The 130,696-nt window shown below is 39.7% G+C and overlaps 11 protein-coding genes and 1 pseudogene across 12 annotated transcripts in view; 4 read left to right on the forward strand and 8 right to left on the reverse strand.

Moving 5' to 3' along the window:
* LOC145770386 (uncharacterized) overlaps positions 1–5,979 on the reverse strand; it is a 24,953-nt pseudogene extending 18,974 nt beyond the window's left edge. The window contains exons 1-2 of the transcript XR_014289145.1: positions 1,266–5,979; positions 1–830 (exon numbers count right to left, since the gene is read on the reverse strand). The exon at positions 1–830 is cut by the window's left edge and continues 2,452 nt beyond it. The product of XR_014289145.1 is annotated as an uncharacterized LOC145770386 (transcript). The remainder of the gene's footprint in view (positions 831–1,265) is intronic.
* A 21,284-nt stretch (positions 5,980–27,263) lies between these two features.
* Positions 27,264–27,629, reverse strand: LOC145771192 (uncharacterized). Its single transcript, XM_082582927.1, has one exon. The coding sequence runs from the start codon at positions 27,627–27,629 to the stop codon at positions 27,264–27,266; it is 366 nt and encodes a 121-aa protein (XP_082439053.1).
* Positions 27,630–34,419: 6,790 nt separating this feature from the next.
* On the reverse strand, positions 34,420–35,767 carry LOC145770486 (uncharacterized). The gene is made up of 2 exons (XM_082582147.1): positions 35,700–35,767; positions 34,420–35,132 (listed from the first exon to the last, which is right to left on the reverse strand). Exon 2 carries the CDS (start codon positions 35,095–35,097, stop codon positions 34,480–34,482), a length of 618 nt encoding a protein of 205 aa, XP_082438273.1. The 5' UTR covers positions 35,098–35,132; positions 35,700–35,767; the 3' UTR covers positions 34,420–34,479.
* Positions 35,768–35,847: 80 nt separating this feature from the next.
* LOC145770485 (uncharacterized) lies at positions 35,848–37,221 on the reverse strand. The gene has a single exon (XM_082582146.1). It carries the CDS (start codon positions 37,093–37,095, stop codon positions 35,848–35,850), a length of 1,248 nt encoding a protein of 415 aa, XP_082438272.1. The 5' UTR covers positions 37,096–37,221.
* An 8,200-nt stretch (positions 37,222–45,421) lies between these two features.
* On the reverse strand, positions 45,422–46,769 carry LOC145770292 (uncharacterized). Its single transcript, XM_082581891.1, has 2 exons — positions 46,702–46,769; positions 45,422–46,134 (listed from the first exon to the last, which is right to left on the reverse strand). The coding sequence occupies exon 2, from the start codon at positions 46,097–46,099 to the stop codon at positions 45,482–45,484; it is 618 nt and encodes a 205-aa protein (XP_082438017.1). The 5' UTR covers positions 46,100–46,134; positions 46,702–46,769; the 3' UTR covers positions 45,422–45,481.
* An 80-nt stretch (positions 46,770–46,849) lies between these two features.
* LOC145771193 (uncharacterized) lies at positions 46,850–90,563 on the reverse strand. The gene is made up of 5 exons (XM_082582928.1): positions 90,301–90,563; positions 60,542–61,515; positions 57,866–58,306; positions 52,271–52,646; positions 46,850–48,278 (listed from the first exon to the last, which is right to left on the reverse strand). Exons 1-5 carry the CDS (start codon positions 90,483–90,485, stop codon positions 46,850–46,852), a joined length of 3,405 nt encoding a protein of 1,134 aa, XP_082439054.1. The 5' UTR covers positions 90,486–90,563.
* On the reverse strand, positions 56,424–57,855 carry LOC145770293 (uncharacterized). The gene is made up of 2 exons (XM_082581892.1): positions 57,704–57,855; positions 56,424–57,136 (listed from the first exon to the last, which is right to left on the reverse strand). The coding sequence occupies exon 2, from the start codon at positions 57,099–57,101 to the stop codon at positions 56,484–56,486; it is 618 nt and encodes a 205-aa protein (XP_082438018.1). The 5' UTR covers positions 57,102–57,136; positions 57,704–57,855; the 3' UTR covers positions 56,424–56,483.
* A 9,624-nt stretch (positions 90,564–100,187) lies between the features above and the next one.
* LOC145771194 (uncharacterized) lies at positions 100,188–103,537 on the reverse strand. Its single transcript, XM_082582929.1, has 2 exons — positions 101,337–103,537; positions 100,188–100,995 (listed from the first exon to the last, which is right to left on the reverse strand). The coding sequence occupies exons 1-2, from the start codon at positions 103,535–103,537 to the stop codon at positions 100,188–100,190; spliced, it is 3,009 nt and encodes a 1,002-aa protein (XP_082439055.1).
* Positions 103,538–109,283: 5,746 nt separating this feature from the next.
* On the forward strand, positions 109,284–112,691 carry LOC145771195 (uncharacterized). The gene has a single exon (XM_082582930.1). The coding sequence runs from the start codon at positions 109,284–109,286 to the stop codon at positions 112,689–112,691; it is 3,408 nt and encodes a 1,135-aa protein (XP_082439056.1).
* Positions 112,692–112,850: 159 nt separating this feature from the next.
* Positions 112,851–114,840, forward strand: LOC145771196 (uncharacterized). Its single transcript, XM_082582931.1, has 2 exons — positions 112,851–114,027; positions 114,158–114,840. Exons 1-2 carry the CDS (start codon positions 112,851–112,853, stop codon positions 114,838–114,840), a joined length of 1,860 nt encoding a protein of 619 aa, XP_082439057.1.
* Positions 114,841–117,372: 2,532 nt separating this feature from the next.
* LOC145771197 (uncharacterized) lies at positions 117,373–119,553 on the forward strand. The gene has a single exon (XM_082582932.1). The coding sequence runs from the start codon at positions 117,373–117,375 to the stop codon at positions 119,551–119,553; it is 2,181 nt and encodes a 726-aa protein (XP_082439058.1).
* Positions 119,554–124,887: 5,334 nt separating this feature from the next.
* Positions 124,888–125,733, forward strand: LOC145771198 (uncharacterized). Its single transcript, XM_082582933.1, has one exon. The coding sequence runs from the start codon at positions 124,888–124,890 to the stop codon at positions 125,731–125,733; it is 846 nt and encodes a 281-aa protein (XP_082439059.1).
* The last annotated feature ends 4,963 nt before the right edge of the window (positions 125,734–130,696 follow it).

A 130,696-nucleotide genomic window follows, 5' to 3' on the forward strand; every position in this document is an offset into this window, starting at 1 on the left:
CACATTGATGTGGTTTTTCACCAGAGTGAGTTAGCTTATGAGATTTCAAACCACCAGATTGTGCAAATGACTTTTCACAGACATTACATTTATATGGTTTTTCACCAGTGTGAAGTCGTTTGTGCCGATTTAAATCATGCATTTGCGAAAACGATTTATCACAAACATCGCATTTACACGGTTTTTCACCAGAATGAGTTGGCTTGTGCCGTTTCAAATTTCTAGATTGCGAAAAAGACTTTTCGCAAACATCACATTTATATGGTTTTTCACCAGAATGAATTACCTTGTGTCGTGTCAAATTACCAGATTGTGAAAATGACTTTTCACAAACATCACATTTATACGGTTTTTCATCAGTGTGAAGACGTTTGTGCTGCTTTAAATTGGTTATATGAAAATATAACTTGTCACAAATATCACATTGATGTGGTCTTTCACCAGAATGGATTAGCTTATCAGATTTCAAATGACCAGATCTGGCAAATGATTTTTCACAAACATTACATTGATATGGTTTTCTACCAGTATGAAATCGCTGATGTCTTTCTAATTCAGATTGGCATTTAAAACTCTTGTCACAAAGTTCGCAACATAGTTGTTCGTTCAAATGAATTTTTTTGTGACTGATCAATGCTGCCTTGCTTTGGAAATGTTTATTGCACTTTAAAGCTTCTTTCTCAGTTGGTTGGATGGAAGATAACCCTTCTTGATACAAATATGGAGGACATTCCTTGGTGGCTGAAGCAGTTTTTAGATCATCTTCGTCAATAATTTCACATGATTCAGGAACTTCAAGCTTCACAGGAACCTTTTCATCTTGATTTATACTGAAAGGTAAACGACAATTGACAATGAAATGACGACGCCAAAATGTAAGTTACATATACCGCAGTTTAAAGTCACCCTCTCAGTTGATAGGAGGGGAGATGACTGTTCTTGAAAGTTACATAGATGACATTTCTCGAAGCCTGGGGCAGTTTTTAAATCATCTTGGTCAATAATTTCATTTGATTTGCATACTTTAGGAACTTCAAGCTTCATTTAAATCTTTATATGTTGATTCATACTAAAAGGCAGCTCTCCTAATAACATGTTGTCTTTTTATAAGAAAGGGCCCACTGATGACTTTTCACATTCCAGTAAATATGCATTTGTAACTTTTAATGCGCAAAACTTACAATAGAATGGTTCCTCTGGTGAACAACCTAATGATTGACCAACGATGATTCCAGATTAAAATGCTTATAACATACGGTACATACCACACAACGTCATTCCGAACTTCATTCTCAGTTGATTGGATTGGAGGTGATGATTCTTCCTGATGCAAACATTGATAACACTTCTTGTTGTCTGGACCAATTTCAAAACAATCTTGGCCAATGATTCCATAAGTTTCGCATACTTCAAAAACTTCAAGCTTCACAGGGACACTTTCGTTTGAATTCATATTCAAAATTGGAGGAAACAGCAAACTGACTAAACAACACTTATTTTATAATGAAGCAACTGAATGAAGTGATATTTTCTACAAAATCAAACAGAAAAAACATGTAAAAAGTAAAGATAAACAGTCTACACGAGAACATAGAATTAACTTTGTCAAAAACATTACATTCAAAAACATTTGTCAAAAACATCAGCTAAACGAAATCTTATTCTAGTTGAAAAAATAAATTTTCTTGTAGAAAAAGGAAATTGCTATGTGAATCCCATATAGGCCTAAGGTGTGTGATTCGTTTGTGCCGATTTAAATTATGTATGCAGGAAACCAGTGACGTTCGGTGGCTTAAACCGTTGGGAAAGCAACTTGTAAATATGCTTCAGCAAGGTAGTAGGCCTAGGCACGAAGGGCGTAACCGTAGGGCGAAGCCCGAAGGCGTGTTGCCAAAGGCAACACTTCCAGCGGGGGGTCTGGGGGGCCTCCCCCAGAAATTTTTGAAAAACACTTCCAATTTGATGCGCTCTGAGAGCATTTTCAAAACAAATCAAACATAAAAATCTGTCAAATTGTGCTTCACCTATGTCGTGATCATACATCCATTTAATGTTTAGAAGTCATGAACAATCTTAATTTTAACGTTGCAGGACCAAAATCCAGGTTTAGACATGGAATAATAGTTGTCTAAATATTTAATTCGTCATGAATGTTCATTCTGAGATATTCAGTTAGGCCTACACTACAAAAACTAACACTAAAACTAACGTTCATTGGCGAAGTAACGTTACATCAACGCTGTAAAAAGGGCAAAGGCATGACTATGAAAGCTAGTAGGCTAAAGTACAGTACATGGCGAGGAGACATCAAAAAACAGCAACAATTATTTCGGCATTATGATGCTTGTGCTGTGTACCATGACGAGACACTATTCTGACGAGTTAATCTAGCTGCTCTAGCGAATGTATGCATTGACGTCACTGGGAAAGCAAGACTCACCTGGTCTCACCATAACACATCTGATTGGCTAAGCAGCTGGTGACGTTTTGCAAAACGAGTGATGATTGGATAAAACGAAGGCGTTTTTTGACATTTTTGAATCTGGGTAAGCAACTTTGATAGTTGCTTACCTTGGAGCCTCAGTGATTGTTTCTGACAGAAGCGTTTGCGTTAATTGGCATTTATAGGCAAGACATGCGGTTTGGTGAGGATTTAGACTACTCACAAGCGTTACGAGTAATTCTAGTCACGAATACAGTAATTTTCAAGTTAAAATAGACATGATAAAAATAATAAGAAGTTAAACCTAGAATTCAGTCATTATACTTTGCATAGTTTTCGCTCAGGTAAGCACTGCTTTCCTTGCTTTCCCCCACCGATCGTCAGTGCGGGAAACTGATTTGTCACAAACATCGCATCTATGTAGTTTTACATCACAATGAGTTATCATATGAGATTTCAAATAACTAGATTGCAAAAACGACTTTTCATAAACATCACATTTATATAGCATTTCACCAGAATAATTTAGCTTGTGCCGTGTCAAATTACTAGATTTTGAAAGTGACTTTTCACAAACATCACACTTATATGGCTTTTCACTAGAATGAGTAAGCATATGAGATTTTCAACCATTAGACTGTGCAAACAACTTTTCACAAACATCACATTTATATGCTTTTTCACCAAAATGAATTATATAGCTTATGAGATTTCAAATCGGCAGATCGTGCAAATGACTTTTCACAAACATCACATTTATATGATTTTTCACCAGAATGAGTGAGCTTATGACACTTCAAATGACCAGATCGTGCAAATGACTTTTCACAAATATGACATTTATTATGGTTCTTCACCAGAATGAGTTAGCTTGTGCCGTTTCAAATTACTAGGTTGCAAAAACAACTTTTCACAAACATCACATTTATATGGTTTTTCACCAGAATGAGTAAGCATATGAGATTTCAAATGACCAGATCGTGCAAATGACTTTTCACAAACATCACATTTATATGGTTTTTCACCTGAATGAGTCAGCTTATGACATGTCAGATCACCAGATTGCAAAAACGACTTTTCATAAACATCACATATATATGGTTTTTCACCAGTATATATTCGCTGATGTATTTCCAATTCAGATTTCTATTTAAAACTCTTACCACAAAAATCGCAACAAGATGATTGCCCGAAGTGAATTTTTTCATTAGTATTCAGTGCTGATTTAGTTATATACCAGAGCATACATTTCTAAGTTTATAATATCACAAACATGTAAAAACGAACACATCCATGATTGATAATAGGTTACTGCTTGATGTCACCGATAATCCAACTCCGTAAGAAGTTCTTAATGAGGTTGCAGGGTTCGAAAAGTATTTGAAAGAGATTGTCATTCTCCAAACCACTCTGTACAGTAACCAAACTGCACATGTTTTAACGAACGTTGATGAAATGAATGCATTCTTCGACATGCACTTCGTTATGAGATATCACCAGGTTTCATGCCTACGTCACTGTTGGTCAAGAGAACCTGACCTTGCAGTTTCTTTTATGCAAATATTATGCCTGACAAGAGGTTTGAACATATTCGTAATTTATTACATTTTAATGACAACACTAAACAGAGGTCACGTGAGGGCCCATTACATAACTGTATTTTTAAAGTTCGCCCAGTACTGGAGCAATTCAACCACGAGTTTATGTCAGCAATGCTATCTACACAGAACCAATCGAAAGATGAATATATGATTAAAGTCAAATGGAGATAGGGGATAACCATGACTTTGGGGTCAAGTTATGGTGTCAATGGGACTGGAAGACAACAATGAATAACAATCAAAACGTTTGTAACAACCGTATATTGTCATTCAGAGTTTCATTTTCAGTTGATGGGATAACAGATAAATTTTCACGAGGTGAACATAGATAAAATGGATTGGTGTCAGAAACAATCTCCAAATGATCTTGGTCAATGATTTCATTCGTGTGGATTCATATTTAAACGTGAAGGGAACTACAAAGTTCTTTAAAGTTTTTTAAAGGTAAATATAAAGTCCTTTTAATAATATTATCTTAATTGAAGCAACTGAATTAAGTAATATTTTCTTGAAAATTAAAAACTAAACAGAACATACATGTATTGTAAAAAGTAAAGATAAACACTAAACAGTCTATATTACTAGTAAGTAGAATCAACTTTGTTAAAAACATCATATTCATTATTAAAACCATAGACAGATAAAACCAAGCAACCACACGGCATTGAACATAATACAATTAAGCCAAACTGACAGGCTTGTGCTGTGCATTGTATTGAGCGAAGCTTTGAACATTGTGAAAGTAAGTTTACATTGTATGTACCAAGCAAGGCTGCAGGTCCCGACAAGCGGGTGTTGCTAGTGGCACTGTAAGCACTGCATTTGCAAGGAAGGTTAAATAAAATGACATGTTTTGCCTCCTATTTCAAGTCAAAACTTTTCATGGAAGTAATTTTCATTTAAAGCAGTTTTCGTGATGTCACAGCACCCACGAAGGTCTTGCTTGCCTTTCAACCTCTGTTTACAAATCTTGCCTTCTCGCTTGTGACTTGAGTCGAAATCACTCCGTTGCAATTTTCGCTCAAGCGTACAAAGAACGTCTCAAGCGACCACGTCACAAGCCACGCAGTGTGAACAGCAGCACTGAAAACCACTGGAGCGAAAACGTTTCAAAGGACATTACGAGACATGGCACAACAGTGTGAACAGCGCTTTGGAGTGAACATAACACTATAAATTACAAACGTTTTCGGCCATACTCAAGCTAGCCCTTCTCAAGTAACGAAAATATCTGATTTTGAGTATGGCTGAAAACGTTCGTAGTTTATAGTTTTATGTTCACTCTAATTGTATGATATTAAATGCCATGTGGTTGCTTGCTTTTATCTGTCTATGGTTCAAAAGTCACCTCTCTACCAAAATTGTATCAATGTTAAAAATAACACATTCGTAAGAAGGGTGAACTCAGGTAAATAACCAAAGTCGATCATATGACAAGCATGTATTAAACAAAACATTCACAATTCATAACACCCAAGAATATGAGGTTGTAAAAATATCATAACCCTACCATACAGGCTTTTTCAACGTGCGAACTTATAATGCAGTGGTGACTGGAAACCGATGCAAATTAGACTTCAGAAGATAGGCTAAACGTAGTCTTTTTCTCGTTGAAAAACTAAATACTTTTGAAGAAAAACTAAATTGCTGAAATTGATAAGTGAATAGCCTATCATATAAGGTATGTGATTCGTTTGTGCCAATTTAAATCATTCATGCGTGAAAATGATTTGTCACAAACAATGCATCTATATAGTTTTTCATCACATTGAGTTACCATATAAAATTACAAATGACCAGAATGCAAAAACGACTTTTAACAAACATCGCATTTATACTGCATAGCATTTTATAGCATTATACATTATATAGCATTCCACCAGAATGAATTAGCTTGTGCCGTTTCAAATTACTAGATTATGAAAATGACTTTTCACAAACATCAAATTTCTTGGTTTTTCACTAATGAGTGAGCTTATGAGATTTCAAACTACCAGATCGTGCAAACGACTTTTTACAAACATCACATGTACATGGTTTTTCACCAAAATGAGTGAGCTTATGAGATTTCAAACCATCAGATCGTGAAAATGACTTGTCACAAACATCACATTCATATGTTTTTTCACCAGGGTGAAACCGTTTGTGCCGCTTCAAAGTATACATGAGTGCAAACGATTTGTCACAAACATCACATTTATATGATTTTTCACCAGAATGCGTTAGCTTATGAGATTTCAAATGACCAGATTGCGAAAATGACTTTTCACAAATATCACATTTATATGGGTTTTCACTAGAATGAGTTAGTTCATGAGATTTCAGATGACCAGATCGTGCAAATGACTTTTCACAATCATTACATCTATATGGTTTTTCACCAGAATGAGTGAGCTTATGAGATTTCAAACCATCAGATCGTGCAAATGACTTTACACAAACGTCACATTTATTTGGCTTTTCACCAGAGTGAAGAAGTTTATGCCGATTTAAGTAATATATCACTATAAACGACTTGTCACAAATATCACACTTATGTGTTTTTTCACCAGAATGAGTTAGCATATGTGATTTTAAATTACAAGACTGCGAAAAAGACTTTTCACAAACATCACATTTATATGATGTTTCACTAGAATGAGTTCGCTGATGAGATTTGAGATGACCAGATTGCACAAACAACTTTTCACAAACATCACATTTATATGGTTTTTCACCAGCGTGAAATGACTGATGTCTTTCCAATTCAGATTTGCATTTAAAACTCTTGTCACAAAGTTTGCAACAAAGTCGTTCTCTCAAATGAATTTTTTTGTGACTGATCAATGTTGTGATTTGCTTGGGAAATGTTTATGACATATATTGCAATTCAAACTTTCTTTCTCAGTTGGTTGGATGGAAGATAACCTTTCTTGATACAAATATGGAGGACATTCCTTGGTGGCTGAAACAGTTTTTAAATCATCTTGGTTTGTAATTTCGCATGCCTCAGGAACTTCAAGCTTCACTGGAACATTTTCATCTTGATTTATACTGAAATGTAAAACGACATTTTATAGTATATGTACATTAGATGCATATATAATTTTCCATCAGAATGAGTTGCCTTGGATGGATGGAAGATAACCCTACTTGATACAAATTTAGAGTACATCCTTTGGTGGATGAAGCAGTTCTTAAACCATCTTGGTTTATAACTTCGCATGATTCAGGAACTTCAAGCTTCACTGGAACCTTTTCATGTTGATTTATACTGAAAGATAAAATGATGATTAATTGTTTCTTATAAACTGATCGTGGAACTCGATAGCAACAGAAAGGATGAGGTGTGAAAAAGTGTGGGTAAAATATTATAATATAAGCATCAGACATCTTGGCAAGGTCAACTTAGAGTGAGCAAAATTCAAATGCAAATATGCAAGTTCAAATTTTATTAAAATTCTGCAGCTAAAATAAAATATTTTTTTGTAAGATGAAACTACATTATAACAAGTAAATGTGATGTATAATACTGCTATAACTTAAGAGTTACTGTATGGTTTTGTAACCTAAACACAAGCTGTTGTTTCAAAGCTTTGGAATAAATTGAAATTTAAACATTTTTTTCACGAACACTTTTGTATCAGCTGAAAACAAACAGTAACAAATGCAGAAGTAACAGGAGGGAGCAATAAAACTAATGGCTCTCATTGCATGTTATAGTATTACAATAAGCAAGCTACTTTAAAAGTCATGGTTGGCAACCTCTGCATACATCACATTCCAACCCTTTTTCACGAAAATGACTTGACATATGAGAACTAACAAATTGAGCTTGTCAAAAATATCAAATTTGTACAGGTTATCAGCAGAGTGACGGTGTTTGTGACGTTTCAATTACCGGTACTTAAAGGCATGCTAAATGAAAATTTCAAACGGGAATTAAGCATTAAAATGAGTAAACTGAACATTCAAGAATACATTTCAAAAAAAAATTACAGAAAAAAATTTGTTTTCAATGGCGCTGGCAAGGCCCAAAGTCCAATGTTTCATTTATTTTCATTTTTTTTAAAACGACCAAAAAGTGCAAACACTGCTCGAGAATACGTCACTATAGACAGCAATAACAAAAGCCAAGTTACCACATCTGATCATCATCATAATCCATCGTCGGTTTGTTCCCCACTAGTGGGGGTGGCCGATTTTTTCCGCGCAGCAATTGTTTTAATCCCTTTTCTCCATTTCACCCTGTCCCTTGCATCTTCCTCCTTCAGTCCGACTTTTTTAAATTCATCCTTCACTTGTTGTTTCCACGTTCTTCTTGGACGACCGCGTTTCCTCTTCCCATCCACCTTTAGATCTAGTGCCTTTCTAAGAAAACTTCCTTCCTCCCTCCTTATCACATGTCCATACCATCTTACTCCATTTGCCCTTGCTAGTTGGTCTATGGTCTCTCTCATCTCTAGCATATCCAACAATTCTTCAGTCCTTTTTTCCCTTCTCGTTTTCACCCCACACATTGCTCTCACCATTGACCTTTCCGTTCTTCTCAGGATTGCCAGTTCACTCTCTCTCAATATCCATGTCTCGCTACCATATAGCATTGCAGGCCGCACACAGCTCCGATATACTTTCCCTTTCATCCTTAGTGAGAATTTTCTGCCATACAACATTTCCCCACATTCCCTGAACTTTGCCCAGCCCAATCTTGCCCTTGTTGTCACCGCTGCTTCACATCCACCACTTCCATTTATCCGATCACCCAGATAACAGAAGTCTGTCACTGTTTCTATGCCATGGCAGAACTCATCATCATAATGGCCTTCCACTTCATTCCTTCCTTTACTGCACTTCCCACAAACAAAACACTTCGCCAATCTTGTTGCGGCTCTCTTGACATTAGCACATCTTGCATGTACCCACTTTCCACATTCCTTGCATTGCATTGAATTTCTCATCACTCTCTTGCCACATATTCCACAGGGATCTACTTTGCTCTCAACAACTGTTCCTTCTGCTCCACTCACCATCACTTTTGTTTTTTCAAGATTCACCTTCATACCCTTGGTTTCAAATGCTTCTTTCCATTTCTCAAACTTTCTCTCCAGTCCCTCCATACTATTACTTGTCAAGACCAGGTCGTCTGCATACAAAATTTCACTCAATAAGCCCTCCCTCACTCCTTCAGTTACAACGTCAACCACAATAGCAAATATCAGAGGTGACAAAACTGATCCTTGGTGTACACCAACCTTCACAAAAAACTCGTTTGAATAATTTGATCCAACTCTCACTTTTGTTCTTGCATCCTCATACATAGACATCACAGCTCTCACTAATACCTCCGGTATACCTCTTTTCCTCATTGCCCACTCCATCACTTTCCTTGGTACTCTGTCAAATGCCTTTTCTAAGTCGACGAAACACATATATAGTTTTCTCTGCTTCTCTCGGTATTCCTCCTGCATTCTTCTCAATATAAACAGAGCATCCACTGTACCTTTTCCTGGCATAAATCCAAACTGCATATCATTTAATTTCACCAATGTTCTCAACCTCTTTTCTAGTATTCGCTCCACAATTTTCATTCCATGCTCTAGTAGTTTTACACCTCTATATGCACTGCAACTTCTCACATCCCCTTTTCTCTTGAACAATGGAACAACAGTACTATGCTTCCACTCCTCCGGCATTCCCTCTCCATCTAATACCCTTTGGCTAAGTTGTAGCATTACTTCAATTCCCAACTCTCCACTTGCTTTTATCATCTCTACGCTCACTTCTGATGGACCGGCTGCTTTATGCAGTTTCATTTGCCCCATTGCCTCCACCACTTCATCACGAGTAACCTTTCCCACTGGACCCTCCACCAGATCAACCTCTGTCATATGATCCCATACATTCTCCTTATTCATAACATTTTCCATATGTTCCTTCCACACTTCTCCTCTGCTTTCCGGGCTGAAATGCAACTTCCCATCTCCACTCCTTATACATCTTCCCCCTACAATATCATTCCCATCCTTTTTCATTTGCTTTATGAGTCTGAATACTTTGTTTTGGCTCTCCCCCATTTTATTAAGTTCCTCTTCAGCACCATTCTTCATAGCTCTTGCAACAACCCTCTTTGCCTTCTTTTTCATACTCTTATACTTCTTTTCATTCTCTTCTGACCCATTTTTGCGCCACTGCTTGTATGCATCTCTTTTCTGTGAAATCGCATGCTTCACCTCTTCATCCCACCACCATGTGTCTCCACGATCCCTCCTCACTTTCTTTTTCCCACATACTTCATCACATGCTGCTAGGACACCTTTCTGAAATGAAGCCCACAAGTCCTGCGCACTCATGTTTACCAGCTCTTTTGCTCTTTTCACAAACTTAATTACCACATCTGATGTTTTGAGCAAACTGTCTGATGTTTTGATGTTGAAATGTGATGTTTTGATTTACATACATACATACATAGCCTACAGTCAAATCGCCCGCAGCAACAATTAATGCGGGATCAGCTTACTGATAGTCTATAGTGACGTAGACTGTACAGTAGGGTGGGTCGATTTTCACATAAAACTGTCGGATTGTCGCATAAATCGGTATTTAGGTTGGGCTTGCCATACTAAATAAAATGTTACAATTTCAATGTGATGGTGTGCTCCTAACCACTTACCCCAGGTGGTATGGAAAAATACAAGTTTCTACTTCAAGGTAAATTACATTCAATAGGTTATGAGATTGAAATGTAATGAGCTAAAGCCACACCTGGATTTGTGAAGAAAGGGGCGTTCTTCCCGGCTATCAGCACAAGGCTGAGCACTCACTAGTACAGCGAGCAACTGCGATTCGCCAACCATAACGGTGTGGCTTCCACGCTAGCCATTCAGACTTTCCAATCAACAATTGTTGATTGGTTGTCTGATTGGAAAGTCTGAATGGCTAGCGTGGAAGCCACACCGTTATGGTTGGCGAATCGCAGTTGCTCGCTGTACTAGTGAGTGCTCAGCCTTGTGCTGATAGCCGGGAAGAACGGCCCTTTCTTCACAATGTCCTCTGCCCTGGCGCCTGCTGGTTTTGTTGGCTCTTTCTTTGTTTCCACAAAGATAAGAGTTAAACTGACTGGTAAAGCGGTGGTCGAATAAATTTGTGGCAGAATACGGTGCGATACTGATGAGCCCAGCCTCATGGGCGAAACACGTGTCTATCGCTGTCAATTCTTGCTACAAATCGGCTGCCGAGAAACCACACCTGGATGTTAAACTAAGCAACACAGTCTTTCTTTGATTCAAATATAGGCCGCTGCTTCCATGCATCTAAGATAGAATAAACCAATAGTTCCTTTTCTCCTTTCCCACAGTTTTGAGGCTGACCTCAGCGACTACACGAATCATTCTTTCAACGGCTTTAGTCTGTGGTGTGTATGACGACTTTACTTGGACTGACTTTATTGCATCCCAAAGTTCATCCTCACTCTTAGTTCTTAGATGATAATAATGGTGGTTCAGTAACGTCAATCTGTGTCCAGTCGAACTCGATCATATCAATATATTCCTTTGCATTAAGATTAAGTTGATCAGCAGGGCGATGGAATCTTCATATTATTGTAGATGAAAGCTTTCGTGCTTTCAGAATTCAGCTCTGACAAAAGTACGCGCGCAATGGTGGTCAGACCGCAATGGGGCAAAATTTTATTGAAAATCGTTTTATGGTAGCATGTCAAACACAAAGAACGTGGAAAATCGCCATGTTAGGTTTTTCCTTTAGTATTCCTCTAAACGCGAAAAACTACACGTTCCAAAATTAAACAATAAATGCCATTATTACTATAAAAGTGCTCAATGCCAAGCAAAAGGCCAAGCAGAGCGAATTACATCAACTCTAGCTACTACTTATAAAACCTTAACGTCTTAACAGCCTGTTTCACCTTAATAGGAAGAATTTCTTCTGATGACCCTAATAAGATGAAGCAGGCTGTAAACGCTCACATTAGAATAACAAAATATTGAGCAAAGCACTGCAAAAAACTGATAAGATTACAGCCAACATTTAGAAAATGCCAGCAATTATAAATGCATCACTTATTCATGGTAACAAATGCATGAATCTAAAATATCATTTTAAACCTTTAAAAATTACTTGTTTATTACCACTTTTCGTGCTCTTAATACTACCGGTACTGTATTTTATGTTGCAATTACAATATTATATGGGTAAGACTTCTTAGTAGCCTACACATGATGTTGATTTCCTAAAAATCTAACTCCGGTTGAACTTGATTTGATGAGATTTAGAACACTGAGTCCTGTTTTTTAATATACATCTATCCTTGGTGTGGTTATCCAAATTAAATTGAGATGAAGAAAAATGTCAGTGGGTGGAATTCACAATGATAAACAATAATTGAGCACGTGCTAAACAGTGTCTCACTTTTCTCAATAACACAGGCCAACAAAAAAATTTTGGCACAAAAGGTGAGAGTCATTTTAGAGTATTTCAGGGCCCCTGATTCCGAAAATGCACTTAGTTTTTTCGAATTGGCTCTGGGTTTTCCAGATATTCGACAATGAAAATATTTTTGAAATCATTAATCAAAAGCTTTCAATTGGCACATTACTTATTTTCAGCCCTGCTTTTCATTGTGATGTCATAATTCCACTTGTCTAGTTCAATTGGTTGATATTGTACGAAACTTCAAAACGCAAGCAAGGGTCAAAATGAACTGTGATTAATGTAAGGGAGACATAAATATTCATTGAAAACAGTTGTGAATCAGTACCTCACAAGAGAAATAGCCCGAAAGTCATGTGTTTATCAATACAGCTTTATATTGAAAAGGTAGGCCTACTGAAATGGATACTTGTACAAATGAAATTTTATTCTAAGCCTTTGCTAAGGCCAAGTCTTTGCTGCAAGAAGTTTTTTTTTTATCTATACGCTAATAAATGGTGTGGACTATTAAACTATGCCTTTGACGAGTACGATGCTGTCCTCTTTACGGCTGCATTGACACTGTCTGATTTGTGAAGTGCTGAGGAGCAACGCATTCTGCAATGGATACAGCGCTATATAAAAACAAGCATTATTATTATTACTTTGACATGAAACAGGTTGATCAAGATAAGTCCTGGGTTCCTCCTAAAGTATGCAAACATTGCACTCAAACCCGTTTCTGGGCTCAAACCCGTTTTCTGGGCTCTTGGCTATGCAGCCGTTAGAGTGGTTCAAAAAATACAAGTTTCTCGGAATCTTCCTCCACAAGGCTTAAAATGTGCCATTTCCCCATTGAAGTACCCTTGTAAAAAATTAGACTGATTGGAGGTTGTTTGAAGGTCAATCAGATTTTCGATTTTTTACCACATGATGCATAAAACATCATTTTTTTCAATATTCTTCTGTTCAAAGATATTCAAAGGCAAAACTTTCTTATTCACAAATTTTGCATTCCAGAGTAATAGTTGTGCTTGCAGTAACATATTTGACAGGATAGTCACCTGCATAAAACTAGGCTCACTTTCTTATCCCAGTTTTGTCTCTTTATGACTCTTGTTTATGCAAGGTACTGGCACGAGGTTCCATTAGCTACAAGAGTTCCCAACAATGACTTCTCGACCTCCTTCACCACCACCCAATATGTCATATCAAGAAAGCAGCTTTGAAGGCTCTCCATCGTCACTTGTGGCATTATGCTGAGCATCTTGCTCTGTTAGCGCCGTTTGATGATCGAGTTAACAGAACCAAAACAGCATTGGTGACAAACTTGGCATGATCACCACATCCAAAAATTCTGAAGCGGCTGGACGCTGGACTATAACAAGTCTGTCACTAATGCTATTTGATCTGCTGTGTACAAATGCCAAATGGTAACAAAGAAGCAGGAGCATGCCTTGGCAATCAGACCCAGCATGCAATAATTTTAAAGCCAGTGTCAGTCTCCTGAAGTGGTTAATGACACAGCCGAGCGAAGAATTGCACTAATTCAGTCCTACAATTCAGCTCTAACCAAAGATGAGACTCAGAACAGTGCCTACTGCAATTAGTAAGCACCCACAGGAAAAGGTTTCCTGGTGCCGGTATTCCGGTAACCCTCAATCTCAACAAAGCCTGAAATGAGACTGTGATGAAAACAGTGGTCCAATGTCATATCTGATTTACCACCACAGTCCTTGACGCTAACATTGTATTTTAATTCATTTATCATGATATTGGTGTCTCTTTGCGATAAAGGAAAATTGTATTATGGTTAAACTGTTCACATACACACTAAGTTTAATTCTGCATCATACAAAAGTCTAGCTCATTCTCTGCTGTAGTTTTCAAGATAATAGGGGGCATTTCCCCCTCTGTAAGTCTTGCATACCATACCGGCCTGTGTGCGATAGCCGATAGGGTTTGACATAGGCAGAATGTGGTAAAAAAGTGAAAATCTGATTAACCTTTGAACGACCTCCAATCAGTCTAATTTTTTTGCAAGGGCACTTCTATGGGGCAATGGCACAGTTTAAGCCTTGTGGAGGAAGATTCTAAGAAATTTGTATTTTTTTGAACCACCCTACTGTAAAGGTTTTGGTAAGTAGTAGCTAAAGTTAATGTTCTATGTTTAAATGATTTTTTACCGGTGAGTATCCACGGATGGCGTTATGGATTACATTTTTATTTGCAAACCCGACTACAATAATGAGTTAGCTTAGCCTATGAAATTTCAAATTATCATATTGAAAAAACAATTTTTCACAAATATTACACTTATATGGTTGTTCCATAGACACTAGGGTGTACCATTTTTCAAAAAGTTTTTAGAAATTAGTGCGGCTAGCCTATGTATTACGGGTTTCCACTTTTGTTAAAAAGTATTTTGGTGGAGTTTCAGAATTTTCCCGCCAAAACTGTGGTTCTGCCGCCATTTTGAAAAAATGGCGGCAGATGAGATATTATGAAAATCTACAGCCTTAAACTGGCGCAATGTGATCATATAATATGTCGATTACGGGGTTTTTGGGGTCACAGAACACGAATATGAAGTCAAAAACGCTCTACGGCAACAATTTTGTAAAGTGAATTTTGACATAAGATGTGATCACACTGTTTTGGACTGCATATTTACATGAAAAGAGCATTTTATTGTCATTTTAACCTTGAAATGCATGTATTGTATGCAAAATCTTTTCTAGTCGGTGTGATTATATCAATCAGTACGAGGGAAAAATGAACATGTACTTTCTCGTGTACTTCAGATCCAATAAAAATCTACTAACTAGTCTACAGTAACCTGTATATTTAGTTGCTAACCTATACCTACTTACTAACTAATGGGCAGCAACAGCAGAGTACCCCACGGCAGACCAAAAGGTTCGAAAAGCAGAAGTAAACTCTACCAACTGGGTAAATGCCTTACTTCTACACGACGAAGATCATCATAAGCTACAATGACTCGAAGAGGAGCTAGTGATTCTACCCAAGCTACAAGATTCAGTTATGTCACTGAATGAGACGGCCGGTGAAGCATACCGGTTATTGGCACAAAGACCAAAAAGAAAGTACTTCCTCATTGGAAACACTAGCAAAGACTAGGTGTTTCTAAGCTCCCTAAAAGCTCTGACGTTCTAGCTAGGCTGTTGTTCCTCAGAGACGAAAGTCACAGAACGATCAACCAATCCATCGTGATAGCAAGGGAGGAAATTTGCCAGGTATGGAAACATCATTTTGGCTTTGGTTTGGTATTTGGTAAGAAGAACGAGAAGCAATCTGGAACAGACAAGGAATCGTGTAAGCTTATTGTTAAAAATGCAGATATAGACCGGCATCTGAGGAATTTGTGTGAAACTCGGTATCAACGAGAACTTGATTCCAGGCGTGAAGAGGAATAATAGTGATTCATTTAAAAAACGTTTGCGTGATATGGAAGAAAAGCTCAAGGATGCTCTGAACATATGTAAGACTACCTCGCTGTCAATTCGCATGCATTTTGGTATCATTGACTGGGAGACAGATCTGGAACATCTGAAAAATCCGCTCCAGCGAGATCAATTAGGTTGCGCATTGTGCACAGATACTCTGTAGAAGAGACGGGACTTCACTAGAGAAAAAACGACACAGTACAGCTGGTGAAAAGAAATATAAAGACGATGTTGCTGACAATCTTAAAACAGTGAAGTTGGAGTACAGATGAAGAAACAGAAAGTGACAGTGACAACTGGAAAAATTCTGAAAGGAAGAGAAAGAAAATGAATATTATGTCGCCTACAGCTTTAACATCTGATCGACTTTAATTGAGCTATCGGCAAAGAACAATGTTCGTGGCTGCTGTGGCTCAAGCTTTCGGCATACAAGTCGAAGATACTAATATCTCAGCCACAACAGCTCATAGACTGGCTAATAAGACTAGGTCCTCTCACTCCCAAAATATCAGAGATGAGCTCCAGGCCCCTGATTTGGAAATAATTTACTGGGACGGAAAGATTCTGAAAATGGGAGGATATATTTCATCAGAACGGTTAACTGTGTATATGTGTCTGACGTTAGTTTTGATGATGAAGGTAATGCAGAAATGATGCAGCTGCTGGGAGTGCCTGAGATACCAGACGGCACCGGATCATCTCAGGAACAGGCCGTAATAAGATTGGTGGAAGACTGGAGAATGAAAGTTGTCATTGGTGGTATGTTGTTTGATACGCCTGCTGACAATTCAGGGAGGTGGCAAGGTGCTTGTACATTGCTGGAGGCAACAATTGGGAAAGCAATTTGGAACATAGGCCTACTGATCAAGAGTGGCTACAAATGCCAGTATCAGAATGGAAAAATTTCAAAAATTTATGAGAAACTAAACAAATTCGCTTTGAACGTAAGGGTGGTCAACGATATTGTGGAACGCGGGATTAAGCTATTCACTGATTTTATTGGCAGGTGTTCTGACGAGAGCCACCGGCAAGCTCTCTTGGTTGTTGTGTAACGGCACAGAGTAACGGCACTCTGGTACTGTGTAACGGCACTCTGGTAATGTATTGATAAAATACCGCAAATTGAAATCAATCGGGACTGAACCATAAGGAATAGCATGCAGAAGAAATAGGGATAGATCATGGCTAAGAGTGATTAACTCAATTTATTTGTAAATGAATCGTGTTGTTATTTCAAAAGTTTGACAAAAGTTCAGGATTATTCATTTTGGCGTGAGGTATTCTTGGTCAGGTTGTGTCCATGTCTGTAAAATTTCACCATAAATTTCAAAGGGTAAAATTTCACTTTGCAAAATTGTTGTCGTAGAGCGTTTTTGACTTCAGATTCGTGTTCTGTGACCCCAAAAACCCCGTAATCGACATATTATATGATCACATTGCGTCAGTTTTAGGCTGTAAATTTTGATGGTATCTCATCCGGCCGCCATTTTGAAAAAATGGCGGCAGAACCACAGTTTTGGCGGGAAAATTCTGAAACTTCACCAAAATACGTTTTAACAAAAGTGGAAACCCGTAATACATAGCTGCACTAATTTCTAAAAACTTTTTGAAAAATGGTACACCCTAATAGACACCTTAAATAGAAGGACTAGTATCTGCTATGCTCGTTATTTGGAACTTGGGTGTTAAATCCAAACTTGGGTGTATCCAAAATGTGGTACAAACTATTCATAAAACTTTGTTTTCGGTGTCTTTTATAGGGTTTTGAGGGGCAAGGATTCCATTTTTCACTCTTGTTTTTCTCTAAAATGTCAATGAAAGGTCTTCTGAAGCTTATTTGTTGCAAAAATATCACAATTTTGGCAAAAATATGTGTTTTTTTTTAATTAGTCAATGGAACAAGAATTAAATTAAATTAAATTTTACACACCTATTCACTATCTTATATGATGAACACCTGCAAAATTTGAGTGAAATTTATTGAGAAACACGAGAGTTATAAAGCATTCAGTTTGGGGGTGTCTGCCGAGGGGGCACAATTTTTTTACTTTTGGCCATGTTTGAGGTCCTATTACTGCTTAAGTAAATAAGGTAAGAACCTAATTTTTTTACAGGTGATAGTACTTCTGCCAAATATTGAAAAAATAACATCATTCACGTTGTCACTCTAAAAGGTCAAAAGTCATAGACATCCAAATGTGGCCGTTTCCAGCTCTCGGTTAAAATTTTCCAAACTCAACCTTGCCAAGACCCTATTTTTGATTGGTTTTGGCTGACATTTAGTAGAAATGTTGTTTACAGGATTCTCTATGAACTGAGAAAATTTCAGGATCTCAAACATGGCCAAAAGTAAAAAAAATTGTGCCCCCTCGACAGACACCCCCAAACTAAATGCTTTATAACTCTCGTGTTTCTCAATAAATTCCACTCAAATTTTGCAGGTGTTCATCATATAAGATAGTGAAAAGGTGTGTAAAATTTAATTTAATTTAATTCTTGTTCGATTGACTTAAGTAAAAAAAAACACCCATTTTGGACAAAATTGTAATATTTTTGCGATTAATAAGCTTCAAAAGACCTTTCATTGATATTTTAGAACAAAACAAGTGTGAAAAATGGAATCCTTGCCACCCAAAACCCTGTAAAAGACATCAAAAGCAAAGTTTTATGAATAACTTATACCACATTTTAGATGGACCCAAGTTTGGATTTGGGACCCAAGTTTAAAAACCCGAGATTGCGAGTTACGAGTCCTTCTATTTAAGGTGTCTATGGGTTGTTCAGTTGTTCACCAATCACCAGTGTAAACTAGTTTGTGACCCTTATCTATGAGTGAAAATGCTTCATCACAGACATCACATGTATGTTATCTTTTTCTAGAATGAGTAAGCTTATGAGATTTTAAACCACCATATTGCAAAAATGACTCTTTACAAACATCACATCTACATGCTTTTTCTCCAGTGTGCATTTAATGATGTATTTCCCATGCAGAATTTGCACTCCAAAAACTAATGATTGACCAATGATGATTCCACTTTAAAATGCTTATGTATAACATACGGTACATACCACACAACTTCATTCAGAACTTCATCCTCAGTTGATTGGATTGGAGATGATAATTCTTCCTGATGCAAACTAGGATAATATTCCTTGGTGTCTGGACCAATTTCCAAATCATCTTGGTCAATAATTCCATAAGGTTTGCATATTTCACTAATTTCAAGCTTCACAGGGACACTTCCGTGTGGATTCATATTCAAAATTGGAGGAAACTGCAAACTGACTTAATCACACTTCTTTTGTAGCCTAATGAAGCAACTGAATGAAGGACTATTTCCTGAAAATCAAACAAAACAAGCATGTAAAAAGAAATAAACGGTCTATATTAAGAGTACGTACAATCAACTTTGTCAAAAGCATCATATTCATTGTTAAAAATATCACATTCATAAGAAGAGTTTACTCAGGTAAATTACCAAAGTCGATCATATGACAAACATGTAAAAACAAAACAATTACAATTCATAACACCCAAGAATATGACGTTGTAAAAATGTTATAACCCTACTATACACAGCCCTAATCAACGTGCGAACTTATTACGTAGTGGTGATTGGAAACCGATGTAATTTAGATTTCAAAAGATGGCTAGATTACAAAAACGACTTTTCACAAACCTCACATATATATAGCATTAACCACAATGAATTAGCCTGTGCTGTTTCAAATTAGCAGATCGAAAAAATGACTTTTTACAAACATCACACTTATAAGGTTTGTCACTAGTATGAGTGAGCTTAAGAAATTTCAAACCACCAGATTGAGAAAATAACTTTTCACAAACATCACACATTCATACGGCTTTTCACCAGAATGAGTTAGCATCAGGCCACGGTTAACATATGACATTTCAAACGATTAGATTGTGAAAATGAATTGTCACAAACATCACATTTGTGCAGTTTTTCACAAGTGTGAAACCGTTTGTGCCGATTCAACATACACATGTGTGATAACGATTTGACACAAATATTACGTTTATATGATTTTTCACCAGAATGAATTAGCCTGTGAGATTTCAGATGACCAGATTGCATAAACAACTTTTAACAAACATCATATTTACCGTATTTTACGGACCATAAGGCGCACTTTAAATCCTTTTTTCCTCATAAATTGATCGTGCGCCTTATAAGCCGGTGCACCTAATGTATGGATCAAGTACGGTAGTGCTTTATTGCCTACACTCAAAACCAGTACCGATACTACTATTATATAAAAAAAACACCGTCTTAAAATACGTTGCGTCCTATAGTCCGGTGCGCCCATAGACTCCTTAAGTAAAAGACTGGAATGTTGCGATCTCGGGGTTTTTAACTTGAGTCTGAATGATTAACTTGAGTCCTGGCTTAAATGACTTCTAGAGAAGCCAGAAACACAATCTTAGATTTCACATAAGGGTTTTTGAGGATGGCGAGTTCAATAGTGTCATTTTCAACACCGTTTGAGGTCATTTTCAAGGTCAAAATATTATATTTTAAGGTCAAATTACAGAATTTTGGTCATTTTTGCCCAATTTTGCGTCTAAATCGTAAAGAAAAACTGTTTGAAAGAAGTCTGTGACGAAATATGCTATTGCATCAACATCATATGTATGTCTCAACACTATGGCTATTATCTAAAGGAGTCAATGATTACAATATAATACACAAATTGAAAATACATAACAAGATGACACCATAATAGACAATGTCTATCACTAGTTGGAAAGCTTTTCTTGCCCCCTGAGGCATTCCAAAGACTTTTCTTTGTCACTTACATTGAGGACATAAGCTTTCAATAGAATGTTGGCTAAAGTAGTACAAGCAGCATTACTACTAGCTAAAGGTGCATCGACAAAGGTTAACAATTTAACAAAATGAAATCGGCAACGCATGTCAGTCTTGTCGTGCAAATTACAGCTTTGATTTCAGTAAATTGTTACGTCACAAAAGCTTGGAACCGCAATGTTTTGCTAGGGCATATGAAATCACCAAAATATTTCCGAAAATAAATAAAAAGAACTTCAAACAACTTACGCAGTGTAGAGAAAATATCTTACACAATAGATGCAGTAGGTGCACAATATCATATTTCGTCACAAACTTCTTTGAAACAGTTTTGCTTTACGATTTAGACGCAAAAATGGACAAAAATGACTAAAATTCTGTAACTTGACCTTAAAATATAATATTTTGACCTTGAAAATGACCTCAAGTATTGTTGAAAGTAACACTATTGAACTCGCCATCCTCAAAAACCCCAATATAGAATCCAAGATTGTGTTTCCAACCTTTCTAGAAGTCATTTAAGCCAGGACTCAAATTAATCATTCGGACTCAAGTTACAAACCCCGAGCATGGGAGGTTCCAGTCCTTTACTTAAGGAGTCGATAGGTGCGCCTTATGTATATATAAACAAAAAACTAATCAAAGCAATTTATTGACAATGCGCCTTATAATCCTGTGCGCCATATGGTCCATAAAATACGGTATATGGTTTTTACCATGAGATTTCAAACAATCAGATCGGGATAATGACTTTTCACAAACGTTACATTTATATCATTTTTCACCAAAGTGAACCCGTTTGTGCTGATTCAAATTAAACTGAAAAAGACTTTTCACAAATATCACAGTGATGTGGTTTTTCACTAGAGTGAGTTATCTTGAGAGATTTCAAGTCAGCAGATCGTGAAAACGATTTATCACAAATATCACATTTATATGATTTTTCACAACAATGAGTTAGCTTATGAGATTTCAAACTTATTTAAATCTTTACTAAAAGGCAGCTCTACTAATAACATGTTGTCTTTTTATAAGAAAGGGCCCACTGATGACTTTTCACGTTCCAGTAGATATGCATTTGTAACTTTTAATGCAAAACTTACAGTAAAATGGTTCCTCTGGTGAACAATCTAATGATTGGCCAATGATGATTTCAGATTAAAATGCTTATAACACACAGTACATACCACACAACGCCATTCAGAACTTCATTCTCAGTTGATTGGATTGGAGGTGATGATTGTTCCTGGTGCAAACATTGATAACACTTCTTGTTGTCTGGACCAATTTCAAAACGATCTTGGCCAATAATTTCATAAGGTTCGCATACTTCAGAAACTTCAAGCTTCACAGGGACACTTTCGTGTGGATTCATATTCAAATTTGGAGGAAACTACAAACTGACTTAATAACACTTATTTTATAATGAAGCAACTGAATGAAGTGATATTTTCTAGAAAATCAAACAGAACAAACATGTAAAAAGTAAAGATAAACAGTCTAAATTACGAGAACATAGAATCAACTTGTCAAAAACATCATTCACTTTCGTGTGGATTCATATTCAAAAGTAAAGGGAACTACAAACTAACTTAAAATAACTGTAAATTATATCAATAATTTCAATTATTTCAATAAACTGTAAATTGACTCAATAACACTTATTTTATAATGAAGCAATTAAATCAAGTAATATTTTCCTGAAGATCAAACAGAAATAACATGTAAAAGGTATAGAAAACTGTCAAAATTACGAGCATAGGAGAAAAGTGTTTGTTTTAAAGCTTCAACTCCAAAGTCCCTGACAGTAACATAATATATTAACATAATTTATAATATATAATTCACAAGGTCTTAGAACGTACTGTTAGAATTTTGGATGCCAACCTCTGCATACATTATAATCATTTGTTTTTTGTTTTCTCACTGGACAAAGTTACCATATGAGATTTCAAATAACACGAATGAGAATCACTTGCCACAAATATCATATTCCTATGATTTTTCAACAGTGTGAAACAGTTTGAAAACGATTTGTCATAAGCATTGCATCTGTGTGGTCTTTCACCAGATGGAGTTAGTTTATGAGATATCAAATTACCAGATTGAAAATGACTTTTCACAGGCATCACGTTGATATGGTTTTTTGTGTAGTCGTTTCTACCGATTGAAAACATCCAAGTATGAAAAAGATTTGTCACAAGCTAACCTATGCATTTATGTGGTCTTTTAGCAGAATGAGTTAGCTTATTAGACTTCAAATGACGCGGTTGCGAGAATGACGTTTGACAATCAAGGGTCCACGTCTTTTAGGCGCCGGTCAGATAGGTGCGCACACTGTGGTGTCTGGATATTTAGGTGCGGAGCACTGTGGCGCCTGTTCATTTAGGGGGTCTGCTACTATTCGGTGAGTCCGATTCGGTTAGTCTGATTCGGTGAGTTCCTAACCTCTAACCCCTAACCTTAAAACGGCAATGATAATTAGGCCACGGTACCCAATAATTTAAAAAAAAAATGGAAAAATCCCCCGTTAAGGGGTCGGACTCATCAATCAGACTCACCGAAACGGGCCATTCCGTCATTTAGGTGCTATTCCTAGTAAAGTATGCAGATTGTATCAGCTTGGCAGGTAAGGCAATGCTTTTCACACAAAATGTTATATTGAACAGAAAAGCATGTTGTTTAGTTAATGTGCGTATGGAGATGAGATGCGAGACAACGCTCTACTACTCTCGATATTAGCACATCTCCACAGGGCATTTGCTATGCATCCTGAACACAGGTTGCAGCCAGATGGAAGTTTACTTAATCTGTTATCTTTCGCAATTACTTCTACTCAGGATGGATTGGTCGTGTGGCGAGTTCGTATGAGACAACACTCTACTACATGAACCCTGGCTACACGTTGCATACATAATGGTGCGACTTTGCTCGTTATTAAACCTAGTCGGGGTTTTGACGGAAAACTAAATTACTCTTCACTCAAGCCTACCACCCGCTTGAATATAGGCTACGGTATATTTTTTACTGATGTTTAGTGTAGTTAATATTTGACTCACTAAAAGTGAACTCAGTCATGATCGGAAACTTGAATAATTTATTGATAAAGCTTTTGCCGACGCAAACCTGGACTAACAACAAATAAATGCCGAACACGCGCATTAAAATACAATATATTTTTCTGTTCAATATAACATTTTGTGTGAAAAGCATTGCCCTACCTGCCAAGCTGATACAATCCGCAGACTTTACTAGGAATAGCGCCTAAATGAACGGGCGCCACAGTGCTCCGCACCTAAATATCCAGACGCCACAGCGTGCGCACCTATTTGACCGGCGCCTAACTGTCTGGGCCTAAAAGACTTGCTCCCACAATCAACGTATGGCTTTTCTCTAGTGTGTATTTGCTGATGACTTTCCAAGTTCCAATCTAGATTTGCATTTAAAACTCGTATCACAAACTTGGAACAACTTCGTTCCCTAAATAACATACATTGCAGTTTAGGGTTTTTGAGCAGTTGGTTGGATGAAAGATAACCCTTCTTGATACAAATATGGATGACATGCCTTGGTGGCTGGAACAGCTTCTACATGATTTTGGTCAATGATTTCATAAGGTTCGCATACTTCAGAAACTTCACAGGGACACTTTCGTGTGGATTCATATACAAAAGTGAAGGGAACTACAACAAACTTATTTTATAAATACTTATTTGAAATAAAGCAACTGAATTGACATGTTGAAGCAGCATCCTTGTCAAAAACATCATATTCATATGGTTATTCACCAGAGTAAACAATGCTAGCACTAGTTGCAACGTTCATCTGAAGAATGTGAAAGCAAAAGCAGAAACATACAAAACATTTTACTGTTTCTCTGACGTATTGCGCACTATGATAATGCGCATTCTCAGAGGGAGCAACATGCAAAATAAAATTTACAAAGTTATACACTGCAGTGCGGTTGAAACCAAGAGAAAAAAATAAAACATACATTATTTTCAGATAGTACCTGCGAGATGTGCGAGCGTTACTTTCTACGTTTGATGTTTTGAAATCTTAATTTATTTTGGAATTCAATTTTGTCTCCAACTTTCTGTATATATCAGCTACTAAGACATTAGGTTTAAATCCATTTTTAAGACCACACTGCATAAACTCAAAAAGTGATCTGTCATAAACATTAAAATGTCATGATTTTTCATAAGCATAAAACAACAATAACATGTACAAGTAGCGGAAGCGGCAAATTATGGACAAAGGAGGGGAAACAGTAGTGCTTTTCTTCTGATAGCAAAAAGAGGAAGCACCTACCGTACCTGTTTTATAAATATTGAAGTGTTAGCAAGAGCGAGCTACTTTCAAAATCGCAAATGCCAACAATTGCATACATCAAGCTAACATAGTATTACGCAATCACAGCATTGAGTTAACAAACGACATTTCAAATGATATGATGAAACAAAGATCACATTTCTACGGCTTTTTACGAGTGTGAAGTAATTTGTGTTGATTTAAAGTACACATCTGTAAAAAATGATATGTCACATACTTCGCATTTATTTGTACAGGGTGCGGCAAAAGTCCTTGGACAACTTAAAAATCGAATAATTCTTTTAAAAGTTAATGAAACAAGATAACATTTTAACATGTATTAGAGAAGACAGTTTGCAACATATTTACAAAATTTCATTCAATATGACCTCCTCTCGCCTGAATAACAAGTTCAAGTCTCTTACGGAAACTCTTAGCAGCGTTACACAGGGTTTCCAGGGATAATCCATGGGGTTAAGATCTGGTGATGAGGGTGGCCAAAGTTCCTTGCTCCAGAAACTTGAAAAATTGTCCTGACACCATTTCTGGGTTTTGTTTGACGTGTGTGACGGCGCTCCATCTTGCTAGAACGTGAATGGACTTTCTTTGAAGTGTTTTTTGGCCCCTTGAAGCAGGGTTGCCAGATTTTAAATTGAAAAAAAAGCCAAACCTTCATAAAAAAAAAGCCAAAAAAGGCCAATAAAACTGTAAAAAAAAGCCAAACATTAAACTAAAAAAAGCCAAAAACCAGCCAAACAAGTCACTTGTAAAAACTAAGTTTGATAGGTAATCTCACGTTGCGTTCTAACAGTTTGTAATTCATTAAAAAAAATCAACAGGAGCTGGTAATTAGTTATGATTTTAGCTGTTGCAGTATGCTACCCTTTGCATTTGCAACAATTATATCTTGGAAATGATCAATTGCATTAATAGAGCTGTGGCATGCGACAGACAATGCTAGTTTCAGCTCAATCTTCTTTCTTTTTGCTTTTTCAGAATCAAGTGCAGTAGCTGCAAGCGTATCAAATAATAAAGAATTTTGACCTTGTACTGGAAGTTTACGTTTATGCTTCGTTGTCTTTTCATGGTTATTAAAATTACTTTTCTTTGGGACAATGGTTGCTTGGCATAACTTGCAAAAAGCATCACCTGTGCGCAGGCCCGTAGACAGCCGGGGGCCAGGGGGGCCTTGCCCCCCCTGAAAAAAAATTCGCCCCCCTGGCAAAATCCCAACATTCTCGAGCAACAGCTACAATTATAATGATTTTGCCCATCTTTCCCGTTGCAGAGCTTTTTCGGCCCCCCTAAAAAAAAGTTGGCCCCCTTGCTCTGCGGTCTGGCTACGGCCCTGCCTGTGCGTTCATCTTTTTTAAGCCAAGCAAACTCCTTTTCCCATTCAGGTAGATATTTCCTGCTGCTATCATACATTGCCTTCCACTTTCGTTTTGACATTATCAACAGCTACAATAGCCTACTTTTGAACAGATAATAATTAATACGGTACTTTAAATAATAGCCTGTCAAAATGGTCACTTTATAAAAATTAACAAGCATCGCCAAAAGAGCAAGCCTTCATCCTTGCACACGCTGTCAGTCTGCCCCTGCACTCCTGCAGTTTCTGCACAGTGCACATGCGCATTAACAAAAACAAATAGCAATTCCACAACCCACAGTGAAAGAATAAAAGACAAGTGTTGCCATTGTTGTTTCAATCTTACAAAATACAGTAAATGTAAAAAAAGCCAAACAAATAATTTGCGCCCAAACCAACATGAAAAAAAAGCCAAAATAAAGCCAAAAAGCCAAACCCAAATTTTGTGGCCAAACGACTTCAAAAAAGGCCAAATTTGTGAAATTTGGCCGTAAAAAAGCCAATCTGGCAAGCCTGCCTTGAAGTGCCGGAGTCAAAATCAACTCAATGTAAGAATTTGTATTCACTTTTGCACCTTGTCCTTGAGGGACAAAAATGAGAGAAGATTTCCATGTCTTGGATATGGCGGCCCAAACCATCACGGATGAGGGCTTTTGACGTCTGAAAACCCGCTTTACGGAATCATGAATGTCTGCTGATGATTTTGCAAGAATTCGATCATTTGTCGATTGCAAATTGCCTCAACTGTGAACAATTTCTCATCAGAAAAAAAGATTTCATCTGTGTGTGTACCATCTTTCAGTTTGTTAAGGAGAATCTTCGCTCGAGTCAATCGTTTTTCTTTTTGGAGATCCGTGAGGTGCTGGCAGTTTGCATTTTGAGAGGCGACAACTTCAATTCACTTTTAACAATTCTTCTCATGGTTTTTTCACTCACATCCATGTCATGAGCGATTCTCCTCATGGATCTCATTGGGTTGCGCCTAACACGAGCTTTGACAGCTTTGATGAGCTTTGGAGTCCGAGCAGTTCGTGGTCTTCCACTGCGAGGACGATCTGCAGCATTTCCAAGTTCCTCAAATCTCTTCACAGTGTGATAAACTGTTGATCTGGGAGCTTTAATCAGCTTTACAATCTCAGAGTTTGTCTTTCCCGCGCGGTGGAGTTCAATAATGGCTTCACGTTTAGCCTTCATACTATTAAGTTCAATTAAATTTTATCACCCAAGTACTGAAATCTTAAAAATAGGGTTTATTACACTCCATATTGAATAATAGCAATGAGATAAACAGATTAAAACCTACTTTAAATTAATTTACAAAATATGTCCAAGGACTTTTGCCGCACCCTGTAGATTTCAAAAATGACTTTTCGCAAACCTCACATTTATTGTAGCTTTTCACCAGAATGAACTAGCTTGTGCCGTTTCATATTACCAGATTGTTAAAATGACCTTTCACAAACATCACATTTATATGGTTTTTCACTTGTATGAGTGAGCTTATGAGATTTTAAACCACCAGATCATGGAAATGATTTTTCACAACATCACATTTATATGGCTTTTCACCAGAATGAGCTAGCTTATGAGATTTCAAACTATCATATCATGAAAATGACTTGTCACAAACATCACATCCATACGTTTTTTTGCCAGTGTGAAACCGTTTGTGCCGATCTAAAGTATGCATGTGTGAAAACGATTTGTCACAAATATCACATTTATATGATTTTTCATTAGAATGAGTTAGCTTATGAGATTTCAAATGACCAAATTGCAAAACAGACTTTTCACAAGTTCACATTTATACAATTAAGAGTCCAGGTGCAAAATGATCAAACTACCAAAACCAAATTTTCGAGTAAACTGCAAATGAAAGTTTGAGATTGCTCGTTTTGTGGCTGAACCTTGTTATTTTAAAGCCTTATTTTGAGAGATATTGATCGTTTTGCCGCAAAAAAGGTTGCTACACAAAACTTTCAATGCTAACACAACGGGGGATGGTAAAATCTAAAAATCTCAAATAATGGAGTTTGATCGTTATGCACCTGAGCTCTTCAATTTTAAAGCTTAGGCCACATTTCAGGAAGTGAAAAATTTAATGAGGCCCACAAAAGTCGTGCATAGTGAAATGTAAACAACTAAACATAAACATTTTAGGCTTCTTTTGAAGCTATCAATGAAAAATCTCCATTCTTCAATTATAACTAACACACCTATGGCAAGTAAGAGCCCTTCAATGACAATACACTAGTCAAGCAAAAGTAAAGAATTGGAAGAACTCCATTTACTGTTTTGGTAAAACGTAATATTAGTTCCAGATTGAAGAAGGTTCTTTTATTTCAATCTCAAAGACAACAGCCAGGAAGAGTGTTTGGAAAGGCTCAAGTCAGAAATAAAACCATTTAAATGTGCTTGGTTAAATGGCAAAGGCTTGAATGACACATCAAGATGGAGAAACTCATCGCTAGAAGTTGACATGTGTTCCTCGTCTGATGTTTTGGACTGAACCAAATCATTGTCTCCCAAGATCAGGGAGTTTGGCGAATACTTGTTTAGAAATGTCACTGCAATGAGCTACAGATCTTTAGCAGGATCGAGATTTAGATAGTCCAACAGATGATTTGTAGGAAAATAAAAGTCTGCAACTGACCAAATAGGATCATTATGACAGCTGTGGCGATAACATACGATGACTGATGAGCAGCACAGATAGGATATAGTGTTCTGCGCTCTCATTTAATCAGCAAACAAGTTTTCAACTACTTTTTAGGTAAGATCTAAAATGGAATCATGTCACTTGTCAATCTATTTTTCTAGCACGATTAAGCAGTTTTTTGATCATTTACAAAAAAGATGCAATGACAGATTGAAACAAAACTTTATTTAAGTCCAAGTCACTTAATGACAACATCAGCGTGAAAAAGCTAACAGAAAAATAAATTCTAAAATTACAAAAAAAGTTATTTTTTGTGTGAGACAGTTTGTTCACATTTTCGAGCAGGCAATGAAAAGGCAGGTGAGTGTCGCTTTGCTCAGTTCTACTTCATCATGTATTCCATTGGGTGCCTTGTAAATGGGACATTCAAAAACGACATGATCAGCAGTTTGTTTACAAAAAAAGTTATTTTTTTGTGTGAGACAGTTTGTTCACATTTTCGAGCAGGCGATGAAAAGGCAGGTGAGTGTCGCTTTGCTCAGTTCTACCTCATCCTGTATTCCATTGGGTGCCTTGTAAATGGGACATTCAAAAACGACATGATCAGCAGTTTGTTATCGTCGCCGCATTCACAAGCCAATGAGAAGACCAAACTCCACTTGTGCATATTGGAATGGAAACGGCCGACTCCTGTTCAGATTCTATTTAGCTTGACCCAAGTCGGCAAAGTAGCTCCTTACAAAGGAAGCACGCCACCAGTTGAGGTATAAAACCATAGAGTTAGGTGTCAATAGCACATCATGTTGTGTTCCACGTGTCTTCCATGTAATGTGCTGCACTGATGGTATGAGCACTGAATGGTTGTAATAATTCAAGGGCGGCTGGCGCAAAGGGGTATCTTGACTTTAATCGCCAAGATAATTCCTGAGGTGATACGTTGAGTTTTGAATAGAGCAAGTGGTCAGGATATTCTGTATCGGGAGCCAGGTGTATAATGTCTCCCTTTCGACGAAGCTCATGAGGTTGGATATCTGTAATGATTGGTAAGTATTGTGTTGGAGTTGGGCACAGCCATCCAGTCACGGTACGCAATGCATCGTTGATTGGCATATCGATAAGGCGGGTGTGGGCATTGTGGCGCCAAGCATCGGTACTGCATTTAGCAGTCAAGCGGACCAAATCCAGGGTTGCAGTGCGCAAGGTGTCAGCACCTATACCCTACGTTGTGCCTATCAAACGTCTCAACAAAGCGAAACGAGATGTCAGCTTTTTGCATAGTGACTGTAGATGGTGACGACATGTGAGTGACTTGTTTGAATGCTACCCCAAGGTATGTAGGTTCTGGGAAAGGTCTTGCCGTTGATGATCACTTTCAGGTCACCATTCATGTCAGGTCAATAAAACCTGATGCGATAGAGAAAAAGTGATTTTAATCTCGGATTCAGCGCCCTCAAATTACCCTAAAACGATTTTCACAGTGAAATCAACTCTGAAAAAGTTTTTTTGTAGACCAGTGTTATAAATACACAGTGCCAGAGGTGGGCAGTAGCGCGCTACTTTTGTAGCGCCGCTACTGTTTTGGTAAAAGTAGCGGTAGCGGTGCTACTTTTTTGCTGGAGTAGCGGCTGTAGTAGCGGCGCTACTGGCGTGGCCAAGCAGCTATATAATCGGTTTGATTGCAAAGTTTCGGTCTTTTGGGAATCTCTTTTTCTGGTTTGGAGCTAACAATCCTGCGATCAAGGTATGAAATCGATAATGTTCATTTTAATTTTTAAAATAGCCGAATTAAAGTTGTATATATATGGTTAATAGAATATAGACTAATGCAGTGAGCATTGCCTCATCATTCATCACCTATGCTAAGATGTCCAAAATAAGGTTTTATCGTATTGGTTAAAGTAAAACTGTTGACAATAATGGTTAGCGAAGATATTTGTTGCTGATAAAAATTTCTTGCATGATGGCTTTTGTAAAAAGAAATCATTACAGGGCAATTTTGTGTGATGCCGATGCAGCGATAACATTATAAATAATATTAATTATTTTGTAGTGACAAAGTCTTAGTGTGGAACCCCGTACAAGCTACACGCTTCTATTATTGTGGCTGTGCAGTGTATGTCACTCTGTGGCTGTGCACTCACTCGGTCAAACGCCGGTGCAGAAGGAAACAGCAATTGTGGACGCATTTTTTTCGGACAGGAGCAAGTCCTTGAGCTTTTCGAATACCGAGTTAAAACATCTGTTCATTTAATGCAACACCTCCATTCCTTGCAGTGCTGCGGTGGAGAGACTTTTCTCTGTTGGAAAAATGTGCATAAGCCAAAGCGGGCAGGACTCAGTGACTCTCACTTTGAAATGCTCGTGTTTTTGAAAGATGCGTAACAATAAATTTCCCTTAGAATGTGTTTTGTATAACGATGTTAAAATGACAGTGTAAACGAATGATAACATTCGTTTTCAAGGTCAATTTTGCGTCACTAGGGACTTGAAGAGAGCTTCCTAGTGTCATTTTAGACAAAAGTAGCGGCAGAAGTAGCGGTAGCGCGCGCTACTTTGGTCCGAGTAGCGGTAGCGCGCTACTTTTGTAAATTGGTAGCGGGTAGTGGTAGAGCGCTCGCTACTTTGGTCCAAATAGCGGTAGCGGGTAGCGCGCTACTTTAAAAGTAGCGGGTGCCCACCTCTGCACATTGCATTTGATGTTTTTACTCTCACTTACTGGCAAATAACACATTAATAAAGACTTGAATGTTCAGGAGAATGTTTGCTTGCAAACAAGTTTCTTCACAGATTTTGGAAAACAAGCAAAACTATGCACAAATACTTTTGTAATACACATGCGCATTGAACTGATTATTATAATCAAAGACATTGACATTATTATTAACAAGGAAGACTCAAAAACGTGAAAAGGGCAAATTGAAGAGGAAAGAAGAAAGGTGGACTTGACAAGAGAGGATGTGTTAGATTGATGTGGAGGCGATTGCAACGCTTGGAGGTGAATCCAGCCACCTTCAGTACTAGGGACATCACCGGATTAAAACTGGACTATTAAAGCAATGGACAAAAACTACGTTCTGCATCAGTCTATATCAATTTGACATCATCATATTATTAGGTTACTCAAGCTATTGCCTCTGAATTTTTTGTTATAGAGTGAACTTTTTATGCTTTTTCAATGAACTTTTGTGAAAATATGTGTTGTCACACACATCGCACTGACATGATTTTGGAACAGAATGGAGGATAAGCATAATATGGTGTTTTAAGTTATAAAAACGCTTAGTGGCATACATTACACCCAGGGCTGCGGTTTTTGCTTTTTTCGGCAGCAATGCAGCTCGACATGCGCCGTCACTATTCGACAAATGACGCGCCTTACGGAAAAAACAGAGAGAAGACATCAAGTCAGGTAGAAGAACAATCGGAGAAGGGGAGCATCAGGTGATGCAATCATAAGAGTGCCGACTTACGTAAATTTCCTTGCGACAGGTACTTCAAGGCAAGGCTTAAAAGTGACGTTACACGCAAGAAATCCCCAAGGCGTCAGCGCCGCCGTTTTGAACACTGCGGGAAAATGCTTTGATAGAAGTTCTAACGACTGGCATCAAACATTTCGCCACTCACGTTTCATGCTATTCGACACAACTGGCTTCTTTTATAAATGAAATACCTTAGGTTACTTTTAGTTGTCAATGTCTATGTCAGTTTGTATTTCGCCGTATGAACCAAATTAACAAAATTGACTCCGTGAGATACTTATTACAAGGGCCATTTTTATTTTGACCTAAAAAAAAATTTTCGACTTCATTTTGACCTAACGAAATTGCTTATTTGTAGAGGCCACACTTCTTCCTTCAATTGATACCAGTTACCCAAACATGATATTTTGTCGATTTTGGACCCAAACGTCTAAAAAGTATGCCGTGTTGTTTTGGCGATAGATTTAGATAGCTTGTGTTATTTTGTCCTTGTGGAAAGGGCACTTTGCCTCGATTTGCTCCGTATGGTAACTTTCCAGTAAACAGCAAATTAAACAGGAAGAAGGTGCTCACTGTCGTAAAAAGCAGCTCCAAGTGCCACAGGTAACAGAGGCGACGGTAAGCACCAAGCAGGCATCACAAAAATCTTTGCACCGGTCTTTATTTTTAACTGTTGCTACGACTGCGTCTACGTTTTTGAAGTAATCACAAAACTTCCTGCTTATATATCAATTCCTTGGGTGAATATGGTTTAATTTTGTCGCAGTTCCTGACTTACAATGCTTCCACAAGGATTTTGACAAAAATTACTCTCAAGAAACACAAAAAGTTTGTCAAAAGCCATAATTTGATAAATTTTGACTTCATTGTCAATTTTGACTTTATTTTGACCTATAAACTTCTTAGAAACAGTCCTCCAGGTGCTGAAAACAACTGTATTCTTTGATTTGTGGACAGACGAGGTCCTTAAAAAATTTTGACTTTATTGACTTTTACGAGCCCTAGTGATAACATTTCTGAGTTTGCACAAGCAGTTTAGTTGGTGACCACTACCATCTGCAAATAGAAGGTCAGGCCCTGGCGATAGCATGGCTTCACTAGATGCTCAAGCTCATCAGGAAGTTGAAACAACCACTCATGTTGAAGTACCACCAACAATCGAAAGATCTGGGTCTAAAGTTGCAATGTTGTACGAAGGGGCTTGTTTGCCATCTCGGCACACCATAAAGGCTTAAACGCTGTAACATTACGCCGCTGTTTTGTATTATCGTAGTTTTGTTCTGTTTTCTTTCATCTGCAGTTCATTTTTCACTTTATCTTTGCTGTGTTTCTTGGTAACTTACATATTTCGCTCGTAACTGTGTTTGCATGCGGGCTGCGGTAAGTGCATAACCATTTACGTACTAAGCGAGACTAAACGGATGCCAATGCCAATGGAAGAATTCTCGCAGTAGGTTACGCTAGGGGTATAGCCTAAGGGATTTTTTCTTTTGTGATCCTCAGTTTCGCATTTCTCTTCATAGAGCAAAACAAATAATATACATGTCCGGTAGGTACACACAGAGGTGGGCACCCGCTACTTTTAAAGTAGCGCGCTACCCGCTACCGCTACTTGGGCCAAAGTAGCGCGCGCTACTGCTACCCGCTACCAATTTGCAAAAGTAGCGCACTACCCGCTACCGCTACTCGGGCCAAAGTAGCGCGCGCTACCGCTACTTCTTCCGCTACTTTTGTCTAAAATGACACTAGGAAACACGCAAGTCCCTAGTGACGCAAAAATGACCTTAAAAACGAATGTGATCATTCGTTTACGCTGTCATTTTAACATCGTTATACAAAACACATTCTAAGGGAAATTTATTGTTACGCATCTTTCAAAAACACGAGCATTTCAAAATGAGAGTCACTAAGTCCTGCCGCTTTCGCTTAAGCACATTTTTCCAACAGAAAAAAGTCTCTCCACCGCAGCACTGGAAGAAATGGGGGTGTTGTAGTATTTAATGAACAGATGTTTTAACTCGGTATTCGAAAAGCTCAAGGACTTGCTCTTGTCCGAAAAAAATGCGTCCACAATTGCTGCTTCCTTCTGCACCGGTGTTTCACGGGATAGTGCAAACACTCCAAAAAATACATCCTCGGAGTCATGTCTGGTGTTGGTGTCACTCTTCTCGATATCAACCTGGCTTGATATCTCCCGCAACAGTCGAATTACATCTGTCTTGACTTTTTCTTGCAGTGCGTCAGCATCATCCGTGGAAACGTAGTGCAGAAATTGTAGCCACGACGTCTTGAAGGAGGGATGAAGATATGATGCCATAACGCATTTCATGTTGTTGAAGCACTTGTTGAATCGTTTCTTCACCCCTTCAAGGACTTTCACTTTCAACTCCTCACTGGTCAGAAGATCACTGATCTCGGTAGACTTCTTCTCGCAAATTGTGATGGTTGGAAACAAGACTCCGTAATATGTCTTGGACTCGCCCTGAGGAATGTCTAAAGCCTGGCAGATACTGATAGGCTTCATCACACGGAGATATTCGCCGAAGAAGTTGACGTCAGCTAGAAAAGACCGAAACTTTGTAACCAAGCCGATTATATAGCTGCTTGACCACGCGAGTATTGCAAAAAAACAAGCATTTTTTTCAATTTAAATTAAAAAGTAGCGGTAGCGGGAGTGCGACTGAAAAAAAGTAGCGCCTCTCCCGCTACCGCTACTTTGAAAAAAAATAGCGCCGCTACTGCAGCCGCTACTCCAGCTAAAAAGTAGCGCCGCTACCGCTACTTTTACCAAAAAAGTAGCGCCGCTACAAAAGTAGCGCGCTACTGCCCACCTCTGGGTACACAACTTAGCACTTGATACTCCTTTGCAATCACTCAACCAGAGTGCGATTAAAAACTTAAGTAAGTGACTCTGATACCACACAACTTATAATCTGACTCTTGTGACGTCATAATACTATTTGACAAACAAACGCAGAATTTTTGGTAGTTTGACTAGAAAGAAAAGATCGCAGCCTTGATTACACCCATGTGCTTTTTCATGAGAATGATTTAGCTTATGAGATTTCAAATGATGTGACTGTAAAAATAACTGTTCGCAATTATCACATTTGTATGGCTTCTCACCTGTGTGAAGTAGTTTGTGCTGGTTTAAATTATCACTGAGTGAAAACGATTTGTCACAAACACTGCATTGATGTGGTCTTTCACCAGAATGCCTTATGAGATTTCAAATCACGAGATCGTGCAAATAAATTTTTACAAACATCACACTTTATGGTTTTTCACCAGTGTGAAGAAGTTTGTGGCGGTTTAAACCAGATCTCAGTGCAAACGATTTGTCACAAACATCACATTTATATGGTTTTTCACCAGAATGAGTGAGCAAATGATATTTCAAGTGACCAAGTTGCGAAAACAACTTTTCACAAACATCACATTTATATGGCTTTTCACCAGAATGAGTTAGCTTATGAGTTTTCAAACTACCACGTTGTGAAAAAGACTTTTCACAAAGATCGCATCGATATGGTTTTTCACCAGTGTGAACACGTTTGTGCAGATTTAAAGTAGATCTCAGTGAAAACGACTTTTCACAAACATCACATTTATGTAGCTTTTCACCAGAATGAGTTAGCTTATGATATTTGAAACTGCTATATTGTGAAAACGAATTTTCACAAACATCACATTTAAATGGTTTTTCACCAGTGTGAAGTAATTTGTGCGTATTTAAAGTAGATCTCAGTGAAAACGACTTTTCACAAACGTCACATTTATGTGGCTTTTCACCAGAATGAGTTAGCTGATGAGATTTGAAACTGCCATAATGTGAAAAAAACTTTTCACAAATATCACATTTATATGGTTTTTCACCAGTGTGAACGCGTTTGTGCCGATTTAAATTACCACATTGTGAAAACAGTTTATCACAAACATCACATTTATACGGTTTTTCACCAGCGTGGAGTAATTTGTGCATATTTAAAGTAGATCTCAGTGCAAACGATTTGTCACAAACATCACATTTATGTGGTTTTTCACCAGAATGAATTAGCATATGATTTCTCAAAGGACGATATTGAGAAAACAGCTTTTTACAAATATCACATTTATATGGTTTTTCACCAGAATGAAGTAGTTTGTGCGTATTTAAATTTGATCTCAGTACAAACGATTTGTCACAAACATCACATGTATGCGGTTTTTCACCAGAATGAGTGAGCAAATGAGATTTCAAGTGACCAAATTGCGAAAACAACTTTTCACAAACATCACATTCATATGGCTTTTCAGCAGAATGAGTTAGCTTATGAGATTTTAAATTGTTAGCTTGCGAAAATGACTTTTCACAAACATCACATCGATATGGTTTTTCACCAGTGTGCATTCGCTGATGAATTTCAAATTTAGATTTGTGCTTAAAACTCTTTCCACAAAATTGGCAACAAAGTTGTTCCTTGAAGTGAATGTTTTGATGACTAATCAATGCTAACTTGCATTGGAAATGTTTATTACACATATTGCAGTTGAAAGTTTCCTTCTCAGTTGTGTGGAAGAAAGATAACCCTTCTTGATGCAAATATGAATGACGTTCCTTGGTGGCTGAAGAAGTTTCTGAATGATATTGGTCAATGATCTCATACGGTTTGCACACTTCAGAAACTTCAAGCTTTACTGAAACCTTTTCATCTTGATTGATACTGAAAAGTAAAATGATAGCTTATTCAATTACAAAAACCTAAGCATACATTTGGAAAGCAATAGAAATTATATACTGTGAAAAAGCATGTGTGAAATGGTACGTCTATAATATAGTTATATGACATCTGAACGTGACCAAAATCGAGCAAGACTATTGACCATCCTGATCTAGCAAAGGAAGAACTGGTTGCAGGATATGTTTATCTGTGAGATGACTTGGCACAAAGTACATTCAGTAGAATTTGCCTATAGTGACTTCAGCTATAGCGACAGTGCGACACCAGTTGCAAAGTCTCATTTGCATACACTGCAGTAATAACACTTTTTCCATGATCCCTTCAGCTGTTACTATAGGCAAATTCTACTGTACCCTCCATCCCATCTTTCTCCACTCTTTTCATGATACAACTTTGTTTCAAACAGCAATGCTGATTCTTTTCAGACTGTTTTAAAATAATCTATTGTGTGCCAGCCTTTGTAACAAGCCATCCTACTGCATCAACTTACATAATCATGTGTGCCCTAGGTAATTGTACGCTTTTCTAGTTCTGTACTCTAGCCTTGCCACTGATTCATCTTGCAGTTGTACTGGCAGAACGAGGAGAATAGAATTGTGCAGAACTATGTCTTCCGTAGATATATTTAGTTAACCTTATAATTGTTTTGTTTGTTTAGCACGAATTTAAGTTGATTAAAGCCAAGTTAGGTTTCTAGTTTGGTTTATATCGTAACAATTTAATCAAGTTATTTATCTGGTGATGAAACGTGTGTTGAAACCGAAAGTGCAAGACCTTGACCCGAGAGACGCACTTGCTGCCAAGCACTACAGACATTGGCTGAAAACGTTTAACGCCTTTCTCGAAGCAATTCAGCATTCTGTGCCAAGCCGTGAACCCTCTGAAGGCGACCATAGCTCTCAGAATTTCTCAGCAGTAGATAAACTAGCATTACTGCACTGCCATTTGTCACCTGAAGTGTACGACCTTGTTGAGGACTGTTTTACCTTCGACGCAGCAAAGGAAGTACTCGATAGAGCATACTTAAAGGAGAAAACGAAACTTTTGCCCGTCACCTTTTACTCACCAGGGAACAGAAGCATGATGAAACTATCACATCGTACGCAAGAGCACTCAAGGCACTTGCTCGAGATTGCCAGTGGCGAGCTGTCAGCGCGGAAGATTTCAAAAGGGAATTAACTCGAGATGCATTTATTACTGCAATCTCTTCTTCAGCTATCAAGCAGAAACTACTAGAAGAAAAATCACTCACCCTTGAGGATGCTATAGCTAAGGCTGAATTATTCAAACAAGCGCACAATCAATCCGGATGTCTTTCAACTACTCTGCAATCTTCCGTCGCTGCATCGTCAAGAAATGCCAATATCCCACTAAGGAAATGCTACTTTTGCTCCAGAAAACTGCACCCGGGCGCAAGGATGGAATGTCCTGCTCGGGGCGCTTCTTGCCGAGCATGTGGAAAAAAGAGTCATTTCGAAAGAGCCTGTTTAAACTTTAAAATCACAAAAAAGACAAAACAATAGTATCAAAGCACAATCTACATCTGCTTTAATACTGGGAGATCAGCACTTATCGTCTGGATCTGAAGATGGCATTGTCGCTTCAACAGTTTCTTCTTATTTATTGTTGGTTTTAGCCGGTGTGCCATCCTGTTTGTCGTCTTCTTCGGTTTCCATGGAAATAGCCGGGAAACACATCACTGCTCTTCTAGACTCTGGGGCATCTCATAGCTACATTGACTGGAAGGTTGCGAAATGGCTTGGGCTGGATCCTCCATCAGGACCCACTTCTTCAGTTTCACTAGCTCGCGTAACTCAAAATTTTGAGTGTCTCGGAAAGACTGCTGCTAAAATGACTTTATTTAATGATAAGACTTCATGGCGCTGCATCGAGGGGTGATTTTTGAATTCAATGGTAAAAAAGAGGATATCATAATAACACCTTCAAACTGTAGTGTTGCAGCGGCTAAAGTCACAGCACCTCGTCTATTCAAGAATCTGGATCCAGAAGTCCGACCAATCGTCACGAAGTCTAAACGTTTTAATCCAGAAGATCAGCATTTTATTCGCCAGGAAATCAACAAACTCCTTGCTGATGGGGTTATAGAGCCTTCTACTTCACCTTGGAGAGCTCAAGTTTTAATCGCAGATGACGGACGCCATAAAAAGCGGATGGTAATAGATTACTCTCGCACCATTAACAAGTTTACACTTCTTGATGCCTTTCCTTTACCGAGAATTGATGACCAAGTGAATGCCATTGCCACGGGAAGATATTCAGCACATTAGATCTAAACTCAGCTTATTATCAAGTTCCCCTGTGCATGGAAGATCGAGAATACACTGCATTCGACGCCGCAGGGAGACTGTTTCAATACTGTAGACTCCCTTTCGGAGTTACAAATGGAGCATCAGCATTTCCAAGAATTATAGACGATATTATCCGCAAGCATAAACTCCGAGGGACATATGCATATTTAGACAACATCACAGTTGCTGAAAAAAGTAAAGAAAATCATGATCATAAGCTCAAAGCTCTCTTGAAAGCTGCTGATGAAGATGGTTCAACGTTTAATGATTCAAATCTCTTATTTGCAAATACGAAATCGACGTACTTGGCTACAGGGTTTCTCATGGAGTAATCAAACCCGATCGCACAAGATTGCAACCACTACTGGATTTACCCGTTCCAAAGTGTAAAACTAAACTTTAAAGAGTCTTTGGGATGTTCACTTACTACGCTCGTTGGATACCACAATTCTCACAAAAGGTACGTCCAGTAAACCTCGCAATTACTGGAAACACCTTCCCCTTGTCTCAACTGGCGTTACAACCTTTTGAATCATTAAGACAAGGACTTGTGAATACTTGTCTATCATTTATTCGTGATGACTTGCCCTTTCAGGTTGATTGGGATGCATCTGAACATACAATAGCTGCAACTTTAAACCAAGGGAGGAGACCGGTAGCCTTTTTCTCAAAAACACTTTCAAAATGCGAAAGAGCGTACCCTGCTGTTGCAGAAAAGAGGCTTTAGCTATAATCGAAGCAGTTAGATGTTGGTGTCACTATCTTCATGGTAAAAAGTTTAAATTAATTACTGATCAACGAGCTCTTTCATTTATGCTTGACCCAACTAGCAAAGGTAAAGTCAAAAATGCCAAAATTCAACTTTGGAGAGCAAAATTGGGTTGCTTCGACTACAGTGTAGAGCATCGGCCAGGAGTCGATAACGTTGCTCCTGACACTCTATCTCGCTCCAAAGTGATCGCTAGCTACTCTCAACAACCCAATCTAAAAGACATTCATCGCCAACTTGGGCACCCGGGAGATACTCGTCTTTGGCAATTCACTCGTTCAAAAAACTTGCCGTTTTCTCTAGATGATGTGAAAAATGTTTGCAAAAGCTGTCGTTTGTGTTGTGAAGTGAAGCCTCGCTATCACAGCTTGGATAAAAACCAACATTTAATACGTGCTACGAGTCCCTGGGAAAGAATAAGTATCGACTTCAAGGGTCCAATAAAAAGTGTCAAACCATACATTTTAATGGTTATTGACGAGTATTCTCGCTATCCATTTGCTTTTGCATGCAAAGACCAATCCTCATCAATGGTGTTAAAGTGTTTATCAGAACTTTTTGTACTATTTGGAGTTCCTGGATATGTACATAGTGATGAGGTTCGGCCTTTATGTCTAATGATGTAAAAACCTACCTTACAAGTAAAAATGTGGCTACCAGTAGAAGCACACCATACCAGCCCACTGGTAATTCACAAGCAGAAAAAACGAATCAAACTATTTGGCAAACCGTACAGTTAATGTAATATGATCGTCATCTTCCACAGGAGAGGTGGGAAGAAGTCCTACCTGACGCTCTACATGCAGCGCGATCATTATTATGTACCAGCACAAATGCTACTCCGCACGAACGTTTTCTTAGGTTTGAATGACGTTCAATGCTCGGAAAGAGTTTACCTGATTGGTTGCTCCAACCAGGATCTGTCCTGCTTTGTCAGGAACAAGGACGAGCCATTAGTAGATGAAGTTGAATTGCTCGATGCGAACCCTAGCTTTGCACATGTTTGATATCCAAATGGCCGAGAATCAACTGTATCGACTACAGACCTTGCTCCTTGTCCGCAAAAAGAAAAACCAGCAGAAGACAACAACGTTACCGCCTCACCCGAACTACTGGATTTAAATTCACAACCTGCACCTAAATCACCAAAGTCCAGACTTGAATCTCTAGAGTCTACACCTGAAAATCCGGTTGTTGAACACTCGCACAAACCGGCCGTGATCGATGTTGAGGTTCCTGCCCTTTGCAGATCCTCTCGGGTACGAAAAGAACCTGACCGATATGGTGCTTATGTGAAACATTGATGTATCTATTTTCTTGAGACAAGTATCGAAATTCTAAACATGTTCATAAATTAGCGGGGAGGAATGTAATGATTGCTTGCCTGTAGTTCACCTTCTTTACTCGCTTACATAATCATGTGTGCCCTAGGTAATTGTACGCTTTTCTAGTTCTGTACTCTAGCCTTGCCACTGATTCATCTTGCAGCTGTACTGGCAGAACGAGGAGAATAGAATTGGGCAGAACTATGTCTACCGTTTGGGGTTTTTTTTCGGTCATTTATCGGTCATTGACCAATTTTTTAGCAAAATGTTCGAAAAAAATATAGTCAATTCGGTCAAAATGTCTGAAAAATATATAGTCAAATCGGGTGTTGCAAGGTTGAGTTTTGCTGATGAAAGTTGAAGAAAGTTTTCTCAGATAAAACATGACAACGTTTCTCAGCGAAACTTAATGTTGTAGCTCATAGGCGCCTAACTATTTTTTTGGCCGTGGGGGCGAAAGCGTGTTTCATTAGCATCAACGTAAATTCAGCAAAATATCACGCAGATGGATGACATAATTATGTCGTCCCACTAGGATTGCTTTTATTGCCACACTCGGAGTTATTGCTACGTTATACCTACCGTTAATTATTATAAACAAAACTTGACCACTTCGGTTAAGCAAACACACGCCATGAGTCTGCGTAGGCGAGCGGTTGATGGACTGCGACTCTTCAAGCTAAGCACTAAGCACAACATAAAGTTTAGCAACGAATTAGATTTATTACCATGAAACAAGAGACGAAAAGGTTCACTAAAAAGTAAAAGGTATACTGTAAATGGAATGACAATGTCTTGAAAATGGAATGCAAATACTAACTTGATTATACGCTTGAAAATATACCTGTTGAAAGTAAAATCATTCATGTTTACATCAATTCAGCAGCACGTCACCTTGAATAAGTTTAAAAGTTGCTGACATCCGTAAACAGCCCTTGAAAAATAGTTACGGAAAGACGTTTGATTAAGTTTTCGACTTGACATAGCTCACTACAATATCGCAACTTATGACTGACCTGCTTTCAACTTTATGACTGACCAGTTTTCGTGTTGCAGATGAAACAAAAGAGGCGCAATATTCCCGCCTTTGATCAGGTTTCTACGGCAACGGTCGTGTGTGCGCCATGCAGTTTATGCGAGTCCGTTGTTGCGTTGATTATTCCGCATGTGCGCAATGCGTTTTGTACCAGCCCTTGTTGCGTTGGTTGGTGGTTACGTCGTGCCGAGACTTCAAGTTCATTTTCACAGCGAGCGATTCACTGGGCACCGCGCAATTCACTGCAGAGGTTTCGACTTTCGAAAGCAACATCGAGTCTGTTTGCAAGTGCATAAAGCTAAACATACGCTCCGTCTACTTAGCAAATTATGTTGTTTTTGGGTGCATTCAACATCTGATGACATTGAATCGACACAAAATGGTAGATTTTTGCTATGTCGCAGGCAGCAAAATCTGTCATTTTTACATTGATTCAACGTCTGCAGACGTTAAATCAATGTAAAGATGACAGATTTTGTCTGGTGTGGAATTGTAGCATCCTACTCGTTCTAGTGATTATTAATCGCAAAGCTGTTGCGGTTTGCATTCAAAAAATGTTGTCCTGCTGCCGATCGCTAGTTCATCTATTGTTTTATGTATCAATACCGCATAAAAAGTTGGCGCCTATGTTGTAGCTAGTCAGGAAGTGCAAAGTTTGGTTTGTATCAGCTACTTGAAAGGAAATATTTTCATCAGAAAAAATGACATGCGCCGTCACTATTCGACAAATGACGCGCCTTACGGAAAAAACAGAGAGAAGACATCAAGTCAGGTAGAGGAACAATCGGAGAAGGGGAGCATCAGGTGATGCAATCATAAGAGTGCCGACTTACGTAAATTTCCTTGCGACAGGTACTTCAAGGCAAGGCTTAAAAGTGACGTTACACGCAAGAAATCCCCAAGGCGTCAGCGCCGCCGTTTTGAACACTGCGGGAAAATGCTTTGATAGAAGTTCTAACGACTGGCATCAAACATTTCGCCACTCACGTTTCATGCTATTCGACACAACTGGCTTCTTTTATAAATGAAATACCTTAGGTTACTTTTAGTTGTCAATGTCTATGTCAGTTTGTATTTCGCCGTATGAACCAAATTAACAAAATTGACTCCGTGAGATACTTATTACAAGGGCCATTTTTATTTTGACCTAAAAAAAAATTTTCGACTTCATTTTGACCTAACGAAATTGCTTATTTGTAGAGGCCACACTTCTTCCTTCAATTGATACCAGTTACCCAAACATGATATTTTGTCGATTTTGGACCCAAACGTCTAAAAAGTATGCCGTGTTGTTTTGGCGATAGATTTAGATAGCTTGTGTTATTTTGTCCTTGTGGAAAGGGCACTTTGCCTCGATTTGCTCCGTATGGTAACTTTCCAGTAAACAGCAAATTAAACAGGAAGAAGGTGCTCACTGTCGTAAAAAGCAGCTCCAAGTGCCACAGGTAACAGAGGCGACGGTAAGCACCAAGCAGGCATCACAAAAATCTTTGCACCGGTCTTTATTTTTAACTGTTGCTACGACTGCGTCTACGTTTTTGAAGTAATCACAAAACTTCCTGCTTATATATCAATTCCTTGGGTGAATATGGTTTAATTTTGTCGCAGTTCCTGACTTACAATGCTTCCACAAGGATTTTGACAAAAATTACTCTCAAGAAACACAAAAAGTTTGTCAAAAGCCATAATTTGATAAATTTTGACTTCATTGTCAATTTTGACTTTATTTTGACCTATAAACTTCTTAGAAACAGTCCTCCAGGTGCTGAAAACAACTGTATTCTTTGATTTGTGGACAGACGAGGTCCTTAAAAAATTTTGACTTTATTGACTTTTACGAGCCCTAGTGATAACATTTCTGAGTTTGCACAAGCAGTTTAGTTGGTGACCACTACCATCTGCAAATAGAAGGTCAGGCCCTGGCGATAGCATGGCTTCACTAGATGCTCAAGCTCATCAGGAAGTTGAAACAACCACTCATGTTGAAGTACCACCAACAATCGAAAGATCTGGGTCTAAAGTTGCAATGTTGTACGAAGGGGCTTGTTTGCCATCTCGGCACACCATAAAGGCTTAAACGCTGTAACATTACGCCGCTGTTTTGTATTATCGTAGTTTTGTTCTGTTTTCTTTCATCTGCAGTTCATTTTTCACTTTATCTTTGCTGTGTTTCTTGGTAACTTACATATTTCGCTCGTAACTGTGTTTGCATGCGGGCTGCGGTAAGTGCATAACCATTTACGTACTAAGCGAGACTAAACGGATGCCAATGCCAATGGAAGAATTCTCGCAGTAGGTTACGCTAGGGGTATAGCCTAAGGGATTTTTTCTTTTGTGATCCTCAGTTTCGCATTTCTCTTCATAGAGCAAAACAAATAATATACATGTCCGGTAGGTACACACAGAGGTGGGCACCCGCTACTTTTAAAGTAGCGCGCTACCCGCTACCGCTACTTGGGCCAAAGTAGCGCGCGCTACTGCTACCCGCTACCAATTTGCAAAAGTAGCGCACTACCCGCTACCGCTACTCGGGCCAAAGTAGCGCGCGCTACCGCTACTTCTTCCGCTACTTTTGTCTAAAATGACACTAGGAAACACGCAAGTCCCTAGTGACGCAAAAATGACCTTAAAAACGAATGTGATCATTCGTTTACGCTGTCATTTTAACATCGTTATACAAAACACATTCTAAGGGAAATTTATTGTTACGCATCTTTCAAAAACACGAGCATTTCAAAATGAGAGTCACTAAGTCCTGCCGCTTTCGCTTAAGCACATTTTTCCAACAGAAAAAAGTCTCTCCACCGCAGCACTGGAAGAAATGGGGGTGTTGTAGTATTTAATGAACAGATGTTTTAACTCGGTATTCGAAAAGCTCAAGGACTTGCTCTTGTCCGAAAAAAATGCGTCCACAATTGCTGCTTCCTTCTGCACCGGTGTTTCACGGGATAGTGCAAACACTCCAAAAAATACATCCTCGGAGTCATGTCTGGTGTTGGTGTCACTCTTCTCGATATCAACCTGGCTTGATATCTCCCGCAACAGTCGAATTACATCTGTCTTGACTTTTTCTTGCAGTGCGTCAGCATCATCCGTGGAAACGTAGTGCAGAAATTGTAGCCACGACGTCTTGAAGGAGGGATGAAGATATGATGCCATAACGCATTTCATGTTGTTGAAGCACTTGTTGAATCGTTTCTTCACCCCTTCAAGGACTTTCACTTTCAACTCCTCACTGGTCAGAAGATCACTGATCTCGGTAGACTTCTTCTCGCAAATTGTGATGGTTGGAAACAAGACTCCGTAATATGTCTTGGACTCGCCCTGAGGAATGTCTAAAGCCTGGCAGATACTGATAGGCTTCATCACACGGAGATATTCGCCGAAGAAGTTGACGTCAGCTAGAAAAGACCGAAACTTTGTAACCAAGCCGATTATATAGCTGCTTGACCACGCGAGTATTGCAAAAAAACAAGCATTTTTTTCAATTTAAATTAAAAAGTAGCGGTAGCGGGAGTGCGACTGAAAAAAAGTAGCGCCTCTCCCGCTACCGCTACTTTGAAAAAAAATAGCGCCGCTACTGCAGCCGCTACTCCAGCTAAAAAGTAGCGCCGCTACCGCTACTTTTACCAAAAAAGTAGCGCCGCTACAAAAGTAGCGCGCTACTGCCCACCTCTGGGTACACAACTTAGCACTTGATACTCCTTTGCAATCACTCAACCAGAGTGCGATTAAAAACTTAAGTAAGTGACTCTGATACCACACAACTTATAATCTGACTCTTGTGACGTCATAATACTATTTGACAAACAAACGCAGAATTTTTGGTAGTTTGACTAGAAAGAAAAGATCGCAGCCTTGATTACACCCATGTGCTTTTTCATGAGAATGATTTAGCTTATGAGATTTCAAATGATGTGACTGTAAAAATAACTGTTCGCAATTATCACATTTGTATGGCTTCTCACCTGTGTGAAGTAGTTTGTGCTGGTTTAAATTATCACTGAGTGAAAACGATTTGTCACAAACACTGCATTGATGTGGTCTTTCACCAGAATGCCTTATGAGATTTCAAATCACGAGATCGTGCAAATAAATTTTTACAAACATCACACTTTATGGTTTTTCACCAGTGTGAAGAAGTTTGTGGCGGTTTAAACCAGATCTCAGTGCAAACGATTTGTCACAAACATCACATTTATATGGTTTTTCACCAGAATGAGTGAGCAAATGATATTTCAAGTGACCAAGTTGCGAAAACAACTTTTCACAAACATCACATTTATATGGCTTTTCACCAGAATGAGTTAGCTTATGAGTTTTCAAACTACCACGTTGTGAAAAAGACTTTTCACAAAGATCGCATCGATATGGTTTTTCACCAGTGTGAACACGTTTGTGCAGATTTAAAGTAGATCTCAGTGAAAACGACTTTTCACAAACATCACATTTATGTAGCTTTTCACCAGAATGAGTTAGCTTATGATATTTGAAACTGCTATATTGTGAAAACGAATTTTCACAAACATCACATTTAAATGGTTTTTCACCAGTGTGAAGTAATTTGTGCGTATTTAAAGTAGATCTCAGTGAAAACGACTTTTCACAAACGTCACATTTATGTGGCTTTTCACCAGAATGAGTTAGCTGATGAGATTTGAAACTGCCATAATGTGAAAAAAACTTTTCACAAATATCACATTTATATGGTTTTTCACCAGTGTGAACGCGTTTGTGCCGATTTAAATTACCACATTGTGAAAACAGTTTATCACAAACATCACATTTATACGGTTTTTCACCAGCGTGGAGTAATTTGTGCATATTTAAAGTAGATCTCAGTGCAAACGATTTGTCACAAACATCACATTTATGTGGTTTTTCACCAGAATGAATTAGCATATGATTTCTCAAAGGACGATATTGAGAAAACAGCTTTTTACAAATATCACATTTATATGGTTTTTCACCAGAATGAAGTAGTTTGTGCGTATTTAAATTTGATCTCAGTACAAACGATTTGTCACAAACATCACATGTATGCGGTTTTTCACCAGAATGAGTGAGCAAATGAGATTTCAAGTGACCAAATTGCGAAAACAACTTTTCACAAACATCACATTCATATGGCTTTTCAGCAGAATGAGTTAGCTTATGAGATTTTAAATTGTTAGCTTGCGAAAATGACTTTTCACAAACATCACATCGATATGGTTTTTCACCAGTGTGCATTCGCTGATGAATTTCAAATTTAGATTTGTGCTTAAAACTCTTTCCACAAAATTGGCAACAAAGTTGTTCCTTGAAGTGAATGTTTTGATGACTAATCAATGCTAACTTGCATTGGAAATGTTTATTACACATATTGCAGTTGAAAGTTTCCTTCTCAGTTGTGTGGAAGAAAGATAACCCTTCTTGATGCAAATATGAATGACGTTCCTTGGTGGCTGAAGAAGTTTCTGAATGATATTGGTCAATGATCTCATACGGTTTGCACACTTCAGAAACTTCAAGCTTTACTGAAACCTTTTCATCTTGATTGATACTGAAAAGTAAAATGATAGCTTATTCAATTACAAAAACCTAAGCATACATTTGGAAAGCAATAGAAATTATATACTGTGAAAAAGCATGTGTGAAATGGTACGTCTATAATATAGTTATATGACATCTGAACGTGACCAAAATCGAGCAAGACTATTGACCATCCTGATCTAGCAAAGGAAGAACTGGTTGCAGGATATGTTTATCTGTGAGATGACTTGGCACAAAGTACATTCAGTAGAATTTGCCTATAGTGACTTCAGCTATAGCGACAGTGCGACACCAGTTGCAAAGTCTCATTTGCATACACTGCAGTAATAACACTTTTTCCATGATCCCTTCAGCTGTTACTATAGGCAAATTCTACTGTACCCTCCATCCCATCTTTCTCCACTCTTTTCATGATACAACTTTGTTTCAAACAGCAATGCTGATTCTTTTCAGACTGTTTTAAAATAATCTATTGTGTGCCAGCCTTTGTAACAAGCCATCCTACTGCATCAACTTACATAATCATGTGTGCCCTAGGTAATTGTACGCTTTTCTAGTTCTGTACTCTAGCCTTGCCACTGATTCATCTTGCAGTTGTACTGGCAGAACGAGGAGAATAGAATTGTGCAGAACTATGTCTTCCGTAGATATATTTAGTTAACCTTATAATTGTTTTGTTTGTTTAGCACGAATTTAAGTTGATTAAAGCCAAGTTAGGTTTCTAGTTTGGTTTATATCGTAACAATTTAATCAAGTTATTTATCTGGTGATGAAACGTGTGTTGAAACCGAAAGTGCAAGACCTTGACCCGAGAGACGCACTTGCTGCCAAGCACTACAGACATTGGCTGAAAACGTTTAACGCCTTTCTCGAAGCAATTCAGCATTCTGTGCCAAGCCGTGAACCCTCTGAAGGCGACCATAGCTCTCAGAATTTCTCAGCAGTAGATAAACTAGCATTACTGCACTGCCATTTGTCACCTGAAGTGTACGACCTTGTTGAGGACTGTTTTACCTTCGACGCAGCAAAGGAAGTACTCGATAGAGCATACTTAAAGGAGAAAACGAAACTTTTGCCCGTCACCTTTTACTCACCAGGGAACAGAAGCATGATGAAACTATCACATCGTACGCAAGAGCACTCAAGGCACTTGCTCGAGATTGCCAGTGGCGAGCTGTCAGCGCGGAAGATTTCAAAAGGGAATTAACTCGAGATGCATTTATTACTGCAATCTCTTCTTCAGCTATCAAGCAGAAACTACTAGAAGAAAAATCACTCACCCTTGAGGATGCTATAGCTAAGGCTGAATTATTCAAACAAGCGCACAATCAATCCGGATGTCTTTCAACTACTCTGCAATCTTCCGTCGCTGCATCGTCAAGAAATGCCAATATCCCACTAAGGAAATGCTACTTTTGCTCCAGAAAACTGCACCCGGGCGCAAGGATGGAATGTCCTGCTCGGGGCGCTTCTTGCCGAGCATGTGGAAAAAAGAGTCATTTCGAAAGAGCCTGTTTAAACTTTAAAATCACAAAAAAGACAAAACAATAGTATCAAAGCACAATCTACATCTGCTTTAATACTGGGAGATCAGCACTTATCGTCTGGATCTGAAGATGGCATTGTCGCTTCAACAGTTTCTTCTTATTTATTGTTGGTTTTAGCCGGTGTGCCATCCTGTTTGTCGTCTTCTTCGGTTTCCATGGAAATAGCCGGGAAACACATCACTGCTCTTCTAGACTCTGGGGCATCTCATAGCTACATTGACTGGAAGGTTGCGAAATGGCTTGGGCTGGATCCTCCATCAGGACCCACTTCTTCAGTTTCACTAGCTCGCGTAACTCAAAATTTTGAGTGTCTCGGAAAGACTGCTGCTAAAATGACTTTATTTAATGATAAGACTTCATGGCGCTGCATCGAGGGGTGATTTTTGAATTCAATGGTAAAAAAGAGGATATCATAATAACACCTTCAAACTGTAGTGTTGCAGCGGCTAAAGTCACAGCACCTCGTCTATTCAAGAATCTGGATCCAGAAGTCCGACCAATCGTCACGAAGTCTAAACGTTTTAATCCAGAAGATCAGCATTTTATTCGCCAGGAAATCAACAAACTCCTTGCTGATGGGGTTATAGAGCCTTCTACTTCACCTTGGAGAGCTCAAGTTTTAATCGCAGATGACGGACGCCATAAAAAGCGGATGGTAATAGATTACTCTCGCACCATTAACAAGTTTACACTTCTTGATGCCTTTCCTTTACCGAGAATTGATGACCAAGTGAATGCCATTGCCACGGGAAGATATTCAGCACATTAGATCTAAACTCAGCTTATTATCAAGTTCCCCTGTGCATGGAAGATCGAGAATACACTGCATTCGACGCCGCAGGGAGACTGTTTCAATACTGTAGACTCCCTTTCGGAGTTACAAATGGAGCATCAGCATTTCCAAGAATTATAGACGATATTATCCGCAAGCATAAACTCCGAGGGACATATGCATATTTAGACAACATCACAGTTGCTGAAAAAAGTAAAGAAAATCATGATCATAAGCTCAAAGCTCTCTTGAAAGCTGCTGATGAAGATGGTTCAACGTTTAATGATTCAAATCTCTTATTTGCAAATACGAAATCGACGTACTTGGCTACAGGGTTTCTCATGGAGTAATCAAACCCGATCGCACAAGATTGCAACCACTACTGGATTTACCCGTTCCAAAGTGTAAAACTAAACTTTAAAGAGTCTTTGGGATGTTCACTTACTACGCTCGTTGGATACCACAATTCTCACAAAAGGTACGTCCAGTAAACCTCGCAATTACTGGAAACACCTTCCCCTTGTCTCAACTGGCGTTACAACCTTTTGAATCATTAAGACAAGGACTTGTGAATACTTGTCTATCATTTATTCGTGATGACTTGCCCTTTCAGGTTGATTGGGATGCATCTGAACATACAATAGCTGCAACTTTAAACCAAGGGAGGAGACCGGTAGCCTTTTTCTCAAAAACACTTTCAAAATGCGAAAGAGCGTACCCTGCTGTTGCAGAAAAGAGGCTTTAGCTATAATCGAAGCAGTTAGATGTTGGTGTCACTATCTTCATGGTAAAAAGTTTAAATTAATTACTGATCAACGAGCTCTTTCATTTATGCTTGACCCAACTAGCAAAGGTAAAGTCAAAAATGCCAAAATTCAACTTTGGAGAGCAAAATTGGGTTGCTTCGACTACAGTGTAGAGCATCGGCCAGGAGTCGATAACGTTGCTCCTGACACTCTATCTCGCTCCAAAGTGATCGCTAGCTACTCTCAACAACCCAATCTAAAAGACATTCATCGCCAACTTGGGCACCCGGGAGATACTCGTCTTTGGCAATTCACTCGTTCAAAAAACTTGCCGTTTTCTCTAGATGATGTGAAAAATGTTTGCAAAAGCTGTCGTTTGTGTTGTGAAGTGAAGCCTCGCTATCACAGCTTGGATAAAAACCAACATTTAATACGTGCTACGAGTCCCTGGGAAAGAATAAGTATCGACTTCAAGGGTCCAATAAAAAGTGTCAAACCATACATTTTAATGGTTATTGACGAGTATTCTCGCTATCCATTTGCTTTTGCATGCAAAGACCAATCCTCATCAATGGTGTTAAAGTGTTTATCAGAACTTTTTGTACTATTTGGAGTTCCTGGATATGTACATAGTGATGAGGTTCGGCCTTTATGTCTAATGATGTAAAAACCTACCTTACAAGTAAAAATGTGGCTACCAGTAGAAGCACACCATACCAGCCCACTGGTAATTCACAAGCAGAAAAAACGAATCAAACTATTTGGCAAACCGTACAGTTAATGTAATATGATCGTCATCTTCCACAGGAGAGGTGGGAAGAAGTCCTACCTGACGCTCTACATGCAGCGCGATCATTATTATGTACCAGCACAAATGCTACTCCGCACGAACGTTTTCTTAGGTTTGAATGACGTTCAATGCTCGGAAAGAGTTTACCTGATTGGTTGCTCCAACCAGGATCTGTCCTGCTTTGTCAGGAACAAGGACGAGCCATTAGTAGATGAAGTTGAATTGCTCGATGCGAACCCTAGCTTTGCACATGTTTGATATCCAAATGGCCGAGAATCAACTGTATCGACTACAGACCTTGCTCCTTGTCCGCAAAAAGAAAAACCAGCAGAAGACAACAACGTTACCGCCTCACCCGAACTACTGGATTTAAATTCACAACCTGCACCTAAATCACCAAAGTCCAGACTTGAATCTCTAGAGTCTACACCTGAAAATCCGGTTGTTGAACACTCGCACAAACCGGCCGTGATCGATGTTGAGGTTCCTGCCCTTTGCAGATCCTCTCGGGTACGAAAAGAACCTGACCGATATGGTGCTTATGTGAAACATTGATGTATCTATTTTCTTGAGACAAGTATCGAAATTCTAAACATGTTCATAAATTAGCGGGGAGGAATGTAATGATTGCTTGCCTGTAGTTCACCTTCTTTACTCGCTTACATAATCATGTGTGCCCTAGGTAATTGTACGCTTTTCTAGTTCTGTACTCTAGCCTTGCCACTGATTCATCTTGCAGCTGTACTGGCAGAACGAGGAGAATAGAATTGGGCAGAACTATGTCTACCGTTTGGGGTTTTTTTTCGGTCATTTATCGGTCATTGACCAATTTTTTAGCAAAATGTTCGAAAAAAATATAGTCAATTCGGTCAAAATGTCTGAAAAATATATAGTCAAATCGGGTGTTGCAAGGTTGAGTTTTGCTGATGAAAGTTGAAGAAAGTTTTCTCAGATAAAACATGACAACGTTTCTCAGCGAAACTTAATGTTGTAGCTCATAGGCGCCTAACTATTTTTTTGGCCGTGGGGGCGAAAGCGTGTTTCATTAGCATCAACGTAAATTCAGCAAAATATCACGCAGATGGATGACATAATTATGTCGTCCCACTAGGATTGCTTTTATTGCCACACTCGGAGTTATTGCTACGTTATACCTACCGTTAATTATTATAAACAAAACTTGACCACTTCGGTTAAGCAAACACACGCCATGAGTCTGCGTAGGCGAGCGGTTGATGGACTGCGACTCTTCAAGCTAAGCACTAAGCACAACATAAAGTTTAGCAACGAATTAGATTTATTACCATGAAACAAGAGACGAAAAGGTTCACTAAAAAGTAAAAGGTATACTGTAAATGGAATGACAATGTCTTGAAAATGGAATGCAAATACTAACTTGATTATACGCTTGAAAATATACCTGTTGAAAGTAAAATCATTCATGTTTACATCAATTCAGCAGCACGTCACCTTGAATAAGTTTAAAAGTTGCTGACATCCGTAAACAGCCCTTGAAAAATAGTTACGGAAAGACGTTTGATTAAGTTTTCGACTTGACATAGCTCACTACAATATCGCAACTTATGACTGACCTGCTTTCAACTTTATGACTGACCAGTTTTCGTGTTGCAGATGAAACAAAAGAGGCGCAATATTCCCGCCTTTGATCAGGTTTCTACGGCAACGGTCGTGTGTGCGCCATGCAGTTTATGCGAGTCCGTTGTTGCGTTGATTATTCCGCATGTGCGCAATGCGTTTTGTACCAGCCCTTGTTGCGTTGGTTGGTGGTTACGTCGTGCCGAGACTTCAAGTTCATTTTCACAGCGAGCGATTCACTGGGCACCGCGCAATTCACTGCAGAGGTTTCGACTTTCGAAAGCAACATCGAGTCTGTTTGCAAGTGCATAAAGCTAAACATACGCTCCGTCTACTTAGCAAATTATGTTGTTTTTGGGTGCATTCAACATCTGATGACATTGAATCGACACAAAATGGTAGATTTTTGCTATGTCGCAGGCAGCAAAATCTGTCATTTTTACATTGATTCAACGTCTGCAGACGTTAAATCAATGTAAAGATGACAGATTTTGTCTGGTGTGGAATTGTAGCATCCTACTCGTTCTAGTGATTATTAATCGCAAAGCTGTTGCGGTTTGCATTCAAAAAATGTTGTCCTGCTGCCGATCGCTAGTTCATCTATTGTTTTATGTATCAATACCGCATAAAAAGTTGGCGCCTATGTTGTAGCTAGTCAGGAAGTGCAAAGTTTGGTTTGTATCAGCTACTTGAAAGGAAATATTTTCATCAGAAAAAATGACATGCGCCGTCACTATTCGACAAATGACGCGCCTTACGGAAAAAACAGAGAGAAGACATCAAGTCAGGTAGAGGAACAATCGGAGAAGGGGAGCATCAGGTGATGCAATCATAAGAGTGCCGACTTACGTAAATTTCCTTGCGACAGGTACTTCAAGGCAAGGCTTAAAAGTGACGTTACACGCAAGAAATCCCCAAGGCGTCAGCGCCGCCGTTTTGAACACTGCGGGAAAATGCTTTGATAGAAGTTCTAACGACTGGCATCAAACATTTCGCCACTCACGTTTCATGCTATTCGACACAACTGGCTTCTTTTATAAATGAAATACCTTAGGTTACTTTTAGTTGTCAATGTCTATGTCAGTTTGTATTTCGCCGTATGAACCAAATTAACAAAATTGACTCCGTGAGATACTTATTACAAGGGCCATTTTTATTTTGACCTAAAAAAAAATTTTCGACTTCATTTTGACCTAACGAAATTGCTTATTTGTAGAGGCCACACTTCTTCCTTCAATTGATACCAGTTACCCAAACATGATATTTTGTCGATTTTGGACCCAAACGTCTAAAAAGTATGCCGTGTTGTTTTGGCGATAGATTTAGATAGCTTGTGTTATTTTGTCCTTGTGGAAAGGGCACTTTGCCTCGATTTGCTCCGTATGGTAACTTTCCAGTAAACAGCAAATTAAACAGGAAGAAGGTGCTCACTGTCGTAAAAAGCAGCTCCAAGTGCCACAGGTAACAGAGGCGACGGTAAGCACCAAGCAGGCATCACAAAAATCTTTGCACCGGTCTTTATTTTTAACTGTTGCTACGACTGCGTCTACGTTTTTGAAGTAATCACAAAACTTCCTGCTTATATATCAATTCCTTGGGTGAATATGGTTTAATTTTGTCGCAGTTCCTGACTTACAATGCTTCCACAAGGATTTTGACAAAAATTACTCTCAAGAAACACAAAAAGTTTGTCAAAAGCCATAATTTGATAAATTTTGACTTCATTGTCAATTTTGACTTTATTTTGACCTATAAACTTCTTAGAAACAGTCCTCCAGGTGCTGAAAACAACTGTATTCTTTGATTTGTGGACAGACGAGGTCCTTAAAAAATTTTGACTTTATTGACTTTTACGAGCCCTAGTGATAACATTTCTGAGTTTGCACAAGCAGTTTAGTTGGTGACCACTACCATCTGCAAATAGAAGGTCAGGCCCTGGCGATAGCATGGCTTCACTAGATGCTCAAGCTCATCAGGAAGTTGAAACAACCACTCATGTTGAAGTACCACCAACAATCGAAAGATCTGGGTCTAAAGTTGCAATGTTGTACGAAGGGGCTTGTTTGCCATCTCGGCACACCATAAAGGCTTAAACGCTGTAACATTACGCCGCTGTTTTGTATTATCGTAGTTTTGTTCTGTTTTCTTTCATCTGCAGTTCATTTTTCACTTTATCTTTGCTGTGTTTCTTGGTAACTTACATATTTCGCTCGTAACTGTGTTTGCATGCGGGCTGCGGTAAGTGCATAACCATTTACGTACTAAGCGAGACTAAACGGATGCCAATGCCAATGGAAGAATTCTCGCAGTAGGTTACGCTAGGGGTATAGCCTAAGGGATTTTTTCTTTTGTGATCCTCAGTTTCGCATTTCTCTTCATAGAGCAAAACAAATAATATACATGTCCGGTAGGTACACACAGAGGTGGGCACCCGCTACTTTTAAAGTAGCGCGCTACCCGCTACCGCTACTTGGGCCAAAGTAGCGCGCGCTACTGCTACCCGCTACCAATTTGCAAAAGTAGCGCACTACCCGCTACCGCTACTCGGGCCAAAGTAGCGCGCGCTACCGCTACTTCTTCCGCTACTTTTGTCTAAAATGACACTAGGAAACACGCAAGTCCCTAGTGACGCAAAAATGACCTTAAAAACGAATGTGATCATTCGTTTACGCTGTCATTTTAACATCGTTATACAAAACACATTCTAAGGGAAATTTATTGTTACGCATCTTTCAAAAACACGAGCATTTCAAAATGAGAGTCACTAAGTCCTGCCGCTTTCGCTTAAGCACATTTTTCCAACAGAAAAAAGTCTCTCCACCGCAGCACTGGAAGAAATGGGGGTGTTGTAGTATTTAATGAACAGATGTTTTAACTCGGTATTCGAAAAGCTCAAGGACTTGCTCTTGTCCGAAAAAAATGCGTCCACAATTGCTGCTTCCTTCTGCACCGGTGTTTCACGGGATAGTGCAAACACTCCAAAAAATACATCCTCGGAGTCATGTCTGGTGTTGGTGTCACTCTTCTCGATATCAACCTGGCTTGATATCTCCCGCAACAGTCGAATTACATCTGTCTTGACTTTTTCTTGCAGTGCGTCAGCATCATCCGTGGAAACGTAGTGCAGAAATTGTAGCCACGACGTCTTGAAGGAGGGATGAAGATATGATGCCATAACGCATTTCATGTTGTTGAAGCACTTGTTGAATCGTTTCTTCACCCCTTCAAGGACTTTCACTTTCAACTCCTCACTGGTCAGAAGATCACTGATCTCGGTAGACTTCTTCTCGCAAATTGTGATGGTTGGAAACAAGACTCCGTAATATGTCTTGGACTCGCCCTGAGGAATGTCTAAAGCCTGGCAGATACTGATAGGCTTCATCACACGGAGATATTCGCCGAAGAAGTTGACGTCAGCTAGAAAAGACCGAAACTTTGTAACCAAGCCGATTATATAGCTGCTTGACCACGCGAGTATTGCAAAAAAACAAGCATTTTTTTCAATTTAAATTAAAAAGTAGCGGTAGCGGGAGTGCGACTGAAAAAAAGTAGCGCCTCTCCCGCTACCGCTACTTTGAAAAAAAATAGCGCCGCTACTGCAGCCGCTACTCCAGCTAAAAAGTAGCGCCGCTACCGCTACTTTTACCAAAAAAGTAGCGCCGCTACAAAAGTAGCGCGCTACTGCCCACCTCTGGGTACACAACTTAGCACTTGATACTCCTTTGCAATCACTCAACCAGAGTGCGATTAAAAACTTAAGTAAGTGACTCTGATACCACACAACTTATAATCTGACTCTTGTGACGTCATAATACTATTTGACAAACAAACGCAGAATTTTTGGTAGTTTGACTAGAAAGAAAAGATCGCAGCCTTGATTACACCCATGTGCTTTTTCATGAGAATGATTTAGCTTATGAGATTTCAAATGATGTGACTGTAAAAATAACTGTTCGCAATTATCACATTTGTATGGCTTCTCACCTGTGTGAAGTAGTTTGTGCTGGTTTAAATTATCACTGAGTGAAAACGATTTGTCACAAACACTGCATTGATGTGGTCTTTCACCAGAATGCCTTATGAGATTTCAAATCACGAGATCGTGCAAATAAATTTTTACAAACATCACACTTTATGGTTTTTCACCAGTGTGAAGAAGTTTGTGGCGGTTTAAACCAGATCTCAGTGCAAACGATTTGTCACAAACATCACATTTATATGGTTTTTCACCAGAATGAGTGAGCAAATGATATTTCAAGTGACCAAGTTGCGAAAACAACTTTTCACAAACATCACATTTATATGGCTTTTCACCAGAATGAGTTAGCTTATGAGTTTTCAAACTACCACGTTGTGAAAAAGACTTTTCACAAAGATCGCATCGATATGGTTTTTCACCAGTGTGAACACGTTTGTGCAGATTTAAAGTAGATCTCAGTGAAAACGACTTTTCACAAACATCACATTTATGTAGCTTTTCACCAGAATGAGTTAGCTTATGATATTTGAAACTGCTATATTGTGAAAACGAATTTTCACAAACATCACATTTAAATGGTTTTTCACCAGTGTGAAGTAATTTGTGCGTATTTAACCCTTAACATACCAAGCCTAGCTCACCAACGTCGTTTACCAAGGTGGGGTCCTCCAAGGACCCCATCGTTTCTATTGCTTAAAGTAGGTATACAATATATACAAAGTCATCAATAATTAACGTTATAACTTCAAACAAATGCATTTAACGAATGGTAGATAATAATTGAGTAATAAACATATAATATTATTGTCAAATAATTAAATATTTAGGAAAAACAAGTTTTACTCAATGAGTCAGCCATTTGCGTCGATAACAAGTCGGAGACGCTTCGAAAAGGACCTGCAAGAGTTATGAATAACTTTTTGGGTATTTTGGCTAATTATTTTTTCAGATTATCCTTCACTGCTTCCAAACTATGGTGGTATTTAGTCGAAACCCTGCTCTCCAGGTAAGACCAGATGCCAAAGTCTAGGGGGTTCAGGTTTGTGGATGAAGGAGGCCATTCTTCCTTGGAAATGCAAAACGGCAAATTGGTTGAGCCAGTTTTGCGTTGTCTCACAATACATACAATCTGTATACCGGCACACCAAAGCACAAGCCAATTTGTAGTCTACTTTCTTCATCCTTGATTACAGTTTATACAGCTAATGTAACAAAGGAAGATTGCCGAAATTGTAAGTAAAGCAGATGCCATTTTTATGACACTGTAACAAACCCCTGTTGTTACCCCAATCCCAAAGTGTTATAAAAACTAAAATTTTAGTCTTAGCATCACATATAGTATAACACATGTGTTTCTACAAATTACTTAGACAAAGGATCTTATTCATAAACGCACAGTTCATCCACTGTCATCTTCACATTCTTTTGCACTTGTCACAGTTGGGTTGGTGACTCGGTGCTGTTCGCAAACGAAACGTTTGCATTTGGAGCATATAATATTAACTTTTCTATCGTTGTTTCAAGGACATTGAAAACATCTTCCTCTCTTCCGTCACTGGCTGCCTTGACGTTGAGGATATATTTGAAGCTTCAGTGTTTCGACCTACAGAAACTCCCATAACTGCAATAGCTCTAACGATGTAAAGCTGAAAACCAGATGGATTACATGCTCTGCGCAAGACATTATGTTTCGTTAATTGTTTGCCTAACTCCATCAAGAAATATAATCCTCGATTAGATTTTCTACTGTTCCAGTCTCTGTTTATGAACACCCAAGTGATATAGGAATTCAGGGCTCCAATGTCAAGCACGTTCATAAAAAGTCGGAAAGGCTATCTTGACATTCGTCTGGCACAAGAATATTCACTCACCAACTTGTCTGCATCATCCACTCCGCCTTTTGTGCGGTTATATTCAAGTATCATGTTGGGTTTCTTGTGATCTTCATTAGACAGTGAATTATCAAGATGCTGAAAAGATAGTAAACGAACCGTCTTGTTTTTTTAGGCACATAGCTTACAACTGACAGTTTATCTGAAAAGATAAAGTTTGACGATAAAACATATCGTCCCTTCGCAACTTCCATAACTGCAGGAATATCTGACTTTTTTGCTCAGTGTTCCTGTCTTGGTGATATTTTTCTGGAGCAAAAATTCTGCAGTTGGCACTGATATAAAAAAATATCTGTGGTAACACTTCTTCTAGTTGCAAACAGTGATTTCATCATGTCACACAGTACACACAACCAGACGTCCTTGATTTTTCTCAGGTGCACTCCCAGGAAGTTTTCCAGTATAGACTTGGAGATTCTACAGGCGAGTGGTTTTCACGTCTTCAGCTGCCCACACTTTAATTCCATATCTTGCTGGTTTTGACTTCATATACTCTCTCATTGGACATTTCCCTCGGAAAGAGACTAATTGTTCATCTACCGTTACTTCTTCAAATGGCTTATAGAGTTTTTTGCAGTTTTCAATAAATCCATTCAAATTTCGCGAAAAGCTGCAAGTTTACCATTTTCTTTTCTTTGACTACGTGTTGATTTGTCATCAAATTCTCAATCTCTGGCAAAATGTAAGGACATTTTTCGCGTGAAGTTAACTGGATAACATTCAGCATTTGTAACGTAATATACCAAGGGGGGTCCCATCAGGACCCCAGGTAACGTTATGCTGTTTTTTGCATATGTTTCAAATAATTTTTTAATTTTTGTTGCACTATACCGAACTTGATTAAATTTATGACACATACAAAGATGATGAGAAAAATTGTTGCTATAGGTAAGGCGGGAGATAAAAAAATTCACCTCTGGGGTCCCTACGAGACCCCGCTTGGTATGTTAAAGGTTAAAGTAGATCTCAGTGAAAACGACTTTTCACAAACGTCACATTTATGTGGCTTTTCACCAGAATGAGTTAGCTGATGAGATTTGAAACTGCCATAATGTGAAAAAAACTTTTCACAAATATCACATTTATATGGTTTTTCACCAGTGTGAACGCGTTTGTGCCGATTTAAATTACCACATTGTGAAAACAGTTTATCACAAACATCACATTTATACGGTTTTTCACCAGCGTGGAGTAATTTGTGCATATTTAAAGTAGATCTCAGTGCAAACGATTTGTCACAAACATCACATTTATGTGGTTTTTCACCAGAATGAATTAGCATATGATTTCTCAAAGGACGATATTGAGAAAACAGCTTTTTACAAATATCACATTTATATGGTTTTTCACCAGAATGAAGTAGTTTGTGCGTATTTAAATTTGATCTCAGTACAAACGATTTGTCACAAACATCACATGTATGCGGTTTTTCACCAGAATGAGTGAGCAAATGAGATTTCAAGTGACCAAATTGCGAAAACAACTTTTCACAAACATCACATTCATATGGCTTTTCAGCAGAATGAGTTAGCTTATGAGATTTTAAATTGTTAGCTTGCGAAAATGACTTTTCACAAACATCACATCGATATGGTTTTTCACCAGTGTGCATTCGCTGATGAATTTCAAATTTAGATTTGTGCTTAAAACTCTTTCCACAAAATTGGCAACAAAGTTGTTCCTTGAAGTGAATGTTTTGATGACTAATCAATGCTAACTTGCATTGGAAATGTTTATTACACATATTGCAGTTGAAAGTTTCCTTCTCAGTTGTGTGGAAGAAAGATAACCCTTCTTGATGCAAATATGAATGACGTTCCTTGGTGGCTGAAGAAGTTTCTGAATGATATTGGTCAATGATCTCATACGGTTTGCACACTTCAGAAACTTCAAGCTTTACTGAAACCTTTTCATCTTGATTGATACTGAAAAGTAAAATGATAGCTTATTCAATTACAAAAACCTAAGCATACATTTGGAAAGCAATAGAAATTATATACTGTGAAAAAGCATGTGTGAAATGGTACGTCTATAATATAGTTATATGACATCTGAACGTGACCAAAATCGAGCAAGACTATTGACCATCCTGATCTAGCAAAGGAAGAACTGGTTGCAGGATATGTTTATCTGTGAGATGACTTGGCACAAAGTACATTCAGTAGAATTTGCCTATAGTGACTTCAGCTATAGCGACAGTGCGACACCAGTTGCAAAGTCTCATTTGCATACACTGCAGTAATAACACTTTTTCCATGATCCCTTCAGCTGTTACTATAGGCAAATTCTACTGTACCCTCCATCCCATCTTTCTCCACTCTTTTCATGATACAACTTTGTTTCAAACAGCAATGCTGATTCTTTTCAGACTGTTTTAAAATAATCTATTGTGTGCCAGCCTTTGTAACAAGCCATCCTACTGCATCAACTTACATAATCATGTGTGCCCTAGGTAATTGTACGCTTTTCTAGTTCTGTACTCTAGCCTTGCCACTGATTCATCTTGCAGTTGTACTGGCAGAACGAGGAGAATAGAATTGTGCAGAACTATGTCTTCCGTAGATATATTTAGTTAACCTTATAATTGTTTTGTTTGTTTAGCACGAATTTAAGTTGATTAAAGCCAAGTTAGGTTTCTAGTTTGGTTTATATCGTAACAATTTAATCAAGTTATTTATCTGGTGATGAAACGTGTGTTGAAACCGAAAGTGCAAGACCTTGACCCGAGAGACGCACTTGCTGCCAAGCACTACAGACATTGGCTGAAAACGTTTAACGCCTTTCTCGAAGCAATTCAGCATTCTGTGCCAAGCCGTGAACCCTCTGAAGGCGACCATAGCTCTCAGAATTTCTCAGCAGTAGATAAACTAGCATTACTGCACTGCCATTTGTCACCTGAAGTGTACGACCTTGTTGAGGACTGTTTTACCTTCGACGCAGCAAAGGAAGTACTCGATAGAGCATACTTAAAGGAGAAAACGAAACTTTTGCCCGTCACCTTTTACTCACCAGGGAACAGAAGCATGATGAAACTATCACATCGTACGCAAGAGCACTCAAGGCACTTGCTCGAGATTGCCAGTGGCGAGCTGTCAGCGCGGAAGATTTCAAAAGGGAATTAACTCGAGATGCATTTATTACTGCAATCTCTTCTTCAGCTATCAAGCAGAAACTACTAGAAGAAAAATCACTCACCCTTGAGGATGCTATAGCTAAGGCTGAATTATTCAAACAAGCGCACAATCAATCCGGATGTCTTTCAACTACTCTGCAATCTTCCGTCGCTGCATCGTCAAGAAATGCCAATATCCCACTAAGGAAATGCTACTTTTGCTCCAGAAAACTGCACCCGGGCGCAAGGATGGAATGTCCTGCTCGGGGCGCTTCTTGCCGAGCATGTGGAAAAAAGAGTCATTTCGAAAGAGCCTGTTTAAACTTTAAAATCACAAAAAAGACAAAACAATAGTATCAAAGCACAATCTACATCTGCTTTAATACTGGGAGATCAGCACTTATCGTCTGGATCTGAAGATGGCATTGTCGCTTCAACAGTTTCTTCTTATTTATTGTTGGTTTTAGCCGGTGTGCCATCCTGTTTGTCGTCTTCTTCGGTTTCCATGGAAATAGCCGGGAAACACATCACTGCTCTTCTAGACTCTGGGGCATCTCATAGCTACATTGACTGGAAGGTTGCGAAATGGCTTGGGCTGGATCCTCCATCAGGACCCACTTCTTCAGTTTCACTAGCTCGCGTAACTCAAAATTTTGAGTGTCTCGGAAAGACTGCTGCTAAAATGACTTTATTTAATGATAAGACTTCATGGCGCTGCATCGAGGGGTGATTTTTGAATTCAATGGTAAAAAAGAGGATATCATAATAACACCTTCAAACTGTAGTGTTGCAGCGGCTAAAGTCACAGCACCTCGTCTATTCAAGAATCTGGATCCAGAAGTCCGACCAATCGTCACGAAGTCTAAACGTTTTAATCCAGAAGATCAGCATTTTATTCGCCAGGAAATCAACAAACTCCTTGCTGATGGGGTTATAGAGCCTTCTACTTCACCTTGGAGAGCTCAAGTTTTAATCGCAGATGACGGACGCCATAAAAAGCGGATGGTAATAGATTACTCTCGCACCATTAACAAGTTTACACTTCTTGATGCCTTTCCTTTACCGAGAATTGATGACCAAGTGAATGCCATTGCCACGGGAAGATATTCAGCACATTAGATCTAAACTCAGCTTATTATCAAGTTCCCCTGTGCATGGAAGATCGAGAATACACTGCATTCGACGCCGCAGGGAGACTGTTTCAATACTGTAGACTCCCTTTCGGAGTTACAAATGGAGCATCAGCATTTCCAAGAATTATAGACGATATTATCCGCAAGCATAAACTCCGAGGGACATATGCATATTTAGACAACATCACAGTTGCTGAAAAAAGTAAAGAAAATCATGATCATAAGCTCAAAGCTCTCTTGAAAGCTGCTGATGAAGATGGTTCAACGTTTAATGATTCAAATCTCTTATTTGCAAATACGAAATCGACGTACTTGGCTACAGGGTTTCTCATGGAGTAATCAAACCCGATCGCACAAGATTGCAACCACTACTGGATTTACCCGTTCCAAAGTGTAAAACTAAACTTTAAAGAGTCTTTGGGATGTTCACTTACTACGCTCGTTGGATACCACAATTCTCACAAAAGGTACGTCCAGTAAACCTCGCAATTACTGGAAACACCTTCCCCTTGTCTCAACTGGCGTTACAACCTTTTGAATCATTAAGACAAGGACTTGTGAATACTTGTCTATCATTTATTCGTGATGACTTGCCCTTTCAGGTTGATTGGGATGCATCTGAACATACAATAGCTGCAACTTTAAACCAAGGGAGGAGACCGGTAGCCTTTTTCTCAAAAACACTTTCAAAATGCGAAAGAGCGTACCCTGCTGTTGCAGAAAAGAGGCTTTAGCTATAATCGAAGCAGTTAGATGTTGGTGTCACTATCTTCATGGTAAAAAGTTTAAATTAATTACTGATCAACGAGCTCTTTCATTTATGCTTGACCCAACTAGCAAAGGTAAAGTCAAAAATGCCAAAATTCAACTTTGGAGAGCAAAATTGGGTTGCTTCGACTACAGTGTAGAGCATCGGCCAGGAGTCGATAACGTTGCTCCTGACACTCTATCTCGCTCCAAAGTGATCGCTAGCTACTCTCAACAACCCAATCTAAAAGACATTCATCGCCAACTTGGGCACCCGGGAGATACTCGTCTTTGGCAATTCACTCGTTCAAAAAACTTGCCGTTTTCTCTAGATGATGTGAAAAATGTTTGCAAAAGCTGTCGTTTGTGTTGTGAAGTGAAGCCTCGCTATCACAGCTTGGATAAAAACCAACATTTAATACGTGCTACGAGTCCCTGGGAAAGAATAAGTATCGACTTCAAGGGTCCAATAAAAAGTGTCAAACCATACATTTTAATGGTTATTGACGAGTATTCTCGCTATCCATTTGCTTTTGCATGCAAAGACCAATCCTCATCAATGGTGTTAAAGTGTTTATCAGAACTTTTTGTACTATTTGGAGTTCCTGGATATGTACATAGTGATGAGGTTCGGCCTTTATGTCTAATGATGTAAAAACCTACCTTACAAGTAAAAATGTGGCTACCAGTAGAAGCACACCATACCAGCCCACTGGTAATTCACAAGCAGAAAAAACGAATCAAACTATTTGGCAAACCGTACAGTTAATGTAATATGATCGTCATCTTCCACAGGAGAGGTGGGAAGAAGTCCTACCTGACGCTCTACATGCAGCGCGATCATTATTATGTACCAGCACAAATGCTACTCCGCACGAACGTTTTCTTAGGTTTGAATGACGTTCAATGCTCGGAAAGAGTTTACCTGATTGGTTGCTCCAACCAGGATCTGTCCTGCTTTGTCAGGAACAAGGACGAGCCATTAGTAGATGAAGTTGAATTGCTCGATGCGAACCCTAGCTTTGCACATGTTTGATATCCAAATGGCCGAGAATCAACTGTATCGACTACAGACCTTGCTCCTTGTCCGCAAAAAGAAAAACCAGCAGAAGACAACAACGTTACCGCCTCACCCGAACTACTGGATTTAAATTCACAACCTGCACCTAAATCACCAAAGTCCAGACTTGAATCTCTAGAGTCTACACCTGAAAATCCGGTTGTTGAACACTCGCACAAACCGGCCGTGATCGATGTTGAGGTTCCTGCCCTTTGCAGATCCTCTCGGGTACGAAAAGAACCTGACCGATATGGTGCTTATGTGAAACATTGATGTATCTATTTTCTTGAGACAAGTATCGAAATTCTAAACATGTTCATAAATTAGCGGGGAGGAATGTAATGATTGCTTGCCTGTAGTTCACCTTCTTTACTCGCTTACATAATCATGTGTGCCCTAGGTAATTGTACGCTTTTCTAGTTCTGTACTCTAGCCTTGCCACTGATTCATCTTGCAGCTGTACTGGCAGAACGAGGAGAATAGAATTGGGCAGAACTATGTCTACCGTTTGGGGTTTTTTTTCGGTCATTTATCGGTCATTGACCAATTTTTTAGCAAAATGTTCGAAAAAAATATAGTCAATTCGGTCAAAATGTCTGAAAAATATATAGTCAAATCGGGTGTTGCAAGGTTGAGTTTTGCTGATGAAAGTTGAAGAAAGTTTTCTCAGATAAAACATGACAACGTTTCTCAGCGAAACTTAATGTTGTAGCTCATAGGCGCCTAACTATTTTTTTGGCCGTGGGGGCGAAAGCGTGTTTCATTAGCATCAACGTAAATTCAGCAAAATATCACGCAGATGGATGACATAATTATGTCGTCCCACTAGGATTGCTTTTATTGCCACACTCGGAGTTATTGCTACGTTATACCTACCGTTAATTATTATAAACAAAACTTGACCACTTCGGTTAAGCAAACACACGCCATGAGTCTGCGTAGGCGAGCGGTTGATGGACTGCGACTCTTCAAGCTAAGCACTAAGCACAACATAAAGTTTAGCAACGAATTAGATTTATTACCATGAAACAAGAGACGAAAAGGTTCACTAAAAAGTAAAAGGTATACTGTAAATGGAATGACAATGTCTTGAAAATGGAATGCAAATACTAACTTGATTATACGCTTGAAAATATACCTGTTGAAAGTAAAATCATTCATGTTTACATCAATTCAGCAGCACGTCACCTTGAATAAGTTTAAAAGTTGCTGACATCCGTAAACAGCCCTTGAAAAATAGTTACGGAAAGACGTTTGATTAAGTTTTCGACTTGACATAGCTCACTACAATATCGCAACTTATGACTGACCTGCTTTCAACTTTATGACTGACCAGTTTTCGTGTTGCAGATGAAACAAAAGAGGCGCAATATTCCCGCCTTTGATCAGGTTTCTACGGCAACGGTCGTGTGTGCGCCATGCAGTTTATGCGAGTCCGTTGTTGCGTTGATTATTCCGCATGTGCGCAATGCGTTTTGTACCAGCCCTTGTTGCGTTGGTTGGTGGTTACGTCGTGCCGAGACTTCAAGTTCATTTTCACAGCGAGCGATTCACTGGGCACCGCGCAATTCACTGCAGAGGTTTCGACTTTCGAAAGCAACATCGAGTCTGTTTGCAAGTGCATAAAGCTAAACATACGCTCCGTCTACTTAGCAAATTATGTTGTTTTTGGGTGCATTCAACATCTGATGACATTGAATCGACACAAAATGGTAGATTTTTGCTATGTCGCAGGCAGCAAAATCTGTCATTTTTACATTGATTCAACGTCTGCAGACGTTAAATCAATGTAAAGATGACAGATTTTGTCTGGTGTGGAATTGTAGCATCCTACTCGTTCTAGTGATTATTAATCGCAAAGCTGTTGCGGTTTGCATTCAAAAAATGTTGTCCTGCTGCCGATCGCTAGTTCATCTATTGTTTTATGTATCAATACCGCATAAAAAGTTGGCGCCTATGTTGTAGCTAGTCAGGAAGTGCAAAGTTTGGTTTGTATCAGCTACTTGAAAGGAAATATTTTCATCAGAAAAAATGACCGAAATAAATAAAAAATGACCGAATTTTTTCAAGTCATTTCGGACAAATGACCGAAAAGTGTCAGCGAAAAAAAAAACCCAGTCTACCGTAAATATATTTTGTTAACCTTATATTTGTTTTGTTTGTTTAGCACGAATTTAAGTTGATTAAAGACAGGGTTGGCCAAGGAGGTTTCCCCCACTTTAGTTTTACCCGGGTAAAACCCTGGGGGAAAATGGGAAAAACATTTTGGGGGAAAGTGGGAAAAACTGGGGGAAACTGGGTAAAACTTGAGTTGTTGAAATTTGCAAATGTAAATGTAACAATGATTACTCCTCATAGTTAATGTTTATTACCATCATATTTTGAATGAACCTATAAGATTTCCTGTGCTCAACTGCTCATCCTAGAAAAAAAGAAAAATACCGTGATTTACTAATATCTAATAATAGATAGGTGGGTACAAGAGTAGGTGCTCACTGCCTGCCTACAATCCCTCCTCGGTCTGCCTGAATCATACTTGCAATTGTTTCTTGTTGTTTTTTGATTTATTGAGCGCGAGTTGGGATAAAAACCTGATTTTGTATCAACTTACATTGGCTTTAACACGACAACTTAAATCCGTGGTACACATTCATTTCTCTAGCTTGCTTTTTTCGATAATGAAATGAAACTCAACACAAAGGCAGGCAAATACTCTCCAGAAACCACGGCTCCCGGCACGCGGCAAATGCGACAATCAGAAATTAAACGTCTTGGTCAGAAGGCTGGCCACGTCACGTATAACAGTGAAAGAACGCAAATTCAACGTTGCTTAATTCAACCAGCCAAGTTACAAATTCATCACAATTTCAATTCTAATCAAGAGGGCAATCGACCCGCCGGAACATTGCGGCCCCTAATTATGGCACATAATTACAAACAAAAGTTGAAGTAGAAGGGTCGATTCCCGAAATGCAATACACAGAAAGTATGTACATTAAAACTACACAAAAACGGTGATTATCTTTTGATAGCAGTGCAAGGCACTTGGACACCCTGGCCACAATGGCCTGGCGAATACTTACACGATTAACGATTAATATCTACGTTAGCTTCATGAGACACACATAGTAGCAAACAACTCAGACGCACTACACAGTACCTAACTAGCTACTTATAATGACGCAAATTACTGAGATCGCTTGCGAATACTTACACGGTTAGCATTTACATCATTTGCATGAAACACACAATAGCAAACAAATCAAATGCATTACACAGTAGGCCTAACTAACTAGCTACTTATAACGAGGCCGATGACTGAGATTGCTGTAGAGCATACGTTACTAAGACATGTTGTTGAGTTACGCATATTGGAGCCCTGCGGATGACACATAGAAATACGCAGGTTAATAACAGATTTGCGCGGTACATATCTACAATACACTACAAATTTAAATGAAAGGCAAGGGTGGTACAGATGCCTCGACGACACCAGCTAACAACAGACCAGGGCGTGGCCGGGTCCTGAACGCAGTCAAGCATTCCCCACAGGAGCAACGCACGATATATCCCTTAGGACCAGGTCCACTTTGACCTCACCCGATGCCTCATCCACCACTGAGACTGCCACCCTGACGCGCCTGACAATCGGTTTTCCTTTTCTAATTTGGGGGATGATCTCATGGACTCTCCCCAGACGGTACCTTCCTCTCTTAGTTATATCTTCTGGAGAACCAACCACCACTAATTGGCCAGGCTGTAGGTTTTCCACCAAACTGGCCCACTTTTTTCTACCCTGCAGGGAAGGTAAATAGAAAGAGATCCATTTCTCCCAGAAACTGTGAGATAGAGCCAGGTTGTACCTATAGTCTCTCCGTAACTCATCTCGGTCATGAGGATTTCCTACTGATGAAAATGGGCTCAAGAATGGGTTAAGGAGGGCGGCTGGGGTGATAACAGTAGAATCCTTAGGGTCATCACAGACAGGGACTAAAGGTCTTTCGTTGACTATTCTTGTGGCACTACCAGTAAATGTAAGAAGTTCAACAAAGTTGGGTTTCCGTGATGAGTTCCCAATAACGTGGGAAAAGGCAATTTTGAATTGCTTGACCATTGCTTCCCAGGCCCCTCCCTGGGCCGGGGCATACGGAGGAATGAACTCCCAGTTAATTCCCTTTTTTCGCAAAGAAGTTTGAATTTCAGAAGACTCCAGAATTTCTGGTAGTCTTTTAGATGCCGCTTGAAATGTGGTCCCGTTATCTGAGTACATGTTACGTATAGATCCACGCAAGTCTACAAATCTGGTAAATGCTAAAACAAATTCACTGTAAGATAGTGACGTCACAAGTTCCACATGGATTGCTCTACTCGCAAGACAGGTAAATAACAATCCCCATGCTTTCTTTTGGCTTCTTCCTTCCACAAACGTCATTGGACCAAAATAATCTACGCCACTGTTGAAGAAGGGTTTGTTATAGGCCGTGGTTCGTGGTAATGGTAGATCCGACATAAGCTGCCTGATAGGCTTTGCTTTCTCTAAGGCACATGGAGCGCAGTCATGCAAATAGTGTTTCACCGAGGAATTACCGTTTGCAATCCAAAAACGTTGACGAGTAGATAACAGTGTCTGTTGCACACCACAGTGATAGCTATCACAATGAGCGTCAAGGACAACTAGCCGTGTCAATGCGTGCCTCGAAGGCAAAATAAGAGGATGCTTCGCATCGACAGTTATTTCGGGAGACTTACTCAATCGACCTTCAATACGAAGTCTCCCCCGTGTGTCCACACAAGGACGATACTTTTTTAGAGAGCGCAACTCCTTCAGGCACTGTTTATCAGCACCAGCTTCGCTTGAAGCAAGACGTTTTGTTACCACATCGATCGACTCCGGCAGGCCGTCACAACTTAACAAATCTCTATACACTACTTTTTGTACGTAAGAAACAACCCTATTTAAAGCGTCCTCAAGATAGGATGCATTTAACTTTGGTTTTACATACCCATGTTTCTTGCATTTGGATACAATGAACTCCGTGAAAGCTACAAGATAGGCGGCTCTTTTTTTCAACACGTACAAAGTAGGTGCGGTTTCGATCATCTTGCTAATGGAGCCAGCAGTTGCATTTTCACTTACCGTTATCGCCGGCGACAGTTCCATTTTACGAATAGCAGCATCTGCTCCATTCACCGTTGGGACCTCGCCCTCCTGCATGAGAAAAGATGGACCGCTCAACCACATCTCTCTGGAACCTGTTTTGGTGATGGCATTCGGTCTGGTTCCAACGTCTGCCGAGTTGAGATGTGTCGGACAAAAATGCCATTCTCTCACCTCTGACAAGAGTAAAATACGATTTAACCTACGAGTAACAAACTTGCATAATCGTAAATCAGGATTTCTGATCCACTGAAGGACAGTATTCGAGTCACACCAGAAATGTTTTCTAAGATCAGGCAGGTGTAGTGCATTAGCTGCCTGGTTTAACAGTTCCGTAGTATTAAGCGCGGCTACAAGCTCCTTTCTGGCAATCGGCCATGCACTTTGATGCTTGAGGACAACCCTACTTTTGCCAAAAACGAAGGATACGCAAGGGACTCCGTTACACAGCCTACGTATATACACAACGGAGGCAAAGGAGTGATTGGAGGCATCACTGAATCCATGTAACTGATATACGATATCATCGTCTGCACAACACGGCTCTGTGTTTACAAAATACCATCTAGGTATGGAAAATTCTTTTAGTAAATCTAATGAATGAATCCACGACTTCCACTCTTTCATGTAGCTTTGTGGCACTTCGGTGTCCCAATCGAGGCCTTCAATAGCCAAACGCTGCAGAATTAACTTAGCTTTAAGGAAGAATGGAGCGCCGAACCCTAGTGGATCGAAATTTTGGCCAAGTTGGCTTAACATTGAGCGACGTGTGTACTTCTCTAAAGGTTGGAGAGAGCACTTAATGAAGAATGAATCTGACTCGGTTTGCCACACACAACCTAGAGTTTTTGCTACTGGTAAGTCTGTGTCGTCTTTTTCGAGGTCGACATCGCGAAAGGAGGAAGCCAGCATCTCTTTTTTAAAGTCCGACAAAACATCCAACGCCCCTTTGTTGGCACTCCATTTCACCAAACTAAAGCCTCGGCTATAGAACAAGTCAATGGCTTGTTTAGCAATCTCACTGACCTCATCAAGGCTATTTCCAGAGAATATCAGATCGTCCATATACATATTTTTTCGAATGGCACGCAGGGTCAGGTCACTGGCTCCAGTGGGGTTTTGTTCAATCATCTTTTGAATGGCTAAGCAGGCGACGTATGGACTGCTTTTAATTCCCCAAGGGTGTACACAAAATCTAAACGGAATTACTTTGCCCTTTTCGATATCATTATTCTCAAACCACAGCAAACGGAACAAGTCGCGTTGTTCCATTGGTAATTGAATCTGGAAGAAGCACTTGGTTAGGTCTGCCATTAGGCCAAACTTTCCCAATCTAAAGCGAGCCAGAACTTGTGTTAAAGGGTTTAATATGTCTGGGCCCGACAAAATCACATCATTAACACACCTACCCTTAAACTCAGATTTGCCGTCATATACCACTCGCTTTTTTGCTTGGGATGTCACAAAGTATGGTAAGTACCACACACATGCTGATGAGTCATCGTCTTTTACCGGCTCAATGTACTCACTGGACTGCATTTCAGTCATCGTTTCTACTAAGAATATTCGAACATCAGATTGCTTTAAAGCCTTTCGTCGTAAGCTCAGAACACGGTCAAAAGCCAAAGAGTGGTTATCCGGTAATTCAAAGTCGGTTTTTAAAGGTACGGGCATTTCAAATCTCCCATCTTCAACTTTCATTTGCGTCTCAACAAATTTTTGTGCTATGACATCATTGCGGGACAGTTCTATCGTTTCATCTGTTAGGGTTAAATCCTTTATTACATGTTTTAAACGACTGATTTCAATCTCTTCTTCTTTTGAACGGCGCGAGCGACTACTCGAGGCACTGGTGGTTGATTTTCCTTTTATTGTACCTAATTTTGTATCTACCTTGGAGATTTGCTTCTGTTTTATAGTACGTTTCAATTCCTCAATCTCTAACCTGACCTGTTCTGTAGCTTCAGATATCATAGTGCTATCCTTTAGTTTATTCGCAAGTTCTAACAGTTCTCCAAAGTTGCCCTCTAACTCCGCCATATCAACCAAGGCCCGCTCTAGCAACGCTTCATCATGTACCATGGGGAGACCTCTCCTTAATTCTCCAACCCCCTGCAGCACCTCTCTTTTTTTGTGTCTGACGTCCCTGAGCACAGCTTCTGCAGTGAAATCAGCATGGGTAAGGCTGCCATGAACCCCCTGAGGATACACCTGCCCAACGCCCGGGTGTTCCGCCGCACCGCCCCCAGACGCAGCGCCCCCTGTCCCACTGCCAACGGGAAGCGTACGAGACACCGGATGGCCACCGTCACCTTCCATTTATCAATTTAAGAAATTACACTACTGTATACTACAGCCTACACACAGTAATATCGACACACGTAACGTAATGGACAGCGTAACCAACATTAATTAGTAACTTACCGCTCTCTGAGTTACGGTGGAGCAAGCCTTTTGACAAACAATACAGTATTTTACACAAGTTATTATACACAATTAGGCTCCGGTACAATAGAGTTCCAGTTTACAACACAATTAAAGTACGGTTATATTAAAGTCCTTTCGTTGCAGGGATGTGCTGACCACCCCTTCAGAAGTCTTCCTTGGTTGAAATTTAAATTTGTTAGTCTTTAAGTTAGTCCTTTAGTTCTTGTTCTTTCAATTCTGTCAATTTTGTTAGTTCTTTTAATTCTTTTATTTCGTTATTTAGATACTTTATAGTTCTTTACTTCAGTTGTCCAATTATCAGGTTTTTATTTTTGGGTACAAGAGTAGGTGCTCACTGCCTGCCTACAATCCCTCCTCGGTCTGCCTGAATCATACTTGCAATTGTTTCTTGTTGTTTTTTGATTTATTGAGCGCGAGTTGGGATAAAAACCTGATTTTGTATCAACTTACATTGGCTTTAACACGACAACTTAAATCCGTGGTACACATTCATTTCTCTAGCTTGCTTTTTTCGATAATGAAATGAAACTCAACACAAAGGCAGGCAAATACTCTCCAGAAACCACGGCTCCCGGCACGCGGCAAATGCGACAATCAGAAATTAAACGTCTTGGTCAGAAGGCTGGCCACGTCACGTATAACAGTGAAAGAACGCAAATTCAACGTTGCTTAATTCAACCAGCCAAGTTACAAATTCATCACAATTTCAATTCTAATCAAGAGGGCAATCGACCCGCCGGAACAATAGGTCCAATCATTAGTTTACATAGATGAACATAGGTATGATACCAGTATGTTATCAAGTTAGATGCTCACCTGTGCCTAACATGCAGTCAGCGAACAAAATTGTAAACATTGAACAACAAAAGCCAAAGAAAGAAAGATTAAGAGCCGGTATAATCTCAGTCATTGATAACATGTCGACAGTATTCATTGTCGACATTGAATAGCTCTTCATCTGGGGTTTCAGATTCTATCCATCCAAAGTGTCTATAAACATGCACGAATTTGGCAACCCTCTCATTGCCCAGTCTATTTATTTGCTTTGTGTGGATTATAGCCATGCTACTGAACAAGCTTTCTATTCCAGCACTGGATGGTGGGCATGATGATATTGCCATCATCAATGAACAAAACTTCTTTACTGGCTCATTGTTTGCAACTTTTCTTATGTATTGCCAATATTTAAGCACTTGGTGACAATTTTTTCATTGATTTGATAAAAGAGATGTTTGGAAAAATAGATGTATCCTTAGTCCTTAGTTTCATATCCTGCCAGTAGGAGAATAAATTGTCATCTTTTTCAAAAACAAAGTTGCGTGCAGTTTCTTGCTCATCTGCAGACAAAGTCATATATTTTTGAAACTGATCAACATTGTCTCCTTCATTTTTCTCCATTTTTCTTCTCACTTTTCTCCTTCCCTGAGAGTAGCACACTAGACATCGTTTTTGAAGCTTTTTTTTTTTTGTGCGAGGAAGCGTTTTAGGAAAGTGCTTACCACTGAGGGACTCGAACTGGGAAGGCTGTGTGGACGATCTCTACTGCTTTCTGGCAAAGTGCTGGAAGATATCAGTTGGTTCGCAAGCTGCAATTTAAACTGAAGCAATTAGTCACAACAGCACAACACTGACTGGCGTGGTCTTTGAACTGGGGGTAGACCATCTGAATTTAATAAGAAATTACTATTGGTAATTTGGTACTGCCAGCAGACAGTGGGTCAGTACGCATTGAGAAAGTGTCAAAAAAAAAACCTGAAATATCACTCTGTGATGATCCGATGGTTTATCTATTTTATCTAAGTATTGATGCAATTCAGATGGAAAATGTCATGAGATAACAGTTAAACAGCTGGCTAGTCATTATATTGCATCAGAAACTCCACAAACAACACATTTAGAAGTTTTAAGGGTTTCCCCCAGTTTTACCCAGTTTCCCCCAGTTTTACCCGGTTTCCCCCAGTTTTACCCGGGGGAAACTGGCAGGGTTGATCTCTAAGTGGTCAAAACCCAGTGGTCAAAACCCAATTGCGGTTTAAACCTGGTTTTAACCGGTCAAAACTAGGTTTAAACCGGTCAAAACTAGGTTTAAACCGGTCAAAACTAGGTTTAAACCGGTCAAAACTGGTCAAAACCCTGACCGGACCCTGACCTAACTGGTCAAAACCCTGACCGGACCCTGACCTAACTGGTCAAAACCCTAAACTGACTGGTCAAAACCCTGTAATGAGTTGCTTGATCGTGTTCGCCAGAAAATCACTGAAAATGTGAGGGAGAAGGTAGAAGGTAAGGGAGGAGGGAGAAGGAAAAGATGAAATTGACTGGTAAATGAAGCATTTGAATATACTGGAGAGACTTGTTAATTCCAATTGTTCAATTGAGGTGTTCTACATAAAGCAGATAGGCATAAGGCATCACAACTTGTTCCTTTTCCGATAATCCTTTCTTGGCTTGACAGGTACTTTGCTTCAAAGAACGAATCATAAACTATCCTGTCTTTAATTTTTAAAGCATCTTAGAACATGCATTCGCATTGTTTTATTTTAACTGGATAAAATTTGATGGCAAATGTTATTCATAAAAAAATTGTTGGAATAAATTCTTGTACTTCAGTTGGCTGTGCAAATTGTTCATCGTTCTACCAAGCATTTTTTGGTTCATCAGAAACTTATTTTTAGAATTTGAATTTTCTCCATATTTAAAATAACTAACTGATTGAAATATCAAAAACAACAGAGAAGTTAAATATTTTTTGTTCCAAATCCAGCATTTAGGTTATGTTGATCAAAACAAAATATAGTTGAACATCATTACTAATAACATGGAGGGTAATACTTTTAATTCAATTGAAAAGCAACTTGATTCATACACTAAAGGGGTTTTGACCAGTTTTGACCAGCAATAGGTGGTCAAAACTGCCCGGTTTAAACCAGGTTTTAACCGGTTTAAACCGGGCGGTTTAAACCACCCCGGTTTAAACCGATCAACCCTGGAAACTGGGAAAAACCTCCCAGAGGTTTTACCCAAATAACCCTGATTAAAGCCAAGTTATGTTTCTAGTTTGGTTTATATCGTAACAGGCATGCTAATAAGTAATTTCTTCTAATGACATAGCTGCATGCGTTTAAGCGGTGTCGATTGTCGAACCAGTGTCCTTGATTGCAAGCATCACATATGGTTTTTTAACAATGTCAAGTTCTTTCTGACACAACGTGAAGTAATAAAAACGCAAAAACACACAACATACAAACGCGAAAATACACATTACACAACAAAAACGAGAAGAAAAAACAAGAGTGTTACCATATCTCAGAAAGTAAAATGAATTATAATTTCAGAATTGCAGCAGAAATTACAACAAAATAAATACCGGTATCTGTTGTAGTAGGGGGGTTAATCGGTTTTCTTTTTTTAATCTTACTTTAGCCCTGGTTTTACGGGTCTGCTACTATTCGGCTAGTCCGATTCGGCTAGTTCCCTATTCGGCTACAGCCCAATTCGGCTAGTTCCCTATTCGGCTAAAGTCTTTTTCGGCTAGTTAGGCTACCTATTTGGCAATGTTTTGAAAATCCAACGATAATTAATTTAACGACACCTTAGCTGTTGATTTAGAGAATTTTGTATTTTATTCCACAATATGGTTTCTTTTATAGTTGAAATTACCGAAGCTTTAGATGAGTGAAAGTTAGCAAAAACCGAATAGAATGAAATTTAACGAAAAACTTATGAAACCATCATGTAGTAAAACCTCACCTTTGCGTTGTGTACTAAATCGATTCCTCTACCATGATAAAGTAACATCAACTGAGAGTCTAACGAAGGAAGTAACCAAAGGAATTCCAGGTCATGTAACGCCGAAACCCAGGTTTATTCTAAACTGCCACTTAGGTTTTAACTTCATGTTTTATGTCAAACGCTATTTGGCAATTGTCTTTTTTCGTTGACATGTTTTCCCTGAGACTTTTATCTCAATAACCCCTATTGTTAATCATGAAAAATGTTGTTTTCATGTAAAACATTTATTTTGAACGAACCCAGACAACAAAATTCGTCATTTTTACAAGGTAAAAATGACGGATTTTGCCGTCTGGGAAGGCACTCAAAGGTAAACACTGGATAAAATGCAAGAATGCAAAAGAAACGATATTGTGGAATAAAATACAAAATTCTCTAAATAAACAGAAGAATCGGACATACATCTCTCTGTTATCATTTTTAATGTAAAAATTCCTTTTTGTGGTCCCTTTGTCTGGAACAAATCCAAACTGTGGTGTTGAAATTTCAAATTTAAGTTGAAATTTTAGTTTTGATCTCAATCTCATCATCATGATTCGGAGTAAGATCTAGTTGTTAAATGATTCACAAGGCTAATTGTTCTGTGGAGTGAGCATTCTGTTGCTCCGGTTTTCTTTGGCAAAGTTATGAATATGGAATGTATCATATCACTAGGGATGCTTCCGGCGTCATAAATATGATTTAAGATCTCAGTGGTTAGGTCTAAACCCCACTCATCTAAAGCTTTGATAATTTCAACTATAAAAGAAACGATATTGTGGAATAAAATATAAAATTCTGTAAATAAACAGAAGGCGTCGTTGGATTTGCAATTTTGTAATAGTTGAGGATTCTAATCTATTCTAAGTTTGCATACAGATGGTAACGTAGGATACATGTCAATTTTTGCGAGCAAACATTTCAATTTAATAGTTCAAACATTTTGCGCTAAATTTCAATTTATTTTTCTTTGTCGGAATGCAAAAGAAACGATATTGTGGAATAAAATACAAATAAAATTCAAAACTGTAGCCGAATAGGGAACTAGCCGAATCGGACTGTAGCCGAATAGGGAACTAGCCGAATTAGACTAGCCGAAACGGGCCATTCCGTGGTTTTACAATACAACAGGACATTCTATGGGTCTGGAAAACTTTTTTTAATTTCTGTCCGAAAATTACCCTCCCCTCCCTTTACCCTGAAAGTTACTTTTCACGTTTAATTGCCTAATATTGTAAGGATGTTACTTTTTGTTTAATGGCATTTAAAGTTTAAATATTACTTGCTACTGTACTAAAACACATTAAATATGTTGCAAGACTGTCATAAACATTTTTCCGGTCTTGGTTTCATCGTAAAGGTGCGTCTACACGACGACGTCTACTGTTTTCTTGCTTAAGCTAGCAAAACTTCTTGTTTGTTTAAGATAATTGCACTTTGTGCTGCTTACTTTTAAGAAAATAAGCTAGTCGGCGAGCAAAAATTTGCTCCAGAGCAAAAAACTGAGCGCTTAAGCGAGTTCTCTTGCTTAGAAATGTTTTAGCGTCAAAACAACAGGTCTACACTCAGTGGTCTGGCTGCTATTCAAGCAACTGGGAAGTTTGTACATAGTTGTTGTTTTGTATTTGATGCACCCAGCAATGCTTCTACTTTTACAAAGCTAGATTACCACTTGTATTATCACATTTGCCCTCAGATTACCACATTTTTGCTGTGATTTTCTTCCCGATTTTAACCTTATTTCGACTTACTTTTACATTAACAAAGTGGCTATTTTTACCCACTTGCTGCCATGGTTACAATCAGGTGTTGCCAGAGTTAGGATTAAAGTTAGGAAGGGTTAAGGTAGGCTAATGGTTAGACTTAGGAATAAGGTTAGGGTTTTGATCTTTACCCAGAACTAAAAAAAAAATTCCAAAATGCAAGTTTTTGTTTTCAACAGCTTTAAACTTTTCTCAAATTAGGACAGAATTCCTTATCTGGCAACGCTATTATTTGGCTATATTTACACTATATAGTGTAAAATAAGGTCTAAAACAACTACTCAGTTTATTAACAGTAATGGTTATTGACAGTTATTAAAACGTCCGAAATAAGTAAGCAAAGTACTGTAATTGACACCGCAGCTAGAATCTAAAAGACATCTTGACTATGAATATGGTCACCCTACGTCAGGCCTCGAAATTCGTTTTTGTTGACGGCGGACAAACGTGTCCTGTCTGAGCAGCTATCTCGGCGGACAAATTAAATTTCACGGCGGACACACCAGTTTTAGCGTCGATCGTCATGCTTAATCACTATATCTTGATAATTATTCGCCATTTGAGAACTATAGCTACGGTTTAGAAGGCTTTTTTAACTTTCAGCGAAGTCACTGACTCTGAAAAGCTTTCATCAGACCAACGACGTGCGCTTGAAGAGTCAGCATAGCTGCTTAATACGCCGCATAACTGATTAACTTCTACCAAATGAGGTCGTGTGGCTTCTTGCGTCACAATGCTCTGGACACGAGTCGTAAAGCTTCTACACCAACGCTACTATTTTCTGTTGTGAAAAGTTTCACTAGGCTTTTTTCTTTAGGTTTATTTTTGCGTGTCATGTGAACGAAAGTAAATTCTCCCCGGGCCTTTCTTTCTTACTGTACTAACAAAACTAAACAAATTTTGCTGAACTTGCTGTAATAGCCTACTCGTATAATCTAATTTTGTGACCAACCTTGCCTTATCAATATTACTTGGAGATCAAAGCCAGACATTGTGACGTAAGACTTGAACTAAGTTGTGCGGGATTAGAGTAAAAGTACCGGTACTCCCATCGATTCATAGCAAATAGGGATGGGCAATTCAGAATACCGAATCCAGAAGGATTCGGATCCTAAACTATCCGAATCCAAAACGGCAATAAAACCGGGTAATAAGATTCGGTTTTAAAGATATGCATAAGTCTTGTGCAAGCTGTCAGCTGGAGACAGTGAACTGAAAAAAATGTGGTTTACCCACGCAAACGTTCGAAAACATTGTGCACGCGTTGTGCGCGCACGGCGCATGCAACTCTACGTCACTCGCTCGCATGAGCAATCAAAGAAACTAAGCGTGCAATGTTCTTCACGCTTTGTACACATGCACAATGCTTTTTTTCAATCCACGTGCGTATGCGACTCTGCGATAGTTTGACCGGTGGGCGTAACAACATTGAGCAGATGCCCCCTGCTAAAGGAGTTGGCTCTGAAACACCTCAGCATACCTGCCACATCAGCATCTTCCGAGCGATTCTTTTCGACCGCGGCTTGACGGAAACTAAGCTGCGCTCCCGTTCAGCGTTGCCAGATGGGGAAATAGAATATCAAATTAAAAAATTATGGTGAAATTTACAGGTCTTTATTGCCAAGCTTTTTGACATTGGAGCCAGATAAATTTTTGGTGAAATCTGGTGAAATTTTTCCTACTCAATTTTTTTCAAGAAAGTTTTTTCAATTTTTTTAAACTTTTTAGCAATAGGCTATAATCCCTGCTCGTATAGAAAACGTTTTGCAAGAGGTTTGCATATGGATGATGACAGTGTCTTATGTCTTAAAACTATTTGTATTTAAGCGAAATTGCTTTATTTAGGGTCAGGGCCGTAGCCAGACCGCAGAGCAAGGGGGGGCAATTTTTTTTAGGGGGGGCCGAAAATTTTTTTTGGGCAAAATCATTATAATTGTAGCTGTTGCTCGAGAATGTTGGGATTTTGCCAGGGGGGGCAGATTTTTTTCAGGGGCGGGGGGCGATGCCCCCCTGGCCCCCGGCTGGTTACGGGCCTGTTTAGGGTGTTTTAAATATCTGGTAAAACTTTAGTTACTTTTTGTTGCCAAGCGGCTTCCATCATCTGGCAACACTGCTCCCATTTGGCTGGAAGTCATTTAGAATGCCTTAATGTGTTGCATTGCAACAAACATTTACTTTGATTGTGTAGCTTTTGTGTCTGAAATTTTTTACTTTTTGTGTTGCTGGAGCCTGGAAGTTAATAGGATTCAGTATTCTGGATTCGATTCTGGATTCGGTTTAGTATTCCGGAATAATTCTGGAATAGTGAATTATTCTGAATTGCCCATCCCTAATAGCGAAGAATTCACCTTTGTTACGCTGATTCAATGTCACCAATCATTGAAGCAACGTAAAAATCGAAAGTTTTCCTGCTTGAATGAAAGCGAAGGGATGCAGTATTCACATTTTCTAGATGCATGCTAGAATGCGCGGAAAATTATACATTTGCAACAATTGTTCGTGCTATGCAATGACAATTTGTATCGCTATTTCTCGGCGGACAAATATGACCGATCTAGATGGTACTTCCCGCGGACATCACATGTTGTGACGACGGACATGACCGCCGTGTCCGCTTTGAATTTCGAGGCCTGCTACATTCAAAGTCAAAAGTCAGGATGCATTCCAAAATCAAACCGAAAACAGCGGAATATGCTAGTCGCATGCTATTATAAGTAGTTTTTTGCATATCTGTTTGATTTCGGAAGACAACAGTTTAAATGCTCTTATTTATTGATAGTATTTTATGTCAAATTTTTAAAATCTACAATTTCCACATTTTGGCAACATTTTCATACAAAATTTCCATATTACCACTAAATTACCACAAATTTTTCATTACCACATTTTTACTACAAGCATGATGAAAATTCCACAATTGTGGTAATTACCACAAAAGTGGAAGCGATGGCAGCCAGTGTTCTTTGGCCACACCTGTTTCTAACTTTTTAACTTCACTAAGGTGTCTGAACACTTCTTTCTGAAGTAAATTGCGTGTTTGCAACCTTATCATTTTGCAGCATTTTTTACAGAAGTTCAGTTGCTTTTATTTCTGACCATGACCATCACAACAAAAAATATTATACATTAACATTTGAAAGCCATCATTGAATGCAACAACTCAGTGCCAGCTCACTCCGACTAGTTGTTAAAGAACAGTCGGTTTACTTCTTGCTATGGCGCAAAGTTTTTGAAACGTGACATCATTGCGGTTGAAATACTCGCGTCACCGCGGTTCAAGCAAGCAAAATCTTTTTTCGAGATTGTGAGTGTAGACAAAATGAGCTTAAAAACTAGCTTAAGCAAGAATTTCTAAGCAAGAACACTTTCTCGTGTAGACGCACCTTAAAACACAGGGAAGTGGTCATCTCGATTGACTATGCGCATGACTATGCAGACAGCTTGTATGAAGCTGGTTGTAGTTGAGCCGACGTAAATTGACCAAAAACCTATCTCCAAAACTATGTTTCAAAAAATAAAGTTGCTTTTAGCTTGTTTTGTTTACGGTATATAATAGTATATACATTTATAACTGAAAAAACGTCTTTGGCTTCCATACCATAGATTCAAGTGGGTGGTAAGCTTAAATGAATAACTTAGTTTTCAGTCAAAAACCCCAACTAGGTTTAAAAATGATAAAACATAGCCTACCTTAACGCCGCCTGGGGAAAATTTTGGGGAGAACTGTCGTATAATCAAGTATTTCTCATAAATGATTATAAGTGAAATTTGAAACACTGAATAGCATCTAAATGACCAGTGACCACAGTGTGCCACACCTAAATATCCTAACACCTGGTGCATGCAACAATTTGGCAGCCACCCAATTGTTCGCACCTAAAAGACATGGACCCTACTGTAGTGTACATTAGGCCTACTCCTGGACATGACCTCGGCTACAACAGACCTTGTTATTAAACCTTTCAGTGTCTAAAAACATGATTAAACAGCTGTAGTTTTAAAAAAAAATTCCACGTAAATATTTCCTGGAAAATTCAACATAGTACGAAAAATTATTTATGGCCCCAATGTAGGGCCTTGTAGGCTATTTCAATGTGGGAGAAGGTTGCTTAGGCTAGGCCTATTATAAACATAGGACCATCAGGGACTTTAATCTGGAGAAAAATTTTACATGCAGCGTAAAGCCTACATAAATATTCATCTACTATACGAAAGAGAAAAAAGTCACTGAAAGTTGTGAAATGGATTTTAAGTGGATACTGGATATGGTTATATTTATTATATTTGTGAATTTGGCCAGCGCAGCTCAATGCAAAATTCGAAAATAAAACTTTTTGAATTAACCTTTGAATTCGCTTTTGAATTTACCAATGATCCAAATTAGAGATGTACCGATACCAATATTTTGGCCGATACTGATCCCGATATCACTTTTTTAGGCTGATACCGATATTTTGGCTGATACTTTGGTGTTACAAAAAGAAGCAATTTTGGTATTTGCAAGGAATTATATCAAATGCTAAGTTTCACCTTATTTGCATAAAACTATTAAAAAAGCTTTCAATTGGCATAATTTATTAAAGATTCAAGAATCCAATCTCAACCGCATTGTTGTGTCATAATAGTAGGTTTTAGTAATGAAAGTCCACCGTAATTGAGGATTGGGGTATAAGAGAAGAAACATTACATCATAATTGGGGTTTCTGAAAAATGAATAAAGTGTTTGCGCAAACTCTCCAAATAAGCTATCATAATTGATAATAAGATGTAAAATGTAAACCAAGTGATTTGTGTAGTCATACAAAAACTATTCGACAAGTAATGTGCATTGTGCAACCTAAGGGCGCTTGTCGTTTGGTTGAAAAGCTTTTGCCAGGCCAAGACTACCTAGTACCCAGGTAGCAAAAGTGTATAATTTTGCATCGTTTTTACGTTGCTAAACGTTTAAGAAACCCGTGTAACTTGGTTGTTTTTAGTAAGCTGGTTCTATCAGTTTGTGATTTAATTTCCACCTTTCGTTGAAATAAACTCATTAAGCTTAAACAATGTCATGGAAGAGTAAGTAGGCTCAAAATGAAAGCAATGGGACTACGAATCCTCACTAAACTAATCAAAATGGTCTTGTTGCGCCTAAGATGACAACCTCATTGTGAAGAAAGGAGCGTTCTTCCCGGGTATCAGCACAAGGTTGAGCACTGACTAGTACAGCGAGCAGTTGCGATTCGCCAACCACAACGGTGTAGCTTCCACACTAGCCATTTCAATTCTTGTCGATGTCAATTCTTGCTACAAAACGGCTGCCAAGAAACATATATTATAGTTGATTGGATGGTCTCAAATTTTGCCGATACCGATACTCAAAAAATGGCCGATATCACCGATACCGATATATCGGTACATCTCTAATCCAAATGCATGCATACTACCATCTATTCTAATCAAAGATATAGAGAGTAGACTAGGCTATAGGCTACGGCATTAAATTAATAACTTCAAGTGTATTGTGAAGCCTTCACCACACAAGTGTGGCTTCGTCAGTGACTGCATATCTATACATTATCAAAGAAGATTTGAAGTTCCGGTTGTACGTTTATAAGAATAATATAGGTAGGCTATTTAAGGCATATTTGTGTGACAAAAGTTGTACAATACCCTTGGATCAATTTAATGTGGTACCAGTAGCCTATTCGAATACTGAAAAGTTTGGGTTTTCATCAGGACAATTATCGTTTCTAGTACTAGTTGCAACGTTCATCTGATGAAATTGAAAGTAAAAGCAACAACAAACAGGATGGTTTATTGCTTCACTGACGTTTCGCGCACCATGACAATGCGCATCCTCAGTGCGAATCACATACAAAGTAAAATTTCACAAGGTCAGGCCTCGAAATTCCGGCGGTCATGGCGGACATGACCTCCGGAATGACCTCGAATGTCTGCCGAAGCCGACTCATTGGTCGGTCATAAATGACCGCCGCAAAATTCTTGACAAAAATAGAGCTAATGCAGCAAAAATATATTTTAAATTTGAATTGTTACAATTGTTTGTTTAACGCGAACAAATACGGAGCTGAAACAATAATAGTACAGGCAATCGCTTTAAAGATCACATTAGAGTGGCGTGGTTAACGAGCTGATGGCAAAAGTAGCCATTTTTACATCATTTCAACGCCTTGCAATGTTGCCTTGAAATAAAGTTGTCTGAACTTTTCGGCAGGATATGTGTTCTAATTTTAACAATGAGGATTATTGCGTTACATTGATCGTTTGTTAAAAAGAAACGTCACAGAGAAGCAAGTCTCAGCTGGGTTCCGCACGTGCTTAGGCGAATGTGGCGACCTTATTCACGCTGATACTGATAGAAATAGAATTTCTGCACATAAGGGAGAGTGTTAGACTAACACTATTGTGTTAGTTAGTTAACACTAACACTATTGAGGGCTTACACTACTGAGCATAGGCGCCGAGTTTTCAAAATAGCTGGGCGGGCGAACAGGGTCTGCTACTATTCGGCGAGTCCGATTCGGCGAGTCCGATTCGACTAGTCCGATTCGGCGAGTTCCCTATTCGGCGAGAGCCCTTTTCGGCGAGTGCCCTATTCGGCGAGTTTTTGAATATTTTGAAAGGAAATTATCGGGTACCGTAGCCTAATTATAATTGCCGTTTTTACATCGTTTTAACGTCGCTAAACGTTGAAATCGTGCAGAAAAGAATAAAAAGAAAATGTTTGAACTATTAAATTAAAATTCTTCATGTCAGTTTAGTTGTTTTTATTTCTGACCATCATATGAAAAACAATACACGTCAACATAGCAAAGGTAGAAGCGACAAAACGCAAACGTTTAAACGTGCTTGAATTCGTCATGTCAGTTCAGTTGTTTTTATTTCTGATCATGATATCAAAAACAATACACGTCAACATAGCAAAGGTGTAGAAAAAGGTAGAAGCGACAAAACGCGAACGTTAAAACGTGCTTGTGACCGAAGTAAGTTATTGAGTTGAAAGAAATTTGGCACGGTCGCAACACTTTCAGAAAAATTTAAGATATGAAGGGAAAATAAAACAAAGAAAATGTTAGAAAAAAAATAATGTTTATGTCTATAAGTTAGTACTTTTGAATAGTTAAAATGATTAGTTTGGACCAACAAATGTGTGGCCTACAGCTTGGATTGAAAGGAAGTTATCGGGTACCGTAGCCTAGTTATCCCGACCAGCAAAAATTTGTTCCAAGAACACAGTTCATTTTTACATTGTAGTAACAGAATGAAAAGGCTAAACAAATGTGTGGCCTATCGTGTTAACGTCGCTAAACGTTGAAATCGTGTAGAAAAGGGAGCTTTTGCTGACTAGGATACTTTGAAACTGAGAAACATTCACAAAAGCCCTACGATTTGTTCCAAGAACCCATTTAGCATAACATTTCATTTGTACATTGATTCAACGTCTGAATACATTATCTTAAAAATGCAACGTATCGTAGGGCTTCTGTGAATGTTTCTCAGTTTCAACGTATCCTAAGCACCCTTTTCTACACGATTTCAACGTTTAGCGACGTTAAAACGATAGGCCACACACTTGGTTAGCCTTTTCATTCTGTTACTACAATGTAAAAATGAACTGTTAGGCTAACTGGGTTCTTGGAACAAATTTTTGCTGGTCGGGATAACTAGGCTACGGTAGCCTAACCGATAATTTCCTTTCAATCTAAGCTGTAGGAGTGTAGGTCACACAGTTGTTGATCCAAACTAATCATTTTAACCATAGGCGCCTAAGCCGTGGGGACCAGGCCCCCACGCATATTTCCGCGTGGGAGCAACTTTTTATGCGGCATTGATACATAAAACAATAGATGAACTAGCGATCGGCAGCAGGAAAACATTTTTAAATGCAAACCGCAACAGCTTCGCAGTAAATAGGCTAATCACTAGAACGAGTAGCGATGCTACAATCCCACCCCAGACAAAAAAATCTGTCATTTTTACGTTGATTTAACGTCTGCAGACGTTGAATCAATGTAAAAATGACTGATTTTGCTGCCTGTGACATAGCAAAAATCTACCATTTTGCGTCGATTCAATGTCATCAGATGTTGAATGCACTCAAAAACAACATAATTTGCTACGTTGACGCAGCGTGCGTTTAACTTAATGCGCTTGCAAACAGCCTCGCTGTCGCTTTCGAAAGTCGAAACCTCTGCAGAGAATTGTCGCGGCAGTGAATCGCTTGCTGTGAAAATGAATTTGAAGTCTCGGCCCGAGGTTACCACTAACCAACGTAACAAGGGCTGGTACAAACCGCACTGCCCACAGTCGCACAAGCGGCATAATCAACACAACAACGGACTCGCGCAAACTGCATGGCGCACACACGTCCGTTGCCATGGAAACCCGATCAAAGGCGGGGAATATGCGCATCTTTTGTTTCATCTGCAACACGAAAACGGGCGTATTACAACGAATTGGAACTTGAAAGCTGGTCAGCCATAAGTTGCGATATTGTAGTGAAAAGGGAGCAATGTCAAGTCGAAAACTTAATCAAACGTCTCTCTGTAACTATTTTTCAAGGACTGTTTACGGATGTCAGCAACTTTTAAATTTATTAAAGGTGACGTGCTGTTGAATTGATGTAAACATGAATGATTTTGCTTTCAACAGGTATATTTTCAAGCATAATTATGATCAAGTTAGTATTTTCATTCCATTTACAGTATACCTTTTAGTAAACCTTTTCGTCTCTTGTTTCATGCTAATAAATCTAGTTCGTTGCTAAACTTTATGTTGTGCTTAGCTTAAAGAGTCGCAGTCCATCAACCGCTAGCCAACGCAGACGCATAGCATGTGTTTTGGTCGAGCTTTGTTTATAATAATTAACGGCAGGTCGAACGTAGCAATAACTCCGAGTGTGGCAATAAAAGCAATCCTAGTGTGACGACATAATTACGTCATCCATCTGCGTGACATTTCGCTGAATTTACGTTGCTGCTGATGAAACACGCTTTCGCCCCCACGGCCAAAAAAATAGTTAGGCGCCTATGATTTTAACTATTCAAAAGTACTAACTTATAGACATAAACATTATTTTTTTTCTAACATTTTCTTTGTTTTATTTTTCCTTCATATCTTAAATTTTTCTGAAGGTGATGCCACCTTGCCAAATTTCTTTCAACTCAATAACTTACTTCGGTCACAAGCACGTTTTAACGTTCGCGTTTTGTCGCTTCTACCTTTTTCTACACCTTTGCTATGTTGACGTGAGTTGTTTTTGATATCATGATCAGAAATAAAAACAACTGAACTGACATGACGAATTCAAGCACGTTTTAACGTTCGCGTTTTGTCGCTTCTACCTTTGCTATGTTGACGTGTATTGTTTTTCATATGATGGTCAAAAATAAAAATAACTGAACTGACATGACGAATTGTAATTTAATAGTTCAAACATTTTATTTTTATTCCTTTCTGCACGATTTCAACGTTTAGCGACGTTAAAACGATGTAAAAACGGCAATTGTAATTAGGCTACGGTACCCGATAATTTCCTTTTAAAAATTTCAAAAACTCGCCGAATAGGGCACTCGCCGAAAAAGGCTCTCGCCGAATAGGGAACTCGCCGAATCGGACTAGTCGAATCGGACTCGCCGAATCGGACTCGCCGAAACGGGCCATTCCGGGGCGAACACATACTGACGCGTCATATTTAGGTTATTTTGTGCGTTTTTCAAAAGGGCGATTTTGCTAGGTTGTTGGGCTAGCCTAGTTTTACATTTAAGTCTATGTCTCCTCTAACACGATTTAGAAACAAGTAATAAATATAATTGATACGCAACAACGTCTGGTCCTGGTAATTCAGTTCCGCATGTTTTTTTATAATTGGTACGTGCGGGTTGCAGAACGAAAACTGCAATACTGTACTAGTTCCTTAATTACATTACTATTGTTGATACAACACGATAACACACACACAATACATCGGTGGGTTCATACGATAAGTCGCTCCTAGCGAGCGCACAGATAAGACACAAGAGATGCTGTAATGCAACGCAGAAGCGATTTTACGGCAATTCAGCTCCCGAGAAGCCATCTAGCGATAAACTGCGCTATTGAAACGAGCTTATATTGAATCTACAATTACAGTAGAACAGTTATATAACAAAGGAGCAGAATTGCAACTTATGACAATCAACGGTTTCATCCGGCCAAACCAACAGGTGTGCACACTTTAATATCAGTGACGTAACAGACGCAACTGTGATGATTGAGAACACAAAATAGAGCATTTTGGCAGCAGAGTTAATTGATAACGTCGTTTGAGAGAAAACTACTCCTTTGAAAAACAATGCTACAGTTTTTACAACGATTTAACATCTGGCGATGTTAAAACGATGTAAAAGCAGTGGAAATTGCGGTCAGACTTTGCTGCAAATGAAGTTCTTCGCAGGTTTGCGCAATTTACTTGATTTATAGCACTGGGCTACGAGTGGCAGAGCTGAGACAAACGGCGCGGCCGGACACTTTTGCTCGTTTAACGGCGAATCAACGTTGTTTAACGTTGCATGAATGTAACAATGGCAATAATTTACGAAAATTAATTGCTTAATTAGTAGGTCTAGTAGAGCCTATCATATGGCGACAAAACTCTGTGAATAAGGTAAGTAGGCTAGTATCAGAAGGTGGCAGATGGTTACAGATATTTTGGGACTTAAAATTGCATTAAATTTTTTTTTTTAATTCTTGAAATGTCCGGCGGGCGCGGCCCGCCCGCCCGGGACTCGGCGCCGGTGCTACTGAGTCACTAATGCGCGTTTGTCTGGACAGTCCTGACATGGAGATTTACGACCCCGCGCCGGCAGTAATCGCTTGGCACAACGATTATATAACGCGAAAACCACCGAATAAATGATCGGAGTTGCTTTTGTAATAAGGAAATTTGGATTGTTGTTTTCAATTGTGTTTATTGCGTCATTACACGACTGTCATTAACGCATTGATTTATTTGCAAGCAAAAAAATATGTCCGGTTGAGATATTAAATGTCCGCTGAAAGGGCCAGTCCGGTAGGACATGCTTGACCGCCGGAAAAAAGTACAAATTTCGAGGCCTGCAAGGTTATATACTGCAATGCAATTGTGAATCCAGGTTGTATTCTAAAATCAGGGCTAAAGTTGATATTATACTAAAATTAACTCCCGTCCCCGGGTCACTATTTTAAAAAATCTATATTTCACTTTTTTCTTTTGTCTTCAACTGCACACGAGTATGTAACATTACAAATTTTATTTTGTATGTTATTCGCTTTGAAGATGTGCAATTGCGCATGGTCATGGTGAGCGGAACACCAGTAAAGCAATAAAACAACTTATTTGTTTCTGTTGTTACTTTCACATTCATCAGATGAACAATTGAACAATGAACAATTGAACATCCAAACTTTTCAGTACCAGATATTCACAGCTTCTTCTGATAAACTTTCTGATGATCTAATAAGTTCAATGATTCACATTTAAATGTTTATAACATACCGTGTATTGCAGTTTAGAGCTTCATTCTCAGTTGATTCGACGGCAAATCCCCCTTTCTGATACAAATACGGATAACATTTTCTTGTGTCTATAACAGCTTCTGAATGATCTTGGTCAATGATTCCATAAGGTTCACATACTTCAGAAACTTCAAGCTTCACAGGAACACTTTCATGTGGATTCATATTCAAAATTGAAGGGAACTATAATAAGCTGACTTAATAATACGATGCTTATTTAAAATGAAACAACTGAATGAAGTAATATTTTCCTGAAAATCAAACAGTAAAAACATGAATACACAGTAAAAATAAACATTCCAAATTACAAGTAGGCTATGTTGACTGATTGTTGAATCAACTTCACCATAACAATCATATTCATATAGTTATTCACCAGAGTAAACATTTGCCGATCACATTACAAGTGTATCATTACAAGTGTATCATTACAAGTGTATCTAATTACAAGTGTATATATATATTATTACCAGTGATCCCAATTAACGAATCCAGTTCGTGTGAAATTTAATGCAACAAATATGAAAAAGTGCGTACAAACTTCTCTACGTAGCTGACTGGTGATGTAGGCGCCAAGTTTGCGGAATGGCCCGTTTCGGCGAGTCCAATTCAGCTAGTGTGATTGGTGAGTTCCTTATTCGGCGAGAGCCTTTTTGGGCGAGTTCCCTATTCGGCGATTTTTTGAAATTTTTTGAAGGAAATTATCGGGTACCGTAGCCAAATTATCATAGCTGTTTTTACATCGTTTTAACGTCGTTAAACATTGTAATCATGCAGAAAAAATAAAAATAAAATGTTTAAACTATTAAATTAAATTTCGTCATGTTTATGTCTATAAGTTAGTACTTTTGAATACTTAAAATGATTAGTTTGGATCAACCAATGTGTGGCCTACAGCTTGGATTGAAAGGAAATTATCGGGTACCGTAGCCTAGTTATCCCAAACAGCAAAAATTTGTTCCAAAAACCCAGTTTGCCTAACAGTTCATTTTTACATTGTAGTAACAGAATGAAAAGGCTAACCATTATCCAAATGTGTGGCCTTCAGTTCAGTTGTTTTTCATTTCTGACCATCATATCAAAAACAATACACCTCAACATAGCAAAGGTCGAGAAAAAGGTGGAAGCAACAGAACGTGAACGTTAAAACGTACTTGTGACCGACGTAAGTTATTAGGTTGAAAGAAATTTGGCACAGTCGCAACACCCTCAGAAAAATTTAAGATATAATTTATAAAGGGAAAATAAAAAAAGGAAATGTTACAAACAGAAAAATAAAAATAAACAACATACCGTATACAACAGGGTTCGATCTTAGCGGTAGTCCGCTAGCCAATGGCTAGTGAAAATTTGCGCATACTAGTAGAAATGTTGCAGTACTAGTCCGATTGGCTAGTGAAAATATTCGCCGGTGAAAAGTTTTGGTTTACAAAATGGCGATCGGCGACGTCACTCTGAAATACTGCAAAAATTTGCTTGCCAGAGACGAAATTGCACGAAGAAGGCGGCAAAGTCGGTCAACTGAGCACGTGACTACTTTTTTTTCGCATTTTCGCTAGACACGACACGTCGTAGTAGTGAGACGCCAGCACAGAGAAGTCAGCATATCAACAAGCAGCAGTTAGCGAAATTAACGTTGATATATCGTGATCAAATGCTGATACAACGTTACTGTGTAATATTAATACGTCCCCAAGCTTGAACATTTTTACAAACAATAATTTATTTGACTTTTATTTTGTTTTTCCGTCTTCTTTGGATTGCTACCTTGTCGTAGTTGAAGAGCTCGTGTGCCTCCATGACCTAGAAGGTGTTTTTGTGCGTATTGTTGCTCTCTTGTGCGTACTGAAATCTGAAAGCCTTTAGTTTAGTTAGTTTCAGTCTAAGCCAAAACACTTATCTTAAAACGTCATCAGACAAACTGTGAAAAGTCAGTAAACTGGTCGGACTAGTGAAAAATCGTGCGGGCTAGTGAAAACGGAGAGCAACTAGTCCGGTGGGCTAGTGAAAAAAAAGTTAAGATCGACCCCTGGTATATTGGGTCTGCTACTATTCGACTAGTCCGATTCGGCTAGTTCCCTATTCGGCTACATTGAGTTTCTATCTTAGCTTTAAGCCTAGTTATCATGGGATGAGACCCCTTTTTATATGTGTGGTTAACCTCAGGAACTGTCTCATCACACTCTTTAGTCAAGTTAACGATCGGTGGGTGGGTGGCCCTCAACACATCACCATGATCACCAATTCCAACATTTAGGCCCTCAAAGATACAACTAGATATGGGCGACGAAGACATCCTCAAATGGATGCCACCGATGTCGTCCCCTGGACATGCCGTCCCCCCGATGTCGTCCCTGTTGCCAGATGTTCAACTTTTTTTGTCCTCCATTTAAATTTTAAATGTAGGTAAAAATTATGGTTGTGTTCCAGAGGCTCATTTGTTTATTGTTTCTACGCACGCGTCATCTGATTTGTTAGTGCTTTACCTGCGGGAAGGCGCCTTCTCAAAGGTAGAGCCAGCACTGTTCACTTTACTTTTCAATCATTCCAGTTTTCTGTTATTTGCCGTCCGGATGGCTAAAATCTTTTATTGTTACTGCTTGGTATTTGTGAAAGACTATTTTTAATCCTTCAATAAGAAAATCTAATCAACTTCAAAAATTGTGTGTAAAAGAAGTCTTAGAAAGGATAGGGAAACTTATGTTACAAGCTCTCTAAATTTAAGTCTCTGTAAACAACTTAGAGGGACGAACCAAATTAAAAATAGTAGTTCAAAGACCATCAAATTAATCTAACTTTGCAACATCAGAAGAAAGAAGAAAAGAAACCTAATGTGAAAGAATTCAATCATAAAGGGAATAAATAAAGAAGCTTCAGAAGAAACAAAGAACAGCCAAACAAACGAACTCTTGGCATGCAAGGTAGTTCCGAACTTTTCTCAATTGAGTAATTAATCGTAGTGCTGTATTATATTGTATTTCTTTAGCCGGTAATTAATTGTAGTATTGTACTGTAATTCTTTAACCAGTAATTGTTAGGCGAATGTCTTCGTCGCCCATATCTAGTTGTATCTTTGAGGGCCTAAATGTTGGAATTGGTGATCATGGTGATGTGTTGAGGGCCACCCACCCACCGATCGTTAACTTGACTAAAGAGTGTGATGAGACAGTTCCTGAGGTTAACCACACATATAAAAAGGGGTCTCATCCCATGATAACTCGGCTTAAAGCTAAGATAGAAACTCAATCCCATCCGGCTGCTTACGAATCCCGACTTAAACTACAGCCTCGAAACTTTGACCCCGATGCAGGGCACTCTGAAGCCCTTAGGCTATAGAATTTAATAAACAAAGAGAAACTAATGCCCTGATAGCTAGGAATAAATTGAAAAAGGAAGAGATAAGATCTAACCTAGCCATTCAAAACTTAAGTGCCGAGTCTGAATTCAAGAAACAGCAAATTAAATTAAATGTCATTACTGGCTTGGGTGAAGATCACCGATCGTTTCCCGAGTCTAGCACTAATCTGAATACTAACGTTCCCTTTGATGACCCCACGTACCTGTTGTATATCTGAATTGTGAAAGAACTACAGCTTAGCAATACTATGTACAATCGAGCAACAGTTCACAATTAGCAACCACTAAGCGAGAACTACAGTACTAAACTGATCATAGCGCATACGATAACAAGACGGCAACAGTGGGTCATTGTTACGTCACACACGAATACCACAACCCCCCTTTTTCTACAAGGAAGTTGTGAGCAACAGTTTGTTTCTCAACGTCCGGAGCTTTATGCACAAACATAGTCATTTAACTTTGACGGTCCTTTGGCACGTCGCCTGCTCCGTCGTGGAGGTATCTGTCGCACATTAACATTGTCATTAAAATGAACTTTCCGATTCGGCGAAGGTATCTCATCCTCTCCTTCGGTTGTCCTGTGAGTCGCAATGGCATCATCTATCTCTGGTCGCAGAAATCGTCGATTACGCCAGCAGATTCGACCACTGGGTAGTTTGATGTTGTAATCACGGTTTTTACCTATGCCAACAACTTGACCGATACGATCCCATTTATGTGAAACTGGGTTTTGTATCCGTACACTTTGACCGATAACAAGGGGATTGAGAACTTTAGAATGCTTGTTGTAATTTTGTTCTGCATATTTCTTTATGCTTGCTGCAGCTTTATCCCAATTTTCAAATTTATTTTTCCACGCTTCACTAAACGACTGGATCCGGGCCGGTACGATCGATCGTATGGGAGATCCATATAAAATTTCAGCGGGTGATAAGCCATGAGCTTTCGGAGTATTTAGCCATTCTAGAAAGCCTTCACAAAATTCTTCGCTGTCAATGCTGCCTCTTTCAGACGTTTTAGCAAGGAGGTTCTTCATAGCCTTAACAGCAGCTTCAGCGTGTCCGTTCGACTGAGGATAATGAGGTGTGCTGCGCACAGAGGTAGCACCCCATCTTTTTAGAAATTGTCGAAATCTACTGGAAGTGAACTGAGGTCCTCCGTCTGTTCTCACGCGGACTGCTACACCTGTATCTACAAAGTATTTCCTGATAACACTGATCACCTGTTGAGAAGTTGGATCGTGGTTAAACTCTGTGATCTTTATCCATCCAGACAAACGATCAACATACACGAGATAACACTTTCCGGCGTAACTGAAAAGATCCATTGATACTTCTTCAAAAGGGCGAGTTGGAGGAGGATCAAACTTCATTGGCTCTTGCTGTTGGCTGGATGAGTGCTCTTGACACTTGCTACAAGATTCAACTGTAGTCTTTATGTCATTGTTGATAGCTGGCCAATAAACAGTTTGTCGCGCACGACGTTTGGTTCTGTCAATGCCTTGATAAGAATGCAGCTTGGTCAGGATTTCTTTTCTTTTACCCTGAGGCACCACGATGCGATGACTGTCCAAGAGAATCAAACCATCTTCGATCGACAGTTGATCTTTTAGTTTCTTAAAAACTTGAGAAGCAGAATTCGGCTGTTTGTCTTGAAAATTGTTTTGGATTGACGCTATAAGCTCTTGACTTTGTTGATCTGTGCGAGTGGCTTGTTTGAGTTCTTCCAATATAGGATCAGCACGGATAGCACCTTCTTCGTTTCTGAGGATTGCAAAAACCTTGTGTATGGTCGTACTTGTAATGTTTCGCGCTGGCCTTTACGTCTGACTGTTTCGGACGAACTCTCAAAGACGAACAGATAACTTTATTTGAATCTCAAACATAAATTGGCAATGTACACGCCCACATAGCTGCGGCACTAACGATTGACTTTGACAACTAGTTGAACTCGAGTTGGAGAATCTGCCGCATCGCTGTCAGGAAAGCGTACTTAACAGCGGCCAATCAAGAGGTCATGGAAAACGCGTAAGGCAAAATGTGAAACACAAGGTACAACTTAAAGGGCAAGTTCTCAAATAAATTAAAAGTTTAAAGGCACGTTTCCAATATTACATCCCCCTTTGTCTGAAGAAAGAAAACTATTTCACAATACACAAACAGATTAAAATGAACTTATAAAGAGTGGTACACTGCCAGATACACATGAAATAACGAAATCACATCTACTACACAAGTTACTTTCAAAAACTTGGATGAACAGTAAGAACAACTTATAGCACGTTGCACAACACGAAATCTAAACGTACCACGATACTATCACACTATGTGCACTACTACTTAGTTTGCACAGACACCATATCTCTCAGGAGGCTTTACTACCCGGCCAGAACGGGTCATATACGGTGCTGGCATATTATTTTGGCGTGGCGCATTGGGCTCGTCGTTAGATTGATCAAATACATGTGCATCAGGAACCAAAGGATTAAATTTGAATGTCGGCTCCACATTACTTAAATATCTCCGGTTTCTCCGGTAGGTGTTGCCATAAGAATCACGCACATTATAGGATCGCGGTGAATTGTGACGACCGGTCACGACAGCTGGCTCCCATTTTTTACCAACTCTGTGGCGAACATTTTGGCCATTAACAAGAGGTCTCATGGGTCTACTTGAGCGATCATAATACCTTTTGTTGCGAGTACGACGTTTTACAAATTGTTTCTTCACAAAAGCGGGGTCAACTGAGACGGGCTGTAATTGGTCTTCTGTCATTGGTATTAGTTCTCGCAATCTTCTCCCCATCAACAACTGAGCAGGTGATCCTTCAGGTCCAATGGGTGTGTTCCTGTATTCTAAAATACTGAGATAAGGGTCACGGTTGGTGCTTAAGGCTTTGTCTAATAAACGTTTAGCAGTTTGAACAAACTTTTCTACAAGCCCATTTGACTGTGGGTATAATGGGCTGGAAGTTTTATGATTAATTTTCCAACTATCACAAAAATTTGCAAACTCTTTTGAGTGAAATGGAGGGCCATTATCTGATCGGAGGGTTTTTGGAATACCATGTCTGCAAAAGAAGGATTTCATGTGATGAATTACGTTTTGACTAGTGGTCCTATTTAACAAAGCGGTTTCAAAAAATCTACTGTAATAGTCGACGACAATTAAATAGTTAGCATTGTTCCAGTGAAACAAATCTGCTCCAACAATTTCCCATGGGTTACTGGGTGGTTCGTGAGGAATTAAAGGCTCTTTGGGATTGTTGTACTGCAATTGTTTACAAATGTCACAAACAGAGATCAAATCATTAATATCAGAGGACATACCAGGCCAATAAAACAGATCTCGGGCTTTTTGGGTACATTTCACAATTCCTAAATGACAAGCATGCAACATTTCAAGCATTTCTTTACGAAGTGCAAATGGCACAACGATACGTTCACCTCTCAAAATTAAACCATTATGCAAAGATAACTCGGATCTGAGTTTCCAATAAGGACAAGCATGGATATCAAGGCTCTTTTTATGTTTGGGCCAATTGTTCAATAGATACTTTGTTAAGATTTGTGATGTTCTGTCATCTTTTGTGGCATTTCTAATGTTTTCTAAACAGTCAGTCTGAACAGGAAACGATTCTGCTATCATTAAAACTTGGCTGTCTGTATCAAATTGTGGCTCACCAACATCTTCAGGGTGCTTTCTAGACAACGTGTCTGCAACTGATATAGACTTTCCAGGTCGAAATTCGACGTTGAGGTCATACGGCTGAATTTTGATCATCATGCGTTGTAGCCTTGGTGGCGCACTTGAAAGTGGTTTTTTGAAAATGGACTGTAGAGGCTTGTGATCAGAATGAATGGTAAAATGTCGGCCATAAACATACTGGTGGAATTTAACACAACCATAAACGATGGCTAACATTTCTTTTTCGATTTGAGAGTAGTTTTGTTCAGTAGGTGTGAGCGCGCGGGATGCATAAGCGATCGGTCCTTTGTGTTGCAATAGCACTGCACCAAGTCCATCTTTAGAGGCATCAACTTGAATACACACAGGTTTTTTCGGTTCAAAGTATTGTAAGACTGTACCTGGTTGCCTTGTGATGTAGTCTTTCACGTGTTGATACTGCTCGTCGTTTTCTGAATTCCACGTCCACGTGTCTTGCTTCAGGAGATTTCGCAATGGCGCTGTAATCTCTGATAAATGTGGCGCAAATTTTCTCAAAAAATTAATTAATCCCAAAAAGGTTTGGAGTTCTTTCTTTGAATTCGGTGGCTTCATGTTTGTAATAGCATTGATTTTGTTTGGGTCTGGTTTAATACCATTTTCGCCAATAATATGTCCATAGTAAGATACTTCGGACAAACCAAATTTGCATTTATCCAGGTTTAGCTTTATACCTACTTTTCTGCATCGATCAAGTGTTGTTTTCAAGTTCTCGACTGCTTCTTTTTCGGTATCAGCCCACAGCAAAATGTCGTCAATAATAACGCCTTGCTTCGGAATTCCTTGCAGGGATTCTTCCATACGCTTCTGAAACACATCTTGTGAAACCTTTAAACCAAACGGTAATCGTAAAAATCGGTAATTTCCAAAGCTTGTTGAAAATGTTGTAAGTTTAGAACTTTCTTCGTCTAAAGGTATTTGCCAGTAGCCTGATCTGGCATCCAAAATTGAAAAATATTTAGCTCCAGAAATGTTACAAGCAACGTCTTCAAACGTAGGTAACTGGTGGTGCTGACGCTTAACAACTTTGTTTAACGGTCTCGGGTCCAAACATAAACGCAACTTGCCATTCTTTTTACATGTAATAGCAATAGAATTTACCCAATCAGAGTGTTCGTTCACAGGTTCAACAATTTTTTGAGAAACTAATGAATCTAATTCAGCTTTAACTTTGTCTTGTAGGGCAATTGGTATTCGTCGAGGTGGAATTCTAACAGGAGTGGCATTTTCCTCAATTACGATTTTATAAGGTTCAGGAAAACAACCAATGCCATCAAATACATCGTTATATTCTCTAAGCAAATCTTGATATCTATCAGCGACTTTCGGCATGCGATGTTCAACTTGTAAAACAATTTTCATCAGACCCATTAAAGTACTTGATTTTAGACAAAAAAGTGGCGGTGAATGACTATCTACAACGTAGAATGTGTGGTTTTGAACGATGTCTCTATACTTGCAATTTAAGGATATTTTTCCAAGTGGGTGAATGATGGTTCCTCCATAAGCAGTTAGCGTAGCGTTGGTAGGAGATAGTTCACTTAAGTGAGAAAACTTTTCATACACGTTTTTTGGAATTACGTTAACTTGAGCTCCAGAGTCCAATTTAAACTCCACATTGAAATTGTAGTCAGCCATTAAGATATTTACAAACATTTCATCAGGGTTGGAGTCATTTTTGTCTATGCAGCCAATAAAATATGATGACTCACCATTGTTGTCTTCGATTGTTAGCTGATGAATTGGTCGATTTCTACAAACGAAAGAAAAGTGGTTCGGCCGTCCACAGTTGTGGCATGTTTTCCCTTCTGCTGGACATTTCCTCCCATGCTTATACCCGCATTTGGAACAGTTCGGTCCACTTCTTTGTTGTCTTCGATCTTCTAACTTGAAGTGACGACGATGGCTGGAGAACTTCGCGTAATTGACATGTGAGGATTCAGGGAACACGTGAGTGATTTGTTGTTGGGAAATCTTCTCGCCTTGCACAATTTCGATGCAACGTTCCAGCGTTGGATTTAGTTCTTGTAACAATCTTTTGCGTACATCGTCGGACCGTACGCCTCTCACCACATTATCACGTATCAGGCTATCACGTAGATTGCCAAGCTCACAACGACCTGCCATCAAACGGAGATCGGTAACAAACGAATCGAATGGTTCATCCAGTCCTTGACTTCGAGTGAATAACTTGTGACGTTCAACGGTAATGTTCTTTCTAGGCTCGCAGAACTGCTCGAATTTGTCCAGAATTGATTTAGGATTTTTCTTTTCGTCTTCTGTCAGTGTCCATGTGTTATATATGTCACGGCCCTCCTGTCCAATGTACAGTAGCAAGTAGCTGCATTTTTCGACATTTGACTTCGCAGATAGAGGCCCACTAAACGTCAACTCGATCATCTGCCTCCATTTTTTAAAATTGTCTGCAACGTTTCCTTTCTGGAAGTTCATTTCTGTCCTTGTTGCGTGCGTCGAATCCATCTGACACCATGTAATGTTTCGCGCTGGCCTTTACGTCTGACTGTTTCGGACGAACTCTCAAAGACGAACAGATAACTTTATTTGAATCTCAAACATAAATTGGCAATGTACACGCCCACATAGCTGCGGCACTAACGATTGACTTTGACAACTAGTTGAACTCGAGTTGGAGAATCTGCCGCATCGCTGTCAGGAAAGCGTACTTAACAGCGGCCAATCAAGAGGTCATGGAAAACGCGTAAGGCAAAATGTGAAACACAAGGTACAACTTAAAGGGCAAGTTCTCAAATAAATTAAAAGTTTAAAGGCACGTTTCCAATATTACAGTACTGACGACTTCGTCAGTAAGCAAATCGTCTTTTTCTGGGTCTCTGCATGGAGCTCGAGACAGGGCATCAGGGATTTCATGATTTTTGCCTTTTCTCCAGACAGTTTTGAATATGTATCCCCCTAGCTTTTCTTTCAGCCGTTGAATTCTGGGATTGTCTACCATATCCAAAGTTTGATTGTCCAGGATTGACTCTAATGGCTTATGATCCACGACTATGTCAAATGTAGGCAAACCTTTGAGGTAAATTTGACATTTATTTATTGCCCATACCACTGCAAGTAACTCTAGTTCAACCATGGCATACCTGGATTCTGTTTCAGTCGTAAAACGAGATCCTGCCTTTGTGAGTTTCCATGTGTCATTATGCTTCTGTAAAAGAGCATACCCTAATCCCTTGAGTCGGGACGCATCAGTTTGAAGCATAGTAGGTAGCTTCGGATCAAATGAAGCTAGGATGGGAGGACTGCAAAGGATTGCTTTTGTCTCCTTGAATGCTTCATCGTGAGTTAGGGTCCAAACAAAAGCGTTTTTAGGTTTCAACAAATCTCTAAGAGGAGAAGCGACTTCACTCAGTCTGCACGTGAATCCTCCTAGCTGATTTGCCATACCCATGAAGGAGCGAAGACCTTTAAGGTTACTGGGGGTGGGAAAATCGGAAATAGCTTGTATTTGTTTAGGATCTGCTGTTATTCCATCCTCACTCAACACATAACCAACGTAGTCAACGGTGGTGCACATGAAATTAAACTTACAAGGATTGAGTGTGATTCCATACTCTCTGCATCGATTGAGCACTTCGACAACGGTGTCGAGACTTTGTTGCTTTGTTTTGTTTTGTTTGTTTATCTTTATCCTGCATTGCGGGAAAGCGGACTTGAGCGCTATGCATCGGTGTACGCCTTCCGACGTACACCTGACCCACGCTGCAGCCAACTGCAATGTCTGTTTCCGGTTGTCTACTCTACTTACGACTTAAATTTGGTACTACCCATTACTCGAAATCGATCACTGGGTAGAGGCAATTATCGTAAAGTTTCTTGCCCAGAGAAACAACAGCAAGTGCGGGTGGCTGGAGTCGAACATGCAGGCTCTCGACTGCGAGCCCAACGCGCTAACCACTCGGCTACTGCTGGCGACAATGCTGTTTTGCTGTAAACGGGAATATCATCAACAACTTTTTCGACAAAGTCGATGCTGTAGATTGCTTCATCACCTCTGGCACAGTACTCATCTTGGGAGGAAGTTAATCCCATAGGCGCTCTTAGAAACTTAAATCTTCCGTGTGGAGTAATAAAAGTAGTGAGATCCTGGCTTTCAGGAGCTAAAGGGACTTGCCAATATCCTTTTGCCGCATCCAATGTAGTAAAATATTTTGTCCCAGATGGGATATTTGTGACGGCTTCATGCGGCGTCTTTGATGGATAGTAAGGGCGTCGAACGTATTGGTTTAATTTTTGAAGATCAACACATAATCGAATACCTCCTTTTGGCTTTGGCACCACTACGATAGGATGAACCCAATCAGTTGCTTTCGTAACTGGTTCTATAACACCAGCAGCAACTTGTTTTTCAAGTTCTTCTTTAAGAAGGTGTCTGTACGCCAAAGGAATTTGACGAGGCGTAGATACAGCATATGGTTGTGCTTCTTTCTTCAAAGAGATTTTCATCGGCTTGACATTCATTTGACGGAGTTCGCCATCGTTAGCAAATACATCTTGAAATTCATGCAAAAGTGTATGCTTCGTCTGATCGACTTCTTCTAGAGTAGGTTGATTTGAAATATGAAACTTGTTTTCTTTTACACTTGAAATTAGCTTTGCAGTATGCAATTGATGCAAGGTTAGAGGTTTAGGATAGTCTGGTGGCAAAATACTAAGTTGCTTGCAAACATACCATGCGAGTAAAAAATCTTCAACTTCGTTACACACATAGATGGTTTCTTTTGAAGACATTTCTCCATACTCTATTTCCCAATGCAAAGTACCAATGCATGTAAGTGACTGTCCATTCGCGGTCATCAAAGGGTCATGAGTTGGTGGATTTAACATGCTAAGATCGTATCCTAACTGTTTAAGCTTGCCTGTTCCTATAAGAGTGGCTTCAGCACCGGTATCCGGCGTGGCTTGACTGGAACCAATAACACTTTTAGATTTTTCTGATCGCAATGTAACTAAAATTTTCGGAGCTGGTAGGCTATCCTTATGCAATGAATTAATAGCACTCCGTTTAACTTGACCTGTGTGTTTCTTGCTAGTTACGCGACTGACAGAATTTGACATCTTAGAGTGGCATACGGAAGCAAAATGTCCATTTTTGTGACATTTTAGACATACCTTGTCTTTAGCAGGACACTGGGTTTGTCCTCTGGGTGGGCAGTTTGGTTTACCACATCTTCTGCATAATTTTACATCTCTCTCTCTAGATTTATATGGACGGCGCGGAAATTTATTTCGGTTAATGAACTTACTTCGCGTCCTTTCCATGGCAGCTTCGTCTGATTTTGCAGCTTCTTCTGATCTACAAACATCAGTTACTTTCTGAAGAGTTGGAAGCGGCGTAATAGCTAACAATTTCTGTCGAAGTTCCTTGTTTGAAACGCCAGACATAACTTTTGTAACTAAGCGGCGATCTAAGCAATTCACACAAAGATCGGCTTCTCTAGCTAACGTTTTAATAGCAATAAGAAACGAATCAAAAGATTCCCCTTCGAGCTGTCTTCTTTCTTCGAAAGCTACACAATCCAAGGCTATGTTGCGTTGGCTTCGAATGTAACCCTTTACTTTATCGAGAACTTCTTCCGGTTGAAGCTCGGTGTCATCAGGTATGAGTAAGATATGTTCGAGAGCTTCTCGCATTTCTGTAGAGAAAAAACTTCTCATTAACGCTAATTGGCTGTTCCGAGATAACCGTGCTGCTTGCGAGACTGTGACGTAATCGTTGTACGACTTCCGCCATCTTGAAAATTCGCCTAACGAGACTCCTAGATTAAGTACGGGCGGCTTCTGCGCATCTGCTTTCGAGGGTCTATGATTCCCAGCCCCACTGTGCCTAGTTGGTGGGCTATCTTCTGCAGGCGTTTGCGGCTGACGCATTTGGGCAATTAGATTTTGCATTTGTTGCTGACTTTCAGCTGTCTGCACTTGAGCACGATGTTGCATTTCTAATTGCGATTTTAAAAATTGTTGAAGCCATGCTGGAGTGGCTGAGCTTGCGGCCATTTCATCAGCTTCAGTGTCTGTGGGTTGCGCTGTAGATAATTCAGATAACTTCTTCTTAGCTGCTTGAAGTTCAGCTTCTAATTCTTTGCGCGACTTTGGCATGATTAGAAATACTAGGTAGCCTATGCTAACCCAAAATTTGCTAAACTCAGCTGACAATAAATCTAGGCTATCAGCAAATTTAATGTCCTTCTAGCTTTCTCTTGGTTCGGCTTTAAAATGCCGGCGACGCCATGTTGTATATCTGAATTGTGAAAGAACTACAGCTTAGCAATACTATGTACAATCGAGCAACAGTTTACAATTAGCAACCACTAAGCGAGAACTACAGTACTAAACTGATCATAGCGCATACGATAACAAGATGGCAACAGTGGGTCATTGTTACGTCACACACGAATACCACAGTACCCGGAATTTAAAAGACATGTAAGCTTTGGGGCCGCTAGAGATGACCCCACCGAGTCGAATTTAAATAGGAACGATAATTTAACCTGGGAAGCCTTACTTCTTGACGACACCCCAGCGGCCTCTCGATCCCCGGAGCCTTATGTGCCCGAGTCTAACTTTAGGTAGAAAGTCTAAAAATAACATTATTTTTCTCTTGTAAGCTTAGTTTAAATGGCAAAATCGTAATTTCCGTAGGGTGGCAATTGACTTGTAGACCGTATGGTCGTTTCGTTGTCTCCCTGTCGGTATGGGAACTTGTGTAACTTTGCATTGTGTATATTAATTGCATATTTCAAACATGTACCTATGTTCCTGTTACTGACAAATAAAACATTGATTGATTGATTGATTAGGGACACGTATGGGTGCCAGACGACAGGAACTCAGAACTTTGGTACGAACCATTCTCACAACCCACAAGTAATCCCAAGGCACGTAAGTACTGGTCGTTCTAACATCTATGATTCTCGGCCACACAGGGAGTCTGAAATTAATTGTACACAACAAGATTCATTTTTTCAATATCAAAACTGTAGGGCCTATGTCGATAGAGCTACTTTGATTGCTTATAATGGGGAGAATATGCCCTTCATATTTTTCAAAAATCGCATCACTGCTTTAATGAAAAGCTGCCCCTTCCAAGAATCTTGCCTAACTTTACTGCAAGCTGCGTGTGTCGGAACGGCTGCGCAAACTATAGCTAATCTTGTTTCTGATACCCCAGGTTTGCCTCCTGAGGCTAGGATTAAAATGTCTCTAGAACGGCTATCACAACGCTTTGGAGCACGTGGTGGCTTTTATGCGGAACCGGAAGTCAGGAAGTATCGTTACGGACCTAAGTGGCCATCGGTGTCGGCTTCTATGTGGAAAGATTACAAAGATCAATTATCACAATGTTTGCTTTACGCTCAGGCACATGACCAACGCGACAAGTTGGAAGGACGGTTTGTATTAGACTTAGCGAAACGACTGCCACTGGCAACACGATCAAAATTTTTAGACTTTCTGTTTGAGCAACATGGTAGTAGGCTACTAACGAACCTGAGTTTCACAATTTACTAGATTTTGTAGTACGGGAAGAGACATGTCTATCTTCCGACTTCGCCATATTGTTGCTAGGTGATTCTGACCCTTCGGGAGCCAAAATGACGTACAGGAAATCATCTGCATGCCTAGTGAGGCAAACTTCAGCAAAGGTATTTAGTAATAGTAAATATTCCTCTACAACACGCCCTTGTCTTTGTTGTTCGGTGAATAGTGCGGAAGAACATCACCGTTTATCACAGTGTACTAGATTCTTAAACATGTCTCTTGTCATCATCATCATCATAATCCATCGTCGGTTTGTTCCCCACTAGTGGGGGTGGCCGATTGTTTCCGCGCAGCAATTGTTCTAATCCCTTCTCTCCATTTCACCCTGTCCCTTGCATCTTCCTCCTTCAGTCCGACTTTTTTAAATTCATCCTTCACTTGTTGTTTCCACGTTCTTCTTGGACGACCGCGTTTCCTCTTCCCATCCACTTTTAGATCTAGTGCCTTTCTAAGAAAACTTCCTTTCTCCCTCCTTATCACATGTCCATACCATCTTACTCCATTTGCCCTTGCCAGTTGGTCTATGGTCTCTCTCATCTCTAGCATATCCAACAATTCTTCAGTTCTTTTTTCCCTTCTCGTTTTCACCCCACACATTGCTCTCACCATTGACCTTTCCGTTCTTCTCAGTATTGCCGGTTCACTCTCTCTCAATACCCATGTCTCGCTACCATATAGTATTGCAGGCCGCACACAGCTCCGATATATTTTTCCTTTCATCCTTAGTGAAAATTTTCTGCCATACAACATTTCCCCACATTCCCTGAACTTTGCCCATCCCAATCTTGCCCTTGTTGTCACCGCTGCTTCACATCCACCACTTCCATTTATCCGATCACCCAGATAACAGAAGTCTGTCACTGTTTCGATGCCATGGCAGAACTCATCATCATGGCCTTCCACTTCATTCCCTCCTTTTCTGCATTTCCCACAAACAAAACACTTCGCCAATCTTGTTGCGGCTCTCTTGACATTAGCACATCTTGCATGTACCCACTTTCCACATTCCTTGCATTGCATTGAATTTCTCATCACTCTCTTGCCACATATTCCACAGGGATCTACTTTGTCCTCAACAACTGTTCCTTCTGCTCCACTCACCATAACTTTTGTTTTTTCAAGATTTACCTTCATACCCTTGGTTTCAAATGCTTCTTTCCATTTCTCAAACTTTCTCTCCAGTCCCTCCATACTATTACTTGTCAAGACCAGGTCGTCTGCATACAAAATTTCACTCAATAAGCCCTCCCTCACTCCTTCAGTTACAACGTCAACCACAATAGCAAATATCAGAGGTGACAAAACTGATCCTTGGTGTACACCAACCTTCACCGAAAACTCGTTTGAATAATTTGATCCAACTCTCACTTTTGTTCTTGCATCCTCATACGTAGACATCACAGCTCTCACTAATACCTCCGGTATACCTCTTTTCCTCATTGCCCACTCCATCACTTTCCTTGGTACTCTGTCAAATGCCTTTTCTAAGTCGACGAAACACATATATAGTTTTCTCTGCTTCTCTCGGTATTCCTCCTGCATTCTTCTCAATATAAACAGAGCATCCACTGTACCTTTTCCTGGCATAAATCCAAACTGCATATCATTTAATTTCACCAATGTTCTCAACCTCTTTTCTAGTATTCGCTCCACAATTTTCATTCCATGCTCTAGTAGTTTTACACCTCTATATGCACTGCAACTTCTCACATCCCCTTTTCTCTTGAACAGTGGAACAACAGTACTATGCTTCCACTCCTCCGGCATTCCCTCTCCATCTAATACCCTTTGGCTAAGTTGTAGCATTACTTCAATTCCCAACTCTCCACTTGCTTTTATCATCTCTACGCTCACTTCTGATGGACCGGCTGCTTTATGCAGTTTCATTTGCCCCATTGCCTCCACCACTTCATCACGAGTAACCTTTCCCACTGGACCCTCCACCAGATCAACCTCTGTCATATGATCCCATACATTCTCCTTATTCATAACATTTTCCATATGTTCCTTCCACACTTCTCCTCTGCTTTCCGGGCTGAAATGCAACTTCCCATCTCCACTCCTTATACATCTTCCCCCTACAATATCATTCCCATCCTTTTTCATTTGCTTTATGAGTCTGAATACTTTGTTTTGGCTCTCCCCCATTTTATTAAGTTCCTCTTCAGCACCATTCTTCATAGCTCTTGCAACAACCCTCTTTGCCTTCTTTTTCATACTCTTATACTTCTTTTCATTCTCTTCTGACCCATTTTTGCGCCACTGCTTGTATGCATCTCTTTTCTGTGAAATCGCATGCTTCACCTCTTCATCCCACCACCATGTGTCTCCACGATCCCTCCTCACTTTCTTTTTCCCACATACTTCATCACATGCTGCTAGGACACCTTTCTGAAATGAAGCCCACAAGTCCTGCGCACTCATGTTTACCAGCTCTTTTGCTCTTTTCACAAACTTAATTCTCGTTTCTTTTTCCTCCAGTTTCCACACATTTCTCACAAAAACTCGTTCTTTTTTCACAATTTTCTTCACTTTTTTCATATTTAAGTCTCCTACTACTAGTCTATGCTGCAACTCCCACGGAATTACTTTCACATTCTTCAAGTACTTTCTCTGTTCCTGCCCAACCACAATAAAATCAATTTCCGACTCATGTCCTCCTGAGCTGTAAGTCACCTTTCTTTTCTCTTTCTTTTTAAACCATGTGTTGGCAATACAAAGTTTCCTTTCATCACAAAATTCAAGTAGCATTCTTCCTTCCATGTTTCTCTCCCCAAAACCATACCCTCCATGAATGCCCTCGAACCCATTGGCTTGTTTTCCAACATGTCCATTAAAATTTCCTAATCCAAACACCAACTCTTTTGAACTCCGTAAATCCCATTCCTCTGCCAAAACATCATAAAAACTTTCCTTTTCTAAGTAATCCCTACCACTTTGAGGTGCATATGCACAGATTAGCCTCACTACCTCCTCTTCAAAAGCAAGTACCATTGTCATCACTCTGTCACTCCTTCTTCTAACTTCTATTACTTTCTCACATAATTGTAGAACGGATAAACCTGATCATTAAGGCTAAAAGATGTTTGAATTGCTTGTGTAAGAAACGATTTTTGCGATCCCTTTTTAATTTTAATGTTTTGGTTTAATTGTCACGCTTCATTGACCTCCAGCCGCACGAGTTTTAATCTCTTTTGGTCATTTATCGGAATCGTCCTTTCCTTTTGCGTTTTGACTCGAGCGGTGGACGGTCACATTTTCTAAAATTTCATACTGATGACGGTTGACTATTTGTTCGTCGATTGCAAGTAAGTGTCTTCGTGTGTAGGCTACTTGAATAAACTTTTAGTCGGCTTTAATCAGTTTGTGATAATTAGAGGCCTAACCTTGGAGCCGTTCTTGTCAGGCGAGAAGCACAGTTGTTGGATGCAAGGTCAGTTTATGATCTTGCAGAATTCGACTGTTACATCATTTTAGAAAATATCTTGTCTGTTGCCATTATTGGTCAGGCTGTGTATTTAAGTTAAGTCTTACTCTGTGTGAGTTAGCTTAATCTTTTAATTTACTTGTGTCCTGGGGTAGCCTTTTTAGATCTACCAAGGATTGCTTGGCTAGGTCTGTGCATGCGTGTCAGCTAGCTTTGTTTGAACTGTAAATTTAGTTGTGTCCTGGGGTAGCCTTTCCAGGTCTACCAAGGATTGTTTTGCTAAGTCTGTGCTTGTATGCCAGCTAGTTGAAAGCTTTGTTGTAATTTAAATTAACTTGTGTGCTTTGGTACGCCGCCTTACTAGGTCTGTGCTTGTATGCCAGCTAGTTGAAAGCTTTGTTTTAATTAAAATTTACTTGTGTGCTTTGGTACACCGCCTTACTAGGTCTGCGCTTATACGCCAGCTAGCTTGTTAACTTATTTTAATTGCTTAATTAATTGTAATTAAAGTTGTGTCTTGAGATATTCCTTGCAAGTCTGTCAAGGATTTAGTTTAACTGGTAAAACTCTTTTCTCTTTGGTGTTAATACCTTGGTGCAAGGTACCATTGTTGTAGACAATCAACCATTGTGATTGTTGTCACCTTTGTTTTAAATTTTAAGGATTAGTGTTGTTTAATCTTTGCTTCGTCGAGGTGATTGGTTAATTCCTTTGTACTGTTTTGGTTTGCGTGCGCAGCCACATAGGGTTGCATTTATCTTGTTGCAGGTTTGAAGAGCCAATATATTCAGGTCGTCTTTATCAAACCTTAACTCAAAAGAACCAAGGTAAGTAGAATTATTTGTAATAGGCCATTGAGTTCTTGTTACTTTATTAATTATGACTAGGGGAAAAGGCAGTAAGGGTTCTGAAAAAAAGTCGAAAGGTTCTGTAGGGCCCCGCAATGAGGCAACTGAGGTTGTTGAGCCTAGGTCTAGAAGAGATGAAGATAGTGGTAGCCCGGTACTCCATTCTGCTTTGCCCACTACTTCTGAAATATCTTACAAAGTGGATGTAGCCAATATGCAAATAGAGTTGAGCTCAATTAGTAGAGAAGTCAACTCTATGGTTCCTGAGAGTGGGTGTGTTATGGTTGCCGACATGAGGAATAAGTGTGTCCTTCTTTTGGAAAAGGTTTCCCACATGCAAATTGCTATTTTACAAGCGGATGTTGTAAGTGGCCCTCTTCTTGAAGCAAAGTTAAACAATATCGAAAGGGAGCTTTATAGCTCAATGGAAAGGTGTGACTCGCTTGTTCCTAGTGGCAGTCAGGGCTCTCGATCAATACCTCCCCCGCATGCAGATACTTTGTCAGGTGGTGCAGCTCAATTTAGCACTGTGCCTGCAAAGGAAGTGGAGCAAAGGCCAGTCAAGCTAAGCCCTCATACTCCACCCTTTCAAGTGCAAAGTGGTTCAGGCCAAAGTGGATCTTTACAATACAGTGCCGCTGACCCAAATTATGGGCCCGGTTTCAAACCTGTGGCTTTGGGGCCACGGCTTCATTTGGAAAAATTTGATGGCTGTGTTTTAAAATTTTTCAATTTTAAGAAAAGGTTTAAAAAATATATTGAGCTGCAGTACCCGTCCACAGAGGACCGGCTTGCCTACTTGGAAGACCATTGTGTTGGAAAGGCACTAGAAGTCATTTCAGGGCTAAGCTGTCTTGACGATAGTGATAGGGCCTATGAGATGGCTTGGTCAAGACTAGAGAAGCGTTTCGGAAATCCAGGAAAGCTAATGGCCAAGGCAAAGGAAGACTTGTTGCAGGGTCCCCTTATTTCAGAGTGGGATGCCAAAGGGCTTATGGACCTCTGCGACAAGATGTACAAGTGCGAGGTCATCTTTGATGGTTGGGACAAGTCATACCTGCTTAACAGCGATGACATGCTCCAAAGGATTTTTCAACGCCTCCCTTACAAGCTAAAAGAACAGTTTGTAAATATAAATCATCAAGAGGCAGACTGTGCAACCTTCTCTGACCTCAGGGTCCTGGTTGAAGATGCGGCCTCACGAGCGGACAGCGAATATGGAAATTTAATGCATTCTGCTAGAAATTTTAAGAAGCAGTCACAGCCAGTCAACTCGAGGGCCGGAGGTCAATCTATTTCTAAGCATGCTCCCGTTTATACTCAGCAAGTAATGCCAGCCAAGACGCCCAACAAGATGCCTGACACATGTGGCCTGTGTAGTGCTGTCCATGCTTTATGGAAATGTCAAACATTCAAAGAGCAAACCCCTGAAGAACGAAGACTCGTGGCGAAAAGACTTAAGCTCTGTTTTCGCTGTCTGCAAGCTGGACATAGAGCAGCTGAATGCAAGTGTAAATTTAGCTGTAAGGCCTGTGGTAAACAACACAACTCACTTTTGCACCTAAATTTTCAAGAGGGTTCCCAAAGTACTTCATCTGCCAAGCCTCAGTCTAAGGAAGTATTGGCCTCATTGTCAGCAGCGGCGGCTAGTGAGCACAGGTCAACTATATTCAAGGTAGTCCCTGTCAAAGTGTGGGCTGGTCATCCATCCAATAGCACTTTGACCTATGCCTTTATAGATGAGGGATCAAGTGTTAGCTTGTGCTCGAAAGATTTAGTGACACGCCTCCAAGTTCCAGTAAAGCAGAGTAGCGTAGAGCTGTTAACTACCAATGCGGTTTCCTTCCATAGTGAGAAAGTAGATCTCCTAGCAGTGCAAGGAATTGGTGAAGAAAGTGCGTTTTCGGTGAGGGATGCATTGGTAATGGATGAGATTGTAGATGTCAGTTCGAGCATTCCTACCAGAGAGTTGGCAAGGTCCTATGCTCACCTGGAAGATTTAGAGTTTCCTGAACTCAAGAATCAAAAGGTTGAATTGTTGTTAGGTAGTGAATTGCATCAAGCCTACCTACTGCAAGATATGCGAACAGGTGCTCCCGGAGAGCCCTATGCTTTGCATACCTCTCTAGGCTGGACTATTTATGGTCAAGATAATGGTGATCAGGAAATAAAGTCTATTCCCAGGGTAATGGTAAATTTCATTGACAGACAACCCAATGATTCCTGTCAGCAAATTTTACAGGTGTTGTCACAGGACTTCTATGATCTGGACGAGCCTCAACTCCCCTGTCCTTCCTTGGAAGATAAACGCGCTGTGGGTATCATGGAGCAAACCTCTGAAATGTTAAACGGTCATCATTCAGTTGGGTTGCTCTGGAAGAATGACGATCCTAACCTGCCATACAATCGCCCAATGGCAGTGCGGCGTTTAGAGAACATGAAGAAACGCTTCAAAGCTGACCCACAATTGCTTGAGAAGTACACTGAAAAAATGAATGACTACTTAGATAATGGGTATGCTGTTCCTCTCCCTGATGGAGCGCATTCCCCACCTGGTAAGACCAACTATGTGCCCCACCATTGCACTTCTGCTCAAACGAAGTTCAGGGTCGTTTTTGACTGTAGTGCAAGGTCGCAAGGTGTTGCCCTGAACGATGAATTGGTCAATGGCCCTGACTTAACAAACAACCTGGTTGGTGTGCTGTTGAGGTTCAGACAACACCCAGTCGCTGTAGTCGGTGACATTAAAGCTATGTTTTCGCAGGTGTTAGTGGCTGAAAAGGATCAAGATGTTTTCCGGTTTGTTTGGTACCCCAATGGAGATCTCGATAAGCCACCGATGGATTATCGCATGCGAACTCATGTCTTTGGTGCCAAGTCCTCGCCAACATGTGCCACCTTTGCTTTGAGGAAAACGGCAGAGGAGAACTTGACGGGTGCGGGTGAGGAAACTGTCAGAACAGTTGCAAGGAACTTTTACGTGGATGATTTGTGCAAATCATGCGCTAACCCATATGAAGCTGTAAACTTGCTGAGAGAGCTACAGCAACTTCTCAAGAGCGGCGGGTTTCACTTAACTAAATTTTTGTCTAATGACACCAGTGTTTTAAGCTCTATTCCACAGGAAGATGTAGCGTCAGCCGTCGACACCAGCCATTGCAGCCTTCCGGTTCAGAAGACATTGGGAGTTTACTGGGATGCCGCTACTGATCGTCTGAGGGTGAAGGTTAATGTCACTGAAAAGGAGTTCACTCGACGAGGTCTGCTTTCGATGGTAAGCCAGGTGTTCGACCCTATGGGCGTTCTCTGCCCGTTCGTTTTACCTGCACGCAGGTTGCTCCAGGAAGCCTGTCGTCAGGAGTTGGGTTGGGACGCAGATCTTCTATCGGTCCCAGAGTTAGGGGATCACTGGAATAAATGGCTAAGCGATCTTCCTTAACTTGAAAGCGTGTCACTCTCGAGGAGCTTATCTCTTTCTGATAAAATCGTTTCCTCTGTTGAACTCCATACTTTTTCGGACGCCTCACTGAGTGGATATGGTGCATGCTGTTATGTTTTGATTCGTTACTCGGATAATTATGTCACTTGTAATTTTGCTATGGGGAAATCACGAGTAGTTCCTTTAAAACCCACTAGTGTACCAAGGCTAGAACTTGTAGCTGCTGTAACAGCAGCCAAAATGAGCGCGTTTGTGGCACGCGAATTGGAGTGGGAAATTTCGAGATTTTTGTTGTGGACTGATGCTACCGTCGTTTTGCGTTATATCCACAACAGATCGTCTAGATTTCACACCTTTGTAGCCAATCGTTTGCATGTCATTCATTGTTTGTCGTCTACTGAGCAGTGGCGTTTTGTTCCCACATCTTTAAATCCGGCCGACCTCAGTTCTCGAGGTGTGTGGCCTGACCAAATTGATGCGGCCAAGTTGTGGCTACATGGTCCAGACTTTCTCTGTGAGCACGAGACGAATTGGCCTAAGCAACCCGATTTTTTACGATGTTTGCCCAAAGACGACCCTGAAGTGAAAGACGTCAAACTCTGCAACACCCACTTAGCAACCGTCGCAGAAGACCCGTTGCAACATTTGTTTCGCCGTTTCTCGAACTTTTATGATTTGCAGCGTACCGTAGCGTGGCTACTTCGTTTTTGGCGGATTTTGAAATGCCGCGTGCGGAAAGAGTCGATTCCGAATGGGCTGTTGACTCGTGAAGACATGGATGCTGCCCGTCTTGCCATCATCAAAGCGGTACAGTGGCAAGTGTTTCCCGAAGTACTGTCGACCCTCATCAACCACAAAGATTTTGAAGAGGATGTGAACCTTCTTACTCAGCAGCAGTTGTCCAAGAATCCGATGCTTAAATGTGTCCAAGCGCTGAATCCTTACCTAGTTGATGGCTTGTTACGAGTGGGAGGCCGTCTACAAAAGGCATCTCTCCCATCAGAGGCCAAGCACCCCATCATCCTGCCAAATCGTCACCCGGTAACCGATTTACTTATCATGATGGTTCATGTGGAAGAAGGTCACATGGGAGCTTCACAGGTCGTTTCCACCCTGAACCGTCGATACTGGATCTTCAAGGGAAGATCTGCAGTCCATCAAGTGCTGAAGACCTGTATGAATTGTCGGTTCTGGAAGGCCACAGTAGGAAAGCAACAGATGGGGAACCTCCCGGCCGAGCGTGTTAACAAATCTAGCCCATTCCAGGCCGTTGGCACCGATCTTCTCGGTCCGCTGATGATAAAAAGTTGTCGCAGCAGTTTGAAAAGATACATATGTATTTTTAATTGTTTAGCGACTCGTGCTGTGCACTTCGAGGTAGTGCAATCCCTGGAGGCAAGCGCCTTCATCCAAGCCTACCACAGGTTTTGTAGCCGAAGAAACGTTCGTCCAAAGGACATTTACAGTGACAATGGCGGCCGAACATGAACTCAAACAAGGACTAAAGAACCTACAACAGAAGAAGGTTAGCGACGAACTTCTTCGAAACGAGACCAACTGGCATTTCAACCCTCCACGGGCCTCGCACCAGGGTGGTTTCTATGAAATATTTTTTCGTTTGGTGCGGAAACTGATGCGATCGATAGTTGGAAATGCTACGCTTGACGAATTTGACCTTCTGACCTTGGTGGCGGAGATCGAAAGGATACTGAATGACCGCCCCATTACTCCACTTCCATCGTCACCAAACGACTTGCAAGCTCTCACACCAAGCATGCTACTCACGGGCTCTATAGGCGACGCTTTGCCTCCAGACACCTTCATGAAGACTGATGGCTATAGACGCTCATGGAGGAAGACGCAGTACATTACAGATAAGTTTTGGGAGCAGTGGTTGGCCCAATATCTTCCACTTCTACAACCCAGACAGAAATGGTTTGCGACATCTCCAAGCCTAAAACCAGGAGATTTGGTATTAATCGTGGACGAGGCTGCTAAGCGTGGACACTGGCCCAAAGCGATTGTGAAAGAGGTCATGCCGGACGCGAACAATCTTGTGAGACGGGTGCGAGTGGCGGTTGCTAACGGAACTGAATATATACGCGACATTAGGAAAATCTGTCTGCTAGAGGGCAGCATGGACTCTTGAACAGTGACATTACGCGACGCGCGTCGACGAGACTCAAATCAGGGTTGCTGGCCATTTCGTGCTGTGCATCATTAATGTTTGTGTCTAATAAGCTAATGATTACCTACGATTCGGTTTATAAGTTTTGCTGTAGTTTTATCTTTTATTTGTGTGTGGTTAATTTCTCGTGGTGACGTAATTTAAGCCACCCAGTTAGTATTAGACTTTGCTGCAATTCGCATCATTGTCTCCAGTTTTCCCGATTCATTACTGTTCCGTTTGAACAGTTTCAAGTTGTGTGATCATGGCCGTTATGTAAGTAAGTTTGCAATCAGTGTGGCTTGCCCCTGTTGGTGTTTGGGCCTGGTGCAATGTCTTTAGCTAGTGTTATTGTGTCTTTTCCATATCCACTCGAGGCTCCCCTTTTAGTTTGTGTGTTTGCTACTGCGCCTGCCTTTTAGATAATGTAATATTCAGTTATCTTCGACACTGTTTGGTCATGCATGCTTTGTGATTTATTGGCATAGCCTTTCGGGCAGTTATTATTATACACTTGTCAGTGTGCTGTTTGGCAATTCTGCCTTTCTATATTTCACCAGTAATGTGCTGCTTAGCTAAGCCGTCTCGTTAGATTTCATGTGTTTTTTCTTTTTATTGTGTTTGTGTAGGGCTAAAGTTAAACATTACCGTTTTCAACTGCCTTGATTCATTTTAGGCAGACGTTTTCAGTGCCTTTGTGTGACTATTTTATGTAGGCCCAATTAGAGTGTACTTTAGATGCTACTTGCTTCGTCAATGTGTCTTTTCATACGGCATCTTTCAGCGCATCATTGTGATAGCAGCAACTTTAGGTTTCGTTTGCCAGCGTCAGCCAGGCGTTGCTCAACGCCTCACACTTAATTTTTAGTTTATAATCTGAGGGAGCATTGCTAGGGTACTTTGCGTTCTTTATTCTTGCTTTCCAGTCACTATAGTAGGCTACTCTGCTTACGTTGTGTATTAGTCTATGCGTTGTGTACTGAGTATATGTACTAAATCGTTTCCCTTGTAGTTAGAAACCTTCGTGGGCTTGCTCCGGTTTCGGGGGCGGGCATGTAAGAAACGATTTTTGCGATCCCTTTTTAATTTTAATGTTTTGGTTTAATTGTCACGCTTCATTGACCTCCAGCCGCACGAGTTTTAATCTCTTTTGGTCATTTATCGGAATCGTCCTTTCCTTTTGCGTTTTGACTCGAGCGGTGGACGGTCACATTTTCTAAAATTTCATACTGATGACGGTTGACTATTTGTTCGTCGATTGCAAGTAAGTGTCTTCGTGTGTAGGCTACTTGAATAAACTTTTAGTCGGCTTTAATCAGTTTGTGATAATTAGAGGCCTAACCTTGGAGCCGTTCTTGTCAGGCGAGAAGCACAGTTGTTGGATGCAAGGTCAGTTTATGATCTTGCAGAATTCGACTGTTACAGCTTGAGTAGTAACCATATTGTTGATGACTGTACCAGTGTACCTACCATAATACTTGTCGTGAATGCAGAGATGATCGAGTTGAAAAGCATCATTTCCTCTTACATCAACTTTATAAGTTGGTACCTCAGTGTAATTCTTCTACAAAAGAACACTACAACGGCAATAGAAATCAAGCACCTGGACGCAACAACAACTTAGAGGTACGTAGGGTCTGTATCCGGAATGTCAAGGCGGCCTGGAATCGTGTGACTGCCGCCCGGATTGTCAATCCTATCAACGGACAGTCGAAGTTAGTTTACTGTCAACATGACCCAGGATCTCAACTAACCTTTGTGTCAAGTAAATTAGTCCGAGACCTGGGTTTCTCCTTTCAACAATGTATCGTTTAATATGGATACAATGATTGGGAAGAAAGCAACCAATGCCGATTTAGTAGAGTTTAGCATCCAGTCATTAAGCACTGGAGAATTGTTTAACAGCATTACATCAGTAGTCAACCCCCCTTGGGGTGATGATGTTCATGCACTGCCACACAGACAGAACGTGAGTGACTATCGGAATTTTGATGATGTAGAGATTTTTTCCTTAGACAAAATGGACACGGTCGACGTACTTATAGGTAACGACAATGCTCATCTCATGTTGGTTCACGAGGAGCGCCCAGGAGGAAATGTTACTGACCCACACGCAATTCTTACTCCTCTTGGTTGGCTGGCCTGTGGTGGAAGATCACCCATAGAGGCGAGCGTTACAAAAGTTGGTAAAACCAGTCTGGCTTTAGAATGTGATGTGATATCTTACCTCAAATCTGAAGTTAAAACTAAAAATCAGGAAATTAATGACCTGAAAGAGGTGATTAGGGAAATCTCGATAAATGACGAATTACCTCAGTTATCTCGTAATGATGTGATTGCAACTCAACAAGTCGAACCAATATTAAGTTAGAAGGGAAACAATTTGAAATCCCCGTCCCTTTTATGAGTAACATCAACTTACCTAACAATTATAAGCTGGCGGTAGACAGGGCGGCGGCACTTCGGAAAAAGGCTTTGAAACAACCCCACCTTTGTGAATATCTAACCGATACGATGAAAGACTTGCAGTCGAATGGCTATATCGAGCGTATCGATGACGACTTGAGGGCAACTCACGCTACGGGTTGTACATGGTATCTGCCATATTTTGTCACTTCGCAATCTAAGAAGCGCATTGTATGTGATGGGAAGTCCGAATTTAACGGCGTGTGTGTAAATGACGTAATTATGTCTGGCCCGGATCTTTTGAATCCGTTGCTACATGTGCTAATTAGGTTCAGGTTGGGGAAATTTGCCTTGATGGCCGATGTTACAAAATGTTTCTTTCAGATAAGACTGCCTGCGAGGCAGAGGAATCTCTTTCGAATACTCTGGTTTGACCAAGATGACATAGAAAACGGCAAACTAGTCCCATTTCGTTTTTGTGTCCACCCTTGGGGTGTGAAAAGCAGCCCGTATGTAGCCTGTTTAGCCTTCAAGAAGATGGCTGAGCAGAATCCCAATGAGGCATGTAAGTTGACTTTAAGTAACGTTCTGCAGAATATGTACATGGATGACTTTATCTTTTCAGTTAATTGCTTGGAAGACGCAAAGAAAATCGCAGAGGAATCAATAGAATTATTTCATAGTCGTGGCTTTAATCTAGTAAAGTGGAGTGCTAACAGAAGCGCTATGGATATTTTAGCTGGACTGACCAGTGAGTCCCTGGCGCCTGCTATCCGTGACCTTGATTTACATGCGGACGGGACGTATTTACCGTCTGCCAAGACTTTGGGCTGTGTGTGGCAAACAGAGTCTGATGAGTTACTCATTAAATGCTCTCTAGAACCCCTGGTTAAGTACACACGTAGAACTATGCTTAGTCAGCTGGGACAAAACTTCGACCCACTTGGGTTTTGTGCCCCATTTTTTGTAAAGGCACGTTTGATCCTTCAACAACTAGCCATCGATAAACTGGATTGGGACGATGAGATCCCTGATTGTGTTGTTAAGGATTGGACCGTTTGGCTCCAGTCCTTGTCGCTCTTGAAAGAATTTTCGTTACCGAGGTGGTACTTTGTGGATGGCATAACGCCAGGCCCAACTGACGTTGTGACGTATCAGTTGCACGGGTTTTGCGACGCTTCTAATCAAGCATTCTCGTCCGTGGCATACTTACGCAAAGTCGTGAATGATATGCCGAGTGTCTCGTTTGTACTCGGAAAGTGCACAATTGTGTTAAAAAATCAGTTCTCCTGGCCTATTGCCAGAAAGGAGTTAGTGGCAGCGGTAAACACGTTGGAACTTGTTAAACAAGCAGATGAGGCTTTAGGATCTTTAAATTGTGAGAAACATTTTTGGTGTGACTCTCGTACTGTTCTGCAATGGATAAAAAATCCTGACTTGCGACTCGCTAAATTTATTGTAAGAAGGATCGATAAGATCTTGTTATGGTCCAAAGCCTGTGACTGGCGATACTGCCCAAGCAACATGAACGCGGCGGACGTAGGCTCTCGCCCAAATCTTGTGCTGAAAAAAGAGTCGCGGTCGCTTTGGCTAAACGGCCCACTTTTCCTTCAACAGGCGGGTAAACTGACACCCGGACAAGAGACTACTGCAGTCCATGCCATTAAACTAGATCTATCAAATGCGCCGCATGGTGGAGGTTTAGATCGGCTCATAGAGAGCGCACCAACGCTATATCTGTTACAAAAAAGAACCTCTTACCTTACTGCCTTTGTTGAGTATGTTCGCGCTAAGGCCTTGAAGAGTGAATTTGCCATACCAAAGTTGAACGCCCCTTATCTTGACAACGCACTTAATAACATTGTACGGTATGTTCAGAAATCGGTGTACGGTGATGTAATACAACAGACCAAGGAGGAATCTCCAGAATCCTTTCAACATGTATTAAAGCACTGCATTGCGAATGCCGCTACTAATAAACAAGCAAACCTGAAAGAAATTACCCTTTTAAAGAAATACAGACCCTGCGTGGACAACTTAAGGGGACTCCGCATCGAGGGCCGCTTAAGCAAATCCCCTGCCATCTCATTGGAGACAAAACATCCCTTGATCCTGCCCTCCAGGCATCCATTAACAAGACTTGTCGTGCTATTTTACCATAACCGAAATTCGCACAGCGGTTCTCAACACACATTACTTTCCTCCAGACAAACAAAGATTCTGGATAGCCAATGGCAATGCTGCTGTGCGGAAATACTTACACGACTGCGCTGTGTGTGCTATAAATAAGGCACAACTAGAGATATAAAAAAACGTTTTTTTTTGTTTTAAAAAAAAACGAGCTCGTTTTTTATCTTTTTTTTTGTTTTTTATTCGTTTTTTTTTGTTTTTTTTACCTATTTTTTGCATTAAATGTCACAATATGCAACAATTAGGGTAAACTCATTGCAATAGCGTCTCATTCAACAAAAAAACAGTCTCATAACTCGTATAACTTATTTCAAATGAGACAATATGTCTCGCAAGTTTCAACACACGAGCCATAAAGATTTCTCATCGTCTCAAATAGTAACACAGTGTCCTATGGTTGGCAGTTGGCACATCTTAAGTATTGTCTGTAATTTGGTCCAGCCAGTTGTTAAATGCAGTACCACACTTGTGTGCAGTTTCAAAGCCACCTGGGATTTTGGTTAATGGACATGTTTTGTTAGGACCAGGTAGTCAGGGTCCTGTTTCTCTACTTCACAAAGACACTTTTCACCAGCACACCACACCTTTTCCAGTACAACGTCAAGAGATTGTTCCAGTTGATGTGCATTTGGTGCAAACTTGATGAAAATCACACAAGCGGTTCTCGAGTCATAAGTGAAATAACCATAGCCACTAGGTGGCTTTATAGATAAGGAGCAATAGAAAAACGGCAATATCTCAAGAACCGCTCAACATATTTAGATAATTTTTAGCTTTACCCCCATGTTTTCTGGGGTGGGCTATCTGTTTATGAACATATGTTTATGTTTATGTTTGAAGGCTAACAGCGTAGCTATGGCTGTATGCATTGACTTCAAACTTGGCACAGCAAAACAACTTTATTTTTAATATATTTTTTTGGTTTTTGTTTAAATAAAACTTTCTTCGTTTTCAAGTTGACGTATGGATTGCTTGTGATGACGTCACATTCTCGTTCCGCATGGACTGCTTTATGGAGATTCTGGCGATTGAAAACAAATCAAAGTCACAGAGGGTACCTCTAAATACCCATTGTCAGGCATTGTCGGGAATTGTCAGGCATTGTCGGCTTTTTGGGGGGTTGTGGAGCATTTTCAGGGGTTGTCGAACATTTTCAGGGGTCTCAGGTATTGTAGAGTAGGCTAACTACTTTCAGGCATTGTTGGGAATTTCTAGGCATTGTGTAGGATTTCCAGGCATTGTCGATCATTATCAGTGGTTGACAGGCTTGTGAGGCATTGTCGAACATTTTCAGGCATTATCGAACATATTCAGGGGTTGTCGAGCATTTTCAGGGGTCGTCAGGCATTTTAGAATAAGCTACTTTCAGGCATTGTTGGGCATTTCCTAGCATTGTCTAGGATTTCCAGGCATTGTCGATCATTATTGGTTTTTGACACGTTTGTCGGGCATTGTCGAACATTTTCATGCATTTTTATTCCCAGCTCTGCATGCTCAGCAGAATGATCCCTTTCTATTTTGCGTAGGTTGTAAACGTATTTACGGTATACACAAACACAGCAGCGTTTAAATGACCTGGCTATCATAAGTATCGACAATGCCTGACAAACCTGTCAAAACCTGGTAATGATCGACAACCCCAGAAAACGTTCGACAATGCCTAACAAACCTATCAACCACTGAATATGTTTGACAATGCCTGGAAATCCTAGACAATACCTGAAGATGTCCGACAATCAGTGGCGTAGCTAGGGAGGGAGGGAGGGGCGGACCGCCCCAGGCGGCACGTCTGGGGTGGCACTTTCAGACTACGATTTTTGATTTTGATTATAATCTGATAAAAAACGCATTTCATTTTTACACAGGGCTGGATTTAGCTGATGGGGGGCCCGGGGCACTTTTCGATCAGGAGCCCCCGTGCAAAAAAAATCGCCTACGGCGCGAAACACCCCCTCGACGTCTACAGTAGCATCAATCCAGCACTGCACAGCATATTGCAGAAACCACAAAAGCTAAAAAAAATCACATTTTTTTCACATAGGGGGGCCCTTTAAAAGTCGGGGGGTCCGGGGTACCTGCACCCTCTTCCCCCCCTAAATCCGGGCCTGTTTTCACATGCTTTTTTTTTGAAGGGCGGCAAAATCTGAACCCACCCCGGGCGACACATTCCCCAGCTACGCCACTGCCGACAATGCCTGCCAGAAAAAGTCTAAAGTACTTTGCAATGCCTGAGAACCTCTGACACCTAAAAATGTTCGACAATGCTTGAAAATTGCCGACAATGCCTAACAACAAGCCTGTCAACCATTGATAATGATCGACAATGCCTGGAAATCCTAGACAATGCCTTGAAATTACCGACAATGCCTGAAAGTAGCTACTCTACAATGCCTGACAACCCCTGAAAATGCTCGACAACCCCTGAAAATGTTCGACAATCCCTGAAAATGTTCGACAATGCCTGAAAATGTTCCATAATGACTACCAAACCTGTCAACCACTGTTTGTTTGTCGTATCCAGGCTTACACCCGATGGTTGAAGATTTAGATTAAGTGGACGGGAAGGCAAGGAAGCCAATCTTCGTGTCCACCTTCAGGCATGCCTTAAAGTGTCCTGCCACAGACACAGCCGCATGCTCTTGAGCGGTGTCGAACCGGCGCCCTCTCGATTGCCGTTCCAGTGTTCTCACCACTCGGCTATGCAGCCGACAACTGATATTGATAAACCACTGATAAACCACTGATATTGATCGACAATGCCTGGAAATCCTAGACAATGCCTGGAAATTCCCAATAATGCCTGAAAGTAGCTACTCTACAATGCCTGACAACCCCTGAAAATCCTCGACAACCCCTGAAAATGTTCGGCAATGCCTGAAAATATTCTATAATGCCAAACAAACCCGTCAACCACTGATAATGATCACAATGCCTGGAAATCCTAGACAATGCCTGAAAGTAGCTACCGTACTCTACAATGCCTGACAACCCCTGAAAATGCTTGAAAATTTCCGACAATGCCTAAAAACAAGCCTGTCAACCATTGATAAGTAGGTAAAGACCTTTTTTGGAGCTGTAGTTCCAGGACAAGCTGAAGTTTTATTCAATTAATCTACTGAGTGTTACCAAAATGAAAGTTACTGCTTGCTACCGAAAGCTGTGCTATAGCATTTGGTAGTCTAGTTATGGTGTGTACCAAACATTAAAATTGTCTTGGTTTGGCGGTTGGATCCGTGATGCTAATGAAGCTGTCTCAGCAGGGGGGAGGATGCCCCCTGCCCTCAAATTTTCTCTGGATGGGGGCAATGGTGCCCTTTTAAGGTTATGTAAGCTACTGCAAATTTTGCAATATAGGCTAACAACTTCTGCTATTCGCTTTTAGCCAAATTATAGGGCCTATAGCCTACAGTAGGCCCACACACATTATCCCGTGGACACATTTTATACTTTGCAGCAGATTGTGATGCTATGAATGTGAAATTTACCTTTCGTTTCTTGTTCAAGCTATTGCAATTATCCATCTGTCTCACATTTCGACTTTCATGGCTAATAGCGGGAAAACGAACAAGTTGCCCAGCATTATCGCTACCGTATATCTCACCCTAAAATTGTTCCGGCGCCCCTCTATCTCAGGTTTGTAAACTGCCTACAACAAGCTTTAATGAGTCACTGGAAATAAGCTTAAATGATAGTTCCAACGATCATGAAACAGAAGTTGCATAACCTACGTGAAGAAAGATTATTGTCTTGATTTTGCATAGTAGGCTATTCTGTGAAAACTTGAAATATACGCCAAACAAAATATTCCAAAGGAGCTCAAAAGCCACCACAATAAAAGGTTTCTCTCTCTCGCCAAGCCCAAACCGTACAATAATAGCCTACCATAGATACGCTAGCCAAGCTGGCAACCTTGATTGTTGATTGTGTCCATAAAGTCAGTCGAGCGTGACGATAATTCCACGATTGCTGAGTTGCATATCTATATGTAAGATATCTATGGTTGCACTTAATCCATCCAATTTGAACTACAGTAGTTTGCAGGACTTTGAGACTTTAGCACTTTTCTGTTTTTGCCAAACTTTTCGTCAATCTTTCCTCTACCCAATAAAAAAAAATTAAAGTTTTGCATCATGGTTTTATTGGTGCGTAACGACAAGAGGTCAATTTCTTTTTAGCTCAAAAAGCAGTAGGCCTATTTCTCAAATAAAATAAGTTTTCTTCTTTGATGTTTGTTTTGTATCTTTATCCTGCATTGCGGGAATATGGGTAAAACTTTATACTTGTCAGGAAAAGTATTATAAAGCATTTATTCACTATGTGAACACTGAGCAGTGGTGAAAAACTCCACTTTAAATTTCTTCTTCTTAATTTAGGGTTAATTCTTTCTTCTTAATTTATTTTTAATTCTTCTTTCTTAATTTAGGGAAAATTTCTTCATTTAGGGTTGGTAGTTACTAGCAATAGTCAACATGGGTGGTGGGCATTTGAAAGGAACATTAACCTAAACCTTTTCTGACAAATGCACTAACTTTTGACAGCTAAAAATATCAGTGATAAGATCTCTTGCATTATATGTCACAAATAATCAGCAAGAAGCATCAATGACAAAGTGTCCAAGACCTTACTACACACGAAAAGAATACTTCTATTTCAACATTTATAAAGCATATACATCGTTGGTAAAGCTATCAGTTACAAAACATGTTCAATTGTTTAAACAAGCTATTGGCAATAGCTTGCATTAGTAAATTACCACAAACAAGGCAATGTGTGTTCTGAATACTATCCATCTTGTTTTTGCCAAAATTTCGTCAACCCATTGAGTGTGTACAAGAATAACCAGTACCACAGTATACTAACATTAACATCATAGGCTAACTTCCATAAAAAGAAACAGAAATTAACTCATCTACATTATGTCATGTATCGAATTGCATTAATTCAATGCTTGTCAGGTCTACTGCCACAAACATGCCTGAGAATGAAGAAGAAAGCGAAACAACGTAGGACTATGCAAACAACATATGCTGCCAAACACAAACACTTAGGAATTTCAGCACACCAATAAAACCATTTTTAGTAATTTAATGTTTTTCAAAAGCATTATAATGAAACTAAGCTGCAAATTGCAAAAAAATTGCTATTTTTCCAGAAAATATGAAAAAAAACAAAAAAAACCAAAAAACGAGTGTTTTTTTGGCTCAATTTTTTTTTGAAAAAAAACACGTTTTTTTAAAAAAAAAACGGTTCGTTTTTTTTGCATTTACATCTCTAGGCACAACCCATTAGACAACTTATGTCTGACTTGCCGCAATCTCGTACCACGGCTAACAACAAGCCCTTATTTTCAATTGCGGCATCGATTATTTTGGCCCTTTGCTTTACGCAGAAGGAAGAAGTCACAAGAAAGCTTGGGGTCTCCTCTTTACATGTATGGCCTCTAGAGCGGTTCACGTAGAATTAGTCACTTCACTGGCGCTCAATGATCTTTTACTTGCATTCTCAAGGTTTTGTGATTTACGTGGGCCGGTTAAGACAGTTTACTCCGACAATGGGAGTAGGCCTACCTTTCAAGCTGCCCATAAAAGTTTACCTGAAACTCTCCAGTCCAAACCATTTCAAAACTCCTTGAGAAAGGAAGGGATTGACTGGGTTTTTATTCCACCTTATGCTCCAGCCCAAGGTGGTGCTTGGGAATCAATGGTTAAACAAATCAAGAATGTGCTATATCACATCTTGGATACGAACTCACGTAAACCAAACCTTATCGAACTAATTACTTACATAAGTAATGCTGTCCGCATCGTTAATGAACGCCCTTTGATCCCAATCAGTGATGACCCCAAACATTTCACTGCTATCACACCTGCAACTCTTTTAACTCCATTTTTTTCTCCACTCTCCGTATTAGGTCAACCCGCTGAGCGAGATCACCTTAGAAGGGACTATCACTTCAACGTATCCTTGTCCAAACAATTTTGGGACAAATGGGTAGAATTCTACTTACCATGGCTGCAAGGCAGAAAAAAATGGATTAAATTACGCGAAAACTTAAAACCTGGCCAATTAGTTGTGTTGGGATCTCCAGAAGATATTGCGAAAAGAGGCAATTATCAAATGGGTAGAGTAGAGGAAGTCATTCCTCAAATGAGGAATGGTAAGCCTATTGTAAGAAGGGCTAAAATTGCCATCTCTCAATGTGATGAACATACAGGTGAAACCAAAGTGAAATTGGTCTTAAGAGACATCTCGTGCATTGCCCCAGTTGAGATGCCGTAACTTGGGCCGTGACTAGGGCAGTAACTTGGCTCGTAACCTTGGGCCGTAAACTTGGCTCGTAAACTTGGGCCGTAACTTTGAACCGTAACTTTGTACTTTACTGTAGCCCTTAAACCGAAGCCCCTTGACCTGCTCATCCCACAGTTCGGTAAGGTACTCGGGATCCTTGGTATTTTAGGTAGTTTGCTCGATCGGTGGGTGGTGGACAACCCTGCTTCCAACGTAATTTAATACGTCTGCTAACTCTATATGCTTTGTACCTTTCGTATGTTTAACATAGCCTACGTGATGCTCTGTGTAGTGGTTTTCTTACGTATGCATTGTGTCAATTTGTGTACCCTTACTTTGATACCCTGTGTATTAATCTCTACTTACGTATCACGTCAATTTGTGTACCATTTGCGACGCTTTTTTTTTTTTTTTGTTATCTGTGCGCATCACGCCAATTTATGTCGAGTGAAAGTTGGCTTCATGTTATTCCTTGCCATTTGCGCCAGTTTGTGTAACTAAACTTCATAGTCGACGTTGTCGGGCAAATCATCACTTTGCGCTATTGTGTTAAATCCTGTGTGATTAGTGTTCGATTCAATGTATATGTATACTTACTCAATGTATATGTATAGCTTACTTCTAATTGTTTTCTCCAGCCTGCTGCAGCAGGCAAGTAATAACGTACATGTTAGTAAATATTTATATGTAGGCCTGGCAATGAACCTCTTCTTTAATCGCTTGTAATTATGTGCCATAATTAGGGGCCGCAATGTTCCAGAGGCTCATTTGTTTATTGTTTCTACGCACGCGTCATCTGATTTGTTAGTGCTTTACTTGCGGGAAGGCGCCTTCTCAAAGGTAGAGCCAGCACTGTTCACTTTACTTTTCAATCATTCCAGTTTTCTGTTATTTGCCGTCCGGATAGCTAAAATCTTTTGGTGTCACTGCTTGGTATTTGTGAAAGACTATTTTTAATCCTTCAATAAGAAAATCTAATCAACTTCAAAAATTGTGTGTTAAAAGAAGTCTTAGAAAGGATAGGGAAACTTATGTTACAAGCTCTCTAAATTTAAGTCTCTGTAAACAACTTAGAGGGACGAACCAGGTTGTTCGAAACGAACTTATTCAAATCGAAACGAAATTTTTGCTACCTTTTTCTTTTGTTGGTTTTGTTCCTGTACTCTATTGTTAAATTTATCATTACTGTTTTACTCGTTACAATATTGTTCAACTCATCATCACTTATACAAAGAAAAATAAAACTGAATTGAAAACAAAAAAAATCTTTCTTGCCCTGTTTTGACTCTTCATAAATTTTGCATTGCTCTTTCTTCCGAAGAACATGGATGTCATGTTCCTGCAATCAACACAGTGGCGTAGCCAAGGGGGGGGGGGGGCAGACCGCCCCGGGCGGCTCGTCTGGGGGTGGAACTTTCAGACTACGATTTTTGATTTTGATTATAATCTGATAAAAAAACTCATTTCATTTCACATATTTTTTCTTGAAGGGGTGGCAAAATCTGAATCCGCCCCGGGCGGCACATTCCCAAGCTACACCACTGAATCAACACTCTTTTCATGAACATTTATTTTGACATCGCTACCGTAGCCCACTGCAAATTGGTTGGTTGGTTTTAAATCTTTATCCTCGGACTGACAAAGCCTTGATTGGTTATTCCTGGTAGTTACGCGTACTTGCAGTGGCTCTTGACGCAAGGCCGGTCACCGACATTGGCAGAGTGAAGTTTTCCGATTGTTGAAGTGTTGTTGCCGAGAAATTATTCCATTCACTAGGTGCCGCTGAATGGAGAGCAGTCCCGAAATGCGTTGCTCAAGCGCACATCCCGAGAGTCGAGCTTGCGCCGCGTGATCTTGAGCCGGAGCATAACCACTGAGTTAACGGGGCGGACAATAAATAAACGCAATAAAGGGCGAAAATAAACATATCTAACCTACGACAAAAAACACAGAAACAGCTAAAAAAACATTAATTATGACATGCAACAAGTGTGGTTCTACGTTATCTGGTAATGTAGGCTAGATTAGAGATGTGCTTAACTGTTACTTTTAAATAAGTAGGCTACTTTGAAAATCTGAACTGCTACTTTGAAAGCTAAAACCATGAAAGCAGAAAAAAGCTAGGCTAGAGTAAACCTCAGTTAACGTGTGACTAAAAAAACAATTGTGTAAACCAGGGTGGTCCAAGACTGCGAACATCAGGGCCACATTAGGGTCTGTGAAAATCTCCACGGGCCGCATAGTGAGAAATGATAACGCGTTGCTGAAAGTAGAAACGTTGTTAAATAAAAACTTAACTAGGTTGCGATTTTGAAATTCTTTTCTATAGATTTCGATCTGTTTTAGCTATATTCTTACTGTTAGCAGGCTATGAATATTAACAAATCTTTGGACCACCCTGGACTGTAAACGATATAATTTTAATCGAGTTTGTCTAAAAAAAAGGTCAAAAGTTGAAGGCGATTAGGTTAACTAGCAATTTTTTTAACTGTTACTTTTCAATTTGCTTATCAATTTACTTTTCAATATGCTATCTGTTAATATGAGTTAAGGAAATTACATGTTACTTTTTAACGTTATGTTACTTTTCGCACATCTGTAATGTAGACTTATAGTGGTGTAGGCCTATGCAGGATTGCCTCAAGTGTGGGAGCCTTTCGAATCGAATTAAAAAAACGCCCAATTGCTAATAATAACCAGTTGGTTAGACTACACTGTAAAAGATTTGCCTACACAGGCTACTCAGTTTGCATTGACGATAATTTTTTTAGTTTGCTGGTCAGCTTGGTTACATTAGATAGGCTACATTTTTTATTGAAAACAAACAATATGATATAGCCTAACTTAACTCTCTTGATGTCGCATAGCTGTAATGTTTTAATTAGACGACGTAGTTGAATTACTTAACCCAATGAACTGCGAGTACATTAGGCTTATTGATTGTATTTTCGGTTGTGTGGCCTGAGTAGAATCGATATAATTTGACAATTTTTTTAAGAATAGCCTAATGCCACTTCATAGTTTAGCTTTACAGAAAATACTGTTTGTGCACGCTCAGGAAAATAGCCTAAGTAGGCTTGACTGGGCTATTTTATGTCTTGATCATCTTTCAAAGCATTACTTTTTTGCATTTGGCCTATATTGCATGATAACGAATGCAAGCAAAGAACATAGCGCTTCTGCTTAACAATAATGTTAAAAAAAGGTGCCACGTTACTGCACTGCATCGATGGTTCGCATTTGTTTTCTATATAGTCTATACTGCTTTCTATATAGTCCGCCTTGTTCGCAAGCCAACATAGGACTAGCCTACTTAGAAAACAAAGCTAATTGTTGTAAGCGGACCGGTATTAGCTTAAAATTTATGCTACAGGCTATAGGTCAAGATAAGCACATAATGACTGCAAACTAACTTTAGAATTTGCTCTTTTCTTCATTTCTGTGATGGTAATTTTCCATTGATAACGTATTTTCAGACACACAATTAAACGGAAGTGAACAGAATTACGAGCCACATTTTTACGACTTCGTTCCCCTAGGCCAGGGATGGCGAACCACTGACCCGCGGGTCACGAAGTGACCCATCACAGATTTTCAGTGACCCACTTGTCTTTTTTTTTACAACTTGGAAATGGAAATGATAGACTTTCAAGAAAGTGCAGTTTGGAAAACAAAATTTGTAGACTTAGATCATCTCCTACAAAAAATTGAAATAAAAACGGATATGGATGGTTGTGACTTTCCTGCTGTTAAAAACCATGCTGAAAATATAATTCTTACAGAGTGGAACTCCCTGCCAAATTTGTTTGAAACTATGAAAAGATTTGCGGTGGCTATGTTAACGTTGTTTGGTTCTTCATATTCGTGCGAATCTTTATTTTCGCACAAAAATTTTATACAATCAAGCACACGGAATCGTCTCAGCTCAGATATGAGTGCTGCATGTGTGAAGCTAAAAACTACGGATTACCAACCAAGGATAATAAGACTTGCAGAGAAGATGCAGCAGCAAGTTTCGCATTAACATGTAATTAAATGTATGACCCACTTTTGCTTTTTCAAGGATTAAGGTCTCTTTTGTGACCCATGCACTAAAAAAGGTTCGCCATCCCTGCCCTAGGCCGTAGCACTGCAGTGGCGTAGCCTACCTAGGGTATGGCAGGCATGGCTCGAGCCATGGGCGCAAAAATCGGTTGGTAAAAATAAAATTTGTGACTTATACTTTCTTCAAAATCTAATTTGCGCCCAACAAAGATCAAAAAGGGTCACTCTTTTGCTGTAGCCATTGTTAAACAATGGACGTTGGAAAAGCAACATTGTGCCTCTCCTGGCTCACTTCAACCAACGGTTTAATTGTCAGGAACATAGTACAGTACATGTTTGAAATACGCAAGTAATATACACAATTCAAAAGTTACACAAGTACCCATAATAGTAAAGTCGCTAAGCAGCGATTAGTTGAAGCTTAAAAGTAGCTCCAGAACTAATTTTAAGAATTTATAAATCTAATCTGTTGTATGACTTCAATTTGGCCTGACCAGACCACTCAGTCTGTTCTAGGAAGAAATTAGCATTGAAGTATTATTGAGCCTATAAGCATCATTATGTGAAATTTTGAAACCAAGAATTATGCTAGGTATGATTTCTTTTACGTGCTGCGCTGACGCTGCCTAGCACTAAGTGACTAAGCAGCAGTCTGAAGTTTTGAGGTTCATTGACAACTTCACAAGCTGTGCTTTATAAATATACGGTAGGCTACCGTACTTTTACCTAACTTCCTCAAGTTGTCAAACGGATAAAAAGAACGCAATTCGTAGTAGCCTACACACCAATGTTGGGATTGATTCGCTATCAGTTTCTTCAATCTCTAGTTAGCATAGGCTATAATTAACTCAACGGTTACAAAACCCGCCGACATGCCAACAAATGTCGGCGACAAATTAAATTAATTAAT

The sequence above is a fragment of the Aplidium turbinatum genome, chromosome 5 (genome assembly GCF_918807975.1).
Source record: "Aplidium turbinatum chromosome 5, kaAplTurb1.1, whole genome shotgun sequence".
Lineage (NCBI taxonomy): Eukaryota > Metazoa > Chordata > Ascidiacea > Aplousobranchia > Polyclinidae > Aplidium > Aplidium turbinatum.

What these genes read in the sequence shown, in the direction of transcription:
- LOC145771192 (XM_082582927.1), bottom strand. Translation starts at nt 27,629, where the DNA reads ATGAAGGCTAAACGTGAAGCCATTATTGAACTCCACCGCGCGGGAAAG.
- LOC145770486 (XM_082582147.1), bottom strand. Translation starts at nt 35,097, where the DNA reads ATGAAGCCTATCAGTATCTGCCAGGCTTTAGACATTCCTCAGGGCGAG.
- LOC145770485 (XM_082582146.1), bottom strand. Translation starts at nt 37,095, where the DNA reads ATGTGTAATAAACATTTCCAATGCAAGTTAGCATTGATTAGTCATCAA.
- LOC145770292 (XM_082581891.1), bottom strand. Translation starts at nt 46,099, where the DNA reads ATGAAGCCTATCAGTATCTGCCAGGCTTTAGACATTCCTCAGGGCGAG.
- LOC145770293 (XM_082581892.1), bottom strand. Translation starts at nt 57,101, where the DNA reads ATGAAGCCTATCAGTATCTGCCAGGCTTTAGACATTCCTCAGGGCGAG.
- LOC145771193 (XM_082582928.1), bottom strand. Translation starts at nt 90,485, where the DNA reads ATGAATCCACATGAAAGTGTTCCTGTGAAGCTTGAAGTTTCTGAAGTA. An exon ending in ACTGAGATCTACTTTAACCT is followed by an intron (nt 58,307 to 60,541) that starts TTAACATACCAA and finishes AAGGGTTAAATA; the next exon opens with CGCACAAATTACTTCACACT. An exon ending in CCACAAACTTCTTCACACTG is followed by an intron (nt 52,647 to 57,865) that starts GTGAAAAACCAT and finishes CATATCGGTCAG; the next exon opens with GTTCTTTTCGTACCCGAGAG.
- LOC145771194 (XM_082582929.1), bottom strand. Translation starts at nt 103,537, where the DNA reads ATGCCAAAGTCGCGCAAAGAATTAGAAGCTGAACTTCAAGCAGCTAAG. An exon ending in TTGTCGCCAGCAGTAGCCGA is followed by an intron (nt 100,996 to 101,336) that starts GTGGTTAGCGCG and finishes CAATCGATGCAG; the next exon opens with AGAGTATGGAATCACACTCA.
- LOC145771195 (XM_082582930.1), top strand. Translation starts at nt 109,284, where the DNA reads ATGACTAGGGGAAAAGGCAGTAAGGGTTCTGAAAAAAAGTCGAAAGGT.
- LOC145771196 (XM_082582931.1), top strand. Translation starts at nt 112,851, where the DNA reads ATGGGGAAATCACGAGTAGTTCCTTTAAAACCCACTAGTGTACCAAGG. An exon ending in CAGTTTGAAAAGATACATAT is followed by an intron (nt 114,028 to 114,157) that starts GTATTTTTAATT and finishes GGACATTTACAG; the next exon opens with TGACAATGGCGGCCGAACAT.
- LOC145771197 (XM_082582932.1), top strand. Translation starts at nt 117,373, where the DNA reads ATGAAAGACTTGCAGTCGAATGGCTATATCGAGCGTATCGATGACGAC.
- LOC145771198 (XM_082582933.1), top strand. Translation starts at nt 124,888, where the DNA reads ATGGCCTCTAGAGCGGTTCACGTAGAATTAGTCACTTCACTGGCGCTC.